This window comes from Python bivittatus, unplaced genomic scaffold (genome assembly GCF_059951505.1).
Source record: "Python bivittatus isolate LINGU-HERP-01145 unplaced genomic scaffold, Pbiv_v1 ctg000340_np1212, whole genome shotgun sequence".
In the NCBI taxonomy this organism is placed as follows: Eukaryota; Metazoa; Chordata; class Lepidosauria; order Squamata; family Pythonidae; genus Python; species Python bivittatus.
Window position 1 is genome coordinate 23,324,644 of NW_028277056.1, and position 143,043 is coordinate 23,467,686.

Here is a 143,043-nt window from a genome sequence, read left to right on the forward strand (position 1 = left end):
AGTTGGGCCACTATATAAATTCTTCAAATAAATAAATAAATAATCTTTGTACATATCCTTCCTTCATAAGTTCTCTCCTGTTCAAGTTACAACTTCTGAATCCTTGACCAAATTCCCTTTTTCTGTCCTTCGATCTACTTGCCAACTTATAGGACTATAGCTAATTGGATACCTAGGCAATCCAACCATAGGATAAAATGTAGGGGATTCAAACCTCAGACTGCTTCAAAAATACATTTGAGAGTGCCTAACACCAACATGACTGCACTTAACATTTATATAACTTGGCAGATTTTAGTATTTCATAGAAAATGTCCACTGAATGTTTGGAAAATACTGGTTAAAGAATTATGAACCTTAAACACTATTGTTGCAGAAAACACCCTCCACCTATCTTTCTGAAGTTTGATAATCTTACCTTCACAGAAGGGGGAACCATGCTTGTAAAGGTTAATTAATTGTGTCAAAAAAAGCAAAAAATCTTCTCAACAGCATTTTCTTTAAAAAAAATAAATAAAGATATTTTACATCAAATAATGCTACAGTTTTTCTTAAATGTTATTAAATGAGTAGGTCTATTATCCATGCAATTTCCATCCATATCTTACTTATTTCTTTCTTTTTAAAAAAAATAACTTCCTTTTATAGACTTGTATAATAAATCAGTGGAACAGAGTTTTGCAGCAGCCTCTGAGTCAAATTGATCAGTTTTCTGAATGTGTTACATCTTCAGTGTTAGTATTCAGTGTCTTTTGGTATATGTTGGTAAACTCATAATAGGTTCATATTAAAGACTCCTGTGGTGGTTATGGCAAAAGTTATAGTATATATTGATAGCAGAAAGTCTGTCTGAGACTGTATTTCCTCCATTTATATTTATGGTAGTCTTAATGATACATTTTAACAACGTTGCAAAAGTTGGCTCCTAACATCCTTTTCCTTTGCAAATTAACTGTGACTTTTTAAATTAACAGTTTTATAGATGCCTTCAAGGAGCTCAGGGTGCAATAGTGTACATATGGTTATCCCCTTTCCCCCAATAATGCATGAGGTAGGCTTGGCTATGACTTAATTACTGATACAAAACCACCTAGAATGCTTCATGGCTGGCAGGAATTTATATTACATTAGCTCTAATCAGTGTTTCTCAATCTTGCAACTTTAAGACCTGTGGACTTCAACTCCCAGAATTCCCCAGCTAATATGGTGGCTGAGGTATTCTGGGGGTTGAAGTCCACAGGTCTTAAAGTTGCGAAGTTTGAGAGACACTGCTCTAAATCCTCCATAGTGCATCTAGTTGACATTCATGCATATTATGTATGGCATTTGAGTAAAAATGTGTAACATTAATTGAGTAAATAATAGAAGATAAGAATTGCACTAACTTGTTCCTTCACTATTTCATATAGACTTGAAAAGAAGCTATTTCAACTCATCCTGTTTATTTTAATAAGACCTACTTTGAAGTAATATATTCAAGTCTTTTAGCATAAGCAGTCCTTTCATTACTTTGACATTTTGGAAACCCGTGTATCTTTTTTTTTTTTCATTAAATACAAGCATTTTCATATGAATAAGACTGTTTATCAGTTCTGAAAACAATGTATTCTGGAAAATAACAAAATAAAAACAATCAAATATTTCAGAAAGTTCTATCAAGGAGAGTTCGAGATTATTGACTTACAGTTCTGATTAGTAAGCTGTAATAAACATCTTAACAAAATCAACCCCTTTCCCCTTCGTGATCTTTTAGAAAGCAGAACCTTATTGTATAAGTTATTATTTCATATGGTTTTAATAAATGGAGGCTTGTTGTGATAAGTACCGCAGCGTTAAAACAAAGCCACACAAAATCCTTAAGCCTAATTAGAATAGTAGGGGGAGCTCTTGCCACATAGAAGACATTAGCATTCTTCACTTTTTGCTGAAATTCAACAGTATTAAAGTTACTGGAGACTGCCAGTTATTTGTTTAGAATTTTAGGTAACCAGATTTGGTCCCAGGGATGGGTAACAGTGCCCCATTAGCAATAAATAGTAGCACCTGTTTTTAGCCTAAAAGCACAAGACATTATAACGAACGCCACTGAACATGAATACAGCTTTTCTCTGCTATTATATGACTGCTGCAGGTGCTTGGACATCTTTATTTTTTAACCTTAAGGAGTTTTATATAATGACATAGGTAATCTGAAATATGTTATGACATGTTTTATTGCTATATAGTTATCTGCCAGGTTTGAGAGGACCTGGGGCAAAATGTCCTCCAAAGCATCAAAACATTAGTGTTTTATGTGCCAACAGGCGACTCCAAGCTGGTATCTTGCTTTACCTCCCACATATTCTATTGACAGCTCCCCCCCCCCAATGTTTCTTCCTCTTTCTCTTACAATTGTCCTGCTTTCTTTCGCTTCCCCATCACATTCAACAGTGGATGTCTTTCAAGGCTTGCACTTTGCTTTGCAACCTGACAGCTTCCTGATTATAAATTTAAATTAAAATAATTAAGTAAAATAAAGGTGGGGAGTATGTGATAGCTCTATGAGATAGTCCAGATAAGAAGCATGACTAGCTCTATCTTTATTGTAAGGTTACATTAATAGAATCTTGAAAGTACCCCTCCTGCCCCTTACTTTTACTCTCCTGAAAACTAGGGAGGGTTCCTTCTAAGGCATATTCTCCCTCCTTCGAACTTAAATTTCATTTATCAGACTGTTGTCTAGGCTGTGGCTTTTCTTCCTGTCTCCCAAGACCATTCCCACATATCACTATAGTGTGTTATCTAGCCCTTTTAAAATAGGAAATAAAAAGTGGGAAGAAGTGCTAAGAAAACAGGCAGAAGTTTGGGAAACTCGAATTTAAGGTAGCCTTCCACAATCTTTTTACCCTGGAGGAACCCTTGAAATAATTTTCAGGCCTCAAGGAACCCCTGCATAAAAATTATTATAGCTACAGCTAGTATTCCATGGTGCACAAAGGGTTCCATGGAATCCCAGTTGAGAAAGCCAATTTAAGTGCTGGGAAAATTGGAGATTATAAAGGCAGAAATAGAACTGGAAGAAGCAAGAAAAGTAATAGAAGAGAGCTTAGAAAGTTATAATTACTTAGACACAAAGCAACACAAAGAACATTACATTTTTTGTAACAGATACAGGAAATTAAATTTAAAAGGCGCTTTTGCTTAGACTCTGATTATACGAAGGAATACAAGAGAAAAGGTTAACTTAATCTTGTGCTAAGCCTTGGTTTAAAGCCACAACTGGTGGAGTCATGCAAAATCACTCAGATTTGCTGACAATTTGATTCCACATAGGTGGGGTCTGAGGAGAGACTGGGGTAGCATTTTGGGTATTGGGTATTCATTTCATCTTCTCCATTGGAAGGAAGTTGATAGGGTTGCTCTCAGTATGAGCCTGATCACTTGTAGGCTGGATCTATGCCTCATCTGTCTGCTTTGGGCTGGATTTGGGAGGCAATCAACACTTCTTTTGGAGGGGGGGGGCGGTCAGTGGCATGCTGCCACTTGAAGAGACCCACTCTGGGTCTGGCTTATTTAAACAACTACTATCTTCTCTTCAACCTCCCCTTTTGAATTCTTCAGCCCTGGCAATTTTGGTGGGGTTCTATGTTTTTTTTCATTTAGGAAGGAAAGAGAGAGCTTTTTCAGAGGGCTTTTAGATTGTTGCTGTTAATGGGCACTGGGTAGTGTTTGGTTTGAGTTTTATTGTTTTAAAAGAAATATTGTAAACTACTGGGGGTCTTGCTGGAATGTGGTGGTCTGTAAGAATGGTTAAATAAATGTGTAAATCATTAATCCATTGACAATTGTTTACAAATCACAATTGCTGGATTCTAGCCATATAGTAAGTCAAAACCAAACAAAGCACATTATGCCTTAGATGTGAACCTGGTCAAAGATTCAAAAACTTGGGAAAGAAAGTGAGGGCAGGAACTAAGTAAAAGTTACTCAAATATTTTAAAATAGAGCTAAAATAGTTATTCTTCCCATGGGGACTTTTTCAAAATTCCCTGTTGGATCCATCACCCAGCAGCACATGCATATGATGTAGCTTCTTTAATGTCCAACATAGGGAGTCTGCAACATTGCATAGGATACTCGGTTTGGAAATTAATACAAGTGATTGAGAGCTTTGTATTTCAAAGTAGTGTGAAACTTTGGACAAACAAAACAAGTAGAAGGTTTATTAAAAGAAATGGGATTGGCTGTGAAAATGGAGACAAGGCACCTCAGTAAAACAGGGATAGTGCTAGGAAAGGACTGTGAGGAACAGTCTGAGAAACTGGGTGAATTCTAGGTTAATTGTGAGACAGAGCTATAACCCGTGAATATGCTGGAAGACCAGAACAACTGATATCCAAATCTAAGTTCCATTACAGACTTCAGAATGAATTCAAAGGATTTGATGGGCTTGGAATGGGGCAGAACAAGAAGATCAGTCCTGCTACTTCACTGAGTTAAAGCCAGTTAACTGAATCAGGATCTGCTTCCTTTTCTGGAATTAAATTGAGTCTTTAGACAAAGCCTTAGGGTGATACCAGTAAAAGTGTAAGACACAAATTATGTGTAGACAGAGAGCCAGAATCTTTGAACTCCTCATTCATAGATGGGTCTTCAAACATTATAGAAAGTACTTGTTAAAGAGTAAACATCCATAGTCTGGCTTTAAAAAACTGAACCATGTACAGTATGTCACAGCCAGGTAAATAACTTGCTTTATTCCAAACCTAGTTTCAGTGCAGATTGGACTATGATGTATCCTTGGTGTCACCAGGAATAGAACAGACTAATTCTTTGCTAACAAACTTCCTACCCCTCCCTCTTCTGCCCATCTATCTGTTTGCTGCTTTCCTTTCTTCTAATTTATTATCCATCTCTTTGTTGTGGTAAGGGGGCAGAGAAAGGAAGGAGAAATAATTTCTTAGCAGTGCTGGAAATTTGTATTTCCCAGTAGCCCTGGCACTCACTTGCAAGTTGGAGCAGCACATCAGGCATATGTGAGGGGTAAAGTTGATCTCCATTCTGTTGCTCTTCCCTCCACTGCAGAATAAGTTGCAAGGAAAGTGGGGTGGGAATGGCAGAAAGAAGGAAGTGATTTGGAGGCTGATGAAAGATGGAGCTATTGGTATTCCAAGCTGAAAACTGATGAACCTTGGAGTGTTGCTTCATATTTAAGGGAGCCACTAAGGTTTACGTTCCAAAACCAAGGAAGATGAGCATTTGTGGTATTATTTATTAAATTATTAACTGAATGTGAAAATGTAAGAATTGGCTTTTCTAATAGTGTTTAGTTTAGTAAGTTGTTGTGGTTTTTGTCTAGTTGTTCTGCATACTGTTCTGTAGTATTAACTTTTTAGTCCTAACAGTGTTTATAACATGATTTCCAACTTAACACATTTATGAAAACTCCCCTCACCTAGACCCTCTTTTCCTTGTATTTCATTATTCTAACAATAAAAAATATCTTCAATAAATAAATAGAAAACTAAAATAAATAGAAAACTTCCCACATCTCTATTGCCATTTTATTGCAATTGCTGTGTGCAGACACAGTAGCAGTTTTGGTGCCCATAATGTATGTTTTTGTCCTTGCACATAAGATCAGTCATAGACTGCCAGGGCTGCACTTTGCAGAAAGACCTTCATGTTCCAAAGTAATATATTGCCATTATCTCTTGCAGACAGAAGCAAGTGCTGAAGGTACTTGAAGCATGAGAGACAGCCTGACGGTTGCAGAAAGCAAGCACAGTGGCACTTCATGCTCAGAGTAGGTATGTGTTTGGCAGGAAAGAGAGTCGGCTTCTGTTGCGTCAGTTTACTTGGGGGAACATGAATTTTAGATAAATCCTGTGTCTATTCTCTAACTGTAATGCATTATTGATTTAAAAATAGGGGCATGAGCTATGAGCCATCTGCCAGCCACTATTTATGTTGTAATTATAATTTAGGTAACAAACCTTTGGGCAAAATAGTTAGAAGTCTATCAAAATCTACTCAAGCAGAAAATGCAGTTTTCCTGCTTATAAAAGGTAGTCTTCTTTGAGTATAGCTTGACTTCTGGTCACTTCATGGATGCGTCTATGTAGTTTTTGTCATGCAATATCGACATGGTTTGCCATTCCCTTTGTCTGGGTTGTTTTTCAAATTCCCTGTCTAGCCTACAATCCACAGATTTCCTGTTGATTTCCTACCCAAGTACTAAGCAAGTCTAACCCTTCAGTAGGTTTTTGAGATCCTGTTTATAACAGTGTAAAGTATAAAAAGGGTTCTATTGAGCATAATCATGTAAAGTTCAGGTGTATTTTGCTTGAGAAACCAATATTTTATTTTATTTTATTTTATTTTAAATTTTTAAAACTGCCCAATAGCTGAAGCAGTAATATTAGTCAGATGAGACAAGACTGGATTTGGGTTGGCGCTAGACTTCAGGAAACCTTTGGGTATAGTATACCAGTGGCCTCCCTGCTGTCAAATGTCTTAATCAGTCACCCTATCATTACTACCCTACCTGTGCCTCCCCCCACCATATCAAGCTATCTCCAGCTAAAAAAAAAAAAAAGTTATTTCAGCCACTCTTGCATCACACGCTGATTAGGAAAACACTCAACTTAGATTACCCCCATCAGGTGTGGATGCAGTTTTTGCCTCTAGCAATTTTTTTGCTTGTTGGATACCATATGGTACTCATTCTCATAGTAGCCATAGAGCACAGCTGAAGAGAATTATTGGCCTTCAATCTTGAGCAGATTTGTTGGGTGGAAGGAAGGACAGTAAAACTATCTCATTCATTCCAGGAACCCAACACAGATTACTAAGTTCCCTGTAGCGGGAAGTGAGCAATCTGTTCCTAGGAGGCCAGCTGTTCACGGTGATTATTTGGCTACAAGAAAAGTGGGCAGAGCTTGTTTGACATTACTGGCCATGCTTTTGGCTGCCAAAAGTTTCATGTGGTTTCTGGGTTGCAGGTTTTCCATCTTAATTTGTGAACCTAAAAGATAAAAGCACCACTGGAGCCAATTTCTTAGCAGAAGTTCAGAACCTGTAGGCTACAGAGCCTTGAGTGCAATTGTTATGAACCCTGTGATTTTCCCCATCCCCTGTCCACCCCAGCAGCAAATGATAAGCAGCAAAAAAAAAAAAAAGGCAAAGGTGATTGCTGGGAATGAGAAAAAAGGAGCTTGCAAGAGTAGGATGGGCAACACAGGAGATAGAACATATGGAATTCACCTTGGGGGGTTCCCTCAATCTTGGCACTGTGAATACTAAAATAATGTTTTATCTATTTCAGGAGTATAATACAGAGAAGTCCATGGAATCTACAGAAATAAGTGATTCCTTTGTTTTTGAACAAAACAAATTTAATTAAGAAAATTTGCTGGATCTGCTTTTAGCCTCATTGTGTTTCACAGCCAACTTGTAAGTTCAGTTAATTAGCTGTACCTCTAATTGATTTGTAGATGATACAGTGAGAGCAGGGTCAAAAGAGACTAAGAAAAATGCCTGTGCTGAAATCCTGGAAGCAGTTCTGATCATCCATTCTTCTGTGCCATTGTGTTGCCTGTTAATGTATTCTTAAAAAGTGTTCCTTTTGTAACAAGCATTATAATAGAGAGGCATTACCAAGGATTTTAGGATTTAAATGTAAATTACTCTAAAAGTTATAGTTATACTTTACTGACAAAAATAGACATTCCTTAAGATGAAAACAGTAGTGGACACAAAAAAAAATACATCTGGCCCAATATTATCTGCTTCAGTTTTTCCTATCTGACATCCATGCTGGCTGGGAATCCTAGGAGTTGCAGGCCTCACACAACTTAAGGGATCAAATTGGGGAAGTCTAACCTACTATCTGTAGCAACTTCCTTTCCAGCTCTTTTGAAAAAACCTGTTACTGAAAATTGTGTTATTGAAAATACCTGAGAGTAAACTGCAAAATATCTGCTCTAGCCCTGAACAGGCCCTTTTCTGAAGCAAATATTCTTCCCTAATTGGACAAATTGTGAGAAACTATAAGGAACGTACAGAATTTAAATGTCTTTTCCTGGTATGTCTTTAACATAAAAATCCATGTTATTATTTGTTGAATGGGAAATTACACAAATATTTATAAAACGTATCCTGATTTAGTTATTCTTTAAAACAGTTTGAATTTTTTCAGGTTTCCATGGCAGCCTGAAAAGAAAAAACAATAGACCATTGCTTTAAGAGCTGCATTAGATTGTCATGGAGAAAAACTATCTATGTGGTCTCTAAGAGTCCATACTGACTTGATGGTAGATAATCAGTCAGTGAATTAGCAATAATTAATTAAAGCATCAGCATCTCTTTTTTAGGTATAAACAGAAGCCTGAAAGAAATTGGGCTGGTTCAATGAATACTGGAGAGATATAGTCAGGTGAGTTCTAAAACATGAGTTCTACAACTTCATTCATACAACTGTCCTAATATCTAACATTTGTATGGTTGGTTACTCTTGAATGATGATTGCCTGTTAGACCTACTTGTTGTATCAACTGTTCATTACATGGACCTACACTCCTTTGCTTCGCCTTTTGCATCCTTATTAGGACTTGGACTGGTTTGGCTTTTCAACCAAGTTATTGACTGTAGGTACTGTATCTTCTGGCTATGAGTAATTTGTTTTATTTATTTATTTATTTATTTATTTATTTATTTATTTATTAAATTTGTATGCCACCCATCTCCCCCAATGGGTGACTCTGGGTGGTTCACAATAAAAGTAAAAGCCACAAACAGTTAAAAAATAAATATCCCCATTCATTAATTAAAATTAATTAATTAATTTAAAAAATCAAACTACAGAAACAAACCCTATACATAAAAACTAAAAAACGTTCAAGATGATGGGGGAGTAACATCAATTACCCCACAAGCCACTTCCACTGGTGTGAGCCCCCATGTGGCCCCCAGGCCATCTGGCATAGCCAGGATTTCATGCTGTTCCTGAAGGTCATGAGAGTGGGGGCACACCGCACCTCAGGAGGTAGGATGTTCCACAGAGCGGGGGCCACGGCAGAAAAGGCCCTCTTCCTAGATCCCACCAGTCGACATTCCTTGACTGGTGGAGTCTGCAACATGCCCCTTCTGCTGGACTGAGTGCGGTGGGCTGATATAACATAGGTGAGACGGCTTCTCAGATAACCTGGTCCTATGCCATGAAGGGCTTTAAAGGTGATAACCAACACCTTGAACTGGACCTGGAAGCAAACCGGCAACCAATGCAGCTCGCATAACAGTGGTGTTATATGGGCCCCCCAGGGACATTCAGAACTGTCCGCGCCGCTGCATTCTGCGCCAACTGTAGCTTCCGGATACTCTTCAAGGGTAGCCCCATGTAGAGTGCATTGCAGTAATCCAACTGGGAGGTGACCAGGGCATGAGTGACCGTGCGGAGGGCCTCCCGATCAAGGAAGGGGCGTAACTGCCACACAACACAAAGTTGCACAAAGGCCCTCCTAGCCACGACTGCCACCTGCTCTTCGAACAGGAGTTGTGAGTCCAGGAGGACCCCCAGATTACACACCGGGTCTGTCTGGGGTAGTGTGACCCCATCAAGAACCAAAGGTGATAAACTCCTAGATCCTGAGGCTGCCCTACCCACAGCCACTCGTTTTGCCAGGGTTCAGTTGAAGCCTGTTGTCCCCCATCCAGGCCCCTACAGCCTCCTGGCACCACGAAAGGGTAGCCACAGCATCACTTAGGTCACCCAGGATGGAGATATATAATTATCATCAGCATACTGATGATACCTCATCCCATGGTGCCGGATGATCTCAACCAAAGGTTTCATGTAGATGTTAAATAGGAGCGGCGAGTGCACCGAACCCTGAGGCACCCCACAAAGTAGGAGCTGGGGGTTGGACCTCTCATTCCCTATCAACACCGATTGGGTTCGGCTTTGGAGAAAGAAGCTGAACCAGCACAGAACTGTGCCACCCAGCCCCAACTCCTGCACCCAACCCAAAAGGATACCATGATCCATGGTATCAAAAGCCACCGAGAGGTCAAGAAGAGCAGGATGGATGCACTACCCCCACCCCACTCTCGCCAGAGATCATCTAAAAGTGCGACCAATGCTGTTTCAATCCCATAACCGGGCCTGAAATCTGACTGATAGGGATCCAGATAATCCATTTCCTCCAGGATCCTCTGAAGCTGCTGTGCAACCACCTTTTCTACCACCTTTCCTAAAAAGGGAAGGTGGGAAGCTGGATGAAAATTGTCCAGAAGGGTGGGATCCAGCAATGATTTCTTGAGGAGGCGGCAGACCAAAGCCTCCTTAAAAGGCTTTGGAAACACCCCCTCCCGCAAGGATGAATTGACCACCGCCAGTACCCACCCTAAAGTCAGCTCCTTGGTGGCTTTGACCAACCAGGAGGGACAAGGATCTAAAATACAGGTAGCTGTGCTAACAGCCCCGAGGACCCTGTCCACTTCCTCAGGGCTAATAGGATCAAACCGTTCCCAGATAACTGGGTAAGACCACTCCCCGGGCATCTCCACTGGACCCGTCTCATGCTTGACCTCCAACGGAGAACGGATCTGAGCGATTTTATCCATCAGGTGTTCACCAAATTCCTCTGCGTGGCCCTGTAGATAGTCCTCCAAGCCCCCCTCCCCAGGAGGGACTGAGTGACCCTGAACAGGGCTGCAGGGCGACACTCTGAGGATACAATAAGAGCAGAGAAATACTGACGTTTTGCCGCCCTTACTGCCACGAGGTAGGCCTTAATAGTGGCTCTAACCCGTGTTTGGTTGGACTTGTCTTTAGTTTTCCGCCAGTGGCACTCAAGATGTCTCTTGGCCCTTTTCAGCTCCCTTAACTCCTCCGTAAACCACAGGGACTGCCAGGGGCGATGGGCCAAGAGAGGTCGCACAGGCGCGACCCTGTCTAAGGCCCCAGCTGCCTCTTCCAGGCTGTGGCCAGGGCCTCCACTGGACCATGCAGCAAGGCCTCAGGAACAATCCCCAGCTCCCTTTGGAACCCTTACCAGTCTATCAGTCACTGGGGGTGGACCATTCGAATAGGTCCTGCTTCCCTGCAGAGGGGGGCAGCATAGGAGAATCTCAAGGCTATCAGGGAGTGGTCTGACCATGACAGAGAGGATAATATCAAATCTCCCACCAGATCATGCTGCCACTGCTCCGACAAGAAAACCATATCTGGAGTGTGACCACTGTCCCAAGTCAGGCCGTGGATGACCTGGGAAAGGCCCATGGCTGCCATGGTAGCCATGAATTCCCAAGCTGCCTCCGAGGTCAACCCCAGGGACGGCAGATTAAAGTCCCCCAAGACCATAAGCCTGGGGAACTCCACTGCCAACCCCAAGATGGCCTCCAGCAGGTCAGGCAGGGAGGTTGCTACGCAATAGGGAGGCTGGTACAGAAGCAACACTCCCAACTGATCCCGTGTGCCCAACCTCAGGAACAGTGTCTCACATCCAGCAATTTGTGGAGCAGAGCCCCTGAAGGCCAGCAGAGATCCCCGGATGACCACTGCCACACCCCCTCCCCTGCCCTGGGGTCTCAGCTGGTGCCAAACTCTAAACCTGGCTGGACCCAATTCTGAAAGGGCAACCCCCCCTTCTGGTGTCAGCCAGGTCTTGGTAATGCATGCCAGGTCGGCCTTCTCCCCAATAAGGTCATGAATAAGGGGGCCTTATTATTGACTGGCCTGGCATTCAGCAGGAGCAGCCAAAAGCCTAGGCCTCTGAAGGCCTGCTGACCACGGTCTGGGCTTGAGCCCAGAGGGCCAAAACACACCACTGGTATAACACATTGGGGGCATCTTCCCCTGGAACAGTCTGCCTTCTAGCTGTATAACTACTTTTTTGTCTCTCCTAATCTCTGACTGAGGATGAGACATTAATTAAATGTAGCTGAATGTGGTTACAGCCTAGTGCAGAGGTTCCCAAACTTTCACGGTTCACAGTGTCCTTAATATCTCAGTACTTTTTTCACAGTGGTGAAAGTAGTTCCTAAAATGTGATCCATGGTTCCCTGGTATACTGCAGTGAACTCACTAACAATTTCATTTATTAAGTAGTAAAATATTCTGTGGTGCTCCTGTGAGTTTCTGTAGCACCCTAGGGCACAATGGTCACAGTTTGGGAACCACAGATCTAGTGAATAATTGAGCATCCTGGGAGATTAGTGTTCCCTGTATTAAAGAGGACTTGTTGCAAGAACAACACTCCCTTTACATCTTTTCTACTCAACATAGGTAGTTTGGGGAAGGAAGGGGCAGGGCTGATTCTTGCATTGAGTAGATGTTGGTACTTTTGAATATGGACTTCTTTACTTCATCATCACTGGCTTTCTCAAACTTGACTTTATTTTTAGCAGTATTGGTCTGCTGCTATGTATTCTAGAGGGGTTTAAATTGTACCTTGTATTCTTTGTCTAGTTTCAAAGAAGACACATGAATAAGTTACAAATGGAAATCTCTGCAATATAATATATAGCTATATAATAGCAGGCACACATTTATTGCTAGTTCCTAAATGTTTATGACAACACCTCATATAGGCAATGCCTTCAGAATTCAAAGTAAAACTGAAAAATGTAACATGCTGCTTCCTAAATTATCTAAGATTAATGATCCTGTACAACAGGTCACTCATAAGAATGGCATTGCTCAGCTGATAATTGGTTAGGACGGGATGTTTCAACCACAATACCAGGATGTGTTTCATATTATCTCATTTTGTATATTTCTGAACTGTGGAATGTACCGTATTTTTCCAACTATAAGATGATACTTTTTTCTAAAATCCTTACGCTAAAAATTGAAGGGCGTCTTATGCAAGGAAGTAAGCTGAGGAGAGAACCGCGCGGTTGCAAAACTGCCCACACTTTGTCTCTGCAAACAGGCTTCCTCCTATTGCTAGCCTCCAATCACGAGTGAAATAGCTTGACTCTGCAAACAGGCTTCCTCCAATCATGAGCCTCCAATCACGAGTGAAACTGCCCATACTGTCTCTGCAAACAGACTTCCTCCAATCACGAGCCTTATGTAACTGACGTTAGCTGATGCTGAACAAACCAATTGGAGGAAGTCTGTTTGCAGAGACAAGCTATCGGCAGTTTCACTTGTGATTGAATGTAATCAGTTATGCAAAAGAGCATGGAAATAGAGCTGCAGAGAGACGGTTTGGATCTCCTCCCACTGAGTGTATCAGGTAAATGTTACCTAATTACTAAATAAAAATGTGTTCTGCGCTATCTTTTAATCTTAATTTTGGGTTGGAAAAGTGGGGGTCGTCTTGTACATGGGGGCGTCTTATTGATGGAAAAATACGGTATGTTTCCAAACAAAGCTTTATATGTTCAAAGTAAGTTAATTATTGTATTTTTGTGAAGTACACCATTATTGTCAAGTACATCCCATGCCATTCCAACCATAATTTAATTTTTTGATGATTTATTGGACTTCAAAAAGCCTGGACTAGAGAATAAATCTGTGCAAATATCCATACTATATATAGCTTTCATTAAGAGAAAGATGTTCTTCAGCAATATGGAAAATGCTTTCTGTAGTTGGGTGAAGTAATGTTAAATTATGACATAAAGAGAACATCCAGTAAATTTTAAAAATGGTATTTTAGCATTATTCTAGCATACAGATGCACCACCAACATAATTCATGATGCCCCTTAGTTTTCTAAAAATGGACAAGCAAAATACTATATCAGGTATAGTATGTCATTACTGTCATTATGAGACCCAGTGTTACGTAGTGGTTAAAAGCACTGGATTGGAACCTGGGAGATTGTGAGTTCTAGTCCTGCCTTAGCCTTGAAGCCAGCTGGGTAATTTTGGGCCAATCATCTCACCCCTAAAAGGAAGGCAATGGCAAACTACTTCTGAAAATGTTGCCAAGACAACTGCAGGGACTAGTCCAAGTAATCATCAGGAATCAAAATACTTGTCATTACATTGTGTGTTCTAATACAGGTAATCTTCGCTTAGCAACCACAATTGGGACTGGCAACTCCATCGCTAAGTGCTGCAGTTGTTAAGTGAAATATCATGTGACTGTGACTTGCAATTTTACTTCTGTGTTCTCTATTATGTCTGTCCCAAGTGGTTGGGAAACATGCAAATGGTGATCATGTGACCACAGGACACTGCAGTGGTCATAAACGCAAGAATGGTTGCAAAGCTGTTTCTTTTACACTGTCATAACTTCGAAACGAGGCAGTGAGTAAGCAAGGAATACCTGTATAAACTTTCTGAAATAAATTAATATATTTTTCCCAACCCTCAATTGCACACTTAAAGTTTGATAGACTTTACTAAGCAACTAAGTATAATCTTACCTTCACCACAATCAGTGCGGTTTAACAGTCTAATCCTTAATGTAATTACTTAAAGAATAAATCCTGTTTCCTCAGTGTATCTGCTAGAAATTTGAAATCTTAGGCTGCAGAAACTTGGATTTGCCTGGATCTTGTCTCTGGGATTGTTCTTTAATGCTTAATTTTATTTTAAGCATTACAAAAAATTGATTATGTGTCATCAAGTCATTTTCGACTCCTAGCAACCACATAGATAGATTTTCTTCATATAGATCTATCCCTAATCAGTTCTTTCAAGCACTCATTGTCACTGTAACTGAGTCCATCCACCTTGCTGCTGTTTGTCTTCTCTTTCCTAGCATTAGAGCCTTTTCCAGAGAGCTAGGTCTTCACATAATGTGTCTAAAGTAGGATAATTTGAGCCTACAGTAGTCATTTGCTATTACAAAAAATACAAAAATATTTGTAAGAAAAAGTTAGAAATGGGCATATCATTAGAACTTGCTGTAAATGCTATTAATTCATTATTTAATCTTGTAAAATTTGTACTGATCAAATCTTTCTAAAGATGATGTGTTTCTATTGAAACTTATCATATACTTTTTTCTGTTTGTAAACTAGTTTGAGATTAACTTAAACCAAGGGAATATCTTTTTGTTGCAGTTAATTGGCCAACCTCAGGAAATAATTCATGTGCCTGTTAGTTAAACCCTGCATGTTTTAGAAAGTGGCCTTAAAACCCCATAAACTTTAGAACACAATCCAGTGTTTATGTGCTTAGAAACAAGGGGTCTTGTTCCTTTTTTTTTTTTTTGTTCACCACTAGTGTTAAAATCTCATGTCCAAAAAGTTTTTGACTTCCACAAGCATAATCAGTTAGTGCAAAATCCTTGATACGATTATGGCATGGGTACATAATTTTGCAGAGGTAACTGTCAACCATTAATCAATAAACCTAACCTATTTTGATGGGGAAAAGCACGAGATAGCCAAAAGAAGTGGACTTAATCAATTTGGTGCACAAAGTGTCTGGGCAAAACACTTTTTGGCAGGCAGAAAAGGAACAAGAGCTAAAACAATTTTGACTAATTTGAATTCAGTGGAATATACTCCCAAATATAGTATATATGTAGTAGGTTGCATTTTTAGAACGCAGTAAGACCTATTATACTCCGTAAGACTTTTTTCCCCCAGACAATTATGTACAGATTATAGTCTTAATTTCATTTAAAATAAATCAGCATTTATACTGCAAGTTTTTTGTAATATGTTGCTTTAAAGAGCAACACAATCTGCTTACTGTACTTTTATTAACCTTTCTGAAATGCCTCTCTAAAGGGTCATGGTTCTGTTCAGTTGATAATGTTAAATATAATTGTTTTCTCTTAAATTTTCTGAGCGCTTGGTGATGCATAATAGAACCTGTAAATAATTTTCCCTAGGGCGATGCATTTAAATAACCTGTTTCTTGTTTCCCTTTAACTTGGGGGTGGGGAACTTGTAGCCCCGGATCACTCTTGTGACTTGCTTGTGTTTAAAAAGCATGTATAACGTTTTCATTAACCAAAAATGTTGTATGTTTGAAGGTATACATATGCTTTTCTAAGTGAATGGTAAAATAGCCTCCCTTAAAGCTGTGTTTACAAAGACTTCTCAAAAGCCTTCATCAATGTACTTATAATGCAATAAATATCATTGTTATTCACTATAAATCCTAATGATTTTTTCCACAGCTGATGTGTAAATAGTACATTTTCTCATTGTGACTGTCTCAATTAGCAGTGTTTTGGCACTCTGAATCTAATTTCCCTCCCCTTAACTAACATCTACCATTGGAAGACCTGAAGGACCAGGTTATGAACAGATTGTCATGGAGAAAATCTATGTGGTCGCTAAGAATCGACACCAACTTGATAGTACATAATCAGTCAATCAATAACTAACATCTCTTGTTACTGTTATGAGAAACATAAATGTTTTAATAGCTATAGAAGTGAGACATACTCTTCCAAACTATAAATATTTCAAAACTGAATTTTGTTTCATTCTAATAAGACATATTGAAATGTTCTCTTACTATACCATTCAATCATATCAACACACTCATATAGCTATGCTCACACATAAGTCGTATATTAGCTTTCCAGCCTGAAACTCCTATTATACTCTTGTATATTCTGCAGATGTCAAGAGTCAGATGACTACCATTCCATTTGCCCAAATCTTCTGATCTTACACTGAAACAAAGCAGGATGTGAGGGAGAGAGATGTTCATACTCTATATATTTGCCAGGATGCAACTGTAACTGACAGGCCTACTGCATTGTGAAACCATAGTGCTTGCAAAGAACTGACAACCAATCATAATGTGGTCTTCCTAGCCAATAGGTAAGTACAGAGATGGCTCAATCAGTTAATAATTGTCTGATGGCCAGCATGGGATGCCTCATTCCTTCCCTGCCCCCTCTCACCAAAAGTAACCATTTCCCTTCTGTAAAAACAAACAAATGAATATTTTCAGGTGTTTTTCATAAAGGCAATCTGCGAAGCCACCTATTCTGCCCTGGATTTGGTACTGATTCCAGTCACAATAGGATGGTGGGAGGTGTGTTAATGGACGTTAAAATCATCCAGTGCAGAACAGTAGTGAAATGCTGTTGCTTCTGAGGCAATGTGAACAATTGTTGCAGCCTAAGCCAAAAATCCAGACTATAGTACAGGGTAGCTAAGAGATACAGGAAGACCTTTTTTTTCCTGTCATCCATTTTTCCTAACCTAGCTACGGTAACTGTCTTGGTTCTCCAACCATGGGTCTCTTCTGTTAAAATATATTTATTTCTGCTCAAAATTGATCATGCCAGTTCTAACTCCTATAGCAATGGTTCCCATTGTGTAGAACAGTGGTGCTTCATAAGGGTGCTGAAGGTGGTTGGCGCAACCACCACCATCTTTTTAAATGGCCAAAATCACAAAACTTTGTTGTTCTTGTTCAAAATTATGCAAATTCAAGCAACACCACCAAAATATCATGGGATATGGTAATCTTTTAAGAACATTAAAAATGGGTGTGGTAGACATCATCTGAGCAGGATACTTGTGCCATGCTGACTGTAGATGCCATGGTGCTATTCTCTGGCTTACATGATAGTCCTGAGAAGCTTTCAGTGATAACCAACTGTTGAATATGACAAAACAGGGAATCTCTATCATATATAACCTGGGATGAGGATGACTGAATATTCATTTTCTAGGAGCGCAGAAAGCTTTCGCTTTGAAGGCACAACACTGCTTTAGGATCCACAGAATGGTGAATTTAGCACTTTTCTGCAACTCTTTAAACTAAAATCTTTTGCCAGGATTGTGTGGCAGCTGCAGAATGGAGCTGAGCAATTCCAGAAAAAAAATGCAGTTACTATAAAGAGCCGCAGATAGGTGCCACATTCATTCCCACATATTCTGAAGTCTCTTTTTGCCTTTAAATCTGAAGTGCTGCACAGCCATAGAAAAAATCTGCTGAGGCTTTGAGATTAGAAGAGGTGCCATCTGAATCCCACCATCAGCAGAGTCCTGTTCGGTGGGAATGTGGGCGAAGGCATTTTTGATGGCTTCCTACCTGGCTGTGGAGTCCCTATCCAGAGAGGTCAAGCTAGCTTCCTGTTGTTCTTCCAATGGAAGCCAATCCAGAGAACATTGACTTTTAAAAACTAATTACTATCTCTACTGGGTAGCATTATTAGTATGGAATAGACTCTTAACCATCCTGCCTAGAAATGTGAAAGGATGATTACAAGTATTTATTAAATTTACACCATCACAATCCAAGCCAACTATCTGCAGTTTACAACAAGATTAAAAGAGAATAACACAACAGAAACAAATAGGTGGTATCATGCTCCAAAAGCTCACCAGAAGCAGTCCATTCTTCGAAAGGCAGATAATATTGGAGCTAATTAAACTTCCAACGGAAGGCCATTCTAGAGGACCAGTCCTACCATGGAAAAGCACCAGTTCCAGGCTTTAGCTGCTGAAAATGGAGACCAACCAGCTGCTTCTCCTGGCACGATCATATTAGTCAGGCTGACTCCAGTGGGGAGATGTGGTCCTGCAAGTAATTTGGGGCCAAGCCATAAAGAGCTTTATAGGTCAAAACCAGCACTTTAAATTGCACTTGGAAGCTAATCGAAAGCCAGTACAGGGCCTGCAATACAGGTGTAATACGATCCCATGGATATGTATGGGATAACTAATTCATCCTTAATGAGGACAGATGTATATACCTCAAGGAAGCAGATAGAAAAATAAAGTTGCTACATGATTACAGTTTGTATAGAAAGAGTATATTGTTTTTGTGAAAGGTTTATAAATAGTTCAGTGAGTTTGTAGAGGCTATACCTTTTGAGTACAAGTTCATAATTAGTTTATTGTTGACTATTATTCTAGAAAGCAGCGCTATAGACACCCTCGACACCAGGTAACTCCATGGGTTTAACCATGCTATTTTCTGGCAGTAATACAAAGTGCTTTGCCATTCAACTTTCTGGTCTAGCCTATATGCTGGAATTCTCTGGTGGTCCCCCTTCAGGGCACTGTACTAAGCAGGCCCAGATAAGGCTTAGTTTATTGGCCCAGACAAGGTTGGCAAAGTATGCCTACTTGCTGAAGTACAATGCTGGAAGATGCTGTCATTTCCACAAACCCTGTTCAGTTGCACACTGATATACCCTACTTCTAGCAGATTTGGGGGGGGGGGAAGGTCAGGGGGGAACACAGGCATGGGTTCATTTTTAAAGATTTATATTATGAATTCGATCTGGAGCAAGTACACAGTAGGGAGTAGATGTGGGACCTTGGCCAATCTCTGGTTGACCACCTGTTTACCTGTTGCTTAGATTATTTCAAAGGTTAGGCTAACTGCTAAGAGACACTGTGTCAGCTGTTTTGCTGTATACATTAAAAACAATCTGTGGACCTCAGGGACCCTAGTTCAGAAAAGAAAAAAAAGTACATTACCAACACTTGTTCTGTTGAGATGGGCAGCCATATAAATTTGAGAAAAGGAAGGAAGGAAGGAAAAAGAAAGAAAGTTGTATCTACATCAGGTACTGTTTTCCCTGACTCCGCCTCAGAGCGTCATCCTATACTGACTGAGATGCTGAGCAAGGGGGAAAAGGTATTGCTCCCGTAGTAAAGATAAAGATTGTGAGCGTAGTAAAGATTGTGAGCAGCTGGTGCATAATTATATTGTGCAATACCAATGTAGCAGTACGGTGCAGTCTATCTGTGCTGCTAAGGATTCCAGCGTTTGAAGCAGCCAAAACCGAACCGCAAGGAGTGGGTAGGGAACTAGGAAGCCCTGCCGGTGAAGGAGAGCGGGTTTGGAGGGGGTGTGAAAAGCTAGTCCAGAAGGTTGGGGTTGACCCCTTCTCCGCGCCGACGGCGAGTGACCATTTCTCTCACTAGGTGGCGCCGCCACCTCCAACACGGCTCTTCTTTCTCCCTCGCTCCCACAGAGCTGCCCGGCACCGAGGCCGCTGGAAATCGGCGGCTGCTGCAGCAGGCGCGGAGACCAGCGCAGACCGGCGCCGTCCCTCCCTCGGAGCTGCGAACTCGGGGAAAGAGACGCGGCCGCTGCTGTCGCGGCCGCCGCTGGAATGCCGCGCGGGGAGGAGCGCGGCTGGCTCCGGACGCCCTCCGCCGTGGCTGCCCTTTTCCTCTTCTCGTGCTGCGCCCGGGGTAAGTGAGTCGCTGAGCGGGACCGGGGACCCGCAGCAAGAGCAGCTGCCGCTGCCGCCGCCGCCGCCGCCGCCGCCTCTTCCCCGTTTGGGGCGGGAAAGGGAAAGGCGGCAGCAGTCGCGGCACAAGAGCCGCTTTCTCGCCGCCAGCCCTTCCTGCCCGCCCGCGAAGGGAACCGGATGCGGCGGGAGCTTCGCCCTGCCTTGAAGTTTGTTCGCGGGATAGGCTGGCGGAGAACCAAGGGAAGTCGCCTGCCCTTCGTCCCTCTGCGTCGCTCGGGCGGCCGCTGCTTCCTGTCCCTCCTCGGTTTAGCGTCGCAGCCCGTCCGGCGAGGGAGAGTCTGGAGCGCAGACCCCAAGCCCTTGTTTTTCTGGGGTTGGGGGGAAAGAGCTAGCCCCGGAAACGAGTTGAAAACTCCGGAGAGGCAGGGCGCTCCCAACTCTCTCGAAGCGCTCTTCGCCTAGCCCTGGAAACAGAAAGGTGGCATGGCGTGAAATTTGCTGCCCCCGCCGATGATCCTTATCCTGCCACAAACGCGCCGACGGGGAACGCGCCGGCCTTATTTGTGGGGTGCGGGACACGTTAAAGGCAGGGATGGGTGGGTTCCCCAGGCGTTGTGCCTCTCCCATTCCGCCAGATCAGTCGGAGGGGAAACGTCTCTCAACCATTCTCCCCAACGCGGGATGGGGCAAAGGCAGGTTTAGCCGTCTGTTAAAATCTCTCTGGTTTTAGTCCCATCGGAGCTCTGTTTTTGTGCACCAGCAGCAGCCTATAAGCAACACCCACCCTGCCTGCTTGAAGAGGCTGCTGTTTTTCTGGGGCGGGATATGTGCTCTTGCAGGGGTTTCATGATGTTACTGCAACATGTCTTTTCTCATTCAGATAGGTCTTTGAGGGTGGAAAAGCAATGATAGCATAGCTGGCGAAGGCAGACACTGAACAGGTGATGCATAATGTTTAAACATGACAAAGGAAGGAGCAGCAATCATTTGAGTCATGTTGGAAGAACTGGCTTGGAATTTACACACTGATCATTTATGCATAAAATGTAAAGAAAAAAGCAAATCAGTTTCAGATATGCCAGAAAACAGAGCGTGTTCCCACAATACGTATGTTATTAGCCTACATGTGTGGGCCATGTGATTCAGTAGCCAAGGTTGATAGTTTTCTTGTGCTTATGTCTGATAATGAACCCAGAATGAATGTCATGTCTAGCTAGCATTCACTTGCATTTGAGGCATGTTTTTTCATTAGTTTAAAATTCTAGTTAGAAAGGCAACTGCTGTAAGTTTGGGCAACACAGTTAACTATAGAAAAGCCACTGGGGAGCTTCATGTGATGGCAACAAAGAGCTGGTAGATATATTCACCTTGATGAGATGGAGTTGTCTAAAGTTTCTGTGACCTCTCTGTCATGGGATAGCTATACTGTTAAAGGATTTAAGAGGCCTCAGTATCTACATGAGGAAAACTCAGAGACCTGTATTAAGATGCCCTGGAACTAGCAGAATATATGTAAATGCTATATTTACAGTATCATAAATTAAATTAATAAGTTTGTTAATTATATGATGGCATCTTATTTGAGAAAAAAGATAAAAATGTTTATTATTGTAGAAAAAGACTTAATATTTATTTAATTTGTATGTCCCCAGCTTCAACTGACTTCTGGCATTTAGTAGATGGCATTTTCAAACTAGCTTTTTCCTTATTGAATTTTGAAAAGGAATTATCAGTTATCTTTTAGTACCATTTCCTACCCAGGTTTGTACACTGAAACTCAAGAGAGTGTAAAAATGGAGAAACTAGAAATGTGTAAGCATAAAGCATTATCAGGCAGTAGGTAAGAATTTGCTAGTTGGATCTCTTCTTTTGATTTTTGTTTCTGTTATCTGGTGATACAGATACCATATATGTTAGCCAAGAAAGCTAAGTTGCAGTATGAATATAAGAAATACTTCCCTTCATCCTGATTTTCTAGAGCAGGTGTTATTATTTTGCACTCATAAACTTGAGAATTTTCCTCTAGGAACAGACATTTACTTATTCTGTGCAGTGTAATATAGGTAGTCCCCGGGTTAAGAATGCCTGGGTTACATACAGATGACCCATAGTTAAGAACAGAGCCTATTGTAGCAAAATTTGAGTTAAATACACAACGATTTGAGTTAAACACACAATGGTTCAAGTTCATTATACAATGCTACTTATACAGTATTATACAATAATACTGTTCTGGCTTACATACAAATTCGACTTAAGGACAGACCTTGGGAACGGAACTCGTTCGATAACCAACTAAGACTGTCAGTCTGATAAAATCTATGTTATATCATAGAACTATCAGTGAAAGATAAATAAACTATTCAAATGCAAGTTGATTCAAACAAGAGTAAAACAACTCCAAGGAAAGAAAAAATGAAGGGTAGTCATTAATATTATTTTGGTGTATTTTTCCACAGGCTTTAATGGTAATGGCAGAATTCACAGAGCACCTAAAACTTTATAACTGCTGTACAAAGATTAAAATACAAAATAATGTCTATAGACCCACGAAACATAATACATAAGGGAAAATAATGGGGACAGAAAGGGGAAGTGAATATATTAAGTTCCAGTTTTTGAAGTTATCTAATCTCACTTATGTCATTTGGCAGACAGAGAGAAAAAGCAGTTTCTGAGATCTGTCCCTGCCTTTTATGTATTTTTCAGTTACATAATAAAACCTAGGAGGGAGCCCGATAAACTTCTGTGATTCATTCTAATGGTGTCCTTTCATTTGTAGAAAAGCTTTTGATCCAACTTAGGCTTGTCCTATTCATAGAGGAGGGGAGGCTGTTGATTCCCCATTTCCCCTGATTCTGCCTGCTGAAAATGTGCTGCCGGCAGCAACAGGGACCCTTCAGATCAGCAAGAAAGATAGCGTTAAGGTGCAGGAGGAGAAATTGATAAAAATCCTCTCCTTGCTACAAGAGGCCTCTGCTAGTTCAAATGGAAGACAGTAACAGTGTAGGCACTGTTAAAATCATATCACTTAAATGTCAGTGGTCACAAATGTTATCTGAAAACATATATTGTTTCTTCTTTTTCTGGTGTTTGGGTTATCTTATTTAATTTAGTCAAATAAGACCACCCAGACATCTACAGGCCTAGGAGAACCCAAGATTTAAATAAATGTTCAAAAATCTGTAGTCCTGTACAGTTATCTCTGCCTAAATCCTATCAAACTCAGTGGAGAAACTTCTGAATAATATATAGGCCAACACTCTTAGTTAAATAATTAAAGCATTTTCTCTGGAACTTTCAGTTGTAGAAATCTAAAAGTAAGCTTGTATGTCTGCTGGGCTGAAGCTTCAGTCTCATTATTCATTAAGTGATGATTTGGGAATATGTTTTATTTAGACAGTATTCACTTTAGATACCTAACTGTACTGTATAATTTACCAAACCAGTAGAGAAAAGGATTGCTAAAGAGGAAGGGGAAATAAAAATTTGATCCACATGTATACGCAGAAGGGAATTTGCATGCAATGCCCATTTGATTCAACTTTGTGATATGAGCCACTGGAGCAATAAGCAAAAAAATGAGAAAGAGCAGTGCTGGCTCAAACCAGAAAGGAAATGTATGTTGGGCAGTGTAAACATGACTAAATAAATAAAAGTGAATTTTATATCCACATCTGTGTTAGTGAGTCCTGTTGAACTCAACAGGTCTAATTTGCATAGGGCTACATTATAAAATAGAAGCTAGACTTATTTACAGGGTTTTTTTCATAGTGTTAAGTTTTTAAAGAAAGGGTTTATCTGGTTTAGCTGTGTAATTCTTAGTTAGATTCATGGTATATTAATTCTGTGTCAGAAATAGGGTTCTGTGCTATTTGAGATATTTAAAAGTTACTGGAAGTATACCCTTAAACTCACCTGCATTTTAATTCATGTCTAGTTACTTAAATTCTGATCAGCGTGAAAAAACAATAGCAACAACAAACTCCCAAGAAGAATATGTATTTGGAAAAGAATTTAATTTCTCTAATGAAGGGTTTTTTTAATGTTGATCTTGAAACTGTAATTTTGAAGATGACATTGAGTTTGCTTGTGCAAAGTCTGTTTTTCAAAATGTAACTAAAACTCTTGCAACCTGATGTAAAACGTATCGCTTTAAAAGTAAATCCCATTTATTTAGTTATACATGCAATTCTAATTCTAGAATGTTCTAAAATAATTTATCAGGAATTTACAGAGATGGATTTAAGGTATCCAAATGTAAGTAGATGATCACTTGACAGCATATGGAAGCTTACCACATGATTTCATGAGTTTATTGCTATTTTCTCATCATCTGAATATTTTTTTTCTGTATGGCATTTATCACCATAATCTGCATTAACTCCTAGGGGTGTACGATAAAACCCCTTAGGACAGATGGTGCACACTCATCATCTCCCAATAAAATTAAGAATGCAACCAGTGTCCTTGCCTAGGTTTGCTAATAGACTGGATAAAGGAAATCAACCTGAAATTAAATCTAGATGGTATTGTGGTTCAACAGGAGACGGCACTTGGGATTCATGTTCAGCATGCTTTGAACAGGATTACCCTCCTCCTGAAAGAGCAGATCCACAGTTTAGGATGTAATTGCTGGACTGAAAGATGGTTGTTGTGTAGAATGCATTTGCTTTTTAGTCTTTTATTGCTCTAATATGCAGAAAACAAGGAATACAGAAAAGGGAATATATTTTCTTATAATACAAATAAAAACATCAACATCAGCATTAAACTTTGAACATACAGACACTGGTCGTCAGCCTTTCCAGAATGTGAATAGAAAGCTACTTCATAGGCACAGATTCAAAAACACCTATCTTCAAGACTGCAAACTAGCAGTAATATTGTCTTTCCCTCATAAAAGAATAACCTTTTCTGCTATCCCTCATGTTCAGTAAATCCATAATTCTGCCTCTGTGAATTATTGGGGAAATACAAGGCAGAGCTGGATGAGAAAGAAGAGTAAAAGGAGAAGCAATAGAAAAGAAAATGGAAGAACTGGCCTAGTGTGGTGGTCTGGTAGTTCGTAAATGATGGAGATGCTGAAAGCACCATAGAGGAGAAGTTCTATTCTTGCCACAACACAGCTGGCACTGGTGAGCCCTCAAAGGTGCAGCTGTCATTGTGGAACCATTTGGCAGAATATCAGTGGGGAGAGGAGAGTCTCAGCAGAGTTGTGTAAAGCCTGGAATGTCACCAGGCTGCCATGTGGATCTGCCAAGAAATGCAAGCCTGTGGAACTGGTGATTGCTGTGGTTGTCTGACCAGGCTAATGGAAGGAGGTGGTCAGAGAAGGCTGGCAGCAGGAAGGAATTGGAAGGTCAGGGGGGTACCTGGAAGCCTATAGGCAATGTGCAACATTTGGCAGTTGCTTCATCTGTCCCCTGTTGTAATTGGTTTACAGAGAAGACTGTTGTCATGTTTTGTGAGTCATCTTTTTTGAGATGGGCAGATAGCTAGACTTCCACCCATCCCTCTGATTTCCAGAACAACTACTTCTGACTGAAGTGCATTGAAAGGGAGATTTAACTTGAGCAGATAGTTCCAAGGTAATCTGATCCAAGTCATGGAGGACTTGAATTTATTTTATTTATCGTATTTATATAGCTGCCCATCTCACATAAAAGTGACTCTTTTTGTGCTCGGAAACAAAGAGATAGCTGGTGCAGCACCTAAATCAGTGGTGTAATCCTGCCAAAGGAACTCTCATCTATCAGTTGTGCTGCCACATTCTGCTCTGGCTGAAATAGATAAAACAGTTTACTTCTTACTTAGCATATTAAGTTTAAAAGATTTCAGACTTAAAATTGTTAATTCCTAAAAAATATATTCTCCATAAAGGAATTTGTATTTTATGTACAATAGCGCTACTCAAGTGATTCATAAATCATATTATTTGAGATTTGTGTAACAATTTATCAAATATCAAACGCTGTTCTTTAAAACAGCTGTGCAATAACATATACATAAATGATATATAAACAAAATTATAAACTATTCATTTAACTGGGGGGAAAGGGCAGAGAAGAAAGCAAGGAAAACCCGTGGCATATAAGTTCATTGTAAAGCAAACCCTTGTTGCCCAGGATACAAGAATAGGCAACTAAGTGAATATCCAGACTGCAGCCTGGTCAGTTCTCTCACAGTGTTTCTCCAAATAGCCCTAGGTAGAAGCAGTCTGTTCCTTAGATAATTTCAAACTGTTGGAACCAACAGCATATCTTGAAAACAGAAGTTACATATATGTGAAAATGAGCTCCTCTGAGTAACCCAGCTGCAGTATTCTGCACTTGCTATTATCTCTGAATCACTCAAGGGCACATTACAGGAATCTGATGTTGAGGTTACCAAGGTATGTACAAGGTTGTCCTTGTTCAGAAAGGTAGCCACCATAACAGCTAGTAATAGGGTTATTTAGCACAATACTGTGTACCTGTTCCTGCAGGGAGACTGGAACCATACCCAGAGTGCAACTCAGGTGACTCAGTCTTCCACTTCAGCCAATTTGCCTTTATCCAGCCCACCCTTATATCCAAGCATAGGCTTGATTGTACACAACCACACCTGACAGGTGTAGATTTTTGTAGATTATAAGTTGCTTTATAAATGAAATATGCTTTTGGTATCCACACAGTGTGACTGCCAGTATGTATTTAGGTGAACCATTCTGTAACCAAACTTAAAGATGGTATCAAATTATTCAGGGTAATAGATTTTTAAGCAGAATAAGAAAAAATGATGAGAGTAAGAATCACAAGAACAAATAAGATTCAGTATAAGCAAATTCAAACTAATGTATATAAAAATAAAACATCTTAAATCATGAAAATATTATGAAAATATCATAATTACTTTGAAAAACTTATTGAGATAGTGATGGACAGTTAATTGGACTAACTCAACTGTATTGGTAAATTCTGTGTTATGTATTATTCCATTACTTATCAAATAAATTTGAACTATTGTAAAACAGTTCTGTTGATCATATATAAAAAAGGATATCAAGGCGTTGGAAGAACACACATAGCAAACCAAACCAAAAGAGTACAGAACTGTAGTGTATGTCTTGAATATTGTTGTTTTCTGAAGCTGAGTTCAGTACTACCTTCTTCCCGCCTCAGATCTAATTTAATGTGGTTATATGGCAAACCTGTTTTCAAAATATGCCAGATAGTGTTGCTTCTGTCCATCTTAGGACTTGGGGACCTTTAACTGCAAACCTTTGGGAAGCATATTAGTGGTGGCTTTGCTGCTGTTCTGATTGTGGCCAGCTCTCTCCTAGCCTCGCTCTCCTGACATTGTTTCAGGAAAAATGGAGCGTGAACAATTCCTCCCTCTGAAGGAGTCCTCTCTAATAAATGCAGACATTAAGCTGAACCTAAGAGTAAAGGGAATATTGGTATGCATGTACATTATTTAGAAAAGTAAAGTGCTTGTTGACAAAGACGTGTGTATATATGTATGTACTGCATAGGTTCTGTTTTGACTTGATGCTATATAAATTGGCCTCAGATCAATAATTATTTATTCCAGGAAGCATGAGAGTAACATTTTCACACTACAGTAAGCAATACTAATTTTAAACATAATTATTTCGTGCTTGAATAAGACTATTACAGAATTCTACGCATTTAAGACATATTGTTATCCAAATGGCTTTTTAAATTCTATGTAAACATAATTTGTTGTATTTTAAAAAATGAGATACAAGTTTGAAAGAAAGCTAACTTTGTTCTCCTTTTTTCCAGCTTTAATTCTACATGTTGCTGCTGAAAATGGAAAGGATTGGATTGGACTCCTGACAGAGGTACTAAATTCTTGTCAGAAGACAGCAGGAAGCTTTGAAAAGATTTACCTGTAAAATATGTCAGGTTTTGATATAAATAGGTTTGCTTGAAATGGAAAAGAAGTTTTTCACAACTCTGATTGTGAACTGCCTTGTAATCTCATATTTTAAAGTTGTTTTCATACCCATCATGCTTACTGTCCGTTAAATCCATTGGAGTTGGGCGGCTTATAAATTCAAATAAAGAAAAAAAAATACTGTTCATATATGGTTCGATATATGTGGAAAGACATGGCATGTCATAGCAGGTGATAGCATTCAGCTCAGCTTTGTCAGTACTTGGATGGGAGACCACTAGGATATGCCAGGGTTAGTCAGTAGACTGAGAATACTTTCCTCCATATATTGCATGGTTATTTCCTACTGCAAACATTACCTTCATGAGTGTGAGCCCAATGCATATTGTTGTATATGTTGTATATTAATATATATTGTGTGTATACACAAACACACACACACACACACATTTGCTCTTCTTAAGCAACAGATGGTTCTTACATTGCTAGAAATGTTATACATTAGTCATTCTTCAATATTTTTCTTATTTTATTGTCTGAAATATTTATGCTACTTCAATTTAAAATTGTATTATATACAGTACTGTGCAAAAGTTTTAGGCAGGTGTGAAAAAATGCTGTAAAGTAAGAATAATAAATAATAAAGTAAGAATGCTTTCAAAAATATATATTGTAATTGTTTATGTTTATCAATTTACAAAATGCAAAGTGAGCAAACAGAAGAAAAACACAAATCAATATTTGGTGTGACCACCCTTTGCCTTCAAACCAGCATCAATTCTTACACTTGCACACTTTGTACACTTGCACAAAGTCAGGGATCTTGTAGGATTAGTCAGGTGTATGATTAACCAATTATACCAAGCAGGTGCTAATGATAATCTATTTCATATGTAGGTTGAAACACAGTTATTAACTGAAACAGAAACAGCTGTGTAGGAGGCTTAAAACTGGGTGAGGAACAGCCAAACTCTGCTACGAAGGTGAGGTTGTGGAAGACAGTTTCATGTCACAGGTCATACACCATGGCAAGACTGAGCACAGAAACAAGACACAAGGTAGTTATATTGCATCAGCAAGGTCTCTCCCAGGCAAACATTTCAAAGCAGACTGGGGTTTCAAGATGTGCCGTCCAAGCTTTTTTGAAGAAGCACAAAGAAATGGGCAACGTTGAGGACTGTAGACACAGAGGTCGGCCAAGGAAACTTAATGCAGCGGATAAAAGACACATCATGCTTACTTCCCTTCGACATGGGAAGATGTCCAGCAGTGCCATCTGCACAGAACTGGTGGAAACCAGTGGGACCCAGGTACACCCATCTACTGTCCGGAGAAGTCTGGCCAGAAATGGTCATCATGGAAGAATTGTGGCCAAAAAGCCATACCTCTGACGTGGAAACAAGGCTAAGCGACTCAACTATGCACGAAAACATAGGAACTGGGGTGCAGAAAATGGCAGCAGCTCCTCTGGACTGATGAGTCAGAATTTGAAATATTTGGCTGTAGCAGGAGGCAGTTTGTTTGTCAGAGGGCTGGAGAGTGGTACAAGAATGAGTGTCTGCAGGCAACAGTGAAGCATGGTGGAGGTTCCTTGCAAGTTTGGGGCTGCATTTCTGCAACTGGAGCTGGAGATTTGGTCAGGATCAATGGTGTCCTCAATGCTGAGAAATACAGGCAGATACTTATCCATCATGCCATAGCATCAGGGAGACACATGATTGGCCCCAAAATTATTCTGCAGCAGGACAATGACCCCAAACATACAGCCAATGTCATTAAGAACTATTTTCAGCATAAAGAAGAACAAGGAGTCCTGGAAGTGATGGTTTGGCCCCCACAGAGCCCTGATCTCAACATCATCAAGTCTGTCTGGGATTACATGAAGAGAGAAGGATCTGAGGCAGCCTACATCCACAGGAGATCTGTGGTTAGTTCTCCTAGATGTTTGGAACAACCTACCTGCCAAGTTCCTTCAAAAACTCTGTGCAAGTGTGCCTAGAAGAATTGATGCTGTTTTGAAGGCAAAGGGTGGTCACACCAAATATTGATTTGATTTGGGTTTTTTTTCTGTTTGCTCACTTTGCATTTTGTAAATTGATAAATGTAAACAATTACATTATATATTTTTGAAAGCATTCTTACTTTACAGCATTTTTTCACACCTGCCGAAAACTTTTGCACGGTACTATATGTTTTACGGAAGATACATTGTACATTAAAAACAGTTTTAAATATGTTAAATATTCAATTCTGCATGCCCCCTGCACAAAATACTCTAAACAACACTGACTGCTTAATCACTGTCCATATTACTTTTATTTTCAGTCCCTCTTAAGTTACCCTAATCTATTTATTACACGAGGTACTGAATGATTTCTGTCATTGGCTGTCATAGTTTAATTATTTTACAAACTTACTTTTTGCAAAAAAAAGTCACCAGTTACACAAACCGCCTTTCAAAACTAATAAAAACAAGCTGCCAAAAAGAGCGATAGTAAACAATTTGATGTGCACAATAGATTCTTGCACAATTTTTTAAGGTCTAAAATATGTAACTTCTCAGTAAGAGCTCAATAAAAATCTAATCTCTAAGGGAATTCTACAGAAGGTGTCATAAAAGTGCATAAAATGATACAGAGCAAGGCTTTTCCCAGTGACATTAGTAAGACTAATTCATTATAGAAAAGCTTCTCCCAGATGGTTCAGGGACTTGAAGTGGACTTGGAAGTTAATAAGCAGTGTTAATGAACTTGGTTCTACACTCCAGCCAATAATGAAGCAAAAGCATCCTAAATGTGTTCTGAATTGGAAGGTAATTCTAAATAAAGCACATTATAGACATCTAAGTGAGCTATTAACCAATGCATTGCCTTGACTTAAGGAAAAAATTGTATCATTTGATCAGCCAAAATTTGTAACAGACCGTATTAGCCACCAGAGACAACTAAAAAAAAAAATTTATATTGGGGACTCTAGAATCAGAGCAAGCTCTGAGGGATACTACCATCCCAGGCTGTTTACTTGACATTCTTAAAGAAGTATAATAATGTTGAGAATAGAAGTCTCACCAGTTTCTTGTGACTATGATGCCAAGTACTGTATTACATACTGCAGAGCACTGAAAAATGAAACTCCTCTTGTCCACAAAAAACAGCAGAGAGACAAGAGGCACAAATTCAGAAAGGGTCCAGAATATTTATGCATGAGATAGATATGTTGAGAAATCAGACTTTGGAAAAAGGCAGCTTAAAAGAATAGCAGAAGTGGAAGTCCAGGAACTAGGATAATATATTTAGACCCACAATAATGCAATCCAGCTATCACATTAGGAATACAGAAGCAGGCCTATGGAGGTTAAAGAGAGGATGGCTTCTAAAGGGATAGTCTGCAAGGCATGCCAGACGCCCAGGCTGGCTGATCCCTGGCTTGCCTGGGTGGCTCTCCTTTGACCAACACTCGGGGAAAACGCTCCTTAGCAGTTTCACGGCACTCACTGAAGAGGGCTTCTTCCAATGTGACCTCTGCAATAGAAGGCTGAGAAAGGCTGTGGAGCAAGGCTAGGCAAGGCAGAAGCAAGGGACCACATTGCTTCAGGAAGCAGCTTTGAGGTGATGCCTCATTCAAAGCTTCATCCAAGCCAAACCACACTCTGAAGGTCTACACAGTCCTGATCTACTATGTATGTCTGTGTGTGTGTTCTTACCCTGTAGAACCCACAACTATATACAGTACCTACCTACCTCAGGACAAACATATTCATATTAATTCAATTAATGGTTAAAATTAATTGCATGTAAAATACTGGTAGTCCTCAGTTAATGGTAGCAGTTGGGACCAGAATTTCCAGTGCATGATTGCACCACTTAGCGACAGCAATTCCAGTTGCTGTCATTAAGCGAATCCCATGCTGTCATTAAGTGCAATATCACATCATTTGCAACCTCCTGCCAGCTTCCCCATTGACTTTGCTTGTTGGAAGACAGCAGGGAAGGGTGCAAATGGCAATCACGTGACCATGGGATGCTGCAGTGTCATAATTATGACCCAGTCACCAAGTGCCCAGATCACAATTACGTGACCATGGCTGGAACTTTGAGGACCGGTCGTAAGTACCATTTGTTCAGTGTTGTGTTATTGTAAGTTCAGACAGTTGCTGAATGAGTAGTTGTTAAGTGAGGACCACCTGTACACCTTTCAAAATAAGTTCTTCCCAAAGCAGCTAGCAAAATGTAATATCCGGAAATGCAAACAGCTTGCATAAACTAATATCTAGGAATGCAAATATTTCTCTCTGCTTGAACATTTTTAATATTTACACTTTTGAAAGAGGCTCCATGAAAAAATACTATGTAAGTTTACATGGAATATATTTTTTGTACTTCTGTATGCACTCCATTACTGAGGAAGGTGGGGGTACAGACTCTATAAAGCTAGTGTGGGTAATCTTTTAGTGGCCAAGGGTCACACTTAATGCATATACATAATATAATAGAATTTGGGGGAAATTTGAGGGTTGTTTTAGGACTTACAGTGTCATCTTCCTCCATATCCTACTCTCAAAATGTTAGGAAGCTTCTTCGTACCTCAAAATGGGAATGATCCATAGTTATGGCCAAAGGCTTTTCTGAATGCCATAAAAGGGACCTTGAGGGTTGTAGACTGCTCATTCCTGATGGAAGGAAGAAAAAGGAAAGGAAAAGCAAAGTGATTACAGGGCTATAGTCTCCTACAGTAAGCACTACCTTTTGAAGTTAGGTCATAATGAGCAACGATTTGGAATAATAAGTTAAAGAAGCTATACTTCACAGGTTGGTTAAAAAATACGTTAGACAAATAATTCCATTGTGCCTGTTATGATGCTGCAGTTCTATAAACATAGATTAGGAATGGTTCCTCTTGAATAGTGAGATTGTCACACAATCTATAGGCAATTTCAGCCAGTATCTGTTATGTCAGTTGCTTAGTCACTGCTGAACAGTAGTCAGGATATTTTTAGAACTTGGTTTCCTGGGTGATGGTGTGGTGAACTTTTTGCTCCAAAGCACAGTGTCGAGTTCTGTCATCTGTGTACATAGCACGGAATTATTAGATTTTGTTTTGATCTTTTCAGCTGTATTTAGATTGTAGAATAATTTGGATTTGAGCTTTCCTGGGATATATGTTCTCATAAATATTTGGCTATAGGGGATTACTTGTAAGAGTAATTCCCTTTAGTTATCTCTGTAAGTTCCAATTGATTGTAGCAAATGGTAATTTAAAAGGGTAAATTTGATCATAGTAGCCAATTTTCTATATTACAATTTCGAATAAAGTGGTGTAAAATAATGTACTGCTAAGTCCCCCTTTAATAAACTCACTTAAGCTGGGGATAGTGCAGTGGGGTAGCTAAGAATGTGAACGGGGAATTAAAATCTTAGCTACCAATGCATTTGGCGGCCTTAGGCAAGCTCCTGTATGGAAGTAATAAGATCAGCCTAACTTTGCAGGGCTTTTATAAGAATTACTGAGTTGGTAGGTGTGAAGCTCATTAAATACTTGAAACCTGCAATATAGATGCTGCTGCTGCTGCTGCACTAAGATTTTTGTTTAAGCTTGTGAATATTTTTAACCAGTTTTAATTATCTTAAGAGTGATTTTTTTTTCCCTATTTGATTACATTGTCAGTGTGGTTTCTGGTTTCTTAATATAGATGCCTGGAAAAAGTGGGAATTCAAGTCAAATAAGCAAAGGTAAGTCAACCTATTTGATATTAAAGTTTATAGTAAATTTAACAGGATGGATAATATGCATTTTCATTCATTGTCAGATTATCCCTGGTACTATCTTGCTAGGCCTTAATCCTCGTAACTGCTACATAGTTTTGTGACTGGATCTCTTTTCTTTATCCTCACAAGTACACACTTATAAGAACATAGGAAGACTCCACCAGATCAGACCAAGTGCATGCTTTATGTAGCAACTGATTTCCCTCAGACGCAGCCAGATACCTTTAAGAAGTCCACGTGTATAACGAAAGAACAGCAACAACGCTCTGGTTCCTGTTCTGCTCTAGTTGATATTAACTACAGCTGTACTGGGAGGCTGTAAAATACCCTCTGCTCTATGAATTTTAACTTCCCCTTTCAGTAAAAATTTGTTGATTTAACTAGGGCAGATTGTCCGTCTAGCCTAGTAATGTCTGTTAAGTAAGAAATGTGGTGCCTTCTTGGGCTGTAGCTTCTGCAGTTCTTTGCCATCAACCATGTTAGCTAATGGGAGCTTAAGTCCAAAATATCAAGGGTGGGGGTGGGACTTGACTAGCGGTGGGTCTTCATGGTTATGGACAAAATTCTTTCCCATCTCCTGCTACTGTAGTGTGATTACTTTATAATTTCAGTGAAGATGCAAGGGAATTATGCATTAACTGCTGAGATACGGACTCTTCCTGTTCTCTCTTTCCTTTTCTATTTCTGATTAAGTAGTTCTGATAAAAGATGCTCCTAAGCTTCATCTTGGCATGGTTATATTAATCTCTGCATTAGGCTTTTATCTGTTTAATATCATTCTTATCTTGTCATGATTGTGTTTATAAATGAGATGGTAAGAAATTATGTTATTGCAAAAAGCATTAAAAACTAAAGACTGAACATGGTGATAGTGCAGTTGGGTCTCCATATTATGGGATATGGATTCGTGTTTATTATACTAAAAAAATTGCTACTGCTCCCTGCATTCAGTGAGTGATAAGGAGGCACATGTCTTTAGTCTTGTAGTGAGTGTCATCTGAGTAGGACGGCTTGTGACCTTCGTGTTTTGTGTGTGTCTATGTTAGGCTACCCTGATTTGACTTCAGGCATCTGTGTAAGTGTTTAGGCATACATAAAAAACATCTGGGGCTATTTAAGCGAGAGTACAGATATTCATGGAATTTCACATTTCCATGGGAAGCGTTGACACACACACACCCTGGGAATATGGACACCTGACTATATGTAGAGTCAGTTCATTTACTTCTTCAAATACTCATTGACTTGTCAGTGCTCACAATTACCAATCTTTTAGAACCTTTTATAATCTCCATATTATTTCCAGGGGATTTTGGCATATGTGAATTAGTTCATTAGAATGAGTACTAACCTGAATAAAAAAATACAGTAAACATTGCAAATGTGATATTTTCCAAGCATGTTGTAACTACTTCAAACAAATATATTCTAAGAAATCTACTGAGTTGTTGGAAAGAAAAAAGACTCTGGAAATTTTCCATTAACTTGTTTATAGGAACTGCCCCAATCAGCACAAAGTAGATAAAAAAGGACAACTTTCTCATGTTGATATGTAAAGCCCAGCAAAATATGTCAAAGGCAGATTCACCAAAAAAAAAAAAAAAAATTACTAATAAAAAAGTAGGAAAAAAAGATTTTTTTCTTTGTTTCTTTAAGAGTCCACAATAATTCAAACTCCATTACTTTTTGCTTTTTTAAGCAGAACCAATAAGGAAATAGTTAAAAAGAAATCAATTTTCCCTTGAAATACCTATAATTGCCAAGAGGAAATAGCCCTCTGTGCCCAAGAAAAGCCTCTCTTTAATTATAAAAAGGTGATCTGTAAAAATTAAGAAATGGGATGGTCAGATCTAGAGTTCATTTGAGTTTGGCTTTGGCATGGCATGGAACTGGATGGAAATCCCACCTCCCAGCTGGTCACTGACCAGGGGATTGCAAAAACCTCTGCTTCGTGATCTCCTTGCCAGGAACAGCCATCTGGAGGACATATGATCAATTTCAGGTGTTCTCCTTAGCTCTGGAGAAATCTTTAGGCTCAAAGGGACCTGCCCAAGCCTTAAAAACTGCACTATCAGTCCCTTTGAGAAAGAGGCTCTCAAAAGAGATGCGTTCAACCTGCCATACCACCAGAAGCTCCTTAAGAAAATTAATATACATTTTAATATATACAGTACATATACTAAAATTACATAATTATAAGATCATTCCATTCACAGGAATGATCCTTGATGGAATTATACTAAGGGGATGCAGACCTGTTTCTGCCCAATGAACCAAGTGGGTCGGGACACATGCATTGGGAGGAATGGTGCATTCAAAGAGCACTTAGAACCACAGTCCAGATTAGCAGAGATGTGATTTCCTTAGAGCAACACACAAACATTCCTTTCTCACTTCATTATTGTGGGAGGGGATGAATATTTTCAAGGGAAGGTTGCAGGCAGCATTGGAGAAGCAAGGCCTAATCTTTCCCTTCTCTGCACTAGTAACCTCTCTGAAAATCTTTCTGACCAGCAGTGAGGTTTTAAAGGTTTCATTGATTAAAATGAAAGGTTTTTTAAAACCTTGATAAGAGTATTAATCAGCTGGATTTAGCAGTAAGAGCCCCTTTCATTTGATCTTGGTAACAGTTGAAACCAGGGACTGGGTATCAGGTATTGCCTGGGAAAGGAATTGGCGGATAAGACAGAGAATTCCCCTGTGCTATTTTTGGACCCTCAGCAAGATATTCACTATGCCTGGGTCAAAACCTAGAATACCATAGGTAGCATGGACAGTTGATTTAATGGTATTGTATCTACAGCTATATTGAGATTAAATGGTAAGGCATCAGAGCAACCTATTGGTGCAATTACAGATAGTCATCACTTAATAACCACAATAGGGGCCGGAAAATTGGTCGTTAAGCAGGGCAGTTGTTAAGTGGGTCACCATGTGACCGGACCCAATTTTATGACCATTTTTATGATGGTCTTAAAGAGAATCACCGTGGTCATTAAGTGAATCACATGGTTGTTAAGCGAATCCAGTTCCCCAGTGGACTTTTTTGCTGGAATTCCCTTAACCACATGATTCATTTAATGATTGCAATGATTCACTTTATGACCATCATAAAAAAGGTCGCAAATTGCGATCGTGACTGCGGGGGCAGTGCAATGGTTTGTGATGGTTGTAAGTATGAGTGCAGGTTGTAAAGCACTCTTTTCAAGGCTGTCGTAACTTAGAACCGTTGTTAAATGAACAGTCGTTAAGCAAGGACTACCTGCAATAGTATATCAGTATACAGCTCTTCAGTTAGAAGATACTAATGTTTTTTATTTATCATATCTATATTTATCTGAACATCTGATGCTTAACTGGCAGTTGAAACAAGTGAAGAGGTCATTAAAATTTCAATAGATTCTGTTGTATAAGTTTAGGAAATCATCATCTTTGTAAGTACCATGGTATGAACTCTTTTTGTACCTATGAGACTAATTTAGATTTGTTTTTATAGGGGCATGATGCATCTGAGAAAATGAGTAGCATTTAAAACTGTTTACTTTAAATGAAATAGTAATTACTTTAGGCTCAATGCAGAAACACTTTATGAATTCAGTTTGCTATACAAATTCATGTAAAATTGTGTGAGTATTTTTATTGTATCTTATTTTTCACACTACAGTTTGTGAATTGGACTTCTGTGGTTAATTTTTTTCATTCTAATTCAATGATATATGATACAGCACTGTTCTTTTATTTAAAATGAAAGCTTTTTTTCCTTGCTTTTCTCAACCAGTTTTATTAGAATTCAGAGGATACCCATATTTGTATAAATTATTTGAAAACCCGAGATGTTTTTCAGTGTGCTACTTGCAATAATACTGAATTCACTTAACTATTGTTCACCTCATTTGTTTATTATTTATTTCTATTTACAGAGCTAAAGGAAATAGTGTTTGTCATTCAGAGTCAGAGGAATTCTTTTCATTTGAAGAAAGCAGATGATCTTAAACAAAGTATTTTAAAACAGGCTGCCTCTTTAGGAAAGGTATGCTATCATGTTAAATCTATTTATCTTCCTGCTTGTCTTACATTTGAAATTTGAATTATAATTCTAGGATATATTGATCTAAAACTGTTCACCTGTACAACTGTGTAACAGTAGATTTCCAGCTTAGTTTATCGTCCAAATATATCCGCTGAATTTCTTTATTTTTTAAAATGATGCTTATGCTATTTGATTTTTCCATTGGTTTGTGTGACTTTTTTTCTCCTCATTTAGGCACATCATGCACATTAAAATGTGTACATGAGTTTTCTTTAATGGTCCTAACAAGGTCCTAACATATTAATATGTATATTTGTACATCCTGGTTTGTATTCATATAATAGATGCTAAATTATTAATTTAAGGGCAGATAGAACTTTATTTGCACTGTTTCCTTTTAAATAAAATCAAGACTATTTGGGGTTGAGTGGAGTTAGAGGAGCTAACCACAAGTTAACAAGGTGAGCTCTGTCACCTTAATTAGTTGATTACAGGTAGTCCTCACTTAGTGACCACAGTTGAGACCAGCAACTTGGTTGCTAAGTGCCACAGTTGCTAAGCAGAAAATCACCAAATTCAATGGACTTACAACCTTACTTCCCTTTCAGTTGTATAGTATGTATAGTATAAATAGTATGTAGATGCTGTTAATCTCTATGTGTCTGTTAATTGCTGCCTTGTCTGAATACCAGGCTTCCAAGAATTCTCTTGCATATTTGGGTTTATCTTGATCTAAAATGCTGACAGTTTCCCAGTTAAAACTATGGACTATTCAAAAGAGACAAAAGACCAGAAGATCGCCTCACCAGCAATCAATCACCAGCAATCATCACCCAGATAAGCAAAGGTTAATACCAGGCACACAATCAAGCAGCAAACATATCCTAATCAAAGAACTACCAGAGGAGCAAAACAAAACCCCCACCCCCACCAGCACTGGCAAGGCAGGCCACAGCACATAAATAGAGAGCAAACCCCAGCCCATTTTAGCACTGAAGATGTTACCTAGCCGGGTAATGAAACGTTTGCAAGAAAAGAACCAAGCTCAGAGAACCCCAAGGACTCCACAGTTCAACCCTGAGCTACACATATTCACCTCTATTGAGTCATTAATTAATTTCACACTGAAAGCTTTTGTTGTCCTAAATGCTGGCACTGGTCACAGAGTTACTTTTTCATCACCATGGTAATTGCCAATGGTCGCTATCCAAGGCAGTGGCTAAATAAGGACTACCTGTAACCATTCATCCATAGTCAGACATATTTTGAAACTATAAGCTAGAAGGTGGTTGAAAACTAACAGCAGTTTCTATTCTATCAACAAGACAAGGAAAATTAATATTGCAAGCAAGGGAAATTGTCAGAGATAGGTATCCCTGGCTATGTAAAATTTTCCAAAAGTGAATACAAGTTCCTGAAAAATCAGGAAAAAATGGTAGTGCTATCTGACATATGATTTTCATATTTACTGATGTGCATTTCAGTATATCTTAAATAAAATAAATATTTTGGAAATGGATTTCAGAAAGAGAAATAAAAATGTTAAGCTGATACTTGTAAGGGACAAAGAAAGTGCCAAGGAAATACCAAGTAAGCCTAGGGAAACTAGATGCAATAAAGAACTTAGGATTGGTGTCAGAGGCTTCCTTTCTTAAAACCTTTCTCAGCCCATATCACTGACCCATTGGCCTACATCATTTACTGTAGGGCAAGTGGATCAGCCTTTGTGATGGCCAGGAGCTTCAGCAGAACAAATATGATGATTATCTTGAATGTCAACAAATAATTTTGCATTTGTCTTTTTGAGGTTACAGCCACACACACAGACATTCTGGGGTCAAATATTACTATAAGCTATAATGTTTGGTTTTGGCTTAATATATTGCATATTCCACTTATTATGGTCTGTAAAACATGGTTTATGGCTTAGTGCAGTGTGTATTCAGCCAATTGTTACTAAAGAAACCAAACAGTGCAAACTGATTTAATGCAATGAATCCCTGGCTCTCTGTTGCAGATGATGGAATACAAGGGAATTAGAAATATCCTTTCTTAAAGGATATGATAAAATGGTATTGGCTCTTGTTAGGACAGCATACTTTTACCAAGGTTTTGCAACTGGATATGAAACCATTGTGCAGCTGACATTACTTGGCCAAACACAGGCAAAATTGTCTCCTTGAAAATTTTAAATTCTTATGTAGATTGTACCTTCCAAGATACCTCTCTGTGTAAGTCAGGGGTCAAACTCTCTGCTGTTTGACTTTAAGAATGACTGCAGCAATACTGCCAGATCAGGCTCAGAGTTTACATGTTCAGATCAGGAACTATAGACCATGACTGTTCCTTGCTGCTGCTTCCTCAGTATCAGCTCTGTCTTTGGCTGAATCCTTCTTTTTGTTTTCAGTGAAGGTACACATGGAGAGACAAGATGCTAGCTTCCCTTGCACCTTGTTTCTTAAAAAAAAGTGGGGGGAGAGGAATGGGGTTGCAAAAGTAGACTGTTCAATTAAGCAGGGGAGAAGTCAGCTTGAGTTTAAAACTGTAGAAAGATTTGGCCATTCCCACAGCTTCCTGCCACCAGATGGTGGACAGGGTTTCACACACCTGAATTCTATGGCAGGATCCCTTTCATCACCCTATCAGTGTAGGGATAGAAGTACATAATTCAATAAAATAGGCAGTTACAGACAAACTTGGAAATAATTGGCCAGAAAATAGCCATCAAAAATCCCTGGGCTGACATCTTCCAGAAATGGCTCCACATCTATTGTGGAATTGTCTTTACCTTCTACCTTGAGCAGAGCCTCCAGAATGAGAATAGTTCTAGCATGGAAAGCAACATGACATTCATAATGATGAAGTGGGAGATCCAGTAATGGATCTCTAGCCAGTCTCAAGCAAACTCCACAATCAGCTAATATGACAAGAAAACAAACTTCCCAAAGAATTCTCACTACTGTACTGTTTTCACACCGGGTCTCTGTGATCAAGCAGGTTTTACAATAACCTCTTCAAGCTCTTCCTCCTCCGGCATATGGCAGATGATCTGGATAAAGGGCAGAAAGGGATCTATGTAATTTAGCAGGTACAAATAGGCCATCATGAGCTGAGGGGAGCTCTTAAGTCATAAAGTACGATTAGCAATTTTTCATGATGCAGTGCTTTAAGGCTTGGTGGCATCTTTGCCCCAGCATCCTCACATGTTCAAGTTCACAAATGGCCTTTTTGTGGCCACTGTTCTTTACTTGGTAAGGAGCTTTTGTGAATTCTTCATTGGGTAGGGTCAGAAGCAGCCTTCCATTCAGTCTCACGCAAGAACCTCACTTGTAGAGGGAAGTCCAGGAGCTGGGTGCCCCAGCCAGCGAATCACCTCTGCACTCCATTTGGCAAAAGGTGATAATCTTTTGACTTAAGGTACTGCAATTATAGCCCAGCAAAAACATCACAATGCAAGTCAAAGCAGTCAGGACACCAGAGAAAAAGCCCCCATCGTCAAGGATTAATCCACTGGCTGATCCCTGGAGATTAAGCTCTTCTCTTCTGGCAAATGAATGCCCTCTTCTTCCATATCTTCTAGAGTAGCTGACAGAGCTGAGCCCTCACATTCTCAAACACTGCAGTACAACAATAACTCCTAAGGACCTCTCCCTGAGGTTATCTACCCCTCCCACTAGATTGAATAGGATGGACTCATCCCAGGTCCCCTTTATTAAGTGTTGTCATCTGCTGGGAGCTAGGAAGCGAGCCTTTTCCACAGCTGTGTCTACCCTATGGAACAGCCTCCCCCCTGAAATATGGAGTGCCCCTACCCTCTTTGCCTTCCAGAAAGCCATTAAAACCTGGATAAGCCCAGCATTTTTGTGTGTGTTATTTGAGACAGTGCGGTTATCACACTGATGGTCTGTTAGAGTTTTAATCTTGTGTTTTTATTTGTGAGTTTGTTAGCCACCTAGGGTTGTTTTATTTATTATAGGCAGCCATACCAATCATCAAATAAATAAATATATCAATAAATAAATTCTGTGCTTAAGAATGCATCTCGCACCCATCTGTTTTTAAGGAAAATGTCACTGTATTGGGACAGCAGTACCCCCCAACTGGTCCACTTAGCCATTTCAGCATTCATTTCCTGTATTATTTCTCTTGAGTTTAAAAAAAACTCTGGAAGGAAGATTTGGGATTTGAATTCAATGAATCTCATTGCTGCACTTTCTGGCATAGATTTCTTTCTAAATCTTTTTCCTCAAGACTACAGAGATTGCCATGAAACATTGCATCACACCAACTTTGAGTTCTTTTTAGGGATTACAGTACAAAACACTGAACCTTTATAAATTGTGTTAGGTTATTGTAACAAATTGGTATATATTACTATCATTGCTAGAGCAATGCCAAATTGATGGAGAGTTTTAAATAAATTTGGAAAAATCATCTGTGATCTTTGACGTGAATCTTCCTGTCTGATAACTGTCCATTTTTCTTATGTGTTTAAAATAATGCAACATTGACTCAGTTTTTAGACACTTGGTTTGTTACTGCAAAGCACTGAAAACTGAAATATATTGTTCCCTGGTTCATGCCTCACATGGTTAAACTTCCACTCAAAACAGCTTAGAGAACAGGACACATAGAAATGAAGTGAATCACTACTGTAAATAGAAAATGATAGCAAAAGAAAGTTTTCTTGAAGGGAAATGATTTATACTGTTGTGGAGCAACTAATTTTGTACATGAATATTTACTTTGAATCAGATTTTATTTTCCATTCTAAGGAGATTTCTTATTTCGGTTTATTATGTTTACCAAAAGTATAATTACAGAATTTGTTATGTACTTTCTATCTGCCTTGCTAGTGGATTGTTAATTTTTCTGCATTCCTTTTTTACTACAGTATATTTACACTTGTTTACTACAATATATTTACACAAACTAATAAAGGAATAAACAGTAATAAAACATTTTTTGTACTACATTCATTTAGAAATATTAAGTGTAGTGGTATATGTAGTATAGCTAAGTAGAAGAAAAAATGGGCTGCATTATGAAAAAATCGCTATATTGAAGAGAGACATTTTTTATCTGCATGATAAATAATAATGAATAAAACATACCAAAATAAATTGGAGTAAGTTATTACTGTCACACTGTGGCTATTATTAGGCCCTTCGTATAAAATTGTTATATTCTCCTGGGTCCATTCCATATGGACATTCTCCTACACGAACTCTCCTTCATACACATCAAGTGAACTGAAGAATTTTGTTCCTGACATGAGAGGAATTGTAATTCACTTGTATAACACATCTTTTACATATATAAGATTGCAGCTTCAATCCCTGAAATTAAAAATAATCAGTAGTAGGTGATGAGAATGCACCCTGCCTAGACCTCTTAATTAAAATATAGAACATGTTTCCATGTTCTTTCATCCATCTATATTCTATACTATTTGGGTGGGGGCAGGAAATATGAACCCACACATGAACTATTATATACTAATTATAATGTGCAATGCTGAGGATAATATATAGGTGGGATGAAGATTACCATTTTGCCCTGGATTAATTACATGTTAACATAATGAAATGGACTGAAATGAAAACCTTTGTAATATGCCATCTGTGGTTTGGTCATATTTATTTCATATATAGATATATGCTACTCATAATGTCTTTGTAGAACAATAAATACAAATACTGTGAGAGATAAAAATGAATTTTAGCTAAATGCAGACCAGTATCTCTGCATCAATACTGGAAAAAATGGGCGGGACAAGGGGCAGGGAAGGGCACAAGGCCACAGTGTTTGTCCATACTTGTGATGGAACGTATCTACAAAGGGGAGGTGATGTGGTGGATAGCAACAGAGAGCAAGGCTATTAGGAAGGAGGGGGTGCATTCCAGGAAGGGAAGGGAGACAAAAGACAACACAGTCTGCAGGGGGAGGATGGGAAGCATAAGAGGTTCAGGATAGCCACTCCCTAGAATCTCCCAGGGCTTATCCACTAGTTGCAGTAGCATAGATTTAGTCTGGCAAGATTCTGTAAGGTATAAGCAGATAAAGGAACTTAACTCAACTGGATTGTTTCACCGTTGTTCTTGGGCTGGGCCTAAGAATACTGTATAATAAAACGTGATTTATGAAGTCATGGATAAATTTTAAAATGTAATCTACAGCATTGTATATTTATTACATTGACCTGCAGGATCTTTTGGTGTATCAATTTGGATTGCTACTGAAGCATGAGTCACAATTTGGGTGTCTTTAACTCACACCTCCAGGCTGATGAGCAGGTGACAGCTAAGAGGACACAGCTCCATCTTGTGCATCAGTGACAGCCCCTCTTGGATGCTATAGCTGGTCCAGAATGCAATGGTTGTAGGAGTCACAGGCACATCTCAATTTGGCCATTTCATCCCACTACTTTGACAGCTGCACTGGTTTCCTGTTGGCTTTGGGTTTAGTTCAAGTTGCTGGTTCTCACTTTAAAGTCTTACATGACTCAGGACCTTGTAATCTTTGGGATTGATTATATCTTCCCATCCAGTAAGATATGGAAGTGCAGGCTTTCTTCTAATTCCTTCTGTTAGGGAATGTCACCAACAGGGCTCATAGAAGCAAGCCTTCTCATTCTTGCCCTCTTCTGTGGAATAGCATCCTCCAGAAATCTGAATATTGATAGCCATTTTCTGGCCAGTATTGACTTAGGCCATTAAAACATGCCTATTCCTGAAAGCTTTGAAGCTGAGACATTTTAATGTTGTTCCCTCTTATTTTGGAGTATTTGTCTAATGAAAATGGTCTTCCAAGTATTATACGTGTAGATGTAATTTGATTTTCATATTGTAATTGTGTTATTTTTAATTTTTTTATGATCTTATTTTTTTTAAGAAAACAATCTTTAATCTTAAAGAAAAAAGAAAATTTAAAAATTACAAACTAAAAATGCAAAAACTAAGAGAAAAAAAATCTATCTTATATTTTCTACTTCTCAGTAGTCACTGGTTTAGCAATGAATTCACTACTATAATATGAATAATACAAGATATTATTGTAAGATATCACAGAATCTCTACTATATTGCAATAACACATATTGCTGCATCCTTTGATTAGTAGAGAATATTGCCTTTTCCCAAACTGATTAATCACACATTCCCAACAACCATAACTTGAGCCCTCAAATTTTTTACATCTCCAGCATAGAAAATTTGACGACCATCCTTTCAGATACATTATTTGGAAAGTCCAATATACCCTAAATACATTTTTTGATGAATCAACCATAATCTCAGATCTGTAAATACCATTTTAACATTTTAAGGACATGAAGCCATTGATGTGGCTTAATCAGAAATTCAGGTTCTTTAGTCCATGCTTGTAATATCCCAGAAATGTCCACTTCAAAAATATTCTTGAGCTTTTGATAGAGATATGTTATAGGTTTTATTTTTGTCATGGATTCCATCAAGTAAGAAAGCAACTCGGGCGCCTTTGAGGGAGCCAGAGCATCTGGTCCATATTGATCCATTAGAACATGCTTAAGCTGAACGTACCTCCATTGTTGTGAACTGGAAGGACCAAATTTGAACTGAAGTCAGGAAAAACCCTTAAAATAATGATTACATAGTCATTGATTTAAAGTCATGATCCCAGCTTCAAGCTTTCCAATAATATGATTTACCACTGATTTCAAAGTAGAATTTTTCCAAAGAGTTAAATATTTATGAGTCTCATTATTAAAGCTCAATTTACATCCCAATGTGGCCCAAAGATTTTTCACCACTCACACAAACCCCTAGAAATGAAACACCTTTTCTGCTATATGTTGCTCCAAGTACTTGCCATGATTGCTAAGGAAATAGATAATAACTTTCTAACTTAACTCATAAGGAATAATATTCCATTATATTTTCATTCCACCAACAGGTGGCTGATAAAATATTAGACCAATGGCATTTTTGCAAATCAGGTTAATTAAAGCCATCTTCCTCAAATGATTGTCCCAATTTAGCTAAGGAATATCTTTGTGGTCCAATCAAAAGAAAACATTAATTTGATATTAATATAGGAATACCTCTAAGAACATATATCAAATGAGGGGCAATATTAATTTTAATAACATTAACTCCCTCCCCCCCCCCCCCACATACACAGTTCAAAGAAATTTTAAGCCATCTAATAACATCCAGTTCAACCCTTTCTAAAAGTTTCAGCATATTTATTTCCATATATTTTGAAATATTTTGGGGTATATAAAGCCCCAAATATTTAATATAATTAGTATAAATCACAAAACCCATATCTTTACATAATTGTATTGCTATATTAGAGCTCAGAGGAAGTAAGCAAGTTTTATCCCAATTCATCTTATAAGTAGAATACTTTCCCAAATACTGCACAACCTTTCTAAAGTTAGGCAAAGAAATAGAATAGTGATCCAAAATTATCCAAATACCATCAGCATACAGAAATAATTTATACTTACACCCTGCCAATGTAATACCCTTAATATCTAAAGACTGCCTTACCACGGTGGCCAAAGGTTCAAGAATTGTATTATTTTTTAATTTGATTTACAGATGTTGGGTACATATGCCATTCAGTCATCAGTGATTGGAATGGCATATAAGGCAAATAAATATATAAATGACAGAATGTTGATGGTCCAATGTAATGGTATAAGAAAGGCTGTAGTCAGTGGGATGCTGGTAAATGTTTAAGAACGGGCTCTACCAGCTCCATTGCTACTTCTGCCCTGCTAGTCATGGAACAGCTGATTGGTGCAGTTCTGCTCTCAACCAGCTCACAAAATTCCCCCAAATTTAAAAATCAGCTCTCGGGAGCAGGTACAAGCAGGCTCCAATATACCACTGGTTATGATATTTAAGATGCTCAAATGCTATAGCCTTCTAAGGATATTTTGGTTACACTAGGGAGTAATTCTTTATATTAGAATTCCATTGCCTTACAATAATGCCATTCTAGTTATGACACAATATGGCACATGATGCAAAAATATTCAGATCTGTAATGCTGTGGTGATTATAATTTAGTATTATTTAAAACATACAGTTTATCATACATATTTAAACACTGTGGGTCAGTATTTAGAGATATACATATATAGAGTGCAATTTCTTTCATATTTGCTTTGTCTTGCATTGCCCTCAAAGATCAAAATATATTTTAAAAAAGGAAATTTTACAACATGCTAATGGCAATAGGAAGGATCCCGGGCTATTCAGATCATATTTTACAGTGAATCTTTAATTGTTTAAATATTTGTGACTTCAGATATTTCCATTTAGTTTCTTTCTGTACAGAACACTTCTAAATTATCACGAGATCTGTATGAGTTAGTTGCTCTGAATTTATGAAATTTATTTTAATTCTTAAGGCTTGGAGTAATTCTTTCAAGTTCCTTTGGTATATTCAGGTTCCTTTGGTATTATTATCTTGAAACATAAAATACCGTTCCCCAAAATTATTAATTTATAGTGCTAAATTTCAGGTTGTTTTTCTTTGTTGCTCCACTGTAACTTGGAACTTCTGTTTTGTTTCTCCCTATCTTACTATCTCTTTTTCTTTGCCTGTTACAACTCTCACACCAGCATAAATAGTTGATGGTGTAACTGCTTGCATTTTAAGCTACCAGCCTATTTGATTAGTCTTCAAAAGGATTGTAATTTGGCATTTGTGCCAAATTAGAAATATTATGAACCTGGAAAATGGCAAATTCTGCAGTGTATCTAGAATTGATTTTTCAGTCTGAATACCTAGGAATGGTTTTCCATCACAGTCTGTGCTATATTAGAGTCTTCTGACAGATCTCACAAATCAGCTCTTATAAAAATGTATCATAGATTTCTTTCATATCCTTATTTAGAACTATGTATTTTAAAGAAGAGTGCTCACAAAAATATATATGTAATGGTGAAGTAAATCCTAAAGCTAATTGCTTGAGAGAAAAAACTGTTTTTAAAAAGTATGAATAAAGCTGTAGGAGAAACATATATAAAAGTATATATACATTTTTATACAGCCTCCTGCCCTTTTGGGGGGTGGGGCAAATTCATAAACCACTAGAGAAATAGGCTGAAATAAATTATGAATTGGGTGGAAAGTTGGTAAGAAGATAGGTAAGAATTGGTAAGAATCAGCCATTTGCAATATACTCTCATAGATAATTCTTGGATAACCATGGATGGGGAGGAGCAAGAACAAGAAAAAACAATCCTTGATTTAAAATATGTTCACCCACTTATCTGTATGCTCTCTACCATACAAATATAAAACAAGCAATAAAGAGATTTTGACTGAAGATAGTAATATACAAGGTGCAATTCTGAAAATACCAGTTCATTTTATTAAAAATAATCATGGCTCTCAGTAATGTATATTTGCATGGCCATACATATAGTTAGACTCGCAAAATAATGTTTATATTACTGGCTTTTATATTATTATTTTTTAAAAAATACACCCAAGACTCAGAAATGGATACTAAAAACCAATCTGTTGATTTTTTTTTTTAAATCAGTGTATTTGAAATATGATTCTGACTCCCAGTCTCAGATCAAAATTTAACTCCTAGGCTGACTATTGCAACTGCCCAATGTCTTTTAGTGGCAGCTGAATGTATTCACATTGCACTAATCAAGCCGATTGATAAAAAAAAAAAATGTATGTGCTTTTTCTTCTGCAGCTTCTTGTGAGTAGGCTTTTTAAGCTAAATAAATGTTCTAATGCATTTATAGTGGGATTGGGATACAGATATGGTATCTCTACGTTTAGTCTGTGCAAGACATTACAATACAAAGGCATTCTTTTGTTCAGATCTATGATAAAAATGTCTTTCACTTGATTTATACTGTTTTTAGGCCTTTCATTTCAAATCTCACTAAGTATTCAAAAACAGCATTTTGCCTGTGCGTTAGTCATTCCATTGTAGATTAAAAGAATGATCAAGCTTAAGGAATTTAATGAAGGTAGAATTGCAACTCAGTTGCTTTTTCACAGATCTCAGAAATGCTGAGGTATATCCTTTGGGATTAGCAGCTGATACATGCTTGGACAACTTTTATGCCTAGTATTTGCATTTCATTTACCATCAGGATTTTGTGCATACTCTATCAATGCCAGTATTCTAAACAGTGGATTTGGAATGTAAGGTTTATTTTCAGTAAGGTTCCTATGTGAATTTACTTGTTTGAAGAGGTAAGATTCTTATTCTCCTTAGAAAATACTCTTGTGTTTGAAAATAATTTTCATATTTCTGAATAGGAATGCTTAATTACAAATCATGTTGTTTATGGAAAACATGAAACAAAGTATTCTGTTTTGAACACTATTTAAAGTGTTTATTGCTCTGTGGTTAATTAAATATGTTTTCTTAAAAGGAAATGCCTACAGTTCTGCTTACTCATCAGATGGACAGACATGAAGGGACGTGGACTATTTTACCATTAATGCATGAGTAAGTGTAAAAACAAGGTATGACATTGGGAAGTACAGACTCGTGGAGTTGCAAGGGACCATTTAGGCCATTAATTTTCATCCCACTGCTGAGTTCAGAAATCAATTTAAATCATCCAAACAGATGGCCGTCCAGTCTCCACTTGAAAACATCCAGCAAAGGAAAACTCTTTCCCTTGATAATTGGTTCCACTGTCAAACTGCTTTTACCATTAAGAATTTTTTAAAATCTGCCTTCCTGTAAGAGTGTTATTCTGTGCCCTGCATTCTAAGGTGATAAAAAACAGGTCTTGGCCTTTTATGTGACAACTCTTCAGGTATTCACAAAGTGCTGTCCTAGTCCCCCTTCAGTTTTCTTTTCTCAGTGGTGAATGTGCCCACTTCCCTCAGTCTCTGCTGGTTAGACTTAATTTCCAGACCATTGACCATCCTTGCAGACCTTCTTTCCATGTATTGTAATTTTTCTGAATCTTTTTTAAAATGTGATACCCTGTAATGAATACGCTCCTAAAAGTGCGGCTTGACTAGTGCAGAAGAGAACAGAATTATTACTTCTGGTAATGTCAAACTTCATTTCTATTGATGTAAATTATTCTTCTTTTGGCTTTGCCGTTTTGGCAGCTGCATCATGTTACTCATTTTTATTCAGCTTGCAATTAACTGCAATTGTACTTCACTCCAGTTTAATGAGAGACTGTCAGTGAGCACTCTTTGTACAATCTTTGTCAGTGAATACTCTTTCAAGCCAGCTGTGGCTCCTTCCAATGGACTTGCCATCCTACCTTTACAGAATGTTACGGGATAGTTTATCAAATGCTTTGCTGGAAGTCAAGTTATATTATGTCCACATTATTCCCATGATCTACTAAGGAAATTACCTAATCAAAAAGAGAAATAAGATTGGTGTGATGACTTCTTCCTGACAATTCCATACTGACTTCTGGCAACCAGTAAATTGCTTTCTAGGTATTTACAAATGGTCATTTTATAATCCGCTCTAAAAATTTTCCCATGTATCCATGACTCTATTTTCTACCTTTGAAGAAGACTGAGAAAACATTTTACCTCTTCTAGCTATCTGGTACTTTACACATTCTCAAAGATAATGGATAGAAATTCCTTCAGTCACCTAAGATGCAATCCATCAGGCTCTGGAGATTTAAACTTGTTCAGGGTCAATTGGTGTCCTCTGCCTGGTTTCTGTCAGCTTTCCGATGAAGTCCTGCCCCTTCAGGCAACTCTTCACAGCCCCCTGGCAGAATGCATTTCAGAGGACACTGAGCCAAAGTAGTAATTATGTTTTTTCTTTCTTAGTTATTACCTTTTACTTTTTTCACTGTACAGTTGATATACTATTCCATTTTATTTAGAACATAACTGAAAAAATCCTTTGTGGTCTTAGTATCCTTCACTGATCTCATTCTTGTTCTGAATTTTAGCTTTCCTAACATAATCTGTACAATACCAGACTACCTGTTGTGCTCTTTCATGATGACTTTATACTTTTCCACCTTCTGTGTATATTTTTTTTTATTTTCAAATCTTTACTAAGCCTTTTGTGTAGCTTCTTCTAGTGTCTTCCCCCCTTTTTTTCCTCATTAGAACTGTTTGCAATGGTACTTTTAGTATTTCATTTTTTAGGAACTCCCACCAATCATGAATTTATTTTCCCATTTGCATCTTCTAATATCTGAACATATCGAACATTGCTCTGAATTTATTAAAATCTACCTCTTGAAGTCTAAGATACATGTTTGCTTACATTTAGCTTTGGTTTCCCTTAATGTCCAGTATTCTCCCAATGTTCCTACTACTTTCAATTCATCAACTAAATCTTTCCTATTTGTTAGGATCAAGTCAAGAATAGCAGATTCCATTATACCTTTCTTCACCTTTTGAAGGAAAAACTAATAAGCAAGACAGATCCAGCATTTCCTGGAAGAACCATCCTTGGCAATGTCTCCCAATGGATGTCAGGTAATTAAAGTTCTAATATCTCATGTTTCTTTGAAAGATTGGCAGTTTTGGTTTTGGAGAACATCATCCACATTTTTTCTTGGTTTAGTGATTGGTAGGAGACACCAACAACAATGTCTGTTGTTATTCTTTCTTCTACTTATTTTAGTCTAGATGCCTTCAGTAAAGCAAGTTCATTCCCTTGGACTTCTGTGGAGTATTTTTAATATTCAGTGCAGTTTTGCCTCCCTTTCTATAAATTATGTTCATTTTGAACAAGTTGTATCCTTGAGTTCTAATCATGAAAATCATCCCAGTGTTCTCAATTATACCTATTAAATCATATGTACTAAGCTTATCATGTTTATCTCTCATAGTCTGAGCACTAGTATATAGAAAATGAAGGACATGAACTTTATAAGAAAATGTTATCTCTGATTTTTCATTGAGTGGTTGATTATACCCAGTTTAATAATTATTTCACTTATTTCTACAGTATACAGGTTCTTACATTAAGTTTTTTGTCTGTATATACCCCTGATGCACCTTAAAGTTGTCCTGATCAGACATGCTTGGCTCAGTAAGTCATTCTAAGGTTTAGTATATGTATATAAAATGAAAGGATCAGAGTAAAACACCAGTCTGTACTACAGTACACACAGATTTGTTAAGTATTAGTATGACTAACAAATAAGCCATTATGATACACCATTGTACAAAGAGGGAAGATTAAACTTACAAATGCAATTATAATTCTGTAAGGCTTTAAAATAACATCACTGAAGCAATGAACATGAAATTGAGCAAACTCTGGGAGGCAGTGAAGGACAGGAAGGCCTGGCACAATATGGTTCATGGGGTCATGAAGAGTTGGACACGACTTAACGACTGAACAACAGTCCATGTAAATGGACATAAAAGCAAGTTTGTAAACTTCTGGCCTATAGTATATGAGCTGAAACAGAATGGAGTGCTGGAACTACTGTAGAAATTATAAGGAACTCCAGCTAAACTAAACATGTTTTGTTTATTTCATCAGTGGACATACAGAAAGTCAGTATTTTCTGTTGATACCGTTTCTATAACTAGCCATTGTGCTGGAGTATTATTATTCCCCTTTCTAGTCCTTTTCTCTGGACAATGAAGGTCTTGGCAGCTTGTCCATTAGAGCCTGATGCATGCTCCCAGAAGTTAACATACTTCATGACTCTGTCAATCCAACAGGCTCTAGACTTTCAATAGTCAATTATTATGACTTTCTTATCCTTTTACTGATAGCAGTACATCCCCTCTGCTTTCAGGGTTGTAGCCTCCTGGAGACTGAGAGGCTGTTTCTTCTGTAGGGTACTGAAAGGCATTTCTGTATTCCATTGCTGCTGAATATCTCCTATACCTCTTGTTTCTCATTTCTCTCTCATCCATGAGCTTATTTTTTTCTCGTGCATAATTGCTTATACTGTCACCTCTTGTTGTAACACTTCAGTTTTTAGGTTAAAAAAAATTCATTATCTGATAAGAGCAGAGGAGATAACTCCCCCAATACTCTTTCTTCTTCAAGTATCTCTACACATTTGCAGTGCAGATATCATGAAATCACAGAATTGGAAGGAATCTTAGAAATCATCTAACTTACTAATACATTTCTGACAGATGGTCATCCAACAAAAGAAAACTCACTACATCAGGTGGCAGCCTCTTCCACTGGCTGACAGTTTATACAGTCGGGATGCTTATCTTGATTTCTAGGCTGAATCTGCTTTCTTGTAGTTTTAGCACATTGGTCCTGGTTCTGCCCTTTGGAGCAGTAGAGAATAAGTCCACTTCTTTTTCTGTGTGGTAACCTTTCATATATATAAAGACTACTATCATATCTCTCCTTAGTCATCTTTTCTTTAGACTAAACACGCCCAGATCCTTTAACCATTTCTCATAGGAGTTAATTTTCAGACACCCTCCCCCTCCCCCATCTTAATAGTCCTCTGAACTCATTCCAATTTGTCATTGTCCGTTTTGAACTGTAATGCTCAGAAGTGGGCAAAAAACTCCAAATGGGGATGGACAAACATAGAAAGGAAAAATTACTTGTAGTGATCTGGACTCTCTGCTTCTGTTAATGCACCCCAAGATAGCATTTGCCTTTGTAGCAGCTGCATCGTACTACTGGCTCACATTTCATTTTTGTTCAGCAAGGACACCCAGATCCCTTTTATGTGTGCTATTGGCAAGTCTGTTCCCCCCAATCCTATATTTTACATTATATTTTTCTTACTGAGATGCAGAATTTTACATTTCTCCCTACTGAATTCCATCTGAATAGTTCTGCCCACTGCTCGTGCCTATTTAGATCCTTTTGCATCTTCTCTGTTACATCTAAAGTGGTAGCCATCCCTCCAAGGTTTGTGTCTTCTGCAAACTAAATTTCCCTCATCCAACTTACTGATAAAAATGTTGAGCAGTTGACTCCATGGAAGCTGACTGGCTGCCTGATATACCTTTTACATCTCTGCAGCACCTTCTGTTTACTCACAAGGAAATAATCACTTGGACAATCAGCAACTCTCAGAATACATTATTTGCATGAGATGGCATTTGGGCTGTTCAGATACATATGTCAAACAATCAAAATAATCTGTAGTAAAATGGGGGGAAATAGTGGTAGTAATAGCAGCAGCAGCAGTAATTTTTATTTAGCATGGGCTTATATCTAAGTGTAGTTTAAACAAAAGTAATCTTTTTTAACATCCCTGAAGCTACTGAAGATGAGCTTTTCCAAAGAGCATTTGGTTGAATACTTCATCATTGCCATTTTACACTATTTCACTTTGAATTATTTATATTGATTAGTTGCTATTATTTCATTTGATTTTTATTACTTGTTTTATTTATTTCTCAATATAACTTTTATATTTTATCCCTGTATTACTGTAATTTTGAGTAGTTATTCATTGTTTTAGTTTACTTACATTTACCGTGGATATTTTAACAGTTGTAGTTTTTCTTGACTGTTTTGTAAAGTACCAAGAGTTGGTATTGATTTTGTGGTATAATAAATAATGTAATATCAGCAATAGAGCAGTATTATCAATATAAACATTCCCTAATATCAGCACAACCACTTGAGTTACAGAATTCTTTCTAAACCATGCTTACAATAAATGAAACTCTTTTTCCCCCCTCAGATTCTCTGTTGCATACAGCAGAAACTCCTCATGGATTTTTTTCTGTGAAGAAGATACAAGAATACATATTGTAAAGCTACTGAACACACTTAGAAGATATGACAAATCTAAGGTGATGTTTTTAAAAAATGATTCCTTAATGTTTGACTTTGAAATACAAGTACTACAAACTGTGAAAAAGAATAGAAATCTGAATTAATTTGCATTTCAATAAAGCTATGAACATAATAGATGAGAAAGAACAGTTCTGCTTCTTATTCAACATGCATAATGCCTAAAACGTAGACCACAGTGTAATTAATGATAATATATTACATATCAAGACAATTGCATTGTGTTGCAATTACAGTTTTATGTCAACATTGTAAGAGTTAAATCTCAAATATCAAGATCTACTCAGATATGAAAGATCAAAACTATTCCTGCATAGAAAGCTATTTTTTTTAAAGAAAAGTATTTACAAGGAGCTGACATACAGAAAATTATAAGTACAGAAAATTATAAGTTATTTTAAATCCATTACTAGTAAAAATTAGTACAATACATTCTGAAAAAATAATTGCCTTACTATCTATATCTGTAAAGGTATCAACAACTTGTTGGTAAGAATAATTTTGTATGCGCTGGCTCTTGCCTCACCTTCTATATTTCACTGTTCATTTACCATTAACAAGAAACGGAGATGTTGGGAGTCTTGCATTCACATATGAAAGTATTATTTCTGAGTGGATTCTTATCTGTGGCTAAAATTACATTTGGTCATGGAAATAGTCTTACATAAATTTAAGTTAACAACTATTAATTAGCAGCCTAGTTCACACTTATTCCTATAGTGTTGTTTAGTTTGCAGATGGCTGAAGGGTAAGAATGTGCATAACATAGAAAATATATTTCATTTAGAACTTAGAACAAATGAGCCCCAAACCCAATACAAGTGGAAGAAACGCACAATAGAATTTGGGTCTGTTACTCCAGGCTGAAATTCTCTGTCCTGCTAAAGAACGATGTTGAATGAAATTAGGTGGGTGTTGTTTTGTTGTTGTTGGTTTTTTTGATAATGTGGTAAGCATTCAGAGGGCTTATTTAAAGAAATTGAAAAGTAGTCTCTCTCGAGAAATTCAACAATGGGATTGAGGAATGTCTTTTAATAGATGTGGGGAGGTTTGTTCCTTTTTTCCCCCTATTCTATAGTAGGCATTTTAGGTGTGGGGTTTTTTTGGGTGGCGGGGTTTGCTTTCTGTAGATTAGATGGCAGTTAGCATATACTGTTTCTTCACCTGTAGTGAGGACCACGTGTAGTGGTCTGGTGAGTCAGACCACTTGTACAGTGGTCTGACTCACATATAATGCTAAGCTATAATGTCCTTTGTTTTGAGCTTTGAGTGATGTGAGAACTATCCATTTTGCACAAACAAGTCAGTATGGCTTGTCCAACAAATCATACTTTTTAATAAAAAAAAATCTGATTTTATATTACGTATGGATACATCAAGTAAACAAAAGACTTATTTGTTATCTCTTGTTTCTTGGTCAAAAGTTAGTTTTGCCTGCCAGCCAATTTTGCCAGTGCAAAATCTAGACTTTATTTTTGATGAAATGCCACCACTATTAGAACCCCCAATCAACATAACTAATGGTGAAGGATGCAGTGAACTGTGGTTCCTCCATATCTGGAATGTCACAAGTTTCCAAACCTGCACAACTGGTTTATGTGTTTAAGTTTGATAGATGAAGCATTAGTATGATTTATTATACACTTAGGGTTATCTTTCACTCTCTGTGTGTTCATGTATTCATATAAGTATATAGAGAAAAATATAGTCTTATAAGGTTCTGTGGACCACTTAGTAGATATTCAGGACCTCAGTAAAGCTAAATTTGGATGCTAGCACATTCAATAATACTGCTCTTCTCTCACAGGAATTTTTTTTAGGCAAAGCATTACATGATGATGAATCTACAATTATTCACCATTATGCCTTTGCAGAAAACCCTACAGTTTTTAAATTTCCAGATTTTGCTGCTGGCTGGGCACTTAGTATTCCACTTGTAAAAAAGTAAGATTGCATGCTGTAATTTATTATAAATTGTTTGAATAGTTGGTGTTTTTAAAATGCTGTGAAGAAAATGATGCTGTTAAACATTAAAAATCTTTCCCTCTTTGTATGTATATAAAATGAGCTGTCAATCTCTAATCACACATCAGCTTTTATCCCATTTTAAATGGTTAAAATCCAGTTTCATGTACTGTATAAGCTACTATTCCACGAGTATATGTAAAATATATAAAGTATATTAACCAAAAAAGTAAATCTTTATAATGGGTATGCAAAAATATATCTTTTGGAATATGCTAAAGAACTTCTGAAAAAAAATACTGCTCTTCCCTGCCTCCTTGGGTAGTTGACTTGGAAAACTTTCCATCTGAAGATGCTGAGTAATTGTCTTTTTCTCAGGCACTTCAGTGGCATCCTGGGGGAGTCTCATTCCAAAAAGTAGTGGGTTACATTAGGACAAAAACTGAACCTGATTTCATTTCATTCCCATTTATTTAACATCAAATATGGCTAATATGCTAACTCTTCAGTTATATATGTAATAATTGTTTCCTTCTATTAGTTAGAAAGTACAGTTTGACAGCAACTTTTGGAGGGCTCTGTAGGCAACACCCAAAGTCTGTATAAAGCCTTGGGGCTTAGGTTGTGTACTTTTGCAGTATATGGACCTTAAGATAAAAGGCTATTCCCAAGGAATATATCTACAACATCAATTCTTCTGCCATGTTTCCATGGTGTTGCCTTCTACTCATCCCCAGCCCTTGACTCAGGCAGACCTAAGTCAACTTTAGGTATTAAGGTTGAAAGTAGTGTTAAAAGTAGTGTTTTCCTTCTTAAGCTGGCAACATCCAATGATAGCCTCAAGGTGTGTATAAAATCTATTACACGGTATCATCCATGACAATGGAGGCAAGGTCAGATGACCAGCAGCAGGTAAGATCAGAGAGATGCTGGTTGGCTATTTCAGGCTGATTGAGGTACGCCTCTTCCTCTTTGGTCCCCAGTCGACTGCTACCATTTTGCTGTTGTCTCCTCAGGGAGCTGGACACAACATTACTATGCCAGTGGTCCTTTGGATTTGGGCAAGAATGGTATTTGTATTTTTTAACATTTAATCCTTTTTTTGTTTTGTTTTAGATTTTTTTATCCTGTCTTTATCATTTTTATAAATAACTCAAGGTGGCGAACATACCTAATACTCCTTCCTTCTCCTATTTTCCCCACAACAATAACCCTGTGAGGTGAGTTGCGCTGAGAGAAAGTGATTGGCCCAAAGTCATCCAGCCAGCTTTCATGCCTAAGGCAGGACAAGAACTCACAGTCTCCTGCTTTCTAGCCTGGTGCCTTAACCACTAGACCAAACTGGCTGTCCTTTAACCCTTTTCCTGATCTAGCTGCATATAAATGCCACAGGCATGCATCTACCTATATAACACAATATGATACGTGGAGGTCCACCATTTTACATCTTTTGCAAAATTATGGAAGTAATCAGCAGCTAGAAAATTTAAACAATGGTCTAGTAAAATTGTGAAATAGGTACTACACTGCTTGGGCAGCAGAGCTATAAGTTCTGCTTATGTGGGCTGTGGCCTAATTTAGCACAAAGCTGAAAGAGCATAGAAGTGGAGTGATAGGGCCAATACCCTTCTCCATTGTCTCCTAAAAAGAAAACAGGAAAATGGAGGTTAGCATTTGTTGCTTAAATAAAGAAATGAAGGAAAGAGCAATGCTAAATAAAAATGCTGCCTGTGAATCAGCAATCTTCATGACTGACCCACTGTTTGTTTTTAACTTCAGTTAACTTGGGTTACAATAAAATGGAATGCAAGAGGAAAGACACAGGATGGAACCCAGAGATGATGGGTAGGATCATACAGTCAGACCTTCCTCTTCCCTGCCACAGTATCGTGGTTGGGAAGATGTCTTTCCTATTGGCTGCTGGTGTGCTGAAGGGAAAGGGCAGCAAAACTGGAACAATCAACGAATTACTTTGGTTACTGTACACTGCCCATGCATAATGAGGAGAAAACTATTTGGCATGATTCAGAACAGATTCAATAGAAGCAAGATAAGGATAGGCAGTGGGAACAGTACATTTCATGCCAGTATAGTTTTATGTAAATCAATGGAGAACAGCTACATTTTAACTCAGCAATGGAGAATGGTCCAAACAGAATTAGAGACTGATGTTATCAGTATATTGACAGGATCTCAGTTTAAATTCCTTGATCTTATCCAGTGCTTTCACGTAAATGTTGAAAAGACTGGCAGATAAAATGGACCTTATTGGACTTTACAGCACAGTAGCACAGGTTGAACTGAAACCTGAAGATAAATTCAGAATTTCTATAGCATTGTTCCTCTGTTACCCAGCTAGAAAACCAGCCTAGCAAGATATGATGCTACAGTCTCTCTCCAATAGAGGTATTCTGTCAGGGCAACCAGAGGCATCTCCATATCAAATCCAGGCTTGTAGCTGGATTGAGAACCTGCTTACACCAGGGCTGTTTCGGTACAAAATCCAGGATGGAAGATGATCTAGATAATCTGCTACATGATAAAATGCAAAGCATTGGAGACAAACAATTAAACCAAATGCTCTTTGGTTAGAAATGCTCATAGATAAATAAAACATGTTGAGTAGAATTTGTTTGTTTGTTTGTTTGTCAACTTTATATAGCTGCCCATCTCACAAGCAAGTGACTCTGGGCAGCGTACAACAAGGCTAAAAAACAATATATACAAAACAATTAGTAGTAGTAGTAGTATTAAAAAACTTTAAAACGATAAAAAAGCACAAAGCTAAAGGGGAATAAATATTGGGTGAAGAATGCATATCAGAAATTAATAACCTTAAAGTGATGTATCTATAATTTTATATAAAATATGAATTCTATAAAATGAAATACATAAATATATTTTCTTATGACATTGCATGTTATGAATTTTGGTTAACATACTACTACATTAAGGTATTAGATATATTAAAGTTTTGGTACTATGTTTCATCATATGGAGAACCTGCTGCTATAATTTTACTCTACATAGCATATGAGAAGCTATTGTATAAGGGTTTTCATTAGACCCATTATATTCACATTGTAATGAATAATAGATACTATGTTAATCTTGCTGGGGTAGGGTGAGGTTAGAGCCTGAAGATGGCAGTGATGGCCATATCAGAAGAGATTGTTTGTAGCACCAGGTTTTAGCTTTTTGCTTTTACTGCTTTTTGTTTTTATTGTTTTTATGATGGTTTGGTTCTGTACCATTGCTGAGGTGCCCAGAGTTGTGTCTGTTAAGATGGGCAGCCATATAAGTCTTTTAAATAAATAAATAATATTAACTTGTGTTATAGATAATGTGGTAGAATGTCTAACAGGCTGGGAAAGAAGAGGAGGAAAAAGGACTGTTGCCAAAGAGACATGTCAGGCCAACAGTGGGGGGAGCATGAGAAAGACATTCAGAGCAACCCTGCCTTAATTATGTTAGGTATAAGTTGAGCAGGAGAATTGCTTTGACAGGCTTTCAAGATTCAGTTGCATCACACTACTAGCGATAACAATCTTTCCAGAAGTCCAAGCCATTCTTGTTTCCCAAGTTTGCCAGCCTCGTAGGCTTGACAGATTAAATATTTGCAGTAAAATTCATAAAACTGGGCTTTTAAATAAAGGGGTGTTTCACATTCTCCAACTCTGGTGCTTTCACAATTGTGATTATTTGAGAAGAATGTTCTCATCTGTTTTTCTGGATAACCTGTTTACAGATTATCCTTCAATTAAGTTGGGATTGCAGCTCTCAAAATTCCCAGCTGGCATGATGAAATGGGAATTCTAGGAGTTAGAGTCCAAACTTACTTACACCAAAAGTTCTCACCTGAGTTTTTGAAGAGTCACCACCCTACCTAAAAAGGGAATATTATTAGCAACTAAGCAGTAGTTAAAATCTCTTAGGCCCTGATTTTCTTAAGGCTTAAAGACATAAACACATTTTTCAAGTTAGTTGATGTCACTGCCTTTCAGAAAGACAAACTATCTCCTGTATTCATATCGCCTGCTCTTATAGCTATTTTTTAATGGCAAGAATCAAGAACTCAGTTGGTCAGCTCTGTGTGTGTGTGTGCCTTCAAGTCAGTGATGACTCTTGATGACTGCCTGGACTAGCCCCTGCAGGTTTTTTGGCAAGATTTCAGAAGCGGTTTTCCATTACCTCCTTGCTAGAGGGGTAATGGAAAACCACTAGAGAGACTGACGGGCCCAAGGTCATCTAGCTGGCTTTGTCCCTAAGGTGGGACTAGAACTCACGATCTCCTGGTTTCTAGCCTGATGCCTTAACCACTACACTAAACTGCCTCTCTTGGTCAGCTGTACCACCGTATATTAAACCTGAAAATGGTTGTATCCAGCTTGACTAAACAAAGCTCCACTGGACGTGTATCAGTAATGGTATCAAGTTTAAAAACATATGAATGACTTTATCTTCAAAATGCCTTGCAAACTGCAGGCCTCCTGTTGCCACCTATGTCTGGTTTTGATCTCCAAGGATGGTTCTTCTTGGTAGTTACTTCAGCTGCAATGAGAGCAAAGAAATTAGAGCTCTCCATCAGTATTGGGATAGAGTAGGCATGATACTAGGAGAGTTGCATCATCTGTATTCTAATCATTGTCTTCTCCGTTTCATGACCCACAGGTTTTTTGTTTTTGTTTTACCATGGCCAGATGGTATACAATAGTTATTGATATTGCATCAATTTTAAGTTTGGAAATTATACACTGTATGTCATCATCTAGGATGGAGTTACAGAATGTTGTGTTACTATGTAATGGGTAACTTCATGTAAAAAGTTCAATATTTTTCCACATATCAATATTATACTTTTCTAATCTTTATTGCATAGGCTTGCAAGGAGACTGAAGAATGAACCTTTAAAATCAGATTTTACAATAGATTTAAAACATGAGGTAAGTTCTTTCTGATTCACTCTAAAGCATGATTTACTTCATATATTCAGGTTCCAATCAATAGAAAGAAGTTGTATTATATGTTTGTTCATTATGTACGCTAATAAAACTCAGATAACTTATACTATCAGTAATCTCATACCCAGTAGCGATCTTACACAGCCAAAAATGGCATTGTAGGAGAATAGTTAAAAGTTTTTAAACCAGAGACCAGCACATCTTCACTGAAGTATACATTGGTTTATCGATCAGTACCAGAGGTAAAAACAAGCCTAAAAGGGGTGAGGTTTACAGGCCCTCTTTATAGAATTTTGTAGTAAAAGTACATTAGCTAAGAATAAATGCAGGTAGCAGGTAAAGGGATTATGAATACTGTGTATTCATATGTTTTGTCCTCTACAGGATGCCATTCAGTTACTGTTGTTGGCATACAGGTAGTCCTCAACTTACAACCACAATTGAGACAGGAACTTCCATTGCTAAGCGATGCGGTCGTTAAGTAAGTCACACCTGATTTTACGACCTTTTTTGCCATAGTCGTTAAGCAAATCACCATGGTCATTCAACAAATCACGCAGTTGTTAAGCAAATCCTGCTTCCTCCATTGACTTTGCTTGTTGGAAGCCCCTTGGAAAGGTTGCAAATGGCAGTCACATGGCCACAGGAAGCTGAACCGTCATAAATACATGCCAGTTGCCAAGCGCCCAAATTTTGATCATGTGACCGCCAGGACACTGCAACGGTCTTAAATGCGAGGACCAGTCGTAAGTCACTTTTTTGAGCACCACTGTAACTTTAAACGGTTGTTAAACAAATGGTCATAAGTCATGGACTATCTGTACTGCTTTATTCATGAGTTTTTTAAGCCATGTCATACCTTTTGCAAGAAGACAAAGAATTGAATGACTGTAGTTGACAACTCACTGCCGCAAGTGAGAAACTAACAAGATCCATGAACTCATGAAGTGCGCTGTCTGCCAGGAACACAGAATATTGATGGGACAGAACAACTTCCAAGACAAGTATCACTTCCTGCTTATCCATGTGGGGACAAATGATATTGCCAAGAGCAGCTAAAATATCTAACTTGGAAGAAAGATCAAGAACCAGGAACCTAAGGTGGTATTCTTGCCCATCCTTCAAGTTCATGCAAAAGGGCTGGGAAAAAAAAGAATACTGCTAATGAACAATTTCTGAAATGTTTTAAATAGAGGAAATATAGTTTCCAGGACTAGGACTATACAGAAATTTGAAGGGCAGAGTGTGATTTGGTGTGCAAATGGATATACATGTTGCTCCTATTAAAAATACCTTAAACAGTTGCATCTTTTTCCAGGACTGAATGGCTGCCCATGCATGCAATAAATCACATTTTGCCCTTTAAATCTGGCATAGGATAATAAAAGTCTGATATAAGTGCATTTGCTCAAACCATGATTCAACAAGAAGGCTTTAGATGGAATCCTATGGGAGACGGAGATGAAAACTTCAAAATAAAGATCTCTGATAAGAGTTTGTGCACTGCTGAAGGAGATGGAGCATTAATGTAATGGGCTGTATTAAATAACTCAATCAAAAAATCAGGGGGAAAAAAGCTTATAAAGTTCATGATCTTCATTGTCTATCATTTTCAGAATACGGGAAATACAAAAGATGGGTTTGAAATGTTAGTACAGGAAGACATACTTGATTCAGTAGATATAAGAAAGAACCAGTGGGATGACTCTGAGGATTACAGTACAAGAGCTGAAGGATATAATTTGTTCAAAAGGAATAGAAGCAAAAAAAGGGAGGAGGAGATGAACTAAATATTAAAAGTATTCACACCTGCTCAGAAATTCAAAGGAATGAAGCTGTCAAGAATATCTAATTAAAATAAGTAGAAGAATGTATAAAAATTACATTGTTCATGTCTACCATCACCTGCCTAAGCAAGGAGACAATATGGATTAAGCTTTCAACAAGCAAACTATAGATCTTTCAAAGAAGTTTCAAGTAGTGATGCCAAGAAAATTTAATTACTGACATATAATTGTGAGGCAAACTCTGCCAAGCATAGTTATTTCAGGAAATTCTCACCTTGTCTTTCTACTTTCTCCTTCCAAGGGTAGTGGAAGACACAAAGTATAGTCTTCTTGACTTGATATGAACCAATAAGGAAGATATAATTGATGAAATGGAAGTAGCAGGAATACTGGGAGAAAGTGAAGACATAAGGCTAAAATTTTTCATTTTAATAGAATTAAAGGCTGAGCATTAACTGAAGACTTAGGTTTAGGAGCAAGAAAGTGGATTTAAACAAATTCAAAGCAATGATAAGTAGGATACCATGGCAGAAGAAATTAATAGGGAAGGGACCCCATGATCATGCAGTTGCGAATAGTTTCAGTGAGGGGAAAATACAAAACATCGGAAGACATGTCGCTGCACAAAATCCTCAGTGAAGATCTGAGGGGGAGAAAGGATTTCTGTAGTGCAGCAGATCATCAAAAGAATTGTAGAAATGGTTCCAGAAAGAGCTGTAGACAAATCTGCTAAGAACAAGAAGAAGGGTTCTTCAGATATGTTTGGAATAAATGGAAAAAAGTTAGCGTACCCAAATGCTAACAGATGACCAAAAAAAGTTTCAACTATTTACTTGTTACTTTGTAAGTCTTCTCTGAGGAGAGATGATGTGTTGAAGCAGTTGTGAAGAGGAGAATAAAGATGTGGGATTTATTATTTGGGACTGATGAAACATGGATGCAGACTATCTGTTTCCTTTAAGTGAATTTAAATCTCCAGGGCCAGATTAATTGATCTGCAGATTATCTGGCTGAACTTTTATCTATGAGAAAATGTGAAGGAGAGATGAAGTTCCAGACGATTGAAGAGGACAAATGTTATTCCTGTCTTAGGGAATCAGGAGAAATCAGGATCCAGGGAACTACAAATACTCAATCTGACAGTGATACTTGGGAAGATTCCAGAGCAGATTGTGAAGGGATTCATTTTAAGTATCTTGAAAAAAATATGGTAATTACCAGAACAGGATTTGTCAGAAACAATTCTTGTCTAACTAACTTTACTTTTTTGATTTGGTAACTTCCTTAGCAGATTGCTGGGAATACTGTAGAAGTAGCATACCTTAATTTCAGCAAAACATTTGACAGAGTATCCTGTGAAATTCCGAATAACAAGCCAGTTAAGTGTTTGCAGGATACCATAACAATTTACTAAGGAGATACCTGGGTCAAAAATTGTACTCAAAGAATAATGATTTGCTACAAAAATGGTAAATACGATTTTAGACTGATTCAATCTGTATAATTTTCTAATCAAAGAAAACAATAGTTTAACTTTATTCTGTGTTAGCCAGACCCCCACCCCCTGCTCAGTTATATACAGTACATCATAGTTTAAGAAGATTCAGACAAACTTGAATAGGTTCAGGGAAGGGCAGTGAGGATGATCATACATCCTATGTAGAGCGATTGAAGGAATTGGACATGTTCAGCCTTTTTATTAAAAGACAGGAAGATGGTATAGAATTTTGTTGTTGTTCAGTCGTTAAGTCGTGTCCGACTCTTCGTGACCCCATGAACCATATTGCGCCAGGCCTTCCTGTCCTTCACTGCCTCCCTGAGTTTGCTCAGTTTCACGCTCATTGCTTCAGTGATGCTATCGAACCATCTCATCCTCTGCCGTCCTCTTCTCCTTTTGCCTAGCGCTCTTCAAATACTTGAAGGAATGTTACATAGAAGAAAGCCAAGATCTGTTCTCCCTCATTCCAGATAGTAGGATAAGGAATAATAGATTTAAATTATAAGGCGGGAGATTCCACTTGAATATTAGGACAAATTTTATCATAGTAAAAGTAGTTCAACAGTGAATTAATTTCCAGAGAGGTGGTAGTTTTTACATAACTAGATATTTTCAGGCAGATAGTGGATAGCCATGTGACATGAATACTTTAGGTTTGGTTCTTCCATGGAACAAAGTCTATCTTAGCCTCAAGACCCCTTTAATTTTATGATTCTTTGATTTCCCTCAGAAGCTTCCTCAAAAACTCAACCTCATCCACACAGAAATGTTGAGTGTTCAGCAATGGGAATTCCAGTGTCAGCAGCCTCTACAACTGCCCATTCTTGGGCAGTGGGAATTCTATCTTCAACAGCAGGAGGGGATATTTGTAAATAAGGAATATGCCTGGAAATAAATAACCCACAAGCATATAGATCTTTTTTTTCTCTCACATGCTCCCTGTTTTATGTGCTTTAACAGTATAGAAATTGTAGACATTTGTAGAAGCCCCTGAAAAATTATTTGTCCAAAATGCAAGTTATATTTATTCATGAGATATACATTTAAACATTACTATCTGTTCTTTCCTTTACTGTGGCACTTTATGGTAATAGTAGGTGTTATTAAAAGTGAAAAGAACCCTGCTTTGCTCGGACGCAGTACAAAGCACTGAAAAGTATTCGATGCCTCAAGTCACATTTTTCTTGACTTCTTCATCTATGCTCAATGCTACTATGGTTTTGGATAGAATATAATTATTTTTAATGTATTTAATTGCAATCCATATTTTGACTGTATTCATTTTTTTCCTGGCACATGCTGACTGTATTATGGATATCTTTACAGTTATTCCTTTCAAAGTTTCTTTAAAAAAAAATAGTGGTTTCTGAAAATAATGCTCCTACTGTGTTATAACCTAATCTTTACCAATGTCAAGTTGCATTTGAATCATTATTTTCTAAATGCTGCATGTTATATATTACATTAATAAACAGTAAATCATTCTGCTGTCAGTATGAATGTGATTTTAAAAATTTTGTATTATTTGATTAATTGTTTGCCAAATTTATTCAAATATTAAGAGTAGATATAGAGAAGCAAACACAACTGGACCCTTTCTAACCTTCCCAGCCATCTGTTCTTATTAGTCCTGACGAAACTCATTTTTAATTTGTGTCATCTTCTTCTCCACCTGGGAATAAAGAATAGCCACTGACCGTATGTGCAGTTTTATGTGATAACTTAGTGATATATCTGATAAAATTAGTAAAAGGACCAAATTTGTAAATAAAGGAATTTGAAATACAGACTCCCCAGTTTGAAAAGACCTGATCCGTATTTATTGATTGATTTATATAGTCACCCATCTCACGTATGTGACTCTGGGCGGCTTACCACATTAAAACACAAACAATACCAAAAAACCAAAAAATAAGCATACAGATATTAAAACTATTAAAACCATACCATACAATCAACAGGAGAGCACAGTCACAGGAACAATATAAACAGTTTATAGGCTCCGCACCACCAGTCTCTCATCCCCGGTCCAGATGGCAAAGCCATGTCTTCAGGCCTTTCTGGAAGGCCAGCAAGGTTGAGGCCAGTCTGACCTCCGTGGGAATGATGTTCCGTAGGGCGGATGCAACAGTCTGGTTCAGTCTTATTGATTTGCTCTTACCCTACCCTGGCTCTCCCATACCCTCCTAGTTTTCCCTTCCCAAATCTCAGAGAAACGAGGTCCAGGGAAAATATTATTTCTGGGCATGCTCAAAAGCAGCATCCAAGGAGCATGCCATATATTGTTTCTTCTGATTCCAAATTGAGTCCGAGACGGTTATAAAACTCATGTTCCTGTCTATATTTTTTGCCTTAGTCTCTCCTTCTCCACAATCCCATGCTGGTGTCTCTTGTTAGGAATGTAAGAAGCTGCCTTATTGTAGTTCAGACCATTGTTCTGTCTATCCTACTGCAGTGTCTAGAGCAATGTTTTTCAAACTCGGCCACTTTAAGATGTGTAGACTTCAACTCCCAGAATTCCCCAGCCAGCCTGCTGGCTGAGGAATTCTGGGAGTTGAAGTTCACACATCTTAAAGTTGCCAAGTTTGAAAAACATTGCTCTAGAGTCACTAGAATGGCTTATCAACAACAGCACAGTATTTCCTGGCTCTGGGGTTTCTGCAGCGTTATGTGCTGGAGCTGTTCATCTTTGTAATGGAAACATATATTTTTCCTTTGGTTGATTTTTATTTTAATTGATAAAAAAAATGTGGCCTTTTCTGCTCTGCATTTTTTTAGCTTTCTTAGAAAATCTTTAGGGAACATTAAGGGTTTATATAACATTTCTTGGAAAGTTGATAAAGAATGAATAAATTTGTGGTGATTGAAGGGTTCTCACTAGAAAAGTCATTTCTGTGATTGTGTACAGTACTAGCATTTCTTTAGTAGTGTAATTGTTGACAATTCTGCTTCAAATTTGAAAATTTATTTACTGTACACAGAATAGTCGCTCTAAATGTAATTCTCTTTCTGATATAAATTTTTGAAAATCTTGAATGTATCTGCATAACATAGATAATTGTTATCTACTTATATATGTAATTACATTTTGAAAGATTGCATTATATATCTGGGAGAAAGGGAATGGACCACAACTCACCCCAGTGCCTGAATTCTGTACAGAAGACTTCAATTCTCCTAAGGCTGCGCACTGTGCCACTACCTTCACTAATTTCCTCCCACTGTGTGTAAGTACTTTCTCCCTATATAGAATATAGAGAAAGGTATGCTAATCTATTCCACAGGTATCTTGTCAAAACTTTCCAAATTGAGAACTTTGCAGATATAAACAATCTGATGAAACTGAAGGAAGAAGAAACGAAGAGAAAAAATGTGTCTATTTATATTGCAATTTGTCACTGGTTATGTACAAATAGAGGGCACAGCTTGCTTTTGCTCTTCTGCTATAAGGTGAAAGGGACATTTCTGTAGACTTTCCACATTTCAGGCTGAATCTGTTTCTGGCATACATCTTGCAATGTCCTATCCATGCAGCATTTGTGACAACTGAATAGGTAATGTTACCCCTTCATTTTGTTCACTCCTCATGTTTGCTACACACCTGGTAAAGTGGGTGCTTTTCATTGCCATTTCAGCCGTTCTTTCTCTCTCTCCCTGTTTTTGGCTTCAGCACAAAGCAAATGGATGATAGCTAAGGTAACTTTTGAGAAAACATAATTAAAATGGGAGTGGGAAACATCACCAGTCTGTTTTGTTTGTTTTTTATAGTCAATTTCATCATCATCTCTTGATTTCCCTTGTAGCCTTGCAAGGAACCTTATCTGATTTATTTTTCCATTCCATTCCAAACTTGACACTTGTTTTTAGATGGAGTCAGTTTCCCAAATCGGCTAGAAAACTGCGGAATTTGTTTTGTTAGATTCTTAGTACTTCTGTGTACACATACTCACAGGATTGGGGTTTTTTTCCTCAAGACATTTGAAAGGTCTCCTTGATTTACTGTTTCCAAATGTCATTTCATCCAAAGAAGGGAAAAAGCAGTTTGAAACCTGCACCATTTGTTAATACTGCGTCCTTGTCTTCTGTATTAAAAAGAACCTCTTGTACGATGTTTATAATCCTGAAATTTTGAATTTCAAAAAAAATAAATAGCAGCAGACTTAGAGCCAGATCCTATAAGTGCTTATTTACAGTGACATCTACTCTTGTTCTGCATGGAAAAAGAAGAGAAGGGGCACTGCAGAATAGAAAATGGTTCTGCAACTTGAAATTGAGAAAGAGAGGGGGCCAGCTGCAAGATGTCATCCATGTCAGGGTGGGTTTTGGTTTTTTTGGTTTTTCGGTTTTGTGGTGTCTGCAAGTCAGTTTTTGACTCATGGCGACTGCCTGGACTAGTCCCTGCAGTTTTCTTGGCAAGGTTTTTCAGAAGTGGTTTGCCATTGCTTGCTTCCTAGGGCTGAGAGAGAGTGACTGGGCCAAGGTCACCCAGCTGGCTTTGTGCCTAAGGCGGGACTAGAACTCACAGTCTCCCAGTTTCTAGCCTAATGCTTTAATCACTACACCAAACTGGCTCATCTCAAGTTTAACATCTCCCATTGTGCCTGAATCACATATTTTTCTGTTCACACATTAAGGAAAAAAAACATTACTGTTTTTTTTTAAAAAAACTGGGAAAAATGTAGGGTTGGGAAACAACAGGCAGACACACCATTTTCTTCCAGCCTTATCCATAGTCCTTTTTTTCATGATTTGCTATATAGGGCTGATATTATTGGGGTCTGCAATATGGCAATAACAATGTTGCCATACAGTTGTAAGGAGTATAAAATTATTTATGTAAAACATCTAGAATGGTCAAAGCTGCTATTACAGTATTTATTCACCAGTGAGCTTAGATATTTTTCTTTAGATCTGTTTTTCAGTTGCTTCTGACTCTTGGTGATCATCATCATTGGACATCATTGTACCAGTACTGTGTGTCAGTAACTGCTTCTTTGAGTTCTTATAAGCTCATACTTGTGTCCTGTAACCACCTTATCTTATGTTGGCTTCTTTTTCAGTGCCTTTGATTTTTCCAAGCAGCAGGATCTTCTCCAATGACTCTTGCTGTTGCATTATGTGTCCAAAAATATTTAACTGTTAGCCTCATTATTAGTGCTTGCTTTTAGCAGTCTGGTTTTACTTCATCCAGTTCTGAATGATTTGTTCTTCTTCCAGTCCAAAGTATTCTCCACAATTTTCTCCAGCACCACAATTCAAAAGCATCATTTTCTTGGTTCAGCCTTTCCAGTGGTCCATTTTTCACGGCCATCTGTTACAACTGTGATAGCAATAGCCTTGACAATATTTAACTTGGATGTCAGTGGGAAGTCTTTCCATTTTAGTATTTTGTACTGACTTGTCATAGTCTTTCTGCAGGTCATAGATACCTCCTTTTTCATGACTAAAGTGACCAGTCTTGTGAATTTTTCAGCTTAGGAAGATAAAGTCTGTTACTGCTTCAACTTTTTCTCCACTTATTTACAGAAAAATAAGGCTGCCATTATCTACTGACACACAGTACTGTAATTTTAGGCTTGGTAGGAGGAGAGCTGTGTTAGTCTATGGTGGCAAAAAATAAGGAATCTAATTAAAAGGCATCTGATGAAGTAAGCTGCAGTTCAAGAAACTTGTAATAAAATGTTTTAGTCAGAAAAGGTGCTACCAGACTCCTGAATTTCTGACATAATTTAGTTTTGTTAGTATTGAGTAGCAGATGGGCTTTTTCACTCTCTTCATCTTCAACAAGGGATTCCTTAACTCTCCCTTGCTTCTGCCATCAAGGTATATCATCAACATATCTGAGGTAACTATTGCTCCCAGCAATTTTACAGTAATTCCAAATATTATTTCTTTTATTCCTTCATTTCTCATGATATATTCTGCATATAAGTTAAATAAAGTGAAAGCAGACAGCCTTGATGCACCTTTGTGCCAATATTGAATCATTTAGTTCCTCCATATTCCAGTCTAACTGTTGCTTCTGGTTATCAAACAAATTCTTCAACAGAATTTTAGAGGTGTGTTTAAGAGATAGCTACAACTTATTGTGTGGCGTACACAGTCAAAACCAAAAATAGACATGTTTAGAACTCCCTTGATTTTTCCATTATTCATTAGATGCTAGCAATGTGATCTCAAGGGCCCCTGCTCCTTCTAAATCTAGCTGGTACATCTGGCAGTTCTCTTTCCATGGACTGTTGAAGTTGGATTGCAAAATCCTGAGCATTGTTTTATTAGTGGGTGAGATAAGTGCAATTGTTTGGCAGTTTGAGCATTCTTTAGTATATTGCAGATTTATTTTGCAAACTTCTTAACGTCTGTTTCAGTTTTCACAACAAAGCCATACAGGTAGTCCTTGCTTACCAACCATTCGTTCAGCAACTGTTCAAAGTTACAACGGTGCTGAAAAAATAACTTTATGGCCCATTTACAACCATGAATGACGTTCACAGCATCCCTCAGTTGTGTGATTGCCATTACAGTCAGTATACATTGTCTTGTGCCTGACCTGTGTTTTTTTTTCTTTTTTCCCCCCTTGCAGAGCAGATTGATTGGAGAAAAAGGGATTGCAAGAAAGTAAGCTGTTTGTTCTTCTACACACGGAAAGCAATGTGATCGTGTTGACAGCAGGAAAGAGTCAGGCAAAGGAGAGACTCCCTACAGAAATCGCTTGCTTTTTTTCTACCCATCCCCCTCGCATAGTGGAGAGATAGGAGAGAAAGAGATTTCAAGAGACTTCTGTAAGCTGTTTGGTAACATGCCTGCGGTTCCCAGCCCCAGGTTGCGCTGTGATCACTTTGCTTTCAGTGTGTACAAGACAGTAAGCAGGCACTCAAGCTTTCCAAAGGGCAGGGGAGTGGTTAGGAGGCAAACAAAAGCTGATGGTATGAAACTGAGTAGTCTTGTCTCTTTCCATCCAGAAAGCATGGTGACGGTCATGTGATTTCCCATTTAGCGACCACTTCACTCAGCGGTGGAGTTGCCAGTCCCAATGAGGGACATTAAGTGAGGACTACCAGTATTCCTTTGGAAATGGCTTGTTAACTTTCTGATATTGAAAGTGTATTCATTTTCTTAAGCTTTTAAGGTGCAAACTTAATTCACTTTTTAATATTAAAATTTAAGGGAAATGTCACTGTTCAGTTAATACAAATTCATTCTACTCTCCTTCCCACTTGGTTTTCTGATTTTTCCCTTAACATTTTCTGCAGCTACTCAGTTTTAGTTCTTTTTGAGGTATTCCTCCATCCATGGGTTTGGTTTTTTCCCCAAGTTAGTTTTTAACTCCTCCACATTTAAGGTTTTACCAAGTCTCTGATACTTCCCTCTTAAGAATGATTGTTGCCATTTTGGCTTTGTAAATACTGACACTTCTGAATGGTGGAAACAGGAACTTTTAACATCTTCCAGAGGAATAGCCAAATAATGAGCCTTGAAACACTGATCTGCTCTTGTTTCTGATTTGTTGCATGAAGAAAAACAAAAAAAACATTTGACCAAATGCCTTGTAAAAACTGGACTACTGTACCAATTTCTAGAAGCTACCAAGAATCCTCATAGAAACCATTTGCTGCTTAGATCCAAAGAATCCAGAAATTAGCCATTCATGGCCATCAAAGCACAGCCCCTATCACAAATATATACTTTGTATATGTTTGTAAATATTTGGCTGATTACAGGAAAAAAATGAAAAATCCTAGCAGAATCCTAAGAGCATCAAGCCTATTCCATTGAACTATCTCAGAGGATGTCTTTGGATTCCAGCTATGACACAATATTGAACATATTGAGACTAGAAAGTGTGATCTAGCCAAATTAGTGAGATAAGCACCTGCTTAGCTCTCTCATATTAAAATCAATGGGACTCAGCTAGGTCAATATTCATTCACTCCTACAGTTGGATTGTTCCTTTTATTTATTTATTTTTCATTTATCACTACTGTGTTGTTGTAACTGACTTCAATCTGAATTTCTATGATCGTTTAAGTGGAAAATGCTGCTAGGCAACATTTGATTATTTAAATTGTCTAAATGTTTAGATATGGAAAATGTATCTTGTTTTTTTAATATGTTGTGAAGAATGGAACTGCTTTCTGTAGCCCTTTCCTTAAAAAGATATATTCATACATTATCAATCTAAATTGAAGAAATATACATAGATGGCATTTTATTTTTAGGGTGATCCTGTGAAGAAAACGGATATCTTTATTGCTGTAAAAACATGCAGGAAATTCCATGGAGACAGAAGTAAGTTCTGGATTTAAGAGTATATTTACATAATTTTTTTCTGAAGCTGCTTTGAAATGAATAGCTGGCCTTTTTGGCTTAGCATATTCGCTTTTTGAACTTTTTACATAGGAAATGGTTGTGAGAAAATTAATCAGAAAAGAAATTAGGAAGGAAGTTGAAGTTTGCATTGAAAGTATAAATCCACAGTTTTCAGGAGGGAGAATTATATCTGCTGCCTTTAGCTTCTCAAGGAAAGGGTGGGATATAAATATAACAAAAAAAATGTTTATTTATTAAACATGTATACAGTATATGAAATTAGAGCCTTTTCTTTTTTTTAGATGCTTTGGGTACATAAGACTGAGAATCTAGAATATTCCTAAAGATTAAATCCATGAATTTACCCCATTTCACCCAAATAATTTCTGTAATTATGTGATTCTCATTGACATTCCTGATAAAAGCTAATAGCAGGTTATCTCTAATGATGTACAGTAGGAGAAAATATTAATGAGTGACTCTGTATTTTTAGTTGAAATATATTTTTAATGTATAGATGGAAATGAATAAAACCTGTGCATACAATAATGTGTTTTATAAACCTACTATCTAAATGTTAAATGTTAAATTTTAACCAGAGTTTTGCTCGAAGTGAAGAACATCTTTGGTCCACATGAAGCATCAGTAGCTTCTTCCTTCTCTAATGACAGCTCTTTGAAGCATGAAGAATTTTCCTTTCATCATATCTGTCCTCTATTTCATGCATCCCTTCTATGTCAAACAGTGACTAGTTTGGTAGGCTGTATTGTAAACTAATCTAATTATGCCCATGTTTGAAGAAAATTGCCTTCAGCATTTTTCTCTGCCTTCAAATCATAACAAAGATGTATTGATCTTATTGTCCCTATAAACTGTGTTCTATCAATGTTATACACAGATGATAAGTGATCTTCAGACATTAGATTTATTCTTTGATAGTCTTTTGGGGTGATGAGGGAATTTATTTTCTTAGTACCGTTATTTCACTCATCACTGGTTTTAATTAGAGCATAGCCAAATTTTGTCAGATTATACTTTCTGAGAATTAAGAATTAAGGCTCTCCTTAATTTTCTATGGTGTCCTCATGCGATTACTACAAAGATCTAGAGCAGTGCTAGATCAAGAGCATTAAGGAGGACACAAAATGGTGACCAGAATATTACTAATTGCTGCAACCACTAAAGAAAAGCAAAAAAGTTATGCTGTTGCAAATACCTAATGGCCATTTCTGCAATTTGTATTTTCAAAAAAAGTTCTGTTAAAATGAATCCATATACCCCTTCACATTTGCTTTTTAAACTTCTCAGCTCTTTTTGAAGATAACCACCGTTTTATTGGTCTTCAGATACCTCTCAGCCTTTCACTCTTCCTTCGTATATTCTCATCCCTGCTTTACTTCCATCACATTCAGTAACCAGACCTTAACTGCATAGTCATGCAAATTATTCCATAATACAGGTCTATTCATTGTATCATATGCTTTCTCTGAATCGACACATAATAAACTTTCTTTCTGACATTCATACATTTCTTAATAATCTGTTGAAAAGCAAAAATCTGGTGTACACATCCCTTGCCCTGGCATAAAGGCAGGTTGTATTTTCCAGTCCATAAGCAACCGCATACATATTTTAACATTTCCGCAGCTTCCAACATTCTCATAGTGTTTATGCCTTCCTTTTCATCGTTTTTTTTTTCTTTGATGCTAACATTTATAGCATTAATTTCACACTGTTCTATGCAAATTAGGATCTCTAATCTCAGGATTACTTTGCAAATCAACATACTATGGCCTGCATCCCACCAACTAGGACGGGTTTCAAATTCATATCATCACAGTGCTGCATGTGAATTAGTTCATTAGCCAAGTGCTGCAAACACAGAAGCCACTTCATATGTTGGTACAACAGTCTCTAAATTCATGTGATATGCATAAAAAAGAATGCTGCGTAGAATCCACTCAAATGTCTGTAATTGTTCTATATTATTATTATTGCATAGCAAGTTGTGCACTGAATCTTTCCAAATAGCAGTGCTAACATCAGCTGAGGTCTTCAGGGGTTCAATGCCAGTAGAGCTTGGTCTGTTTCTCAAGATGGGAAGGGCTCTGTAATTGTTCTATATTATTATTATTGCATAGCAAGTTGTGCACTGAGTCTTTCCAAATAGCAGTGCTAACATCAGCTGAGGTCTTCAGGGGTTCAATGCCAGTAGAGCTTGGTCTGTTCAACAAGATGGGAAGGGCTCTTGCATGGAGAGCAGCCAAGAGCAGCAAAGGCACCTTCCCAACCTTCTCCTACTAGAGCCAGGCTCAGGCACTTGCCCTGCACTGCAGGCCTTTCCTCCAGCTGAAACCCCCCGGAAGGTGAGGAAGCAAGGTTTTCACAGTTTGAGCCTTGAACTGCTTTATTCCCACACCACCACCACCACATCTCTTCTTTTCTGCAGCTTTAGCATGAGAAGCATGGCTTTGTACTTGGGCCTGGAAGGCTGAGGGGCAGTTGTGCTCCTAATTCTACATCAGGGCACTGTTGTAACCAGGGCCAGGGCCCGTTTTGACCACTGTACTGCACTCTTTCTTCCTACAGTTCCAGAGTGAGAAGTGTCCTAGTGCCTAAAAAGTTACTAAGTAATACAGTGCCCACCCCACCCCCCAAGGGAATTCCAAAACTCTGGTGCCATGGCATCACAGAAAAGACCCCCTAGTAATGAATTGCTTTTCAGTAAAAGGAAATAAGTGGATTGTTATTTCTGATAGTAATTATAAGAAAATGGAAATCATGTCTCTATGTGCAGTGGTGTCTAGGTCACAAAAGCAAAGCAATAGATGTAACTATGATTGCTGTTTCAGACATTGAATCATACTACAAACTATGGTTTGAAGCTCCTTTAAAGTAGTTACAAAGCAAATGTTATGCAGTTCAGAAATTACACTGTATTTGAGCTTCTTTCAGCCAAAGTTTGACCTAATGTCTGAATTATGAGATTGTGTTGGACATAGGACGTCAGATAATATTTTACAGAATATTAATTGCTTTCAAAAGTTAAAAATTAGATTAATTAGAATTAACACATTTTATTTTGAAACACCTAACCATATCAAACCTGAATGTTGCATTGGATTACTCTTTTGCATATAACTAATTTTTTGATGCTATGAAATTATTAGTGTATAATTGGAATTCGCTGAAGAATGTTGTACCAAATCCATATAGGGATATTATTTTTAATATTCTTGATTTCTTTTTTTAAAGAAGTTTAACTTAATTATTAATCATTAATTTAAAAAGATAAATCCAGGTTTGAAATTAAATTAGTTAATATCCTTTATGGTACGATTTAAAAACTGAAGAAAATACTTAAACTTTCCTCATGATTTCCAGTATTACATAGTAAAGGATAATCTTATTCAGAAAACTAAAAAATAAAAGGAAAATGAGAAAGAGAACCTTCTTTATCTAGTGAGGTGTTTCTCTTATTCGTCCAAACTTTTTTCCATGCAACATTAGCATTGGGGGTTGTTTTCTTTTGATGTTGTTTCTTTGTTTTTAAATGTTTTTAACAATTTGTAAACCACTCAGAGTTGCTGGGATTCAGGCAAGCATATACATTTAATAAACTATTATTTACATGAAAGTGATTAGGAAAAACAGTTATATTTCACTCTCCTTTGGAATTTCAGTTGATAATAATGCACTACCAAAATAACTATCTAGTTTTGTTGAAACTATTCTTTAGTTGTTGAAATGTTTCTTTATATCTGCCCTCCCACCTGTGCTTAGACTCTGCTTTTGTTCAAAAGTATGGAGGAGGGTGATAAAACCTCTTCTAAAAATAGAGGCCAACAATTTGTTTAAAATACATTCATTTGTCTGTTACCTCGGTCAGTCTTTGTTTTCATTGTGGCTTGTAAACTTCTGCAATTGTCATTGTATTTCCATCCAACAGGCTCCATTAGAGAGGCTCCTCTTTAGGAGGAGTGGCAACCCAGTAGCTAAGGTCTCCAAAAATTGTCTTAAACTACAAAGTCCTTCGAATTATCTGGAAAACAGTTAAGGATTTTAAAAAAAAAAATTGCACTTTGAATTGGCCCTGGGAAGGCATTAGTAATCTGGGCAGTTGGTGCAGAATCCATAGTCTTTCCCAGCAAGAATGAAAATAGCAATATTCTGTACTTCTGAAGTTTTTAAGATACCTTCAAAAACAGCTATATTATATAGTCCAGTAGACATGTCTAACTGAGGCTAGGTCTTTCCCCAGTCACAGCTGATCACCAAAGGTATAAAGGCCTTCTTTTTCAAATTGTTTTCAGATCCTGTTCTGTTCTGAGTGTCATATCTATAGTGTACTTGAGCAATATAACCCCCTTTACTTTCTTGAAGAAAAAAATGGGTATAAATTTAACAATTAGGTAGAAACAAACAAGTGTTTACTTGTTGTTGTTCAGTCGTTAAGTCGTGTCCGACTCTTTGTGACCCCATGAACCATATCACGCCAGGCCTTCCTGTCCTTCACTGCCTCCCTGAGTTTGCTCAGTTTCATGCTCATTGCTTCAGTGATGCTATCTAACCATCTCATCCTCTGCCGTCCTCTTCTCCTTTTGCCTTCCATCTTTCCCAGCATCAGGGTCTTTTCCAAAGAGTCCTCTCTTCGCATTAGGTGACCAAAGTATCTGAGCTTGAGCTTCATTATCAGTCCTTCCAATGAGCAGTCAGGGTTGATTTCCTTTAAGATTGACTGGTTTGACCTCCTAGCAGTCCAGGGGACTCTTAAGAGTCTTCTCCAGCACCACAGTTCACAGGCATCAATTCTTCGGCGCTCAGTCTTCTTTATGGTCCAGCTCTCACAGCCATACATTACTACTGGAAAAACCATAGCTTTGACTATGCGGATCTTTGTCAGCAAGGTGATGTCTCTGCTTTTTAATATGCTATCTATGTTTGCCATAGCTTTCCTCCCAAGGAGCAAGCGTCTTTTAATTTCATGGCTGCAGTCTCCGTCTGCGGTGATCTTGGAGCCCAAACAAATGAAGTCTGTTACTGCTTCCATTTCTACCCCTTCTATTTGCCAGGAAGTGTTTACTTAGTTCTGTATAATTTACTTGAAAGTAAATCAGATTTACTTCTATGCAATTTCACATACAATCCCATTGCAGGGTTGACCATCTGATTACTGTAAATGGGTCTGTGGCTATGGTTCCATCTAAAAGGATCCAGTATTAAATTGAACTTGAAGACATGACAATGTATTCTAAATGAGTGTTACTATTTCCACACGGTCACTTTGCTTCTCCTGCTTGTATCTTCACATGTTTTTTTTTTCAGTACCTATTGTGAAACAAACCTGGGAAGGAGAAGCCACTTTCATTGAATACTACAGTGACTATGCAGAAAGTTCAATACCTACTGTTGATATAGGAGTACCAAATACTGAAAGAGGTCAGTTTAACGTCTGATATTTTTTCATGAGTAGTAACAAGTATTCTATATGAATGCCTGGAACATAAGTAAATGCTTATTGCTGGTTTGGCTCCAAGTTGCAGGCTTAAGTGATGCTTAAGATGCAAAAGGGGATCCGCTCTATTGCTGCTCCTCTACCATCTGTCATGTGGGATTGGGCTGAGCAGGAAAGGTCAAATATTGGAGCAAAATTAATGTCATAAATAGAGACAAGTCAAGGATGATGGTTGCCTTGGGGTCCATAGGTATAGGTGGCTTTGGCCAATCTTTAAAGCAACCAAACCTGGTTGTGGTCATCTGCAGGGCTGGCACACACCCACAAAGAAATAAACATGTTTGCCTATGGTGGAACAATGGAGTGGACACAACTTATGGGCAGGCATGGCAGACAGCTTCAGTGCATGTTATCTAAGGAGAGCAATAGACATGACCAAAGAGATACAGAAAATTCTGACGATTTGCTGCCCTCTAATGGTCATCTAGATCATTGCTCTGGCTCAGATGTGGAAGCCCTGTGTTGGGGCAACCTACCTGCACTGCTCTGCCCCAGGAGTGTCTAAGCCACCACAGCCGCCATTCCTCCCTGACAGCAGTTTATAAGTCCCAAGCAGCACAACAGATCTGCTTCATCCAATGTAGCCACTAGTTCTTTAACTGATCATTTCTGTTGGGATGGGGGCGGGCATCTGAGAGGTTTGCCTTGGGACCCTGAATGCTCTATGTCAGTGTTGTCCAAACTTGGCCACTTTAAGATGAGTGGACTTCAGTTCTGGGAGTTGAAGTCCACTCATCTTAAAGTGGCCAAGTTTGGACAACACTGCTCTATGTACATCCTTGGGCAAAAATGCCAGTTACATACACAGCATGTTATTGCACCCTTCCAGAGACTAGATGTCTGTCTACATTACAGCAAGGGCCAGCCATCGTACTGAAGCTGGAGGCCTGACATTAATTTTCATTTATTTTTCAGTCTGCAAGGGCCAGGGTAGGTATGGCCAGGGTTGCAATGAAGTTAAAATGTTCAGCCCATTTTTGAGAATTTGGACACTGGGCTTGGTCATTTAAAGGGGAAAGAGTTTTACTGCAGCAAACAACAAATAAATAAATACACTATCCCAAATTAATATTTTTACTAATTAATTATAGCAACATGATCTGTGCTGCAAAATAAGTCTTAGAAGGCCAAGGATTGCCCTCTTTTTAAATTACTATATTGCATTAAAGGCAGCCAGCCAAGGAGATTCTATCTCCAGATCCTAGTCCAGTTTTAGGTGTCCTCTATTAATCCAGAAAATCCCAATTATTATTAGGCTGATTGACCCATACAGTTACTGAACATGCCTTATTTAGAAATATATCAAGACTTTTACTTAATACCTACTTCATTTCCCCCCCCCCTTATTTTTGTTACCTTCTAGGCCATTGTGGAAAGACTTTTGCCATTTTGGAAAGATTTTTAAATCATAGTCCTGTAAAAATGCCTTGGTTAGTAATTGTGGATGATGATACCTTGATAAGGTATGAATTTCAGAATCAAATTAAATTGAATTATACAATGTCTTGTGTCTGTTATCACCAATATAACTTGCAGGATTGCAAACCCCAAATGAAATGTGAAACATGAAGATTTATGATCCGATGCAATTTTTTTTGTCAGACATCATATCCAAATAGCACAAATTAAAAGCATCTCTCAAATGTTAAATTAAATTTACAACTGGATATTTGAGCACATTGTGGCATAAAATTGAATTAGTGTATAGAAAGGTAGCAAATTTGAAACATTGCTCTAGCATTGGAATTTATGAGTGTATATGAGGAAAAAATGTACAAGTAATAACATGGCATTGGTTGCCCAAAGGTTTCCACCAGCTCACTCAAGTAATGCAAAGTAGAGGATTATGAAGTAGTGTCCAAGCCAACAACATTTCTCTTCTGTCTTGGTAATGCAGTAAGCACTCTACAAGTTTGAGCCCACCACTGGAACTGGAGACCTGGCAGCTGTTGCTCCAGACATGAAATCTCCACTGAATGGCTGCCTCCTCCTGGATGCAGCTTAGTCTCCTCACCACATCATGCTCTCTTTCGGGGGGGGGGGGGAGATTGATATAGTAGATTATGCACTCTTTCATCTTTGGGTCACACAGGCTGATAAGCATGAATGTTCGCTTGTCACCTAAGGACTTCAGACCAAGCATGATTACATAATGAAGTGGGTTACCAGGTTCTGACATTCTCAGAGTCCAGCTTCTAAGACCTTTTTTGGGGGGCGGGGGAACATGGGCTGAAACCAGCATGCGTATCTCTGCTTAAGAAGTTTGTTGCAAAAAGCAATGGTACAAGCAAAAACCAGTTTTGATCATGAGTCATACTGGCTGGAGAATTGTGGGAGTTGAAGTCCACAGGTCTTAAAGTTGCTGAAATTGAGAAATACTAAGCTAGATGGAGTTTCATCAGATGGAGAAATCTTAGGGATCAGATCTTAGGGCAGTATGAACTTAGTGTCACACTGATTCTCTTTCCTCCTTTCTTCCATATTCTGGTGGAAATACCCAGCAATTTTAAGGCACATGGATTGCTGGCAGTACCTCCTGCCTGTTGTTACTGAAGTGTTTGGACTGTGGGAAACAGCAGCAGCTATATAAGGAGTAAATAATTTCTTCAGTGCCAGATATGTTTTGAATAAAATTCTTTTTTAAAGAGACTTTCAATTCCCATTGACCCCCACCACCACCAATTTTGATCTGAAGATAATAGAGTGGACTCACCCAATAGCTATGCTGTTATTATTACTATGTAAGATCACTTATGTAGTTTCATAGGCTTGACATGAGCTCTGGAAATAAATTTTATCCAGGTTACTCCAGAGATAGTTCAACCATGCTACTGTTCAGATCTAAAGCAAGATCTGGTTAAACAGCACTCTGTTCTTCCATAGTCTAGCAGAGGAAAGCATACATTACTGTCATGTTTTATTTTTCACTAGAAAGAAAAACAATTTGTAGGAAAACTAAGTCTTTATGAAGGAATGAAGCATTGCCAATTTTCACTGATATTGATGAAGGAGCTTTCAAGCTATGTTTCTTTAAAATCTGGCTGTTATTGTTTGGACACAGAATGCAATGAAATATTTTATGTTAGGAGACCATATGATGGGGAGAAAGCATGCCAAATTTCAAACAGATAGGTTAAGGGAGGTTGCACAGAGGAAGACATATTCATAAGGAATCATGATGTGTATTTCTGGATACAATGGAGATAATTTATGGTGTTGACAGAAGAAATTAACTGACTGGTCTTTTTCTTAAAATAACTAAGTTTTTAGGAGAGGTCAAGTTGATAATGTAGCTCCCAAAACATTTTCACACAACCATCTAGGACAAAATACTGTATGATACTGAAATGCAACAAATGATACAGCTCTCTTTCAACCCCAAAGATTTCTCCAGCCCCCGCAGTTCTGTGATTGCAGCAACCAAAGGTGATCATTCTGATTTAATCACACACAGTATTTTCCCTCCATCACTACACTACCATTGTGCTTATCTAAGCAATAGAAAAATCTTGTCCTTTTGGCATACCTGCTCACCAGCTTTTCTAAGATGTCAGCAGTCTGGCAAAACCAGTCAAGACTAGTTTCATGTAAGCCCAGAACAGATGTCTATTCAGATCCATTTACTATTGTCTGGGTAGAATGAACTCCTGTTCCAAATTACTCTGCTCCAGCTTGTTGCCTGGGCTTTGATCAAATCTAATGTACAAGCGTAGTAACTATGTGAGTACATTTGGTGGTTGGGTTCAAACTTTGCAAGCAGATTGCTACAAAAGCAGATTTTAAAAACTATTCTATTCTGCATGCCCCAAGCCTTTCCAAATACTTGGAGATTTTCCTGAATAGCCTGGGTTTTGGTATGGGGGCCTGATAGCCAGAGACAATGACTTCTATATTTTGGATTTGGAAACTGACATGGAAAATGTTAGCAAGTACCAGGTTTGTGGCTTCCTCAAATATAAAAGATGTATGTATTGATTATAGTATTAAAAATTAAGGTCATGCAACATGAGGAATGTAAAGCATGGCATTTATGCTTTAAAGTTGCATTTTCCAGTTAGTGCAAGGGAAAAATAATAATAATCTCTCTTTCCTATGCTCTTATATACTAAAATAACCAAATACAGTAATGAATGGGAGGAACTCTGACATGTTTAAAACCCAGTTTTCTTTTTATATTTGTTAAATTGAAGATTCAGTGCTGCATCCAATAATTTTCTCTTTTACAAAATAAGCATGACTTAAAAAGGAAAAAATTACCAGAAGAAGATATACCTAATACATTAGTTTCTGTGAAATTCTACAATGGCTGATAGTTTAATTCATTTTCAGTACAAATAATTATTTTGGGATTAACATGGGATTAGCATAGGAAGGAGAGTACATGCAACATTATTGGTCGCAAAAGCGGCCATACAATGTGAGAAGTTCTCACTTTCAGATTTCAAATTTTTTTGAACTAGTGATGAGTGTGGCATGCTTCTCAAAATCCTTTTCTAGCATCCAGGTCTTGAGGCAACAGTCTAGTATTTACTGATGTGTCAGTGAATTAACTGGTGCCAAACAGACAGAACTTTGCAATAAATCCCATTAGGACATGATTTTTTCCATATTTGGAATATGTAGCTGTTTGCTGATCTATGATAGCTTATATTTCATGCTCCATATTGGCAACACTGGGAAGTTAATCACACAACCAGCACTTCTGCAGAAGTAATTAAAATGTCATCATTTGATGCCAAATATCAGCATGTACATCACACTTGAATATAAATGTAATAACATCATATCAACTCACCCAGAGCTCTATTCTGTATAATCTAAAAGCCTAGTTTATATTACTAGAGTAGAGTGATTAAATTAAAAAAAAATCTACCTATTTGGTATTTACCTTGGTACATATATTTATCTATTGAAAAAGGCAATAGAATATATATTCCCAAAATTTATATCCCACCAACTTCCAAAGACTCCTGAAAATTGTCATCATAAATAATAATTCAAAGCAAAAATTAAACATTTCAAAATTGACATCAAATGCTAAAATTAAAAATCAGTGTTAAAAATGGCCTTATGCAACCAGATATTCATCCCCCAAATGCTATATGGAACAGCAGTGCTTTTACCACTCTCCGAAGCACAAGCAATTTGAATATTTGGCAATAGCATGCCCTCCACTAAGAAGGTCTGCTTCTGAGTTCCTCCCCATCCCAGCACAGGCACTTGTAGCTTCCCTATCCTGGTGGATCAAACAGGACAGGCAGAGTCCCTTCGGAGGAGACAGTCCCATAAATAATCTGAGACTAAACTATATAGAGCTTTAGAAGTTAACATCAGCACCTTGAACTGAATTTGGAAACAAACTAGTGTAATGTTCCTAAAGTGTCTCTAGTACACTACTGTTTGGTTCATGGTATATTGTAACAACTGTAGTTTCCAGGTGGTTTTCAAAGACAGCCCTAGGTGGCACTCATCACAATAGTCCAGCCTTGAGATAATAAAGACAGGAGTAACTATCACTAAAGCTTTCACTCCAACTGTTGCTCCAGAAGGAATTATAAGTCCAGGAGGAACCCCAAGGCCATGGACCTGCCCCTCAGGGGGAGAATAACCCCGTCCAGAGAGAGTCACCAGTGAAACCAAAGGTTACTGGGAAATACCATCTGGGAGCTCCCTAATTTTTGAGTATAGTAGCTTATGGATATGGGTGATCAGTGTTGAAAAATCTTTATAATTCAGATACAACAGAGCTCTGGATGTAGTCCTCTGTGGGAGGGGAAGTGGTGAAATGTGCATCAAAATTTATGATGGAAATACTTCAAATCATGTACTTGCATCAGATGTCAGGACACATAAGGGTGGGATCATGATATCATCAAATCAAATCTTTATTACAATCATAGACGAGTTCACATCATCATCATGATTTGCTACAGACACCACCAGCCCTGAATTTTGTAATTTCTCATGGTGGTGGTGGTGGTGGTGGTGAATTGCAGAAATACATTAAAATGATGCAGCCTGACATAAGGGATTTATAAAAATTATGTTTAGCTTTTAAACAGTGAAATTATTCTTGATTATCATTAGGGAATAATCTGGGGAATGTTACAGGTGTTTATTCTGAAGAAAAAAACCAAACAATATGACAGAAAAGCATATTCTTTTTAAATAAATAGTTGATGATTATATGGATTTTTCTTAGAAGCAAACCTATGAGGTCTTAAAAAAAAAAGTAACTACTGAAGATGTTTTAAATATTCCAAAGACATTCTCTTAAACATTTAGCTTCAGCAATCTACCTGTGCTTGCTTAAGCTGATAGTTTCAAGGTTTTGGAATTTTTCAAAGTAATTAAATGTATGGATGGTATTTCACCAAGTGATTTTTATTCCAGCATCTCTAGGCTCCAGAAATTACTCAGTTGCTATGACCCAAGTGAGCCAGTGGTTCTTGGGGAACGCTATGGCTATGGCTTAGGATCAGGAGGTTATAGTTACATTACTGGTGGAGGAGGGTAAGTCATTTAAATTATTCAAAAGAGTAAAGATACACAAGAGCAATAACTCAGTTGTTTTTCAACAGCTTTCACGATGGGTAGATTTTCTCTCATATCGGGCTCTGCAGAGAAAATCTACCCATCACGAAAGCTGTTGAAAAACAACTGAAATCTAACAGATTTTCTCTGTTATCAGCTAGAGCTTTTTATTCAATAATAATGCTTTTCTTCTTGGTTATTAATTTTTTCTTGGATTTGTCTTAAAAGGATGGTCTTCAATAGAGAAGCAATCCAAAGATTGTTTACTAGTAAATGCCGGTGCTACAGCAATGACGCCCCTGATGATATGGTAATTGGAATGTGTTTCAGTGGTTTAGGAATTCCAGTTACACACAGCCCTCTCTTCCATCAGGTGAGGATTATCACATGTGTAAATAAGTATCTCATTCTTAATATTAGGCCAGTTTCCTTAAAACCTAATTAAAATTATACTACAGCTGGGAAGTAGATTAAAAAAATATTCCTACTCTTTCCTAGAGTTTTTACTACTTAGTACTAAGAACAGGGATGCATGGCACTTAAAAACTATAGATGGAATGCTGGAACTTTGGCATTGAAGTATAGAGCACACATTATTAACAGAATGGCAAAAGATACTTTTTTTGCTCTACACAAATTAAATCCTTCTGGAATAATAAAGAAGAAATAGGTGAACAGACAGTGAATATCTCAGTGCTTCAAATCATGCTTATTTTCACAAATATGTCAAGTCTTTTGTCTGATACAAGCACCAACAAGAGCATCTTATCTTCTCACAATACAGCAGTCAAAACATTGCATACTTTTAAGACATATTTAGATCATTTAAAAACAAAATCAAGAGAAATTAAGTCTTCCCCTGTAGTTTTAACTACATATTTTGTGTTGTTCAGTTTCTACATGTAGCTACACAATTTTTTCCACTAAGTCATGTTATATAATCATTCAAGCCACTTTAACTTCCAAAAGATAATGTCTAACTTTTCAGTGTGTGCTGATCATCACCAAATTTAACTAGAACCCATTTGTAATGGTAGCATGAAGCATAATAATAATAAATTAACAATTTATACATATCATAAGTTTTCTCATATCGACATTTAGCAGCAATCTCATGCTTGAACTATAGGCTTAGTTTATATTAGGAAATGGTCCAGTCCTATTTCACCTTATCTTTCTAGAAGATATAGATTCTGGGGAATCCACTTAAATACTCTGATCTTTGATAAGTATTTAATTAATCTCCTGAGATGATCTCATTACTGCAACTGTTGGATGAACAATTCAGGTTATGCAACTAAGATATTGTTACCTCTTAATCTTTGATTTCAATCAGCCCTCTAGTTCAATAGCAAGTAAGGCAAATTCTTATTATGCTGAAATGCTTAACTTCAAATAGAGAAATGCTGGTGCTATCCAAAAGTCATCCAGTTTTTCCTTCATCCACCCCTCTGGTACAATATAGCCTCAAAGAAGCATAAATCCCCACAGTAATTTTAAAATTCAGCAGTCATAAGGCAAAATGTATGAGACTTAATATGGAACCAGAATAAAAATTGCTTAAATAATAAATTAAGAATTAAAACAAGGTAGGCATAGGAAATTCCATAATTCCAGGTCACAACCATCTATGCATATCATTATTTATCTTTGACTACCAGCAACCTTCCAGGGACCCAAACAGAACTTTTTCATATCATATCTGACTCTTGAAAAGAAAAAGTAACTGGAGATGCTACAGATTGAGTTACAAAATAATTTCATTATAAAATAAATGTGAAAGTTTAAGGACAGAGGATAAGTAACATTTACTGTGTTGAAAATCAAGAAGACAGATATTTCCTATTAATTTCTCCAGCACAAGCACAATTCTTCTTAAAGTATAGCTCAGTCATTTATTATTCTCCTTTCTTGGGATTTAGTTAAACATTTAAATTTCAAATGGAGGAGGCAAAACAGATGAGAAAGCAAAATATATCTTCAAGTTGCCTTCTTATACAAGTAGCTGATCAAGAATAATACATTTTTATGTTCTTTTAAAATCATCTCTAATTCTTTCATTAAGCCTACTTGTAGAAGCAAAAGGTAACTCACATGTAAGCGTGTTTGCTTCTGTTTAAATATTTCACCAATATGCATTGTAACAGGGAAAAAGCAAATACTGTTGTGGCTCTAAGAATGTATTCGTAAACAAATGTTTTTTAATTGCCATATTCAATCAGTGTGATCCTCAGTGGATTTTCCATATTCCCAAAATCTCAACATAGTTATTTGGTGTAAAGTACAATGTGTCTTATGGATCATCCAGTACCATAGTTTTCATGGCAGGCAGATTGTAGAATTTGGAACAAAAAAAGAGCATTTATATTGTTTCACATCATTTAAGCAAGAAGATAAAATTATTCTTCAGTGCATAATTTAAGTATATACTATAATAAGGGGGACTGAGAAAAATGCTCATTTTTTAAAATTTTATTGCAGAAGCTATGCTCTTGCTTTAATTTCACTATACTGGCTTCTCAGATCTAAACTACCTTTCTCTAAAATAACACAGTATTTTGAACTTACTGGAAAAAATATGCTTAGCTTTTTTATTTTCTTTCAGAGTATCATCTTTTGTTGACAGTAGAACAATTTGCTTTATCCTATTATTGGTTATCAGATAATGGGATTTAGTAATGCTTCTCCTAAAAAGAATAAATGCAGCTTTGTTTACCATTGACACAACAGGTACATTAGCTATTTGCAGACATTCAAATTGTGTATGCAGTGTTTCATTGGAATAATAATAGCCTAGCCTGACTGCCATATTGAATTCATCTTGGCACAAAGACCTACCTGCATAAAGGTCAGTGTCAACAGATTTTCTGCAAAGACACTGTACATTCCTGCTGTGCTTAGCTTGTCATCAGCTTCACAGGACTGTATCTGTATCTGATTGCTTAACTTTAATCTCTGCTTCTTCTTTTTTAATTGAACAAAATATTTTATTAGCATGCAACTCATTGTCTCTCTTCCTGCAATTACAGGCTCGACCAATGGATTATCCAAAGGACTTCCTATCCCATCAGGTTCCAATATCATTTCATAAACACTGGAATGTTGATCCAGTAAAGGTTTATTTCAGATGGTTGGCTCCAAAAGTGCAAGATTTGGAATATGGAAGTAAACATGTCAGAGAGGATTTATAATCTGTGAAAGTATTTAAATATTGTTACAAGCTTAATATGTAGAATATAGATTGAATTTTATTGCTCTATTTATAATTATTTGTTGCTCATATTGTACAAGACAATAAGGGCACAGTCTAATACCACTTTTGGCACAGTATGCTATTTTCTCCCTTTTGGAGCACTATAATTTGTATCACATAATTAGAACCACTGTTTAGGGATATAGTGTCTGCGCACAAGCCATTTAATCCCTTTATTGCCACATTGTGCATTCCTTTGTGTAGGTACTAATGAAGGATGGGTTGGAAACAAGTTTATATTGAATCCTGTGAGAGTCCTTCACATAGTATCCACAGTTGTACTAGACCATGCTCTGAAGATCGCTGCTCAAACTAAAATGGATACAAATTCATATTTGTGCACATATTCCTTTTTTTATTGGGCCTTAAAGTTTGTAAAATTAATGCTTTTATTCTAGAATTTTATAATGTTTATCATCTATTAGATGCTAAGATTTTTTGCCAGTTCTTAAACATCAACATGTTTTTCCTTGTTCTCTCTACCACACTCCTTTGCTTCCCAAAGAGATACATTTTGAAGGAAAAAATACACCACCATCTTCACACACACATTGTATCATATATAGTCATTGTGCAATTATTTAAGATGGTAACAGAATAGGAGAAAATGTTTGCCCAGAATGAGAGAAAGAAACATTGCCCTTAATTTCATTTCATCTTCTAGCAAAGTTTCACTGTTGTGTGACAATAACACAGCATTCTATTTCCCATAAGAACTTTAATTGCTTGGAATCAATTCAGGAAGCAGCAATTACTGGCAAGGATTGCACGTGCTTCAAAAATGGTGAGGAATAAGTGTTTCAACCTCAGAGAACCCAGCATTTTTTTGATGCTCATTAAAGGAGCCCCTTTTTTTCAAGTTTCTGTGCAAGTCTGCTGCTGTTTTCGGAGTCCTCGTGTTGCGCTTGCCCAACATCCAAAGCACTTATGTTGATTTTTTTTAAGTGTGCACAGCCCTACTGGTTCTTCATTTTTTTCCTTGTGACAGCATTGAAATAATATGGAACAAACATGCTTGAATGTGGTGAATCAAAAGGCAAATTAGGGTCTTTTTGTAAAACATCTAATCTACCGTCATCTCACACTCTCCCTTTCTTCTTAAAAACCATATGAGTAAAAATTCATTGCAGCCCTGATAAAGAATTTGTATTCAATATGTATTCCATTCTAACTTTTCTAATAAAATTTCTTCCATCAAAGGCAGTTAAGGCTGTAAATCAATATTGTTTGCTATATTGTAGCCAAATACAAATTCTTAAAGCTGTATTGCATAACTGTTTTCATAAAGGTCTACTTTTGTGTTTTTAATAGCACAAGGCATTGTGTTCCAAAGTCCTGTCATTCTTAGACCATTGGAAAATGAATTATTTGACCAACATCAATAAAACAGTATATACATACTATGAATGTAGCGTGGATTTTTTTTTTTTGAGTGTACTCAGTGATCCTGCTCAAGATGGCTAAGCATTTGAATTAAAGGAGTCACTATCTTCTGTAGTTTCTGTATTTCCTTCTCTCAGTGCCTTAAACAATACATACATCTACTGATTCACATTTACTATGCTTTTTGTACTATATGGAATGAATTATTATTTATGTTTTACTATGTGGAATAAAACAAAATGGTTTAAAATAGTATAATATATTGTATTGGCACTTTTTTGTCAACAAAATAATAAACCAGGGGCTCCTAGCAGATTTTTTTCTCTTTTAAAATAAGACATTCTATGATTAATTTTATAACTTGCTTCTTCACTTGTTTACTCAACTCTTTAAAAAAAAATTCCTGTTTTATTTTCATGCTTTTATTTGTAAATCATAAAATGCTCTTTCATAGTTCCTGAAGGGTGATTATGTTAATAATATATTGAAACAGATCCTTGTTCTAATAAAGTCATTAATTCAGTCTTGAAAATAGAATTGTCAAAAATATGCCATGATAAGTAAAAACAGAAAGCAATCAAGGCCATGAAGATTTTGAAAAGTGATAACGTACTGGTTTTGCATTATGTCAGGAATTATATTAAAAGATTTCCAAAATTAGCCTGATATTTAACAACTTTCCTGAGAATGAATTATGATATTGAACACTCTCTTTACTATATTTATTCAACTCTTGATATCACTGTATTGGAGGTTCCTCATTCACAGGCATGCTTAGTAATGAGGCCTTTTGGGGATCTTGGAGGGTAATATTCTCAAAGCATTTGCAATTCAGCTTTCCTTTGGAAGCTCAGAAGAGAAATTGTGCTTTGAATGTTCAGACTTCATTTTCTTAATATTTTAAATTTTGTCATTGTTAGAATTATTAGCTATTCTTAAAAGTTAGTTTATTTCTGATAGCCCTCTCCTTCCATTGTCCCTTCCCTTCCTGTGTCTGGACACATCCTCTAAATATGTAGCATGGATTAATTATTACTCCAATGAGAACAAAATGACAAAGAAATAGCATATAGCATTTATTTATTTATTTACATATTTAAAATAGAATTATATGTGGGCAGAAACTGATTTTCTTAACTTTCTTAAATATAGTCTAAAATAATTAGTTTGTTTATTATTTTATTCATTTATTAAATCTGTGTAGCCACCCATCGGCTCACTGCTGCCACTCTGGGCAGCTTACGGAGTTGAAAACCAAAAAGCACTAAAAGACAACCACGAAAACCTGCAAAAATAATTAAAAACAATAAAACTATTAAACCATACAGAGCATAATCTGCAAGACAGCACCATTCATTTTCTAGAATTATTATTATTATTATTTTAAATTTATCGGCCTCCCAACTCCAGTACCAGTATAAATATAACCATTCAACAGGCTCTCTGCCATCATGTGGATTCCCCAGGCTAAATGACAATGCCATGTCTTCAGGCTGTAGTTGAATTGTTTGGATTTTTTAATGACAGAATAGGTAATAGTTTGTCCCTAGGACTTGCATATGCCTCCCGCCAGCACAGCATACTCTTGCAGATGTTTAAATTTTCTGAAGTCTGCATAAGCAGTAAGCAATAGCATGCAGGGGCTTACAAACTGTTCAGTAATAGATACGCGGGATTGCTAAGAAGCAAGAGTTTGCTTCAAAATATGTTTTTCCATACAAATCTTTCAGCGATAATGATGGGACATTTTGAATTTAAAACTGTTACAAACTGTTATTCAACATGGAGGCCTGGCATGAGTATAAGATAAATGTGTTGTGAACCTATTATGCTAATTTACCAGAAAACAGTAATGGGACTGCTAAACAATGCCTGATTGCTTTCACTTGATTCTTCCTACCTTCAGAATGAAAGCAAGCAGGAAATCTCAGAGACTATCTATCATCTCTCTCTATCTTCTGTCTCTGTCTGTCTGTCTGTCTGTCTATCTATCTATCTATCTATCTATCTATCTATCTATCTATCTATCTATCTATCTATCTATCTATCTATCTATCATCTGATAGATTGATATGGTCGGTGACTAACATAGGATTAAAACCAAAAACATAAAAATAAAACTGTAACCAAGGCTAATCCATCATCATTCAATATTCCAACTGTTACAGGCAGGCTTTCCAGGACTCTCACCTAATGCCTGGGGGTGGCAGCCAGATCTTGAAGACTTTACAAAACAGGTTCAGGGTCATCCAGATCTTGAGAGTTATGCTGTTCCAATAGGTAAGCACTGTGGCAGAGGAAGTACACCTCTTGGGTCCTGCTAGTTGACAGTGTTTTATAGAAAGGAGCAGAGCGTGCCCCATCTGTTGGATCTTCTGGGATGGGCAGAGACAATTGGACATAGGTAGTCTCACAAATAATCTAGTCCTATCTCATGGAGAGCTTAAATTCTAACAGGAAGTCTACTGGGAGTCAGTGCAGCTCACAAAACAGTGTTCTATGGGAGTACTTTGGTGCTCCATACCTACCTGTGCCACTGCATTCCAAACCAGTTGCAGCTTCTGGATGGTGTTCAAGGGCAGTCCCACGTACATTACCTGGGATCCATATGTACGGTGTACATTACATGTACATCCTGTACATTACAATAATCTACATGTGAGGTGGCCAAGGTGTGAGTAATTGTGCGTGAGGCCTCCCAATCCTGGAACATGGGCAATTGCTGCACAGGATAGATTTGTTCAAAGGCCCTCCTACTCTTAAAGCAGGAGCTGAGACAGCTTCCACCTGCTCTTCAAGCAGGAGCTGAGTTCAAGATGACCCCCAAATTGTTAGGAGGAGTGCTACCCCATTCATAACTAAAGATGGAAAGTCCCCAAATCCAGGGAGCCCAAAAATCCATAGTCTTCTTAGGAATGACTCAAAGTCTGTTCTTCCCCAGACCTCCACAGTCTCCAGGGAAAGAACCATGACACAATCACTTGGTTGACATGGAGGAGAGGTATATTTCACCAATGGGAAGATATCCCTAACATTTGCATGATGAGTGAGTGACCATACAAATTGAATAAATAAGAAATAAAATCTGCTTTCCTGTAATTAAAACCATATGCCATGCCCTTCACTTTCAGACAAGTCTCTTCCCCTCACTTTCTGCATGTTCTTTATTACGGCTTCTTCTTCCCCTCCTTCTCTCAATTACTGATACTGGAACATTTGTGAGTTTCCTCCCAGTTGTCTTGCTGCCAAAAAAAGGCTTTAACTCAAAAAATTCCGCTGTCCAGCATCTGAGTCTCCGTATGCACAACACAGGCTGTCTTCCTGGTCTTTCCACACACTCACAAGATGCTCCAGGCTTTTTTTCCAGATCTTTCTCCTCATCTAGGGCTGAAATCTCTTGACTTGGCAGGCTGGGTTATTCCTCCATTCCACTCCAGTTAACCAGGTGATGTCACCTCCTGCAGCATCTGAAATATAACCACTACCCCCCCACACACACCCTTTCTCTGATTTTTCTTGTTATAATAGAAAGCATAGACATGCTTTGGATATAATATATAAGCATGTCTATGCTGCTGTACAGGGGCATTCTAGCATTTTCCCATTTTCTACCTACATGCTCTTGGTCTTGTGCTGAGTTATCTGCCTTCGCTAAAAAAATCCATGATGCTGGTACAGACCCAACCATTTTCCACCCACAAGGCACTTCACCCTGCCGCAGCCCACTTGCACAATAAATACATAATTATTCATACAATTATATGTTCCAAGTATTTAGAATATAATTCAGACATTCATTTTCAATTTTAAACCATATTCATCTTTGTAACATCTTCCTAACAAACTTATAAATATTAAACCAAATGGGGCAATAGCAGGACAAACCCATATCATAAGAATAAGAATCTTCTCACCATTAACCAATTACAACACAATGAAGTTGACAGTCAAACCTTTTAAAACATTCTGTATGGTATCCAGTAAACACGAAAAAGCACCTTTTGTTGAATGGTCTGTTTTAAGTGTACTTATTTAAGACCCTTAACTGTTAAAGTGTTAGAGTTCTTGCAAAGAACAACAGCAATCTAGGCAATGCTTTCTAACGATGTGTATGTGTGTCTATACATATATACACAGATACACATACACACAACCAAACTATAAACATAGAATCAGACAAAATACATTCCAATACCAACAGTAAATTGGGAGCTTTAGATGCTGCTAAAGTGTCTCAGTGTTTCTCAGACTTGGCAACTTTAAGACATGTGGATTTCAACTCCCAGAATTCCCCAGCCAGGGTGAAGAACATTGTGAAATCAAGAGATGTTTTTCACTATCCAAATTTCTCTTGCAGTAACTCAGTTTAAACTGTGTTTGGCAATATGCTGATCTAAAGTATTGATACTCTATTTATTTAACTGTCATGTTCAAACTAGGATTATTCCAGAACATACATTTCGTATATAAGTAAGGATCATAATTATGCTTCTTCCAAATGTATCTTGCAACCTCCTATTTGGATTACTGTAACATGCTGTACATGGGGCTGTCCTTGAAGAGCATTCAGAAATGGCAGTGCAGAATGCAGCAGCGTGGGGCAGTTCTTGACATTTCTCATTTCGCCCATCCTGTATAACATTCCTGCTCCACAAACTGCGCTGGCTCACAGCAGACTTCCAAGTGCAATTCAAGGTGCTGGTTGTCACCTATAAAGCTCCACATGGCATAGGGCCAGGCTACTAGCAGGACTACCTTCCTTCCACTGTTTCCACTCACGCCACCAGATTTAGTAGAGAGGGCATGCTCCAGGTCCCCTCTATTAAACAACATCATATTGTTGGTCCCAGGAGTTGTGTCTTCTCTGTGGAAGCCCCTGCCTTGTGGAACAGCATTCCTAGAGATCCAGATGGCCCTGACTCTGTTAGCCTTTTGTAAGGCTCTGAAGACCTGGCTGTTTCCCCAGGCATTTGGGCCAGGAGGCTCTGTTGTTGATGTGGTTTTATGATTTTATAACTTTATGATTGGAAGGTATCATCATGGGCTATTTTTTTAACCGTTGGGTTTTTGATCTGTAGAAAGTGCACTGTAAGGTCTATAAAGACTCAGTTTTATTAAAAAAGGAATGAAACACCTCCCAAATTCCTCCTCCCAACATTTGGGGGAAAATAAGAAAATAAGTGTCATGACATTCTGCAAGTATTTTCACCTCTAACTGCATCCTTCCACCTCCCAACAAATGCTACATATATCCTCAGGTCAACAGACAATTGCCAATCTCTGTTTTAGCATGATCCCAACCAATTTTAGCACAGTTTTTCTTGAATGATGCAATATTTTTCCTTTTTTTTTTGTTTCAAAGATGAAAGGAACTTTGTAATGTGTTCCACAATATAACAGATTGTAGCTTGGGATTTATGCTTTTGGCTCTGTCAAATGTTAAGCCTTTGGATTGCAGATGGAAATCAACTTTGGAGATGCAAGCTAACACTTGCTGCAAATCACTTGATTTCTCAGCCAACAGCAGAGCATTCTCTGCATATAAAAGTACATATAGATTCATGTCCCCAGCCAACACACCTTTTCACCACAAGCATTCCTGATACATTTATCTGTAAATGCTTTAGACGATCAAAGAGAAACCATACATCTTGTCTTACTCCCTGCATAATGTTAAACAATTTGCTAAGCATGTAATTTATTCCCATGCATGCTTTACTTTTGTCACACGCTGCTTTTATTACATTCAGCAACCAACCTGCAACATCATATTCATACAGAACATTTCTTGATTCAAACAGTTCATTTTCTTGTGTTTTCTCTAATCAATGAACATATGATAAACTATCTTTCCTATATTCCTACATTTCTTAATGACTTGGTGAAGAATAAAAATATGATCTCCATACCCTTTGCTTGGTATAAAACCATACTGCTTATCCCAGATTTTTCTTATTGCTCCCTTTTGTACCCTTTCAATCAGATTTTGAACATGCTATATTTCATTGAGGCCGAATTGTTGGTTCAAACAGTCATGGAAGAACATGGTTTCTGAAGTTTGGATGCTCTCAGGGGCATCTGCAGGGGGTGTCAACAGTATCAAGATGGTGGATGCAACCCGATCAGTTGAAGCCCCATCCCTTTTTATATCTATGCAATGCATGCGGTGCACATTAAAAAGGGGTGGGGTTTGATTGCCCACTTCCCCCACTACTTTGATGAATGAGGGCCATGACAAAGCTATTCCTTTTTTTCATTACCCTAATATTATAGTGCCAAAGAGAGTAGAGGAAGGAGTGACAAAGCCTAAGAGCAATTTTTGCTTTAGGAAAATAGACTTATGTTTAAAAAACAATATGAACTGCTCTAGAATATTCACAGGGATTGATGTCAGTCTGATAGGTATGTAGTTTACTAGATCTTCCTTTCTATCCTTTTTGAAGACGAGGACTGTATTACCTCTCATCTAGTCATGTGGCATTTCATCTGTTCTTCAGGATTTCTCAGCACAGTTTTTGCTCGTACCATTAGCTAGTTCCTTCACTATCCTAGTACATTGGTCCCAGAGACGTAAATTTATTCAAAGTAGAAAGGTATTCCTGACATATTTCTATCAGTCTCAAGCTTCAGTCCTGTTCCTCCATTTTGCTCTTCACATTTCCTGGTGGAACAGATACTTTTGTTGGAGAAGACAGAATCTAAATAGGAGTTGTTTGGTCTTTATTAGCATCTTGCCTCCTTCACTGAGCAGCTTGTACTGTACACTAATGCCTTTCTTTTTATTTTGAACATAGCTAAAGAAGCCTAACTGTTATGCTTACCATCCTTCATCAACCTCAGCTCATTCCAAGCTTTCATTTTTCTGATATCAGGTCTACAGTTCCAGGCTGTCTATATTCTGCATTTATGAGCTGGCCCACTTTCCATTTCCTGCATGCATTTTTTTTTTTCTCAGAACATCACTAAACTTTTAATGTAGTCACACAGGTTTTTCTACTGTTCTCTCTCTCTTTCTCTCTCTCTCACTCACTTTTTTCCTCACTAGGTTTGCAATTGTCCTTTTACATTTCCTTTTCTAGAACTCTCAGCCACCTTGAATTCCTTTTCCCATTGTCTTCTTCTGCTGTGAGATCCTATTGGCAATTGGTGTGAATATATCAAAATCTACTTTTTAAAAAAAATTCATACTCAGCTACATTTGGAGTTAATTTCCCTTAAAATCCCTTAAATTCACTTGCCTTTAAAATTCCTTAAAAGATTGTCTTCATGGTGATGGTGACTTGGCTGTATAAGTTCCTTCTTGGGAGACTTTTCATATTTCCCAGCTGTTGTACTCACAAATGTTTAAGATGCTTCTGTTATTAGTTAATTGTTTAATGTTTTAAACCTAACTTTGAGAACATATGGGCCAAAAAGCAACATATATGCATTTCCCTTTAAGCCAGCCATCATAATAACTTTATACATTTGATTAATGTTTGAGTTTTCTTGGTATCTTCTTTTTTCCATATCTCTTTTCCCATTTGTGTTGTAAACCTGCAGGCAGAAACTTTTTTTATTGATCTTATATAAACAACACTGAGAGCCTTTTTTCCTGAAAAGCAGTGTATGAATGGAGGGGGTACACCCATTCATGCACACAAACACAATTGCAGTGTCCTTTAGCTAACAACAAATCAAATTTTAGTACTATATGCACATATGGACATGTACAGAAAGTGAAAAGATATTACACTGTATATCATTTTTGAGGCTTGGAAATGATTGTTAACATTAGCACGCAGAAACTAAAAGGCTACAATGGCCTATGGGAAATAAAGGATGTGTTTGGCTGCAGAAAACAAGCTTGTAAAAGTAATGTTTCAGATGGCACCTGGTGCATACAATATATAGGTAATTATAAGCCAACTGAGGTGGGAGTAAGAGTATCATGTTCACACTGATGTTAACAAACTGATGTAAAAGAAACTACAGGAGTCTCAGTTACTGGGCATCCTGGCTGAGAATTCTGAGTTGTTAGCCCCAAGACATTTGGAGAACACCATGTTGTAGAAGGCATTTCCAAATGATACAATTGTTCCTACATAGGTGGGGTTTCTCACTGAGTTCTAGAGATACCCCTTCATGCATCTATCCATTAGCATATGTACAGAGCTGCCCCTGATCTACTGAAAAGAGCAAAAAGCCTTGGTGCTCTTATAGTCATAAGAGATCATTTGACCAAATGTTATCTACAGATATATTCCACAATATATTAATCTTTTTTGGTTCCAATAATGTTAGTAAACTTAGATTTATCTCTCATGATCATAGTCTTCTTCTGATTTATGTCTCTCTTCCCACCACTATTTTTTTAAGGGCCTTCCTATCTTACTCTTACTCTTTTCATTTCCTAATGAAAAGCAATGGTATAAATCAGTCAAGAGAGAGATGTAAGCCATCTTAAGGCCTACAAGTACAGAGGGTCCTGACCAAGCTTTAAGTCTTCTTATTTTTAAATGTGGTCTGGTGGGGAGCCAGCATATCCATATAAATCAGCCTAGGGATTTTCCTAGGGTGGCACAACAGGTAATGGTGAAAGGGCAGACAGAGGTAAGCTATGGGAGAACATGGCCAACAGCTTCAGTGCCTACTAAAATGGTCACTAGATAGTAATAAAGAATTACAAAAACTGCTGACTTTTTGCTGCCATCTTGCAGCCTAGATCTGGTAGCCATATTGCTGATGGAAGCTACTGCCACCATTTCACTGCCAAGAGACTGTTCTGAGCTTCCACTGTTGTTGTACCCTCCTAAGAGGGGCTTATACATGACAACCCTGGGTGCCAGAATAGATCTGCTCCTCAAATGTAGCCACTGCTATTTAGCTAACAACTCACAGCTATATGTGGGAGCAAAGAGCACCAAGTGACAACAAATATGTCATGACATCACGATGCAGACCCCATGACTTATGCACTGATATCAAGATGAAAATTTAAATGGGTAGGATTTGCAGTGTTACATCATTGTGCATATGTCTCATCATTTCTTCATTAACATGGCTACTTGCAGACACCTATGTAATGACTAATGTTGGGAAGAGGGACCTTAATTAAGAGATTTGCCTTGGAGCCCAGCCATTTAAGCTCCACTTAAATGATCATTCACAGCTAACTAATGCCATACAACTGTTTAGTTCTGCTGCTTAAGCTTAAATATTTTGGGATACATCACAGTGAAATCTATGAAAAAACTTAAATAAATGCTACTTTCTCTTCAAGATCTTAGATCAAAATTAGTTTTAATAAATAAGATATTTATTAATAAATAAATAGGTTGTTGTTGTTTAGTCGTTAAGTCGTGTCCGACTCTTCGTGACCCCATGAACCATATTGCGCCAGGCCTTCCTGTCCTTCACTGCCTCCCTGAGTTTGCTCAGTTTCATGCTCATTGCTTCAGTGATGCTATCTAACCATTTCATCCTCTGCCGTCCTCTTCTCCTTTTGCCTTCAATCTTTCCCAGCATCAGGGTCTTCTCCAAAGAGATCTCTCTTCGCATTAGGTAAGATAAATAGATAAATAGATAAATAGATAAATAAATAAATAAAAATAAATAAATAAATAAATAGGTAAGATTCTTTTAAAAAAACACTTTGCAGTGATAAATCCAGTCAGTTCATATTTACTGATTTTTTTACAATATGTATAAACTATCTTTGCACTACTGCACTCAAGGTAGTTTAAAATTTACAGTTACAATAAATAATATAATAGACATGACATAAATGGGATAGGGAGCATGGGAAGAGTAAATTCCTATAAGTCCTCTTCATAACATAAGATCAAAATCTGACATGGTTTTTCTTCATATGCTTGCTTGTGTAATATTTTTATATTAATTCTGTTGACTGAATTCCCATTATAAAATTGACTATCTTTTAAACATAGTATCAGCAACTGAAGAAATGTAAAATAATTGATTTAATATTTAAAATAAGCAATTATGGATGCAATCCAAGATAACATGACTATTTGGAAGTAGATACCTACACAATACTGTGTATTACAAAGCCCTCTTTATCTATACCCCTTCATACAACATCTTTCAAGCTATCAAAATTAAATCACCAATAAAGCTTTTGTGGGTATCTTACTGCAATAAGAATCATAACAACAAAAACAAAAAACATCCTGAGAGCACAATAGATAGAACAATTGCCACATCTTTTCCTTCTTGGACAATGGGCTGGTCATATACTCATTTTTACTGTGTATGGTGGACTAACGAGCATCCATGGAAGGAAAAGCATGAGTTGGCTATGACATACATATGTAGGAGCAGAGAGAGATCAATCCTCTAAAACCTAAAAGAGACATAGTTATATAATGGTGAAAGCAAGGACCGTTAACCTGGAGCTTGGGAAGCCACATGCAGTTTTCCAGGTCGATTTCTGTGGCCCCTAGAATTTGTAATATTGAACCTTCAAAATTCAGCAGAAAAATATAGTGGATTTTGGTGATGCTGGTTTTTGTTGTTTGTAAGTAAAATAGGCAACAGTATAGGTGTGTAAGCTCCACCAAGTCCTTAAAGGACTGAAAATTTCAGCATTGTACTGTCACTTCACTTCCATTCCCCTTCAGCCCTCTGTGATTAATACATACCACGCATACTTAATTGCTCACACTTTTCTGTTTTGGTGTAAGCATTGTTATGCAGAGTGTTATGCAGAGGCATGAGATAGTAAAAAGAAAAGGAAATATAGCTAAAACTAGTTTTTACCTACAACATTTACTTTATTTCTCCAGTCTTTTTTCCCTGCAAACCATCCTTGCTTCCATCATGTTCATGTGCTTTTTTTCTTTAAATTTCTCACCTCTCTCTTTTTCAGGACCTTATCAACTCCATCCAGCCATGACTCTTTCAGCCTTCCCCTTCCTGTCAACCCATTCACTTTTCATTTTGATTCTTGTTCATTCTCTCCATTTGACCAAATGTCGTACCCTTTAGTCATGTTTGTATACATTCCTTCAGAACCCACTCATTCTTGACCCATTTTTTTCTTGTTTTACCAGACACACCTGTAAAGTATCCTTTAAACCCCAGAGTGTTTAACTTACTTTTACATTTTTCCTGACATACTCTCACTTCCATATAACAAAGTGGGCAGAAGGACGCTCTACATAGCTATTTTCACCGTGACACCCGTTCATTCCTCACAAAAGACTACATACTACCTGCTGCCTTTCTACTAGAATTTCCATATGCTGACATTTCTTCATCCATTTTCCCATATTTAGTGAACATGCTACTAAGGTAAACAAATTCATCTATGAATGCTAGGATTTATATTATTATTATTATTATTATTATTATTATTATTATTATTATTATTATGCTATTTATCTATCTACCTACCTATCTACCTATCTAGTTTATCTATCTATAATATTTCTATAATTCACATCATTTTCCTTATCAAATTCATGTTGGTTATTGATACATTTTCCAGTCCATAATCCTTGTTGCACTATACAACTTAACATTTGCTGCAAATCATTCGGGTTCTCAGCTGACAAGATAGCATCATCTACATACAAAATAAGTGTACATTCATGTCCCTAACCAACATCACTACAAGCATCTTTGAGACATTTATCCTTAAATATATTAAACAATCATAGAGATATCTCATATCATTTATTTACTCTTTGCTCAATGATGTACTATTTACTAAGTATTCAGTTTATTCTTGTGCATGCCTTACTTCCATCATATACCACTCTTATTGCATTCAGTGACCAATTTTCATAACAACTACTATTACTGGCACCCCTGGCCAAAAAATGTTGCTTTCTTTGGGGTTCATCGTTTCAATAGAACTTAAAGGTCTGGTTTTAAATCCCCATTCACTCATGAGATTATTGGATAGTGTTGGGCAAATCAAGATGGGCTCATACAATTTGCTTAGACTAAAATATGGTTGGTAAGATTGTTTGCTTACTACAGTGTGTTGAACAAGCCTAGGCAATTGATTTAATTGAACCACAATTCAGCTAACCATAGGTTAGCATAATGGGCAAACAGAGGCTCATTCTCTCAAACCCTCTTCTGTTTCATAGCGCTGCTATGAAGATAAAGGAAGATGCATGGTAGCAAGACCATGTATATGGCTCTGAATTCTTTGAAGGAATGGTAGAATAAAAATGAAATATCATTGTAGCTTACAGTATTGTGTATATCTCAAATTAATCTTACAATGGCCCTTATAAAATTCTGTGTAGCTCCATACTGATGCTGCATATCCAACTATGTGCATGCTAGTCAGACACTCAGTGAGTAAAATGTAGATGACAATCAGACCTACAAACATATCAAATATACGAAAAAAATAAGTGGGTATATACTATTGTGGAAACAGCTCTGTGTTTTTGACAACATGCAGACTAGACACACCCTGTGGCCAACCCAAGATTGGTGTACCATTGCCAATAGAGGATGAGTTATCTTAGTCTACTAGGATTCCTGACCACAGGAAAGAAACTCTACATCAATATAGGCAACTGGTGGCCCTCTAGATGTTACTGAACAACTCCCAGCATCCCTCATAGTTCATTATGTTTCCTAGGAATGCTGGGAACTGCAGTTCCACAAACATCTGGAGTGCTACAAATTACCCATCCTGACCTACATATCAAAAAGTATTATATAAGCAGTACACTCTCCAGTGTATGTTTTCCATTAATGCATTTGTCCTTCTCCATTCCTGCATTCAGGCTATGCATTTAAAAATGGTTGTACCACTGCATTTATATACATCATGTCCATGTTTCTGAGATTTGGAGACTTGCTTGGACTTATTACTAGTGTGCAAAATTAGTTAAACTCAAATCCCACTTCCATTTCATTTGACTGCTGCAGCAATTGATTTTGTTCCACAAAATGTAGGACTATTGCTGGATATTAACTCTAACATCCTATAATCCTAAAAACATATGCTCAAGAAAAATTCCACTATTTTCTTTATGTCTTTCAGATAAGCGTGCTTAGAATCTCAAATAGATTCTAGAATAGTGGACCATTAATTTGCCTAAGAAATAATGGATGAATAATTAATTAATCAGAACCAGGCCAACATGTGCAAAAGCCATTAAGGGGATTTATAAAGCTGATTGATCTGCCATGAAATCAGGTCACCTTGGAAACCATTGATGTGGGATCTGAAGCTGCAAGGAAAGTAATTCCTTGTGGCCGGCCTTAACCAGGGATGGGTGACTGAGAAAATAAATACCTCAACACATCTATAAGCAGCCGGGAATGAGTATAATGGGGCCACGATAAGATCAGGCTGACTTTACCTTGTCCTTTTTTATTTTCAAAGAGCAAAATCTCTAATTCATTCCTAAACAACTTCTCTCTCTTTTGGAAGTGTGAGCGGTGGATAAATACTGCTTACAGGAGGAGAAGTGTTATAAGGATTGGCCAAAAGAGTATTCAGTCTGATGGTGTGATTTAATTTCTAATATGATCAGACAGTATAACAATGTGAACATTATAAAAATAATTGTTACAACATCCTGTTAGATTTTAAGTAATATATTGAATCTTGTTTTTGTTGCTAATGTACAACTCAGGTAAAAGCCCATAGTTTTATTTTAGCCCCACAATGCATATTTTCAGCTATTATTTTTATTTTTATGTTTCAGGGGATTGTCTATCAGAATGTTGATACTGTCAGACAACTTGCCTGCTCTACCGGCCGTCAACTTGATACTATCTGAAGCTTTTATCTTAAAGTAAGAGCATGCAGTGTGTTACCTAAGCTAGTGTTTCTCAACCTCAGCAACTTTAAGACCTATGGACTTCAACTCCCTGAATTCCCCAGCTAACATGCTGGCTGGGAATTTCTGGGAGTTGAAGTCCATAGGTCTTAAACTTGCTAAGGTTGAGAAACACTCATCTAAGCCATGCTGGGGAAGCTCTTTTGCATACCCTACCCTAATGCTCTTGTGTTCATTTAACTTTTGAAAGCCCTAAATAATACAAGGTAACATAATGTAGTTAATTTAACTGAATATATGAAGCGGCATCCCTGGTTTGTTTGTTTGTTTATTTATTTATTTATTTATTTATTTATTTATTTATTTATAAAATTTGTCTGACTGCTTGAAACTAGCCAGACTTTAGCATCTTACCAAGTTTAATATAAAACTACATTTTACATTTCAAAATCTTATACAGGTAGTCCTCATTTAGCGACTGCCTCGGACAGCGACTGTTCACAGTTATGATAGTGATGAAAAATAACTTTATGACCAATCCTCACATTTATGACTTTTACAGGTCTGTAAAGCAAAAGAAAGCTGTAGTAAGATTATAAGCACAGTCGTGGTTTCATTCAGCAACTGCTTCACTTAACGACCAAGTTGCCAGTCCCAACTGTGGTTGCTAAATGAGGACTACCTGTATGTGTATGTACATATAACATTTTATGCAGGATTTTCAGATGAAAGATGACCCTCCCTAGATATAATAAAATCTGATATTTAAAGAAGCTGAATACAGCTTTGGAAACTTTTCCACTTTTATTTGCATTCAGATAAAGGGCATGAATTTTCTCCAGTAATGACTGGCATGTGGGTTTCAGAGTATGCAGAGAAATTGCTTCAGCAGCAGCAGCTATATGTTTCCTTAAAACACAAGGTTTTTTTGTGGATTTTTCTGCAAAGTGACTGCCACACTTAAAATCATGAGGAACAAAGTAATGTTTATGTAACTCACTGCAGGGAATAAAAGAAACCACTAGCTTTCATGTGACAGATATTTAGAAATGGAGCATAACAGAACATGTCAGGAGGAAAGAATAAGATACAAAATCTTTATGCTTTTTTTCTATCTGAAGTCTTTTTTTCTATCTGAAGTCTTTCTCTTGACAAACTGGGGCTGCTCACAGCATCCATTCCACAGAACCAAAACGATAGGCTATTAAACTGGCTCATGTGTTCTGGAAGTCCAAAAATGAAACTAGAATTCATAACCAATTAATACAATTTATTAAAGAATATTTGGAGCAAATATGACAATCAAATAATCATTTGGTTTTCAACAGTTATAAATAACAGTTTGCAGGATAACAGAGATGTAAAGGAGGTACCAGTCTGTGGGGAATTGGCTGCATTCAGTTCAATGAGAGAAAGAACAAAAGCGCATTCACAGAAAGGCCCAGGAAGCAAGGAATTTCGAAAAGAGCACAGACACAGTTCAGCTATAGATGGAACAAGCAGAATAATAAAAATGGAAATGATATACACTACAAGAGTTCTTGCCAAGGCAAGAGAATGAGGCTTCTCCCCAAGCAAATATGGGGTACTTTGTGCAGCCTTGGGAATAGAGAATAAAGAAAGGGAAGATGACATGTTTTGGAAAGAAAGCAGAAAAGGGATTTCTGGCTTGAACAGGGAGAGGGAAAGAATAACATTTCTTCCCAGGACTGGCCTGTATTAACTTGCCTTGCTGGTTTGGTTGTGATGGAAAGTGACTGGCTTCTTTTTGGATAAGAACAAAAGTGAGAGGGAAAAAAAAGGTTCTTCAGTTGAGCAGGATTTCTGGTTCTCCTCTGGCTCAATGGTCATGTGAGGGCCATTTTTATTCTTTCCTTAAGGAATTTAATAAATTCAAAGAAAACAGTAACAGGTTAATGGCTTTCCTGCTGGCAGGAACAAAAATGGTGTTATTTACTAGCTTACTTAACCGTCAAAAAGACTTGCCAGACCTCACAGATGTAAATACTTTTCTGCTAAGTCTGCCATTGTTTGGTCAAGTTTCAGCAATCAACAATGTAAAGGGGGGGGGGATATTTTCAACCTTTAGTAGTCACCATTTTATTTGGGAAGATCAGTCTCAGGTAGTTTTAATATTTTTGATATAGGAATAGGTTCCTGCCTGAAATTGGTGAGCAAAGTGAATCATGGAAGCAGAGGTGTCCACAGGGGTGGTCATAAAAGTAAAGATGACAGCCGTGGTTGATTGATGCACATAAAAAACAGGTGCAGCTTCAGTCATTGTGGCTGCCATTTTGACTTTTTTGATCCCACCCTGCAGACCCTCCTGCATGCAAGGGTTCTCTGAGGGCACTTCTCTGTCAGGTGAGAATATCTTTGCAAGTCACTGTCTGTCATTTTCCTTCACAAACACAACAGTGCCAGCTTTTACAGTAGGAATAAGATACTTTGTGCAATCAGCATTTGGGGTTTCATGGCGTGACCGGAGTATTGAAAGTACACAGTAATGAGCTACTTAAGGATATAATTTACAGAGCAGAGTAGCAAATCAGGTAACACCTATAATGGTAGTATTCCATGGACACCAGATATGCTTTATTTTCAGTGAAAAAGCTATTTATTTTCTTTATTATTCTAACTTACAGGCAGCTTACAAATAACAGAAAAAGCACCTTACAAATAACAATTAAAACATTAAAACATAAAAAGTAACATTAATATAACATAACACAACCAGAAGGCCCTAATGTGCCATCAATCAGGCAGCAGAATGTTAATATTTATACAGCTACTTCTAGACTGTTTTAAATAGTGTTTTGCATTTTATTGTATCTTAGTACATGCACCTATTCTATCTGTATGCCCCTCCCTCCCATATACATTACTGGATGGAGCATTCAAACTTTTTTCAACCTGCAGTCCTCCAGTCAGCTGAAAGGAAATCCTAGGAATTATTGTCACAACACCTCTACAAGACATCAGATTTTTCCACATTACAAAATTCTAGCCTTCCAAACAGATGGCAATATCAAAGGCCATAAAGTCTGTGGTTGGCAACAACTGCACACCCCAGATTTCAAACTGAACCCATGCTGAAGTAACACATCATCAAATAACTTGCATATCAAATTGGATAGGTTATTGATTGATCCAAGTCCCATAATGGGCCCTTACTCTACCTACCCCACAGAAAGTAGCACAAATACAACTTGTTCTAGGTTGCACATATATTTTATTTCTACATTTATTTTATTTCCCTATGTCATTGAGACCTCTGTCCACTAAACCATATTGGTCCTTTTAATTTGATATATCACTAACTCAGATAGCATTTTTATGTTGCACAGAAGAAACAAAAGACATCGTGATTTCTTTTCCCCAACCATTCCATTAAATTCCTGTCAGAGGGTGGCAGTTTACGTTATTTTATTACTAGACTGTTTTGTTTTGGTTTCACTCAGCAAAGCATAAATGAATGTATAGTTTTTGTAAAAAAAATTACTGTCTAATTAGTCTTGGCATAATTAATTAAGAATATATTTCAAGTATCTTCACCCATTGAACACAAGATCTAGCAAAAGGAAGCATTTGGTCTCTGTAGGCCTATAAAGGCTCCAACCCAATTTAAGAAAATGATGAGAATAGCAAAGTCACATATGTTGATTGATCACAAATGTCCTTGTTTCATTCTCATTACCCCAGATACTGATAATTATGCACATGCACACACAGACACACGCATGTTACTTGGCCTTCAATTCACTTGATATAAATATAAGAACTGTGGCAAATATTAATCCAGAGCTAATGTAGCTGTCCGAAGGATCTCTTTGTAGCACCAGCATTCATTAGCATTTGCAATTCTCAGGCATCTTTAGGCAAATTCTGGCCCTAAACAGTGTTTATTATTTTCAAGTACTTACTGAAAGGACAAATTAGTAAATACCTTAAAATACTGTATGTTCCTCTCCTCCGCACCCTAATATAATTTTATCAAGCCGGACTAAATATGTCATGTATTTTCTAAATTCAGTCTATAGGATTTTCTTTCCTGATGCCATTAATTGCAAAGATGGCAATCTTGACTGTCATATACAAAACCAAAAACATCCTTATTAACTGGATTTATAACATTAACATCATGTTTAATGAACATGGCCCTTACTTTCTAAGCCCCATTGTAAAAATAGACACATTAAAGCTGAAAATCAGTGCATGGTATCAGGATCATATTATACCTATACTGAAAAATCAGTACTTGTTGCCAGTCGCTTTTTTGGCACAATTCAAGGGTTGGATTTAAAACCATAAAAAGTGTTGAGTTCTCCTTTGCTGAATATTTGATCAGATATTGGATGGCTATCAGCCAGAGTTGCTGTAACTACATTCTGCATCGAACTAGTTTGGTGTTGCCCAACTTTAGGTTCTCCAAATATAATATATTGGACTTCAGCTCTAATATTTTTTTACCAATGGTTATGCTGATCAAAGGAGTCAGGGTCTACTGCAGCTGGAAAACGCTATACTGGCTAAACAAAGTGATTTTCACAGTATTTTCCAACACCAAATTAAGCATGTTAAAGCCCAATGAAACCAGTATTGATAAGCCTCTTCAATTTTTTGTTGGGTTAAGACTTGTCTTAGGACTGCATAGACAGTGTGAACTGACATATGTTATGTAGGCTGCAAACTACAGGTGACCAATCCCTATACTAGCATATTTACATACATACATAATATCACTTGTTATAAAAATATTTGAGGAACAAAATCTCTGTGTCCATGGGTTGATGGCATCTAGAAGTGAACTCACAGAAAAATCAGCATCCAAAACCAGAAGCCATTTATGCTCTAGCAGGAGTAGTTCTGAAAATGACAAGTAGTAACATTTTTTTTTCCAACATTGCTGTCTGTGTTACATTTCATGGTCTATTTCACAGGCACATAATTTCCACACAATTGCCCATCAAATTACAAATGAATCTCTCCCACTCAGTCTCAGAACGCAAGCTCCGTTTAATACAAAGCAAATTGATGATGGGACCAATGCATTTTTAGACAACTTTTTCTGTTGTTTTTTTAAGCAGCAAATGATACAACTGTGAGATATTTAAATTATATTTCTCAGAGCCAGTCCTGGCAGTATGCAAATCTGGCTTTCTAATAATAGATAAATCAATAAATAAGTCGGATCTAATGTTTTCCTTGGGAGCCACTTTGGTGTAGTGGTTGAGGCACCAGGCTAGAAACAGGGAGACGGTGAGTTCTACTCCTATCTATATAGCTGGGTGACCTTGGGCCAGTCATTTTCTCTCAGCCCTAGGAAGGAGGCAATGGCAAGCCACTTCTGAAATCTTGCCAAGAAAACTGCAGGGACTAGTTCAGGCAGTTGCCAGGAGTCAACAGTAACTTGAAGGCAAACAAACAAATAAATAAATAAATCCTTAGCCTTTTTCCCCCTGAAAGTGCAATTCCTTATCCATTTCTTGTATCCAACCTTATCATCTTTAGGTAACACTCAGGGATTACAGGCAACCCAGATAAACACATTGTAAATCCCTTTAATTTTAGCAGGACAGTTTTAAGCATAATATTTCCATTTTATTCAACGGGAAACTTTAGTGAAATTGATCCCAGTCTTGCCCACCCCATCCCTCCAGACGCAGAAAAGAAATGCAGAATATTCTGCCTAAAGCTACTGCTTAATCTTGCTTTGTTAATCTGATTTTGAGGGGATACCTACAATAATAGTTTTACTATTCCTTAATGTGAATAACATGGCAACACCCTAGCTCATGTAATAAGTAAAAATTGACCCAGTTAAATTTATTCCAGTTTAACATAGGATTAAACTAACTCCATTTAGTTATTTATGTTATCAGAAGCCTATACCCAGTCAACTGACCCCATTTACATTGTTCCGTCACTGAACTTGTAATAAAAAGAAAGGAAGAAAGACAGGCCAACCTTTTCATGGCTTCATCAGTTAACTAAAAAAAAAGTTCATTGTTTCACTGTTTCATTAATGAACTTATTAAAAAAAAAAAAACTAGTCATAGAGGGCAGTGACCAATAACCAGAGGGGAGGGGATTTCCTGCCACAGTGCACTGTCATCAATTGGAGCAAACATGTTTGTCTACAATGAAATGAACCACAGCAGATGAACCAGACAGCACTTCTTGAGCCAGCAAAAGTCAGAAAGTACTACTTTTGATGTGTAGCTGAACAAGATGAGTGGAGATAGCCTCCCTGGTGGGCTGGAAGTGGGTAGAAACAATTCCATGTGCTACTGTCCTCAAAAAAAATATCAGTGGCCCATATTCATGATGGGGAAGCAAGTCATGAGAATCAGCCTTCAGTAACTAAAACAATCTAACATATTCACACATGTTCCCAAAACTAAACAAACAACATTCTAAGAGAGCTAGAACCATGGCTTTCATGAACCTAAAAATTACCAGGTGTATCTCTGGGAGTAGTGCCAGCTGACTGAAAACCACATTTGATAGGGCTTGGCATGTTCAAAAATTATTCATACCAGGCTCTTTAGGTGCATGAGCACAATACCTTCAAAATTCAGCTTGAAAAAATATAGCCACATTAACAAGTTAACTCATTCAAGACCATCCGGAAGCATCAGTTGGTCCAGAATGCAATGGCAGAGGTAGCAATTGGTGCAGCTTGTTATGTCCATGTGACACCATTACGCCTTGAGCAGACCTGGCTCCCCCAGTAGATTTCTGGGGGCAATTCAAGATGCTTGTTATCACCTTTAAAGCCCTACCTAGAATAGGACTCTCTGCTGCCAAGAACATCCGCCTATCCCACATGTTCCCATAGGGAGAGCATCCTTCAAGTTCCTCCAGTTTTATGGGATTTAAGAAGCATGCTTTTTCAGTGGTTGTCCCTGTTCTCTGAAACAATCTTCCCCCAATATTCAACAGGCCCCTACCTTGCTGGTCTTGAGAGAAGCGATTGTGACCTGCCTTTCTCCCCAAGGTCTAGCTGAATGGAATCACATTGTTTGGGCTGAGTTGCCTTATAAATCTCTGAATAAATAAATGCAATCTTTAGTACAAATTATTAAAGCAGCCACATATTTTTCATGTTCTTGTGGAAGTCTGACAGGTTAGATGCCACATTGGAGCCTTCTTTAGATAGCTATCATGTGGTACCCCATACAAGAACTGGTAAGCGGGAGAACAAGCACTTCCATGCCGATTTCTAGATAGTCTGTATGACATTTGACCAGAGAGATGGTCCCTCCCTGTTTTGCAGTGGCAGGATTCTTACATATACCAGGCTATAACTGTAAAGAGCACTGACATTCAACAGTGACCATCTCCCCCTGAACATGCAGTTACTTATTAAACATCAGCAAACATCAAAACAATGAAATTACAAAAACAGGATCAATGGAAAGCAAAAAACAGGGAGACAAGTGTTATCAACAGGCAAGAATTTACATTGCCCCTGTCTCTATCTATAAAAGGCTTTAAAAGCACAGAAAGTTCTAGAGCCAGTACTGGAAACAGTACTGTAGGTAATTAGAATGGACAGTCCCAAAGGAAGTTCCAGCTTTAACCCATTTTATGTATGTAGCAGTAGCCAAATAGAAAAGTAGGACTCTAGGTGATCCCTCCTCTATTCTGTACCATGAAGGAAACAATTTGGCGGATGTGAATGATGTATCCCACATGGATAGCGTCTGCCCGTCATTATTGACAGTGGCAGATGGATCAGTGTTCTAAGTGGAAGGCTATTCTTCTGTTTCTCTTATATCTAAGCAGATAACATTCGAACTAATTTTTACCACAGATTCTGCTGAAAATTTCTTTCTTCACATGCTATTATTATTATTATTTTTTAATGATATGAGCCCAAGTGATTCAGTTAGCACCTTCATATTTAGTTTTGCCCTCAGGATCATTTGCAGAGGCAGCTCTGGAAAGACAACGTCTCTGCCAGATGCTCCTGCAGGTTTTTTCCCCCAAAGCTGACCTGGAAGAATTACTTAAATTTAACAATAAGAGGGTTTGAGTTGAGTATATGTGAGAAAATGATAAACCTCACCTGTATTTAACTATGTATAATTCTTAGCTGTGTGAGAGATGTTTAAATATCAATAAAAGTGGATGTCTACATTTTTTCAGGTTCATCTATTTAAGCCATTGTCCTAACCAAACTTTTAAATAATCAATTTTTTCGGATGTGTTTATGGAGCTCATCTACATCCATGGGGCAGGAGCACCTCCTAGTTTTATTTGTTGCCCGGGGAATAAACACACAAAGTGTATATATCAAAGTGTGTGTGTATGTGCGTGAGTGTGTTTATTTCCTTATGAAAGTGATTTATGTTTTTTTCCTTCATTTTCAGGTACTTCAGAATTTCTTTGCATAATGTTTCTGAGCTTGCTCTATTGTTGCAATATCTTTTTTTTTTTTCCTGTTACCACTTTCTCTCTTGCCTTGGAACCCTCTGGCTACACATATTTAATTATCTAAAAGATTCCCCTTGATGGCATGAATTGAAGAACAGGAAGGCAGGAAAGCTGAAGGGATACAAGTGAAAAACAGCCTCATATACATAGTCTCAGACCCCTATACTTAAGGAAGATATCAAATACACCTCCCCTTCAAGTATCCATTAACATTTTCTTACCCTTTGGAAGGTGTCTTTAAAGTGGAATAGTGGTTAAGGTTCAGGTACAATCTCAACCACAGAAGTTCACTGGGTCTCTTTGGGATGGTCACTGTCTCTTGGCCCAGCCTATCTCACAGGAAAGATAGATGTACATTTAACAAAGAAACCAATAAATAAGTAAAGCAAAATATCAAAAGAGAGTTGAAGAACTATACTTAGCATCAGCCCTCCCAACACACACACACTTAGCCCATTTCCCTGCAAGTCTCTTTGGAATGAATTTGTCTCACAACATAAACCTGGAGTGACAGCAATCTGGAAATGGGTGTGGGAAAATAACACTGCCTCTCCCAGTGGCCTCCTCCAAGGCTCACGCACATTCACTTTAGCAGAATCCAACCAGAATCTGCCAAGAGCAACCCTACACACAATCTGTGGGGGATTGTCAGCACCAGCACACATTTATCATGGTTACTTTTTTCTAGGTGTGTTTTTTTTTTAGATTTTTTTATCCCACCTTTCTTATTATTTTTTTTAATAAATAACGCAAGGTGGCGAACATACCTAATACTCCTTCCTCCTCCTATTTTCCCCACAACAACAACCCTGTGAGATGAGTTGGGGTGAGAGAGAGTGACTGGCCCAAAGTCACCCAGCCGGCTTTCATGCCTAAGGCGGGACTAGAACTCATAGTCTCCTGGTTTTTAGCCTGGAGTCTTTAACCACTAGGCCAAACTGGCTCTCAGTTAGTTGCGTGTCAAAAGAGGCACTTGGCTTTAGCATTCATATTTATTGTGTGCTGTGAGAATCACTCATTGGGTAGAACTAGCAAAGTGGTTGGAGTTATCACTTCCCCCAGACTGACATTCATGATGGCCATATATCTGGCACATGTGTGAAGGATCCTACAGGCATCCCTCTATGTGCACAAAAAAATCAAGAGAAGTCACAATTCCTCTCATTTCAGCATTGGTCAGACTATATTTAGAATATTGCATTCATATTTTAGGAAGGGAACTGATAAAGTGGAGCATGTCCAAAGAGCAACCAAGATGATAAGGAGCCTGAAAGGACTAACCTATGAGTAATATTTGGAGGTGTTGGTTATGTTTAGCCTGGAGAAGACTGTGAGGAGATATAATAGCTATGTAGTATCTGAAGGGCTGCCATGTGCAAGATGCAACAGAATTGTTTAATGTTCTTCCAGAATACAAAACAAAAAACTATATGTTTAAATAACAAGGAAGCTGATTTTGGTTGGACATCACATCAAATTTTCCAATGGTGAGAGCTACTCAACAAGGGACCAGTCTACCTTGGGAGGCAACTGACTCTCCTTCTCTGGTTGGCTATCTGTTGCGGATATACATTTTATTATTCTGTGATTCTAAATCCTCATATTTACAGCGTGTTAGCTCCATTTACATGTCAATGAATTCACAGTGGGGTGGAATTTGTGTTGATATGGGTGTAGAAGTTCTATGGCCCATAGGAATGTGGTATTTTTTCAACATTTTCCAGGCAGAAAGTTATTTTGATCCAATGGTGTGCTGGTAAATGTTTAACAACCAGTTCTGCTGATTCCATTGCCACTGTTACACCACACTGCTAGCCACAGAACAGCTGATTGGCACACTAGGCATCATGGCTCAGCTGTGCTCTCAATCAGCTCATAAAATTCCCCAAAATTTAACAATCGGCTTTCATAAGCCATTATGATCCACCTCCGGTACACCACTGTCTTGATCATACCTTCACCTTTTGCTCCTGACTTTTTCCCTTCTTATTTGAAGTTTGGACACTGAAAAGAATCAGGAAAGGAGCTGCTTCAACACTGAGATGCATAGGACACCATAGCCCCTGGCTTCAAGCATGAGTTCAGTTTCTTGTGCGGTTTGGCTTATGCACAGCTGCATTCTGAAAGTAAACACAGCATGTTGTTTTAATGAGACTTTTGCCAGCTGGTGAACTCACATAAGTTTCTGTAGCTGTTAATTCCATTTTTCCATAAAGTCTAAAATCTGTGAAGCTCTAATTCTCCTCTGCAAACCATTAGACTGTGTGTTGTTTTGAACTCAAACTTGGCATGCTTTCATAAAACACCATGCCTAAGGCATTGCTGCCATTTGTGGACAAAAAGCATTTTGGACTTGAATTCATTGCTAAAATTATGAACCATCAAGCTGCTGCAACAGATGTGGATGTTGCACAGTTGAGTGAACAATTAATTGACAACTATTTCAGCAAGGCTGATTTTCTGCCAAACTATTGGTGGTGATTGAGAGAATTTCATGCCAACTTTGGGGCTTGCTCTTTTCTCTTTATAGAACCATAAACCTGGAAGGGCCACTGAATCTTACTTTCTGCTCAGTGCAGGAATCCTATATAATATATCCCTGACTGGTGCTATTGTAGAGGACATAAGGAATGGCCTTGAAGGACAGAAGAAAGAGGGGCTTGAGACTGTTCCAAGAAACTAACTTGAGAAAATATTTCAGACAGGCCTCTCCCTAGTTCACACAAAGGTAAAATGAGGGCGGGGGGAAGCACACTTAGAGTTACAAGGTTCTGTTATTATAGCCATTACAATAAAAATAGTTGTGGCCTGTATGGCATTGGTTTCTTAGTCTGGTCTACCTTTTAGGGCTGACAGCTATCTAGCTTCTGCTCAAACTCCTCTTACAATTAGGAAGTTTCATTGACCTTCCCATACCTAGCCCATTATTCCACATCCTGCACTCTAAGATAATGGACAAGAGGTCAAGGCATTCTTCTGTTTGCAAATCCGTCAGTTACTTAAAGCATGCTATCCTACCCCTATGTAGTCAACTTTTCTTGAGTTTAAACATATCTAATTTCATCTGATTCTACAAAGGACCAAACATTCTTGCTACCTTTCTTTGTACCTGTTCCAGTTTGTCTGAATTTTTCTAAAACTGGTGATGCACAGCACTTGCAGTGGTTCTGGCCAATGCTGTCCACAGTGGAACTACTCCTTTGCAGGATTGGGAATCTATAGTTCTATTGATGCAGCCTAAAATGATATTTGCCTTTTTTACAGTCACAGAACTGTTCTGGTTCATATTCATCATGTGATTAATACAATTTGTATCCCCCATTCTATTCCTGTGAATTTTATTTTTTCACTTAGACATGAGAAGATAATAACACAGAAGTGAACTGACTGTTTATTAAGACCAGATCTGACCTGGAACACAGAAGAACTTAGTATATTACAAATAACTATACCATACTGCTCATAAATGGGTATGTTCAACTGTTGGTAAATACAAAATTCCTCACATTAGGCACATTTTGCATTTATCTCTGTTAAATTCCATTATGTTATTTTCAGCTACCTCTCTAGCCTACTGAGATTACTTTAAATTTTGATTTTTCTACAATTTGAGCAGGAAAGCAAGTTAGAAATCAAATAAATACAAAGTAAGTTGTGTAGGTATCACCTATCCCTCCCAGTTTTGTATCATCCACAAATCTGATAAGCATTCCCCTCAGTTCTTCATCTAAATCATTAATAAGATATTCCTAGGACCTAGCTCTATGGCCTCCCCCTTAATATCTATTTCCAGTTTGATGAGGAACAATTGAACACTTTTTGAGTTCATGTTTCAAGCCAGCTGTGGATACATCTAATAAATACAGTATGTCATTCAAATCATACTTAAACAATTTACTAATCAGAGTATCATGCTGTACTTTGTCAAACTTTTTCCTGAAATCAAGATATATTATATTCACAGCATTCCCAGAGACTACTAAAGAAAGTTCCCTTTCAAAAAATGAAATAAGATTAGTTTGACAAGACTGGTCCTTTACAAGATTGCTGACATCTAGTAATCACTGCATTTCTTTCAAAGTATTTAAAGGCTGATCATTTTATGATCTGCTGTAGAATCTTCCTGGTATCAATTTCAGATTGAGTGGCCTAGAGTTCTTCTTCTTCTTTTTTCCTTTTACTGAACTTTTTTCCTTCTACTGAACTTTTAATACATTTTTGCCACTTCATGTTAACAGATCCACGAGTGACTTTAAGACCTGGGATGATGGGGAGGGCGGAGCTGGCGTCGCGGCGATACGGCGATACGGCGGGTGATCCTGGGCTCCCAGGATCGCAGCCAATATCTCCTCCCCCGGACGGTCCCGATGGACTTAAGCCGTCCCGTAGAGATGGCGATCGCAAAGGGCGCGTCCCGCGGATCTCAGGGACGCCGCAAGTCCCAGATTGATCCCGGGAGAAGCTCTTGAAGCCGGCAGAGGAGAGCCAGCCAAAATGGCTGCGAAAGCCGGGACAGCTCCAAAGGAAGAAGGAAGAGAGGGGTGTCAACTGGGTGAGATGGACTTTTACTATTCAACTATTCTTAGAGAACACCTTAAGTAATTTAAAGAGATTTTTAAAAGTGAAGAAAAGTGGATTAAGCGGCGAGATTGAGCCTTATAAAAAAAGGGGGGAATTTTTTTTTTCTTTTCAACTTTCCCTTTTTAATGGAACTGGCAAGATGTTTTTCTCTTAAAAAAATATATTTTTAACTGGATTGGCTTTTTCTTTTTAATACTCAATAACTCTTTATCTTAAGCCTTTTTTTTGACCAAGATTTCTTTATTGTTATAAGAAACTTATACTTTTTGATTTTGAAATGGGGAAAGTGGAGTTAAGAGAAAGTAAATGAAAGAAAGTTGCACTGCCATCTAGAGGCTCGACATAGTGCTTTTTTTCTTCTATTGTGACGCATGCTCAAAGACCCTGTGCTTTCTAAAAAGATAGTGGGATGTGCATGTTTATACAGGTGCCATCCGTAACTATAAACAAGAAAGTGGACTTGAAAGCGATTTTGAAAATATCAAGATGGAAAATTTGAGCTAGTCACAAGAGCCCTGATTAGTGGCAGTAGCTCTTCTTTCTGCTAGAAGCTCTGCTTTGCTCTCTATTCCCCCCTCAGTTGGATTTTTTTTAAAGAGACTTAGTCTTTTCCCTCCTCTTCTTTTTTTTTTCTCCTCTTGCTTTTTTTTTTTTTTTTCTCTTATTTTTGGCAAGAACAAAGATAAAGAATCCTTTGACTCAATGAAGGTTTATCAAGATAATAAACTATACGAGAAACACAATGCAGAAAAAGATCTTTAAACTATTGAGGATGACTATAAAAAACTGGAAGAAGAGCTGCAGAAATTCCCGAAAAAAAAAAAAGAAAAAAGATATTAAAGCTAAAATGGACTTAATTAAACATAAAACGGGATCAATGGAAGGAAGAAATAGTACAAGAAATCAGAAACATTAAACAGAATTATTGTGAGGCTTATAAACTGAGAATTAAAAGGGTTAATCAACTGATAAATGAAGAGGGACAGACTTGTTCTTGGCACTGAGGGTGAGAAAAAGATTATACAAGATTATAATGGAAAATCGTACTAAGAGAATGCACAAAAAGAAGAAGTAAAACAATATTGAAAGAAACTACTTCAGATGTTTAAAGAAAAAACGAGGGGAATACAACAATGATGGAACTGACAGAAGCTTCAAAAAGCAGAATGTTTGAAAGGACATTTATTATTGCTTTCTCTTATCCAATAATATAGAAAAAGGAATAAATAGCTAGATATTTTGGGATATTGAATGAAATGGGTGAACTCAAAATTATGCAAGCGCTGGAATAAAGTATAAATCTGAGATATATAGTTAAAAATTGTATTTGATTGTAAATGTTTCAAGAGATTAGACTAAAATTTATACATGGTTGAATATAGTAACATATAGATTTTAAACTAGAGACATTTTTGTTGAAACATGTAGTGAAGAATCTGGTTAGAACTGTAACCCGGTTAGAACTGTAACTGATATTGTAACTGATACTGGTTAGAACTGTAACTTTTAAGAATTGGAAAAATTAAAAAGTACTTATGCAGGAGGAAGTTATTGAAAATTATGGAATGTGCAGAGATGAGTTAAATTGAGATTTGAAATTAGAGTAAGAAGATAAGTAATTTTATATGACACTGAGAAAATATAGTAATGTAATGGATTAGGAAATTTTATAATAGAAACTTGATATTAATTATTATATATATACACATATAATCGATAGATGAAAATGTATTACTAATCCTATTGAAAGTTAAAATTTCTTGTAATAAATGATTCTATAGATTAGCTATGAATGATTAATAATTGTTAATTGATAAGTATACAAGTATATTTTGAATAGATGATATGAGAATTTAAGATTATGAAAGGGGCACCAACGAGTTGGTAACTGGTTGACACACGGTATAAAATGGAAGATGCTTTTTTTATGCCTTTCTATGTTTTTGTTTGTTCATGTATGTTTTGTGTTTGTTGTAAAAATAAAAAAATATTAAAAAAAAAAAAAAGACCTGGGATGATGGATTTTTCAACCATGATATATGGGGAGAAAGAAGGAATTTGCAAACTTTTAATGGAACACTATGGACATATATTATCTGCACTGAGGTTTCGTAATTTTGTCTTCAATATCTATATTCTCTTTGTATTGAAAGCCATGCTCAACAACTCTTTAAGTTTATTGTCTTAATAAAAGGAGAGGTTGTCAGATTGCCCACTTGCACTCCAGACAGCTGTTCCTCGTGAGTAGACTGCAGGAACTGAGGTTTTTGCAGTCAGCTTGTGAGTTGAGCGGCTGGGAGTCCAGGGATTTCAATCAAGCTCACAGCCATAATGCAGCCTATATGGACACAAGGTTCACACAAGCCTCATTTCTTAAACACTTTCAGATGGAATTAATTTACAGCTAAAAAGAGATTTTCTAAGCGGCAGGATAAGAGAATTCTGCTTGGTGAGTCAGCATTCTTTCTGTATTCCAAAGGGGAAAAAATGGTTTTAAAGATTTTAAAACTTTTGGCAAAAAGCTTTACAAGGAGCGGATATAAGAAAGTTTAAAATGGATAAAGGGATAGTTTATTTGAAAGTTTATTTTTTTGGTGAAAGTGCTTTTGAACAAATTGAAATAGACAAGTGAACCAGACCTTTGTGGCAATGTTTTTTGTTTACTATTAAAGAATGCAGACAATTGGTGAATTTTACAAGACAAAAGATAAAGGTAATATGAGCCAGACTGTGATGCTGACTGTAACTACACAGTACCTGAGACAAAAGTATTAAGGGCATAGGAAGACAAAATAGAAAAAACAAAGAGGGAAAACTTGCCTTTTACTCTTTCCCTTGCAAATGAGACATTTTCACTTTTGGATTACAATATTACAATGGCAACCATGAGAAAAGCAGCAAAAACAGCAGAGAGGAAGAGAGGATTGCTAGAGCAACCTGCAGAGAGAGGAATTACACCAGATTTACTTCAGAAAATGTTTAAGGAATTGGTTAATAAATTAGCTGAATCACTTGATACTAAATTGACAGTTTTTGAAAAAAGAATGGATCAAAGATTTGTAAAGATGAAAGAGGAGATGAAAGAAAAGGTTAAGAAGATGGAAAGCTCTGCAAAACAAGTGTCTAGAGACGTAAAACAAACCAATCAATCAATCAATCAAACTTTATTGAGCTCATCAACCAGCAAGGAAATTGGCACTCAGTTATCCAAAATACCCAAAACCAAGTTGACAACATCAGGATAATTGGGAAAAATACATATAGGCAGAGAATTGACTAAAAGACAATATTAAATTAAAATCTGCTGAACGGCTTGCTCAGGCTGCACATAGGCAGTAAATAAAAGAAAATTAATAATCCAGATAATATAAATTTTGAAGTAGCAATATAAAATGCAAATATAATACAGGTACATATGCATATAGTTGTGTGTGTGTATACACACACACATTTATAAGTACTACAATAGAATTATCCAAAAGGGATTTAAGAAATATAAACTTCTCTTACAGACCTCTGTCATACCTAAGAAAAATATAGTATAATAACTAGCATGGCATGTACACTCCAAAGCATAAAAGAAGTTAGGAAGTAGCCAACAGATCATGCTGAGCCTGAGTCATTTCTGTCTACCCATATTCAGGCAAATTCAATTGCTCTTAATTATCCTTTGCCTGATTTTGCACACCGCCACACAAAACTTGGCAACCTTGTGTGTCATTTCAGAGTTGATATTGGAAAGTAGAAATTGCTCATACTGTTGATTGCTGTATCCTGTTTTGCTGGTCAAAGGTGGGTTAATTAAGACATTTCAGGGTTCTGTATAAAACTGGCAGTCCGGAAGAACATGTTCGATAGTCTCTATCTGTCCTGAGTTGCAAGGGCATACGCACAGTAGATATGGTGTCTTTTTATATTTTCCAGCCAGAAGTGCTGAAGGGAGAGCATTACATTGGGCTAAGGTGAAGGTCCTTCTCTGATTTGGAATGTTAACCTGTGTGAGATACATAGCTGGTGCCAGAGTATATCTCTCACTGTCCGCCATTGGAAGCTGAATGGTATTACCAGCATCCATTTGACGATCCATGTCAAGCAGACGTTGCTTAAGTATGGCCCTTGCTTGCTTATAGCCCAGAAATAATAGGTAAGTGGGGGAAAGTCCTAGGAAGCTGAACTTGTTATAAACTGCTTGTTTCCACCCATTTTGGAATCTGTCTTCTAAAGTCAACGGGCTAAGCCTATTATAGGGAAAAATGTCAGCTTCAACCAGAAGTGTAGCACAGCTTCCCATATTCTAGTCTGCACTCTCACCTTTCCAGCCTCCATGAGTAATGAAGCATTAGAAACCCAGTGAGTAACTTGGAAAATTGCTCTTAAAAATTTAGATTGAACAAGTTCCAGTGGTACCAGGTTGGGGGGTGGTCCAAGTTGAGCTAGCGGCTTGGCCTCAAAGAGCTTAGTGGCTGCCAGTATATATTGACCTCCTCTGGAGTGATGAAATCTTAAAATAGTTGCTGCACTCCTATGTGCATTTTGTGAAGCATAGTTAACATAGGCTCTTTTATTTCCATTAGCTTGGAAGTTTACCCCCAAGTATCGAAAACATTGCACTTGTTCAATGGCATGGTTGATAATAGTCCAGGAGCACTTTTTGGGCCAATTTGTAAATGCCTGTCTTTCTTTCTTTCTTTCTTTCTTTCTTTCTTTCTTTCTTTCTTTCTTTCTTTCTTTCTTTCTTTCTTTCTTTCTTAATTTAATTTAATTTAATTTAATTTAATTTAATTTAATTTAATTTAATTTAATTTATATGCCACCCATCTCCCCCAGAGGGCAACTCTGGATGGCTCACAATTAAAATCCCAAACAGTAAAAATAATGAAAATATAAATATCTATACTAAAATTAGCTAATAACAATTCTATATAAAGACTATATACAATTCAAGATGATGGGGGGGAGCAGTATTGATTATCACATCAGCCAATTCCAACAATGCGAGCCCCCATCAGGCCCCCAGGCCATCTGGTATAGCCAAGTTTTCATACTTTTCTGGAAGACCAGGAGAGTGGGGGCAGACCGCACCTCAGGTGGTAAGCTGTTTCACAAGGCAGGGGCTGCAGCAGAAAAGGCCCTCTTCCTAGACCCTGCCAGCTGAAGTACCTTGACTGATGGGGTCTGCAACATGCCCCTTCTGCCATACCGAGTGGGGCAGGCTGATATAACAGGGGCGAGACAGCTCCTCAGATAACCTGGTCCTGTGCCATGAAGGGCTTTAAAGGTAATAACCAACACCTTGAATTGGACACAGAAGCAAACCAGCAACCAATGCAGCTTGTGTAACAGAGGTGTTATATGTGCCACCCTAGGGGCGTTCAAAACTGTCCACGCCGCTGCATTTTGCACCAGCTGTAGCTTCCGAATACTCTTCAAGGGTAGCCCTATGTATAGCGCATTGCAGTAATTCAATTTTAGTTTTAGAATAGTTGATTTCCAGCTGGTTCTCTTTACAATGATGTGCAAAGATGTTCAAACCTCTTCTGAGGCCAGTTGGTGTCCTTGATATGATTACTGCATCATCCGCATATAACAGTATAGTAATATATCTCTCTGCTCTGCTAATTTGGGTGGATGGAAGTTCAGATCTACCACATCATTTATATAAAAATTAAATATTAAATAAGAGAGGTGCCAAATATTAAATAAGAGAGTATTCTTTTTTGACTGATAGATTAAAACAGAAAAAGATTCCATTTTAATGGGACAAATTGGAAGATGTGATCTTTACAGTCAAACAACAGAGGTTTTGATTCAATTCTTCCAGAAGGTGAGGGAATTTCTAGAAAATTTAAAGAGGAATTGGAGGAGATTCGAATGGAGGTATCAGATGAGACCACACAAAAACTTCAGCAGGTGCAACAGGAAACTGAAAGGGATGATACTGAACTAGGTGCTACAGGTCAATTTTTCTAAATTTTTGGCTTGATTATGGATTACAAATGCTTAATGTGGAATATAAATGGAGCAAATGCTCCTCAAAACAGAAAAAAAATCATTATTTGAAAAAATTAAAACGATATATTAGAAAAAAGGACATAAAATATTTGATTTATAAAATCTTGGGTGAAGAATTTATTTCAGCAGGAACTAAAAAAAGAAATGGAGTTGTTTTGTATATAAATCCCCAACTAAAACCAAAACTTGTATTGACTGATGACCATGGTAGATTTGTTGGGGTGGAAGTTAATTTGCATGGGACTAAAACGTTGATATTGGGACTTTGTGGCCCAAATGAGGATAAAATACTGTTCTATAAAGAGACTAATAGGTTATGAAAAGTGGTGTTCAATGGGGGATTAGAATGGAGTGATCCCTTCACAACTGGATAGAACTTCTGAGAAAAAATATTAAAATCACTCAAGGCAAATTACCAAGTTTCCTTTGATTTGATGGACATTTTAGGACTTGTTGATATATGGAGACAGAAAAATGGCAATTCAAGAGATTACACCTACTTTTCTGAAAGACATAGATCCTTTTCAAGAATAGACATGATTTGGATTTCAAAGTATTTGGCTACTAAGATTTCTAAACTGGAGATATTACCAAGGACTTTTTTGGATCACAACCCTGTGAGTTTGGTTTATGAAAGGAAATCTAGTTCTTTTAGATGGAGACTAAATGAAATGTTGCTACAGAAAGAAGCAATAGTGGAGGATTGTAAAAAGAAACTAATTTTTTGAAAATAATTTAGATAAAGATACTGAATTTAGATAAAGATACTGAATTAAGAATGGTCTGGGACGCAAGTAAAGCTTTTATTAAAGGTTATTTTATACAACCTAACAGTGAGCTCAGAAAGAAGTCAAGAGAAAACACAAGCTATTTTGGATGAGATAAAGAGAAAAGAAGAATTAAAGAAATTTCCAAAGATAAGTATTTCTTAACAAATTAAGCTTTTACAATGACAGTTATCTATGTTAATAGTAAGAGAAATGGTAATAAAAATGAACTATGTAAAGCAACAAAGATTTGAGTTTGCAGACAAACCAGGAAAGTGGTTGGTATATAAATTACAAAAAGAAAAAGAAAAGAAAATGATAAAATTACAGAGGGAGATACTGTATTAATGGACAGCATGGCTATACAAAAAGCATTTTATCAATATTATTCCAACATGTATAAAGGAAGTGACATCTCTCTGTAGAAAATAGATGAATATCTAAAGAAACAAAATTTACCAAGGATTACAGAGGAAAAGAAAGGACCTATAATGAGAAAGGAAGTTTCTGAAGTTATAAAAAAGATCAAACCAGGAAAGGTGTCTGGACCAGATGGATTATCAGGTTTTTATTATAAATGTTTTGAGGATGATCTTTTACAACCTTTACAAACCACAATGAACTCTATCTTACAGGAAGGAAAGATGCGAAAGAGTTGGAAAGAGGCCAATATAGCATTAATTGTCCCATTAAGGAAGGACAAGATTTGACTAAGAAGAAACTATAGGCCGATGTCATTGCTGAATAATGACTACAAGTTGTTTACAATTATAGCTGATAGACTGAAAGTAATTTGCAAGAATTTATTCATGAGGATCAATGTGGGTTTTTACATAAAAGATGGTTAAAGGACAATGTTAGAAATGTGTTGAACATTTTGGAATATTTGGAGCAACATAATGAAAAACAAGATGCATTGATTTTCCTAGATGTAGAGAAGGCCTTTGACAATTTGAACTGCACTTTCTTGTTCAAAGTTTTGGAGGATATGAACTTTATAAAATGCGTAAGATCGATTTACACTTTGCAGAAAGCGCAAATAATTGTTAATGGAGATCTAACAAAGCCTTGTGGGATATAACATGGAACAAGACAGGGATGCCCACTGTCTCCTCTCTTCTTTATTTTGGTAGACAAAAGAATGTATGGTTTTGAATATTGTAAGACTGAGTTTTAAATAGAATTGTGTACAAATGATGAACATGTAATTGCTAAAATGTATAAACTTACTGAAATTTGAAACAAAAGAAGAATAAGTGAAAGAATGTATGATAAAGTGGGCTAAAATTTTTGGTTATAAATACAGATGAAACAATGGAAAAATATGTGGTTGAAAGGATTGAAATTTACATTGTTATAATCTTAAAGAGAATTTTTATAAATTGATGTACCATTGGTATAAGTCACCAGAGAAATTGTCTAGAATGTATAAAGGCACTTCAGATTTATGCTGGAAATGTGAACAAGAAGGGACATTTTATCATGCTTGGTAGACATGTAAAAAAGCTAGAAAATTTTGGATTCGTACACTGATTCAGAGGATTTTAAAGATTAAGATACAATTGAGACCAGCAATCTTTCTTTTGGGATTAATGGACAAACAGTTTGAAAAAGTCATGGAACTTTTTTGTGTGTGTATGATAACTACAACGAGATTATTATACGCACAAAGATGGAAAGATTCGGCAATGGAGACATGGTTGGTGAAGATGGTGGAACTTGCTGAGAACACCAAATTGACTGATCAGAGAAAAGACAATATCTACATTTATTGCTGAACTGGAAACTCCTTATAGACTTTTTGCATAAAACAAAAACATGAATTTATGATTTATGGTTTTGATGATTAGACAGGATAGATTATAGAAAGAAGTCATGTTGTAATCTTAGAGTAAGAGGTAAATTTATAATTGTACCTATATGTAATTGCTGTAAAGAAGATCAGAAGCCACTTCTTTGTATGTTTTTCCTTTTTTCCTATTTTTTCTACTTTTTTTTCCTTTCCTGCACTTTTAGCTTTCTCTCTGATTTCTTTCTTTTTCTTTTCTCCTTCTTACTTTATATTAGTTTGTATTAGTGTTTATCTTTTTTAAAACTATATACATATATACATATATATATAAAATGTCTGGACCTTTAAAACTTCTATCTATCTATCTATCTATCTATCTATCTATCTATCTATCTATCTATCTATCTATCTATCTATCTATCAAAATAAAATGTCTGGACCTGGGATGATGGATTTTTCAACCAAGATATATGGGGAGAAGGAAGGAATTTGCAAGTTTTAATGAAATAGTATGGACATATATTATCTGCACTGAGGTTTCATATTTTTTTCTTCAATATCTGTATTTTGCTTTGAATTGAAAGCCATGCTCAACAACTCTTTAAGTTTATTATCTGATGAAATGGACTCCATGCCATAATAAATGTGTTAGCTTCTGAGATGCTACAATGCCTTTTGTCGTTTTTGTGTCAGCAGATAAGCACAGTTACTTCTCTGAAAATGGATTTTGTTAACTTTCTTCATCCATAAAATATCAATTAAACCTTTAAAGCTTAATAACCTTAATAACACATGTGGAATGCTGAGTAGCAGATTCTTTTTTTAAGGGTTTATAGATATTTCCTATTATGCCCATAATATGAGTTTTGGTTAATGGCAGGACAGCAGTGAGAGGCAGCCTGGAATAGGGGGCATGAAGACACAAGGAGGCTTGGTGGCTGCAGCAGGAGTTCCTGGGGACCAGTCCCTCCACCCCCAACCAGGCTCAGTCAGTACTGGCCATGGGCACCACCTTAAAGGGCCAGACACTGACAAAGCACAGGAGGCCAGGCATCAGCAAACTCTCTATGACTTAAGGCAGAGCTATTAAGACACAGCCATTACAAATGGTTAATCAGATGGTTAACCAGATAAGCTAACCAGCAACTCCAGAAGTTACAACAGGACCATTCCTCCATCTAGCTCCCAGTCAACTGTGTATAGAAGGCTGACATTGCATGACTCTGGGGCTGTGTGTAGGAGAAAACTGAAGAAACTCTAAGGGCTTACAAAAAGTGGACCAAGGAAGGTTAAAAGTGAGCCAAATGTTAAGAGGAGATTTGTAGAAAGACAATAATATTAGAATCAAGTACCATAGAATGTAGACTGATAGATTGTAGAACTGTAAAGACCCCAAAATAGAATATAGGATAAGATAAAAATAGTACCAAGAGAAAAAAAAGAAAGAAATAGAAATAAGAGCTTTAAAGCATGTGGGATGCTAAAATATAAAGAAACCTTTATTTTTATATATATATATTTGTAATCAAATCCTTTTCAAATGGAATTGGTTGTCTCGACTGGTTCCATCACCATCCCCTGAATCAGACCTGCAACAGTCTATCTCCAGTTTTGGCAATACGACAACTACAAAGTCTCTGAAGAAGGATAACTTTCCAAGGATTGGTAACCTCAAGACTGGGGAACTGTTAGCACTCCCTGGAGAGCAGTTTGGAGATGGTGGTTACTGTGGACTGATGTGACAAGGTTACTCAGTGAAATCCTTAAATCTCCAAATGTAACAGATGGACTAAAGGTTGCCAATTACAGTAGTTTCTCACTCTTTTTCAGAGTAGTGTTCTTGGTCTATAAGGTATTAAGCAGCTCAAGGAATATTGTACTTCTATATAAGCCTATCTGATTTTTTTTTTAGGTATATATGCCCTGCTAATCATGCCATAGCTTGCTGTTATTAACTTTACTAAGTTATGGATGCAGGCCTTCTTGTAATGCTACCAGCATAAAAAAGTTAGGGCTACCAGAAATTGAAACCTTATCTTTTCCTTCGATCATTTCAGCTGCCCTATTATTTAATTATTGTACGGTAAAACTAAAATAGTTCATTTAATCTTTTCTATTTTTTTTACTGTAGCTTTGATTATATTTATTGTCATTATTTTTGTAAACCACTTTCATATTTTTAATGAAAAGATATATAAACGTTTGTATATAAAATTAAAATAATACTTTTAGGTGAATGTACAATAAGCAAACATGCTTACAGGGTAAATCTTGTACTTTTCAGAATTTCCTGAAGCATTTCAGAGCTCAAAGAATGTATGTTATATATGGAAAGCACATTTGAAAAAAATGTCTATATGCAAACAGGTGTCCACAGTAATGGGTGAATTAAGAAAAATGGGCATGAAAATATCTGTGTGTGTGTGTGTGTGTGTGTTTATAATTCACAAACAGATGCAGAAATGAGTTAATGGAAACATGTCATACCTACTGTCCTGTATGTTAGCCCCACTGAACTCAGCAGTAGTTATTTCTGAGTAAACAGGTATAAGATTGCACTGTTAATGATTGAGAAAGTTCAATTGATAAATTTGCCCACCCTTAATTTCAATTTCAGACTTCAGAATAATATGCATTTTTGCCTTCTGTTCTTCTGATACATTGCATATATTAATGCTATTATACCATATTCTTTTGGTTGTATGAAATCTACTGGAGCACTGGAATATGGATGGTTTTTTCCCTTCTTTCAATACCAACTTGAACTTTTATTACAGAATGTTGGCTCAAATACAATAAAATAGATGGACATTAAATATGCTGACACAGATGGGACCAGTAGCAACAAAGTGTTGCAATGTTACAAGATTTCCCCTTTTCCATTGTTCTCCTTTCGTTCTCTTTTACTTCTCTCATTTTCCATTTTCCTTCCCAAAGTGCTCTGTGAGCGTGTTTAGTCAGTAGGGTTTTAAAAGTTTCCCCCTTCCCCTCCTTCTGAAAACTAGAGTTTCTCTAAGCTTTCCTTTCTTCTCAGTGCCCCTTTTTGGCAAGAACAATTACCATTCAGATTTTTGTTTATTTTTTGTGGGTTTTCTTGTAGCAAGTGAACATTTATTTAGCTGATATAGCTGTGATAGTGGAACAAGAAATAATCAAGAATTCTGTAGGATGGCAAAGAGTTTCCTTGCAATAACATTTGTTTGACAGCTCTCTGACCCACAACCAGCAAAACAGATTTATACACATCTCTCATCTGTTAAGCACTGATGTTTTCAAATTGTTACCCAAACACATCATAAATCCTACATCTCCATCTGGCAACTAGGTTTATAATAAACTCCTCTAAGGATTCCAGTGTTAAAGTCTCAATTAAACTGTTTTTTTCACCATATAGTATATAGCTGATACAAGCGAGAGAACAATGTTTGCCAAGCACAAAAAAAATTGAGAGACCAAAGAGGGACAAGAAATGCATTCTGCATAATTTTACTTGGCAGAAATGTATTACTTTAAATTCTAAGCAACAGTGAATGCTTCACTGCAAACAAATATGTGAATGTTTCTCATTCAGCATTTGAGCAGACAGGAGGAATAAATCAAAGCATGTAAACAGTGGATTCTCCTGCAGGAACTGTATTAGGACCAGCTGTTAATTATGTATTTATGAGATATTTAATGACATAATCAGGAAGGAAAAACAGAAAAAAGGTAAAATAAGACCAAAGGTAAGTAGGAATGAGATTTACAAGCATTGTAAAATTAAGTAAACATTTTCAAGGTGACTTTAGTTAAGTTCTACCTAATAAAGTATCCTCAACCAAGAACGTCAGCTTATTATTAAGACCAAATTAATATGCTGTAATTAACAACAGCGATCAATATAATATGGTGTATAAATCAAAGAAGACATTATGGTAATTTCTTCCAATCTAAGAGATCTATTCTTATTTAGCACATCATATCTGAAGGGACTACTGCAATATACTTTACGTGGGGCTGCCCTTGAAGAACATCTGGAAGCTACAGCTGGTGCAGAATGCAGCTGTGTGGGCAGTTATTTGTGCTCCTCGATCAGCAAATTGGTTACTAGTATGTTTCCAGGTTCGATTCAAGGTGCTGGTTGTAACCTATAAAGCCCTTCATAACATGGGGCCAGGTTATTTGAGGGACTGCCTCAAATATTTTTTTGTGTGTGTGTGTCTTCGAGTCAGTCTTGTCTCCTGGCAATTGCCTGGACAAGTCCCTACAGGTTTTTAGTAGCATTTTTGCAAGGGTTTGCCATTGCCTTCCTCCTACGGCTGAGAAAGAGTGACTGGCCCAAGGTCACTCGGTGAAAGACATAGGTGACTGAAATACATCAGGCATTTCAGTAAAAAACCAAAAATATCTTCATGTTTTTGTGTATGCTATCTGCATCTACCCCTTTGCTGTTTGGATTTCCAAGTTGTTAGCTGACATCAAAATTATTTAGGCTGATTAAAATAAAATAAGAACAGCAAAGTACACCAAAAGGAGTTCCACACTGTGGTCTTGAGCATTCAGATGACAAATGTAGTTCATTGTAAGCAATGGGGTGTCTGCAGGGGTCACTCAACAGTGTCGAAATGGCAGGCATGACTGGGCTGATCAAAGCCCCACCCCTTTTCACATGCATGCAATGCATACAACTGACATTAAAAAGGAGTAGGTCTTCTATCACCCAATCACACCTGCAGTTTTGACATAGTTGATCATGTCATCTCATATGTACATAGGTAACCCCAAACCAGTGAAACAGATTTTGAAAGCAAGCAAGAATCTGCTGGGAGAACAAGATGGAAAAAAGCAACTTGCATTTCATTGATAAACTATACTTAGAACCACATAAACAATGTAAGGTTCTATATAATTTTCAGAGGGATTTTGATGTGGCAGCAAAAGCAGAAAGTTTCATAACACCTTAAAGATTAACCTATATATTATTGCATGAACTAAAAAAAAAAATCTCAATTTTTTTAGGTGTTACAAAACACTTAAATACATTGCATACTTTAAAAACATCACAGAAATAACAAATATATTATGGCATAAGCTTATGTCTCAGAAGAAGTGAATTCTAGTCCTCAAAAAAAAAAAGGTAGGCTATAACAAATGTCTTCGTCTTTAAGGTGTCAACAACACTTTCTGTTGCCACATCTAGAGCATTTAAAATGTCCACAACTTTTATTGCTTTATCTAGGTATCCCATCCAAATTCCTGTAAGGTAAACTGATATTATTACTTCCATATTGACAGATGGGTTAAGGCCAGAAAGAATAATGGCTTACCTATAGCAATTTACTGAATTTGTGATTGATAAATGAATCAAGGATTTCTTGATGCATGCTGCTAGCTACCCTGTCACATTTGCTCCTAAAGTAAGATGAATGACAATTTCTTAATAGGGGCCATGTCTGAATGCCTTTTGGAATGCATCTTTCATGTAACTCCTTATTTACTGACTTATCTCATTAGTAAAAACCAAATTCGATTTGTTTTTCTATCACCATGAGATTATGGCATGATTAAACAATATTTGGGTGTTTTTTCTTTCAATCTTTCATTGAGCATACTTCAGTATGTTAAAGAATTGCTAAATAAGTAAAAACAGTACTGAACATAGTACTTGGATAGAGTACCTGTCAATGTTTGCTTGACAGATTAACCTTCTGGAGATCTTCTTAGCATTCAGAATAAAGGCAAGGTCTTTTAAGAGGTGTAGCACATGACTTTGATGTTGTACATGTAAGATGCATGATTCCAAAATCCACATTAAAGTAATAATTTTATCAACCCAACTTAATAATCCATCGATAATTATGTTTGCTATTTTTAGATGGCATTGCCATTGTTTGCCTTTGAACTGGATTTTGCTCTGATATGGATCTTGAATACTTCTGTCTGAGCCAGCTTGCTCTCTTGTATGCAAACGACTGACCTTACCATGAGTTAGACATCTCTTCAGACTTGAATTTATAATATTGATGGAGAAAATTCTTCAATTTTGGCATTTCAAAAAGCTATCTTGTCTTGTGAAATAAGTATCTGTTTTGTTGTAACACCATAATGGGTGAGATATGTTTTAAGGATTATAGGTTGGAAGATATGGCATTTTTTCCCCCACAAGTGTATTGTTGTTTAGATGGAAGTTTATAGTAAGGTTGGGTTAAATAGGTTGGATAAACGTGTCACTTCCACAAACTCAGTGGCTAACTTCTTTTAAAGAATACTACCAATAGTATATACTTTAAAATATGTTGCATTTTTATCAGTATACCAAATCCAGATGGTATTTTTAACATTTTATAGTTATAAAGATATGGACATATTGAAAGAAAGAACATGTAGAATTGGAAAAACTTTCAAACTGTCGAAGATAGTCACAGGATTTTTATTTTTTTAAGGAAAAAACCTCTTGTTTACACAAACCTCATTCACTGTGCCTCTCCACTGTTTATACCCATGTCAAGTTTCCTTATTTCCAGCAGGTCCCTCCACTGTTCCTACATTGCCTTTTGTTCCTTAATCTTCTCACCTTATTTTTTTAATCATGTCATCTACTCCCTCTAACCACAACTTTCTCATTCTTCTCCTTTCTCTTGACCCATTCACTCTTTGCTCTTATGTTTATTTTGCAATTCATCCTCATCCATTCTCTTTACAGTAGTTACTTACTTAGCAATGTAAGCAACCTAAATGTACTTACTTCATACTGATCATTCATGTTTATATTCAGTCCACATCCATTCAGAACACATTCACTGTCAGCAATTCTTGTTTGATCATACACACTTCTTAAGCATTCCATTCTGACTGCATTTAACTTACTTTTATGTTTTTTCTGACACATCCAATTCTTGTTTCCATATAACAAAGTGGACAGAAGCACATACTGTACTTATACACATCCTTGTCTGTGCTGGGCTTAGCAAATGTTAAATTATTTCAGTCATTTACCACTCATCACATTCTGCAGTTGACCTTCAATTCCAGTTCCATGCAAAACGTCCCATAACTCAAGCCTATTCACTTTAACATAAGAGTTCTCTAAATCAACACATATACAGTAAAGTTTCTTTCACACATTTATATAATTCTCAGTGTCTTTCAGTCACCGGCAAAAATCTGATCTGAGCATCCTCTACTCTGCATACCTCTACTTCCCAATTTTGTTAATTTTCACTTCTTGTAAGCCTTTAAACAGAATTCTACTAAACAAGTTCACAGGTACATCCCGAGTGTTACATACATTAGCTAACGATGGCTCCAGTAGGAATTTGTGAATATCACCTCTGTTTTATATTTGCTGATATAGTAGTACCAGTGCTACCACATGTAATATGTGGGCACAGACATGCATTCCTACAAGAGTTGTTGGTTAAATCCCTGGGCCCATATTTCACAACAAAAAGCATCTTTACGATACAATATTGTTTTTGTCTACTTGTGTCATATTTACATGATATGTTCTGTTTCTGTACTGGAATGCAGAATGGTTCCCTTTTCCCCAAATTCCCATTGCCACTACCTGATATGTACGAAGCTCATCAAACAGCTATCTTCTTATCCATTCTTGGGTCTCCACATGGCCTATCACTTTCTCTGTCCTGGTCACTTTTTGCTCATTTTGGCCAAATGTGCAAAAAGTGACCAGGACAGAACCAAAACCCACGTTTAATCCACACATGCAAACCAGATGAGGCAACCAGCAATAAACCAATTCTCCTCTGAAGAGGCTGCACTTCAATTGGAATGGAAAATCTAGAACTCCACATATACAACCCAAAATAAGATACAGAGAAGCATAGGAATACAGCAGTGTGACAGTATATCTGGATTCTTGAGGGGAGGGGTGGATAAGTAAATATTGTCCATAGCAGAGGAAAAACTCTGCCATAGAAGCACGTCAATTTTTTTTAGTTAGTTCAATATTTTTCCCATTTTTCTGGGTTGTGAGCTGACTATGCTCACAGGTCACCTGAGCATATTCTTTACTTTTTTGACTATTGCTTTTCTAATTAAATTTACCATTATTTTAAACTTTATATTTATAAGCAGATTTCACACAAATGTGTGTCCTCTTTTGTCCTTTCATGACCACGTACAAGTGGATACCCTTTTAAGTAAAGGGTACTTAGAAGTTTTGTTCAGCTGGGATTTATCAGCTACATTGTACTATAGTTTGTTTGTTTATTAAATTTATATAGTTCCCAAAGCTCTCAGTTGGGGCTACAATACCATATCTGGGCTGCAAAAGTCTGATTACCACTAGTTGGTAGCAAAGAGTTAGAGTTTTATGGATCTCTTTGCCGCCATATAGTGGACATCTGAATTTTTTCAGCCCAGATATGGTAACCCTGTTCTCGGAATTGTATTGAATTGTAGACTAATATTTCTGAAGACATCAGGTTATAGAAGGCTGGTGTACAGACTGTAGCCAAAATTATGTTGACATATTCATCTAAAATATGTTCAATAGAAAAAAACTTTGAACAGATAAAAATGATTTTGTTTAATTCAATATAAATCATGTGCTTATTTTGTAGGTTCTTCATTAACTGAAGATATTTCAGTGAGCAATGTCTGTCAGAAAGTCTATTTGCCATATGAGAATTTCACAAAATGTTTACTTCAAGCCTTTCACTCATATGGTGTAAAATATAATATTGAGATAATCTGGCCATATTAATATAATATGGCTATTCGGTTTTGGTTTAGTTTATAGTGTATATTAAGGTACTGTGGTTTGTAAACCATGGTTTATAACTTATTGTATTCTGTATAGCAGTCAGTTATGGGCTATTCAATGAAGCATAGTTTATGGCTTAGTGCATTACGTGAGCCAGTCAACTATGATTCATCCCAAAAACATGATTAAACAAATAACAGCAAATGTTTGAAACCAACCACGGGAACAATGATGAAAGCTCTGGCAATGCACAATAATCTGAAAAATTCTCGTTCCTTGTGACAATTCATGTTATATTCCAGTATAACTGGTTCATTCATGAGCCTAAAAAAAAAAGCATGAAATTAGTTGTTAGTTTACCAACATGGACATAGCTGACTATTAAGAATGATGGGGTGCCAATAGAAGAGAATATATGTAGATATATGTAGCTCAGGGTTGAACTGTGAAGTCCTTGATGCCCTCTGAGCTTGGTTGTTTGCTTGCAGATGTTTCAGTACCCAACTAGGTAACATCATCAGTGCGAGTAGGTGTGGAGTTTGCTCCCAGTTTATATATAGTAGCTGTAGATGGGGTAATTTAACATACACTGGGAGACATCAAAGAATATTTAATATAATATCTTCTTGGAATCTTTAGTGGCATTTTTATACATGCATCAATCGCTCCTCATGATCACAAAAGCTACATATCTGGAGGTCAGGGGTGGTTCCTTGCAGATGTTTCACCAAATACTTACACAGATTGGGATAGGACTTAGTACTGTCCTGTTCTTCTCAGCTATCATGATCCAGACACTGAAGGAAATTAGTAGAACGTATGTCATGATAAAAGACATAGGAGACCAAAATCCCAAATTATCAAATATAGTAACATCAACTATCTTAGAAATAAATCTAATAATTAAGTGGCTTTATTTAATGTATTTCCTTGGCCAAATATTAATTTCTTGGACTCCTCTGAAAAATACGTTATCAGCCTCCTTTTCTAGAATTTGTGTTCCTGTTTATAACACCATCACAATGTAGAACAATTTTGTTTTATAGCAACCTAATTTACCCAAAGTTACAGAAATTATTTACATGTAATGCTAAATAAGTACTTGAGTCTCTTTAGCATGTTTTTTTACCACCCCATCTGTTAATGTGGCCAATTCAATTTGAATAGAAGGAATTACTCATTTTGACTCATTTGGTGATTAGCAGACACACAATTTCCTGTTTCTGTAAACAGATGTGCTCTTACAACACTTTCATAACAGACTTTGCAAAATTCCAGTTTTGCAATAGCAAACGTATTTACAGGAAAGGCTAGAGCTCAGTGATAGGAATATACTTTGCAGAGAATTTCAATCCTTGGTACCTCCAGATAACTGGATCCAGGGAGCTACTGCTAGTCAGTGTAGACAGTATTAGTCTGTGAATGCTTCCACGCTGACAGGCCCTACCGCTGTCAGTCAAAAGTTACTGTATTATCAGTTTTCTCCCATTAAGAAAAAAGGAACTATGAGAAAATAAAAAGCAGAAAATGAAATCTCAATACAATTTTATGAAAGCAGCTTCATATGTCTGAAAAAATAGAAGTGAAAAATATTAGTGTCTGAACATGCATTATTTGTGGTTGATGACCAGGCTATATATTCAAATACTGATCCAAGGATTTCCTCTTAACAGACACAGAAACATCTACCTATGAATAATGTGGTAGTAACATCCATTCAGACATTAAAAAATCTCACCTAATTGCATGTGGTTTGTATGTAATGTCAAAGAAATGTAAAATGTAAGACATCACAAGATATTTACTTGATGTTGCATTATTTTTTCAGTTGCTTAGAGAATCTGATAGGCTATTTAAAATACAACAAAACTATTTTTATAAGGGGTAACAATGAAAGTATAAATACCTTTGAAAGGATCTATAGCCTACTCAAATGGGAATGCAGAAAGTATTATATGGCATGAAAAAGTCATGAAACACTGAGTACAAAATCACTGATACTATAATTAAATAGAAGCATGATTTTTGTGCATATGAATTCTATTTTAACAGCACCAAATAATTTAATGACATAATTATGATTACTTTCAGGTTGGATTTACCATATGCTATGTCCAGGTGATGAGCTGTCATTTTACCAACATCACTCCACCCTCCTTAATTATATGCAGTATTTTAACCAAACTTTGGGTCTTATCATGTTGTCCAAACCAAAACTGGCCTGTAATTTATGACTGGGCTACCCTGTCTAGGCTCAAAAATCCAATGACCACTAAGTAAAAAGCAGAGATACAAAAATGCTTTCTTGCCATCTAGTGGTCACTGGATTTTTGCAGCCCAGACAAGGTAGCTCTATGTATTTATAACAAATGTTGATTTGATTATAACGTTATGCATGTGCCAGGGAAAGGGACTACACATAGTTAGCTTATAATGTCGTGTGAATGCAATTTGTGAATGTCCATAGTCCCTTTGTTGTTGTTGCTGTTCAGTCGTTAAGTCGTGTCCGATTCTTTGTGACCCCATGAACCATAATGCGCCAGGCCTTCCTGTCCTTCACTGCCTCCCAGAGTTTGTTCTATTTCATGTTCATTGCTTCAGTGATGCTATCTAACCCTTCTCCTTTTGCCTTCAATCTTTCCCAGCATCAGGGTCTTTTCCAAAAAGTCCTCTCTTCGTATTAGATGGCCAAAGTATCCGGGCTTGAGCTTCAGTATCAATCCTTCCAATGAGCAGTCAGGGTTGATTTCCTTCAGGATTGACTGGTTTGACCTTCTAGCAGTCCAAGGGACTCCTAAGAGTCTTCTCCAGCACCACAATTCAAAGGCATCAATTCTTTGGTGCTCAGTCTTCCTTATGGTCCAGCTCTCATAGCCATACATTGCTACTGGAAAAAACATAGCTTTGATTATGTGGATCTTTGTCAGCAAGGTGATCTCTCTGTTTTTTAATATGCTGTCTAGGTTTGCCATAGCTTTCCTCCCAAGGAGCAAGTGTCTTTTAATTTCATGGCTGCAGTCTCTGTCTGCGTTGATCTTGTAGACCAAATAAATAAAGTCTGTTACTGCTTCCATTTCTACCCCATCTATTTGCCAGGAATTGATGGGTCTAGATGCCATGATCTTAGTTTTCTTAATGTTGAGTTTCAAGCCAGCTTTTGCACTCTCCTCTTTCATTCTCATCAAGAGGCTCTTTAGTTCTTCTTCACTTTCTGCCATTAGGGTGGTATTATTTGTATATCTGAGGTTGCTGATATTTCTCCCTGCAATCTTAATTCTGGCTGTGATTCTTCCAGCCCAGCATTTCTCATGATGTACTCTGCATATAAGTTGAATAAGAAGGGTGACAGTATACAGCCTTGTCATACTCCTTTCCCTATTTTGAACCAATCAGTTGTTCCATGACCGGTTCTAACTGTTGCTTCTTGGCCCGCATATAGATTTCTCAGGAGACAGGTAAGATGGTCTGGTACCCCCATCTCTTTGAGAATTTGCCACAGTTTGTTGTGATCCACACAATCAAAGGCTTTTGCATAGTCAATGAAGCAGAAGTAGATGTTTTTCTGGAACTCTTGTGCTTTCTCCATGATCCAGCAAATGTTAATAAGTTGATCAATAGTTCCTCTGCCTCTTCGAAACCCAGCTTGTACATCCGGTAGTTCTTGGTTCATGTACTGCTGAAGCCTGGCTTGTAGGATTTTGAGCATAACCTTGCTAACATGTGAAATGAATGCAATTGTGCAGTAGTTTGAGCATTCTTTGGCATTGCCCTTCTTTGGAATTGGAATATAAACTGACCTTTTCCAACCTCGTAGCCACAGTTGAGGTTTCCAAACTTGTTGGCATATTGAGTGCAGAACTTTAACAGCATCATCTTTTAGTATTTTAAATAGCTCAGCTGGAATACTGTCATCTCTACTAGCTTTGTTGTTAATAATGATTCCTAAGGCCCACTTGACTTCGCTCTCTAGGATGTCTGGCTCAAGGTCAGTGACCACACCAGCATGGACATCAGGGACATTAAGATCTTTCTTGTATAGTTCTTCTGTGTATTCTTGCCACCTCTTCTTAATCTCTTCTGCTTCTGTTAGGTCCCTTCCTTTTTTGTCCTTTATCATGCCCATCTTTGCACAAAACGTTCCTTTGATATCTCCAATTTTCTTGAAGAGATCTCTAGTCTTTCCCATTCTATTGTTTTCCTCGATTTCTTTGCATTGTTCATTTAAGAAGGCCTTATCTCTCCTTGCTATCCTCTGGAAATCTGCATTCAGTTGCTTATATCTTTCTCTTTCACCCTTGCTTTTCGCATTCCTTCTTTCCACAGCTATTTGTAAAGCCTCATCAGACAGCCACTTTGCTTTCTTGCATTTCTTTTTCTTTGGGATGGTTTTAGTTGCTGCCTCCTGTACAATGTTACAAACCTCCATCCATAGTTCTTCAGGCACTCTGTCTACCAAATCTAATCTCCTAAATCTATTCATCACCTTCACTGTGTACTCATAAGGAATATGATCTAAGTCATACCTGAGTGGTCTAGTGGTTTTCCCTACGTTCTTCAATTTAAGCCTAAATTTTGCAATAAGTAGCTCATGATCTGAGCCACAGTCAGCTCCTGGTCTTGTTTTTATTAACTGTAGCTTCTCCATCTTTGGCTGCAAAGTACATAAGCAATCTAGTTTTGGTATTGACCATCGGGTGATGTCCATGTGTAGAGTTATCTTGTTCTCTTGACAAAACTCTATTAGCCTTTGCCCTGCTTCATTTTGTGCTCCAAGGCCAAACTTGCCTGTTATTCCGATTATTTCTTGACTTCCTACTTTAGCATTCCAATCAGCTATGATCAAAAGGACATCTTTTTTTGGTGCTAGTTCTAGAAGGTGTTGCAGGTCTTCATAGAACCGGTCAACTTCAGCTTCTTCGGCATCAGTGGTTGGGCCATAGACTTGGATCACTGTGATGTTGAATGGTTTGCCTTGGATTTGCTCTGAGATCATTCTGTCATTTTTGAGGTTGTACCCCATTACTGCCTTTCCCACTCTCTTATTGACTATGAGTGCAACTCCATTTCTTCTAAGGGTTTCTTGCCCACAGTAGTAGATATAATGGTCACCTGATTTAAATTCACCCATTCCCATCCATTTCAATTCGCTGATTCCCAAGATGTCGATGTTCAATCTTGTCATCTCATGTTTGACCACATCCAGCTTGCCTTGATTCATAAATCTTACATTCCTGGTTCCAATGTAATATGGTTCTTTACAGCATTGGACCTTCTTTTCACTTCTAGATACATCCATGACTGAGCGTCCTTTCGACTTTGGCCCAGCCGCTTCACTCTTTCTGGAGCTACTTGGAATTGCCCTCCACTCTTCCCCAGTAGCATATTGGACACCTTCCGACCTGAGGGGCTCATCTTCCAGCATCATATCTTTTAACCTTTTGATATTGTCCATGGGGTTTTCTTGGCAAGGAAAATGGGTTGCCATTTCCTTCTCCAGGGGACCACGTTTTGTCAGAACGCTCCGCCATGACCTGTCCATCTTGGGTGGCCCTGCATGGCATAGCTCATGGCTTTGTTAAGTTATGCAAGCCCCTTCGCCATGACACAGCAGTGATCCATGAAGGGGCCATAGTCCCTAATGATACCTAAATATTTACAGTATTTTCTTATGCAGTTTTACTCAGTAGGATTTACTCCCAAGTAAATAAGTATATTTTCAGACCTTTTGGCTGTAAATAAATAAAGAAATAAGCATAGCATTGCAGTCATAAAGTGGCATTTAAACAATGGCTTAGGCTGTGCAATTCTAAACCCAGTTACTGTATATGGAAGTATGCCTGACTGAATGTAGTGGGACATATTTCAGAACGGACTATGCTCTAAGGAGGTGGGAGGACATGACTGAGACATAGAAATTTTGTACTTCATAAAAAAATATATATACAGAGGGAACTCCTTCCCAGTTCCTTATAACAGAATTCTACATCTAATGAAACAAAGACTTTAAATATGTCATAACATGTATTTTATGAAAATACATCATAACAGATATAGTTAATTTGGGGGATCTACTACCAAACATACAGTGTTGTGTATTGATTTAAATGTCTAGAATTAGACAAATTCATAAATATCCCTCTGTTACGACATGTAGATGGAAGAATCGGGATCAAGGCAAGGGAGGAGGTCTTGGAAAGTGACAACATTAGCTTCATTCTTTATGAGCTTCAAGGCACGTTTGAGTCACCATTTTGGAGATGCTGGATTAGATGACATTTGGCCTGTTCACTGACTTATAATTAATGCATCCTTGTGCATTGACTGAAGACTCAGCAGTAGAATATCCATCACCATGTAGGTTCTGTTCTCCGTTCAGCATTCAGCTGACATAATTTCCTAACATTCCACTCTGTGGAAACATAACCTTTTCATAGCAAAGCCAAGCAATTTATGCAGACTTTCACATACCAAACCTACTGAAGAAAGATCATGGAGTACAACTATCATCATTTCTAGAAGAATAGAACGTGCCAAGCAAATATCAGAAGGGGAAACAGATTGTTTCATTAAAGATCCCTGAAAGATACATTTATATGCCATGCAGGATGTTTTACAGTAAAGTACAGTTAATATGATTACATCCCATGCATTTAGTAATTTTTCCCTTCTGTCTCATTAAACATTAGCTTAATGCCAGAGAGATCAGGATGTACAATCCTGCTTTCCCATATCTGAAGAAGTGAAATTGCTGTGTATTGGTATCATATGTCATCTTTTCAGATGCTTCATTTATAAAGGCATACAATAAAACTATGCAAACTTGTATGGAAATACTGACTTCTACAACTCTACAGCTCTCAGGCCAGTGTCACCAGGCATTTGACTAATTCACTGTTTTTACATTGATCTGACCAATTTGCTGATTTTGTTTGCAATTGATTTGAATACAAATTTGGATTAACGGTTAGATGCTTCAAAACTTGAAGGTTGTACCCAGCTTGTTAAGAAAGTGAGCTATTTGTGAATTTCTGGTCTATGTTTGCTTGCAGGGAAAACAGGCAGAGCATATGTGGATGACTTTGTTCTGCAGCCTCAGCTCTTGCTTTAGCTCCTCTGTATTAAGAGGAGATTTCTTATGGATCAATTGGTTAATTGGCAAATGTTTTGGAATCTCTCAAGAGCTTCTGTGGCCATCCTTGGTAACATGTAGCTGACCCTAAATCTAGAAATAAAAATTAAAATCTAGAAATATACTCAGAGTCAGTGTTTCACTCTGTGACTACAAAGAGAAGAAAAAAATAGAGTTTAGCTGACATCAAGCAGAAAGTCAGATTTGACTGATTGACTAGACTTAGAAAAATATTTAAGACACGTTGTACCAACTTAATTGCAGTCAACTCTACAAAGTCTACAGTAAAAATATACACTTAATAATATTGATAATCTAAAGCATAATGATACTCCTTATGCACAATACTTATAAATAACACCATAAGTACATCCATCATCATTCATTTGTGTATTGTCATTTCTAAATAGTGTGATCTCCAAGGGCTTTGGGAACCACCACGTTTTTACAGGTCTCCAGAATACTAAAAGGGAAGGATCTGCTTATGCTTCCAGAGAAAAGCTGTTTCATAGGAACGGAGCCCCCACAGAAAATACCTGCTTCTGGGTCTCCTCTTGATAGACCTCAGTAGGCATTCTTTATTTCTGTCCCCTGGCAGATTTGAATAGACAAAGATTGAAGAAGCACTCCACATAGGATCACAACCAAAAATGCCATAAACCAGAGTAAACTAAAAGCACCACGCTATGGCTTAGAATAGTCCATAGTCAGTTAAAAAATATTACAGTATGAGCAACAGTCAGCAGCTGCTGCACATTTTGGCTGGATTCACATATCCTGCTGAGTATAGTTTGTTTAACCATGATTTAGAGTAACCCATCATTTGTTGGAAACACAGTAGTTCATAAATTCATAATGGTTATATTCACTCATCTGTTAAACCAAAATCAAACCATGTTACATTTAATGCAAAGTGTGGATCCAGCCATAGTGTTATGTAGTAATCAGCAGCTAACACATATACTCCATCTGCGAAGGAATAGAGGGGAGTATACCATCTAAGTGCACAGCCAATACTTGTGCCTCAGCCCATGCTTTGGGGCTGAGTGATTTTGAGGATCACTGTATACATTTGTATGGGCGAACACATGCATGCACTTCTCCATGTATTTTTGGCTGGGATCCTATATTGTATGCCTCTCCAATCAAGTGCACTCTGCATGCACTGGACTGCCAAAACGTTTTTATCCAGCACATCAGTTGGGTAGATGGAAGCCTTGAAGTATAAGATGGCTTTGTAACCCTGGCCAGATTATCTTTATCTTATTTTCTTTCTATTAAGTAACAATCCCCTCCAATTGAGCTCAGTTCCAGGTGACTATATGCACACATTAATGCAGTTTCCTTGGCAACAGTAGAAAGGTGGTTTGCAATGGCCTCCTTCCTGGATGTCTTTTTTATTTCCTAGTTGAGTCTACGGCCTTGGGACCTTCTGACGGCTTTCCATTTAAGTACGAAACATGTACCAACTCTGCTTAGCTTCTGAGCCCAGATAAAATTGCTCAGGAAATATTAATACACAACTCTATCAAACTTATGGAAGAATATGGCTGATTGCCAGGGGAATCAGCATTCAGTGCCTGGATTCACAGAACAAGCTAACTACAATGTGGTTGCCTAGTTTGCAGCTCACTGTTGTGTAAACTCAACCTGTGTAGTGTATGGTTTAGTATGTTATCCAAACCTGGGGAAGTAGGTTGATCTAGTAAACCAGAGCTCAATTAACCATGGGTTGGCATGTTGTGTGAATACAGCTAATATCACACTGAAAAGGAAAAGAAGAGATATTTCATGATAAAACTTTAACTTAGAAATGTAAGGTTCAATTTATAGGGTGGCATCTGTGCTACTCTATCAGTTTAGACCTGCAGGGATTCTTTAACAACACAGTAGATATTAGAGAAAATGCACTTTGAATCCATTATCCCCAGATTTCCTATTAAACAGCACAGTAAAGAATGAGAAATGAGAAAAACTGGCATGTATGAGAACTTTTATTTCTGGCAATGATCTCTTCCAAAATGTAACACTGAAAGAGAGGTAGAATTATGTTAACTGGAGTATTAATAGCTGTTTATTTTACTGCTGACACCGTAAATGTTCACAGACTGATCCTAATTTCCACCGTAAGGGAAACTTCTA

General features: G+C 37.3%; 1 protein-coding gene and 1 pseudogene across 3 annotated transcripts; one reads left to right on the top strand and one right to left on the bottom strand.

Annotated features, from left to right (window-relative positions):
* The first annotated feature begins 19,646 nt into the window (after positions 1 to 19,646).
* B3GLCT (beta 3-glucosyltransferase) lies at positions 19,647 to 89,941 on the top strand. Of its 3 annotated transcripts, none has more exons than XM_088140704.1 (15): positions 19,649 to 20,075; positions 27,868 to 27,926; positions 33,672 to 33,711; positions 37,668 to 37,777; positions 49,182 to 49,258; positions 54,393 to 54,504; positions 56,313 to 56,449; positions 61,350 to 61,413; positions 67,812 to 67,943; positions 72,936 to 73,005; positions 78,352 to 78,465; positions 79,905 to 80,004; positions 84,935 to 85,054; positions 85,304 to 85,448; positions 88,105 to 89,941. In XM_088140704.1, the coding sequence occupies exons 1-15, from the start codon at positions 19,994 to 19,996 to the stop codon at positions 88,264 to 88,266; spliced, it is 1,524 nt and encodes a 507-aa protein (XP_087996830.1). In that variant the 5' UTR covers positions 19,649 to 19,993; the 3' UTR covers positions 88,267 to 89,941. The 3 variants fall into 3 exon arrangements, with proteins under 3 accessions (XP_087996831.1, XP_087996830.1, XP_087996832.1); XM_088140706.1 differs by lacking the exon at positions 19,649 to 20,075 and adding an exon at positions 20,376 to 20,555; XM_088140705.1 differs by lacking the exon at positions 67,812 to 67,943 and having other exon boundaries at positions 19,647 to 20,075.
* On the bottom strand, positions 40,392 to 44,466 carry LOC112540213 (bifunctional apoptosis regulator pseudogene; annotated as a pseudogene).
* Positions 89,942 to 143,043: the final 53,102 nt, after the last annotated feature.

Bases quoted from the DNA above. Each gene is read 5' to 3' on its own strand.
- B3GLCT (XM_088140704.1), top strand. From the start codon at position 19,994: ATGCCGCGCGGGGAGGAGCGCGGCTGGCTCCGGACGCCCTCCGCCGTG. The intron at 27,927-33,671 runs GTACTAAATTCT...TTCTTAATATAG, and splicing joins GGATTGGACTCCTGACAGAG to ATGCCTGGAAAAAGTGGGAA. The intron at 67,944-72,935 runs GTAAGTACTTTC...TTTTATTTTTAG, and splicing joins CTAATTTCCTCCCACTGTGT to GGTGATCCTGTGAAGAAAAC.